This window comes from Bos grunniens, chromosome 19, assembly GCF_055505025.1.
Source record: "Bos grunniens cultivar Pamir isolate PY7600 chromosome 19, Bosgru_T2T1.0, whole genome shotgun sequence".
Taxonomy (NCBI): Eukaryota; Metazoa; Chordata; class Mammalia; order Artiodactyla; family Bovidae; genus Bos; species Bos grunniens.
The window spans coordinates 25,482,977-25,618,957 of record NC_141183.1 but is presented as its reverse complement, the minus strand read 5'-3'; the positions used below and the strand labels follow the sequence as shown (position 1 = coordinate 25,618,957).

The 135,981-nt window shown below is 51.1% G+C and overlaps 9 protein-coding genes, 5 long non-coding RNA genes and 1 pseudogene across 27 annotated transcripts; 10 read left to right on the top strand and 5 right to left on the bottom strand.

Moving 5' to 3' along the window:
- Positions 1 to 13,524: 13,524 nt before the first annotated feature.
- On the bottom strand, positions 13,525 to 13,679 carry LOC147351806 (large ribosomal subunit protein eL39 pseudogene; annotated as a pseudogene).
- A 6,997-nt stretch (positions 13,680 to 20,676) lies between these two features.
- On the top strand, positions 20,677 to 33,599 carry LOC147351804 (uncharacterized). The gene is made up of 2 exons (XR_015146894.1): positions 20,677 to 21,179; positions 31,259 to 33,599. It is a non-coding gene; the product is annotated as an uncharacterized LOC147351804 (long non-coding RNA).
- On the bottom strand, positions 21,978 to 25,175 carry LOC147351805 (uncharacterized). The gene is made up of 3 exons (XR_015146895.1): positions 24,645 to 25,175; positions 24,087 to 24,143; positions 21,978 to 22,203 (listed from the first exon to the last, which is right to left on the bottom strand). It is a non-coding gene; the product is annotated as an uncharacterized LOC147351805 (long non-coding RNA).
- Positions 33,600 to 40,733: 7,134 nt separating the features above from the next.
- HOXB9 (homeobox B9) lies at positions 40,734 to 56,019 on the top strand. 6 transcript variants are annotated; one of them, XR_015146892.1, is made up of 3 exons: positions 40,740 to 41,623; positions 43,387 to 43,552; positions 44,259 to 44,459. XR_015146892.1 is itself a non-coding variant. In XM_086355457.1 (2 exons), the coding sequence occupies exons 1-2, from the start codon at positions 41,107 to 41,109 to the stop codon at positions 47,144 to 47,146; spliced, it is 690 nt and encodes a 229-aa protein (XP_086211583.1). In that variant the 5' UTR covers positions 40,734 to 41,106; the 3' UTR covers positions 47,147 to 47,730. The 6 variants fall into 6 exon arrangements, 4 of the variants coding, with proteins under 4 accessions (XP_086211583.1, XP_086211584.1, XP_086211585.1 ...); XR_015146891.1 differs by having other exon boundaries at positions 43,387 to 43,588; XM_086355457.1 differs by lacking the exons at positions 43,387 to 43,552; positions 44,259 to 44,459 and adding an exon at positions 46,974 to 47,730 and having other exon boundaries at positions 40,734 to 41,623.
- LOC147351803 (uncharacterized) lies at positions 45,279 to 48,144 on the bottom strand. The gene is made up of 2 exons (XR_015146893.1): positions 46,957 to 48,144; positions 45,279 to 46,408 (listed from the first exon to the last, which is right to left on the bottom strand). It is a non-coding gene; the product is annotated as an uncharacterized LOC147351803 (long non-coding RNA).
- HOXB8 (homeobox B8) lies at positions 52,194 to 55,039 on the top strand. Of its 3 annotated transcripts, none has more exons than XM_086355461.1 (3): positions 52,194 to 52,333; positions 52,613 to 53,084; positions 53,874 to 55,039. In XM_086355461.1, the coding sequence occupies exons 2-3, from the start codon at positions 52,661 to 52,663 to the stop codon at positions 54,176 to 54,178; spliced, it is 729 nt and encodes a 242-aa protein (XP_086211587.1). In that variant the 5' UTR covers positions 52,194 to 52,333; positions 52,613 to 52,660; the 3' UTR covers positions 54,179 to 55,039. The 3 variants fall into 3 exon arrangements, with proteins under 3 accessions (XP_086211587.1, XP_086211586.1, XP_086211588.1); XM_086355460.1 differs by having other exon boundaries at positions 53,871 to 55,039; XM_086355462.1 differs by lacking the exons at positions 52,194 to 52,333; positions 53,874 to 55,039 and adding an exon at positions 53,443 to 53,462 and having other exon boundaries at positions 52,369 to 53,084.
- Positions 56,020 to 56,332: 313 nt separating the features above from the next.
- HOXB7 (homeobox B7) lies at positions 56,333 to 59,483 on the top strand. 2 transcript variants are annotated; one of them, XM_086355465.1, is made up of 2 exons: positions 56,333 to 56,988; positions 58,631 to 59,483. In XM_086355465.1, exons 1-2 carry the CDS (start codon positions 56,482 to 56,484, stop codon positions 58,715 to 58,717), a joined length of 594 nt encoding a protein of 197 aa, XP_086211591.1. In that variant the 5' UTR covers positions 56,333 to 56,481; the 3' UTR covers positions 58,718 to 59,483. The 2 variants fall into 2 exon arrangements, with proteins under 2 accessions (XP_086211591.1, XP_086211590.1); XM_086355464.1 differs by having other exon boundaries at positions 56,345 to 56,881.
- A 2,254-nt stretch (positions 59,484 to 61,737) lies between these two features.
- LOC147351797 (uncharacterized) lies at positions 61,738 to 76,371 on the bottom strand. The gene is made up of 2 exons (XR_015146890.1): positions 75,957 to 76,371; positions 61,738 to 62,798 (listed from the first exon to the last, which is right to left on the bottom strand). It is a non-coding gene; the product is annotated as an uncharacterized LOC147351797 (long non-coding RNA).
- On the top strand, positions 62,102 to 70,788 carry HOXB6 (homeobox B6). The gene is made up of 3 exons (XM_086355454.1): positions 62,102 to 62,242; positions 63,918 to 68,868; positions 69,898 to 70,788. Exons 2-3 carry the CDS (start codon positions 68,454 to 68,456, stop codon positions 70,155 to 70,157), a joined length of 675 nt encoding a protein of 224 aa, XP_086211580.1. The 5' UTR covers positions 62,102 to 62,242; positions 63,918 to 68,453; the 3' UTR covers positions 70,158 to 70,788.
- On the top strand, positions 71,613 to 75,276 carry HOXB5 (homeobox B5). Its single transcript, XM_086355452.1, has 2 exons — positions 71,613 to 73,390; positions 74,052 to 75,276. Exons 1-2 carry the CDS (start codon positions 72,829 to 72,831, stop codon positions 74,297 to 74,299), a joined length of 810 nt encoding a protein of 269 aa, XP_086211578.1. The 5' UTR covers positions 71,613 to 72,828; the 3' UTR covers positions 74,300 to 75,276.
- Positions 76,372 to 86,491: 10,120 nt separating the features above from the next.
- Positions 86,492 to 109,877, top strand: HOXB4 (homeobox B4). The gene is made up of 4 exons (XM_086355453.1): positions 86,492 to 88,459; positions 89,278 to 90,176; positions 92,258 to 92,435; positions 106,728 to 109,877. Exons 1-2 carry the CDS (start codon positions 88,003 to 88,005, stop codon positions 89,574 to 89,576), a joined length of 756 nt encoding a protein of 251 aa, XP_086211579.1. The 5' UTR covers positions 86,492 to 88,002; the 3' UTR covers positions 89,577 to 90,176; positions 92,258 to 92,435; positions 106,728 to 109,877.
- A 1,764-nt stretch (positions 109,878 to 111,641) lies between these two features.
- LOC147351794 (uncharacterized) lies at positions 111,642 to 118,703 on the bottom strand. Of its 3 annotated transcripts, none has more exons than XR_015146889.1 (6): positions 118,479 to 118,703; positions 116,967 to 117,038; positions 115,466 to 115,518; positions 114,994 to 115,056; positions 113,561 to 114,467; positions 111,642 to 112,328 (listed from the first exon to the last, which is right to left on the bottom strand). It is a non-coding gene; the product is annotated as an uncharacterized LOC147351794 (long non-coding RNA). The 3 variants fall into 3 exon arrangements; XR_015146888.1 differs by having other exon boundaries at positions 115,006 to 115,056; positions 118,479 to 118,700; XR_015146887.1 differs by having other exon boundaries at positions 113,561 to 115,056; positions 118,479 to 118,696.
- On the top strand, positions 112,912 to 116,561 carry HOXB3 (homeobox B3). Its single transcript, XM_086355446.1, has 2 exons — positions 112,912 to 113,376; positions 114,230 to 116,561. The coding sequence occupies exons 1-2, from the start codon at positions 112,929 to 112,931 to the stop codon at positions 115,060 to 115,062; spliced, it is 1,281 nt and encodes a 426-aa protein (XP_086211572.1). The 5' UTR covers positions 112,912 to 112,928; the 3' UTR covers positions 115,063 to 116,561.
- Positions 118,704 to 119,496: 793 nt separating the features above from the next.
- HOXB2 (homeobox B2) lies at positions 119,497 to 122,760 on the top strand. Of its 4 annotated transcripts, none has more exons than XM_086355450.1 (3): positions 120,692 to 120,883; positions 121,316 to 121,521; positions 121,649 to 122,760. In XM_086355450.1, the coding sequence occupies exons 2-3, from the start codon at positions 121,437 to 121,439 to the stop codon at positions 122,329 to 122,331; spliced, it is 768 nt and encodes a 255-aa protein (XP_086211576.1). In that variant the 5' UTR covers positions 120,692 to 120,883; positions 121,316 to 121,436; the 3' UTR covers positions 122,332 to 122,760. The 4 variants fall into 4 exon arrangements, with proteins under 4 accessions (XP_086211573.1, XP_086211576.1, XP_086211577.1 ...); XM_086355451.1 differs by having other exon boundaries at positions 120,752 to 120,887; XM_086355447.1 differs by lacking the exon at positions 121,316 to 121,521 and having other exon boundaries at positions 119,497 to 120,883.
- Positions 122,761 to 128,576: 5,816 nt separating this feature from the next.
- HOXB1 (homeobox B1) lies at positions 128,577 to 134,364 on the top strand. Its single transcript, XM_086355445.1, has 2 exons — positions 128,577 to 132,581; positions 133,033 to 134,364. The coding sequence occupies exons 1-2, from the start codon at positions 132,002 to 132,004 to the stop codon at positions 133,359 to 133,361; spliced, it is 909 nt and encodes a 302-aa protein (XP_086211571.1). The 5' UTR covers positions 128,577 to 132,001; the 3' UTR covers positions 133,362 to 134,364.
- The last annotated feature ends 1,617 nt before the right edge of the window (positions 134,365 to 135,981 follow it).

Below are 135,981 nucleotides of genomic sequence, written 5' to 3'. Positions count from 1 at the left end.
GCCTAGGAAATGACTCTCTCAGTGTCCAATTCTTTGTGATCCTATGGACTGTAGCCCACCAGGGTCCTCTGTCCATGGGATTCTCCAGACAAGAATACTGGAGTGGGTTTCCCTGCCCTCCAGGGGACCTTCCTGATACAGGGATCGAACTCGCATCTCCTATGGCTCCTGCAGGAGCTCTTTACCACTGCTTCACTGGGGAAGCCCAGAGATATGACATATGGCCACGTAATAATGTGAAGTTGGTAAAACAACACAACACCAGCTCAGTAGCAATCTGGAGGATGAGGGGTGTGTGTGTGTGTGTGTGTTTGTGTGTTTGTGTGTATGTGTGTTGCTGGGGAGGGTCTTAAGTGTCCTATGCAAGGCTTGGCATTTTATTCCATAACTTGAATAAAAACATAGAAGACAGGCTTGTTAGCAATACAAATCTACTGACTTAGGAGGCAAAATTTTATAAGATTTCAACAAGCTAGGAAAGGAAGAAGAATGGGAGAGCCTGTAGAAAGGAATGAGATGTTTTCAAAAATTAGGATTGAAGTCAGGTCTTTTATCAGATTCTCTCCGAAGAAAGAATCCCCATTTGGGGACTTCCCTGGTGGTCCAGTGGTTAAGATTCCTCGCTCCCAATGCAGGGCGTTCCGGTTCAATGCCTGGTCAGGGAACTAGATTCCACACGCCACAGCTACGTTCTCACACCACAACTAAGACCCAGGGCAACCAAACAAATAAATAAATAAAAGTTTTTTTTTTTTTTAATCCCCATTTGGAATAGAAGAGATATGACTCAACTAAGATTCCTGTGAAAAAGGAGAGGCCACTGGGGGAGTAGCTGACCGAGCTGATCTGTGCTCAGGGTTAGAGCCTGCAGCCCCGCTCCTTGCCGGTGAAGGTAACTGAGTCTGACTGAGTAGGTAACACATTTATTCAATACACTGGATAAAGGACTGTCCAGCACATTCTTAGGTCATTTGAATTCCACTCTTACTACAAGGTGTGGCTTCCCAGGAAAGCCCAGGAAGATTTCCTGCCAAGCAGGAAATCCAAGAGACTTGGGTTTGATCCCTGTGTTGGGAAGATCCCCTGGAGAGGAAATGGCACTGGCACCCCAATCCAGTACTCTCGCCTGGAAAATCCCATGGACAGAGGAGCCTGGTAGGCTGCAGTCCATGGGGTCACAAAGAGTCGGACACAATTTAGCAACTAAACAACTACTACCACCATATGGTAATAAGGTGGGCTGGGGAGTTACTACCATGCTATTTTCAAGTAAGGACTTGGAATTTGAAGCTCAAAGAGGTGAAGAGAAGAGTTTGATGAAGATGGGAACAGCAGACTTCCCTGGCGGTCCACGGGTTGACTCTGTGCTTCCAGCTTCCACTGCAGGAGGATGGGTTTGATCCCTGGCAAAAGAAAAAGATGGGATCAGAACACAGGTTTTTGATCCTTTCCAACCCAGCGTCTTGGATGGGATGCTTTCTTAGTAAAGTGTGATGTGCAGACGCAGAGGGGCGATGGCTTTTCTATAGGATTAGAGCAATGCAAGTGCTAGTCTTCTGCCCCTTGAGCACTGCATTCTGACAAGGACACCCAGACGCTCGTAACCAATTAGGTCACCACTCAAATGTCACCCAGAGACGTCTAGTGTTGTCCCCTTCCTCAATGATACTCTTTCATGTTTGTGTTACCATCACCTGAAACTTTCTTGTTTATTTATGGGTCTCCCCATGAGAATGCAAGGCCTTGGCTTGTGTCCCTCTGTGGCCCTAGGGCCTAGCACATACCAAGTGTTCCATTAAAATGTTTGAATGAAAGAATGAACAAGAGCAGTGGTTTGCAAAGTCTAGTCCGAAGACTCCTGGGGGACTCTAGACACTTCCAGGGGGCTCACGAAGTCAAACAGTGAGTCATAATTTGTCTTCTCCCCACACTGACATCGACATCACTTACAATGATGGTAAAGCTGCCACGGCACCAAATTATACAGGAAGTCATGCATTCTTCACCACCACAAACTGACAGTAAGAACAAGACAAAAAAAAAAGCCAGTTTCATTTAAGGATGTGCTTGATGAAGCAATAAAAATGAGTAGGTTTATTAAAACTCAATCCCCTGAATACAGAAATAAGTAGTTGTACATAGAAGGACAGCGGTTGTCTTGAGGAAAAGCACGTGTTCTAGTCTGTGAGCTAACCTAGCTGCTTTTAAAAAAAGGAACACCATTTTTCCTTGAAAGAGTGACTGACAGAAAGAGAAATCTATGCTAATTCAGACCTGGGTATTGATAGATATTTAAAATAGTTTTATTTACCTGTATTTTACTTTAGGCCCTGCTGGGTCCTCACTGTTGCACGGACTTTTCCCTAGTTGTGGGAAGTGGGGGCTACACTCTAGTTGCAGTGGGAGGGCTGCTCTGCAGTGGCTTCTCCTGCTGCAGAGCACACGGGCTCTAGGGCACGTGGGCTTCAGGAGTTGTGGCTCCTGGGCTCTAGAGCACAGGCTCAAAAGTTGTGGTGCGCAGGCTTAGTTTCGGCATGTGGGATCTTCCCAGATCAGGGATCAAACCTGTGTCTCCTGCATTGGGAGGCAGATTCTTTACCACTGAGCCACCAGGAAAGCCCCGGTTTTTTTTTTTTTTTAAGAAAGTGAGCTTTCCCTTTTAAAGAAAACAACTGGCAGCTTTCATTGCTAATTATGAGATTCAAATTTTAAAACAAATATTGATATTTTGGAAAACTTAGATCTACCACCCAGAGCTTATAGCTTCCTCAAACCTAGACTTTTCTAATGAGCTTGGTGTTGATATCAATGAATGTGAAATTTTGGTATTGAATCATGAAATGTGTCAGCATTTTAATGTAACAGAATGAAAAGTTTGTTGATATGATTTCAGATTCCACATTGCAACTGACCTCCAAGAAACTAATGCTTGACCAGTTTGGGTATGATATCTAAGAAAAATAGCTACAATTATTTAAAAGGCTATAAAATACTCCTCCTCCTAACTACATATCTGTGAAACTGGAGGGCTTTTCCCATCAAACAACATATTAAAACAGATTGAATGCAGAAACAGATATGAGAATCTGCCTGGTTTATATTAAGCTAGATATTAAAGAGATTTGCCAAAATGCAAAAACAATGCCACTCTTCTTGCTAATTTTTTTGGTTCAGAAAATATATTTTTCAAAAACCATTACTCGTGGTAACATGTATACGGTTTATTAATGCTACTTTAGATGAATTCACAGATATTTAAAATTTTCTCAGTTTTAATGGTGAATGTCAATGGGTATTTAACATAAACACATAAAACTGAAAACAAAACCCATAAACAAAAGCTCTTGGGGGCCCGCAATAGTTGTTAAGAATATAGAGGGGGTTTGTTTTTTTTTTTTTTTTGGGCTGCGAGTCCCTTAGCCTTTGGCCTTCTGCCGGGCCAGTCCTGGCGGCGGCAGGAGGGCGATAATTGCCCAGAGACGCAGCACTTATCCGGGCAGGTTGTGCAAGGACCGCAGGAGCGAGGGCCCGGGGCGTCCGCTCTCACGCCTCAGCCTAGAGGGGGTTTGTGACCAGAATGTTTGAGTACAACTGAGCTAGAGATGAGAATATAAACTTTTCTCTTTTTTTCTTATTCAGATATAATTTACATACCATAAATCCACCACTTTTAAAGTGTAAAATTCAGTGGTTTTCAGTATATTCACAAGGTTGTTCAACCATCACCACTATCTAATTTAAAAACATTTTCATCATCCCCCTGAAGAAATCCTGTGCCCATTAGCAGTCACTCCCCAGTGCTGCCTCTCTTTCACCCCTGGAAATCACAAATCTCAATGGATTTGCCTATCTGGTCATTTAATATAACAAAATCACACAACACATGGCATCTGGCTTCTAGGACAGCATTCTTTTACTTCTTTCAAGGTTCATCCATGTGGTATATGCACCTGCACTTTATTCCTTTTCATGGGAGAAGTATATACCCCTTCGCATGATATTCCATGTTGTGTTTATCTAGTCATCAGTTGATTGACATGTGAGTTGTTCCCACTTTCTGGCTATTATGAATCATGCTGCTATGAACATTTATATACAAATTTTTATATAAATCTTATGTTTTCAGTCTCTGAGGCATACGCCTAGGAGTGGAGTCCCTGGGTCTTATAGCACCCATTTGAGACCATGTTAAACTGTTTTCCACAGTAGTTCTACCATTTTGTGTTCCCACTAGCAATACATGAGGGTTCCAATTTCCTGCATCCTTGCTAACCGTTTACTGTCTTTTTGATTAGAGCCATGCTCCTGGGCTTGAAGCAGTATCACACTGTTGTAGTGATCTGCCTTTCCCTGACGATTAATGATATTGTCTTTTCATATGTTTATTGGCCATTTGTGTATCTTCTATGGAGAAATGCCTCTTCTAATCATTTGCCCAATCTTAAATGGGTTATTTGTCTTTTCATTGTTACATTGTAAGAGCTCTTCATATATTCTGGATACAAGACCCTTATCAGAGCTATGATTAGCAAATATTTTTTCCCATGCTGTGGCTTGTCTTTTAACTTTCTTGATAGTGCCTCAATCCACACGAGTTTTAAATTTTGATTAAGCCCAGTTTATTTTTTTCTTCTTGTGCTTTTGATGTAATATCTAGAAACCACTGCCTAATCAAAAAGATTTATACCTGTATCTCCTAAGCATTTTATACTTTAGCGCTTATGTTTAGGTTTTGGACCTATTTTGAGCTAATTTTTATAGAAAGAATGGGGAATTTAGGGATCCAAATTCATTCCTTTGCACTTTGAACAAATGGATATCCACTTGTTCCAGCACCATTGTTGAAAAAAAGGATCTTTCTTCATTGAATAGTCTGGACACCTTGACCTTAGGTATATGGGTTTATTTCTGGACTCTCAATTCTAGTCCATTGATCTATACATCTATCCTTTTGCCAGGCCCACATTGCCTTGATTACTGTAGCTTTTGAAATTGGGAAGTGTAAGCCATCCAACTTCATTATTTTTCAAGACTGCTTTGGCTAGACACTATTAGCACTAACTATTTTTTCATTCCAAGTGATAAGTGCATGCTGTTTATCGTATTATTCTCTTTACTTTTCTGTATTAAGATTTTTGTACTAACAAAATGGTGACAGCTGAATATATGTGATGAATAAACTACTTAAATGAGTTGGCGAATGTAAACCACTTGGAAGAGTATGTGGCACCCTCTATACTGTTAGGTATTATTGTTATTCTTTTATGTGAAATTTTTAACAAGCATCTTTAAAATTTTAAAATTGTAACATAGTTGATTCACAGTGTAAAGAACATTTTTTTTTTTTTTTTTTTGGCCACACCATGCTGCTTGTGGGATCTTAGTTCCTTGACCAGGGATCAAAGCCAGGCCCACAGCAGTGAAAGTGCCAAGTCTTAACCAGCAGACCACCAGGGAATTCCCTGAGGAAGCATCTTTTGAAGCTAGATTATCAGGGTTCAAACACTGGCCCTGCCACTCCCTAATACTGTGAACCTGGGCTAGTTATAAAATCCTGCCATATCCTAATCTGTAGAGTGTGGATAATAACCTTAGTCTCATAGGATTGTTGTGAAAATTAAATGAGATACAGATATAATTAAATGATGTATAGAATAGCAGGAGGTTATTGAACCCAGTAGAGCCTAAACTATTATTTGCTTCTTACAATTCTGCAGGGAGTGATCAACTGGTTAAGAAACCTGGAAATCACTCCACATGAAGGATGTGAAGGAAATGGAGCACAAAGCTGTTTTTGAATATCAAAAGCCAAATGTGGAAGAGAATTGCTTTGTACTCTAGAGAGGACCAGGACTCCCGAATTTAAGGAAGCTATTCCAGCTAATCTGCCCCAATCACAGCCTTCTGGAGGCTTTCATAATGCTCAGTGGTCATACATACCAGCACTTGCCAATTTGTAATTATAATTACTCTGAGCGACTTCACTTTCACTTTCACTTTCAGGTCTCAGATGGTGCCTTTTCACAGATATTTACAAAGTGTGAAAGTATTAGTCAGTTGTGTATGACTCGTTGCAACCCCATGTACTGTAGCCCACCAGCTCCTCTGTCCAAGGAATTCTCCAAGCAGAATACTGGAGTGGGTAGCCACTCCCTTCTCCAGGGGATTTTCCTGACCCAGGGATCAAACTCAGGGCTCCTGCTTTGCAGGTGGATTCTCTACCATCTGAGCCACGAGAGAAGCCCTGATATTTACAAAGTGATCACAATATTTCAGACGCTATATGTGTTAGACCCTGGGGCTTGTGGTTGAGTAAGATGCTGCCCCAGTCTTCCAGAAAGTCACAGTCCAGCTAAAAGCCAATTGGTTAAATTTTGAGGGAGCTAAATTTCTGCCTGATACAACTGACTGCTGTGCCTCCTATTTCCTCCAAAGTTCTTTGTTTTAGAACCAATGCAGCAGCTCCTTCACAGTTAATCACCAGACTCAAAGGGCAAAGTTAGCTTCACGCAAGCCATCACTGGCAGTGGTCTCTGGGCCTGGAAATATGTGGCTTTCTGAGCGTGGAGCACCCTCTAGTGTCTGTCCAGGGTAAGGCAGGTCCAATGGGAAACTTCCCAAAGATGCCAATTTACTGCCTGCAGTTCCTTTCCTTAGTTTAGTGCTGCTTATAGCTAAGCTGTCTTCAGGTCTCCGCTGTGAGACAACAACACCGAATATTCAAAAATAATAAACAATACAGTTGCCAATATTTGGGGGCATTTACTATGTCCCAAGCCTGTGTTGTCTTACCTGGTTACTCAGGAGGCAGGTACTACCGCTGCTACTCCTACTTTTACTATTATTTACTATTATTTCTGTTATACAGATGAAGAAACTGAGGCAGGTGAGACGGCCAGCTAGAGGCAGAGCCAGAATTCAACCCAAGCCATCAGACTTCATAACCATGCTTCATTTTTTTGGTTTACTGTCAAAGAGAAGCGATAACCCCAGGCAATCCGAAAATAATTCTAGTCAGATTTCTCCTGTTTACTTGAGAGAATTGTACTTTATGTAAATCCATAAGATTTATGTTGAAACATCAAATATGGAGTGAGAATAAGCCTCTCTTGGGCTCATATTAAAATGGATAGAAAGAAATCATCTAGTCTAGGGTTTTCAAATTGTGAGTCATGGCTCATGGATGAGTGGTGCAAAAAATTTAGTGGACTGTGACCAGCACTTTAAAAACTGAAATACAATAGATCAGTTAAACATTAGACTTCACAAAGACCCAGTACATATTCTCTCTTCCTCTCTCTCCGTGTTACACACATAATATGGATCCACACACACACACTATAAATATACTGCATAACCATACTTCATGTTTCGGTTTACTGTCAAAGAGAAGCAATAACTCCAGGCAAGCCAAAGATAATTCTAGTCAAATTTCTCCTGTTTACTTCAGAGAATTGTACTTTATGTACAATTGTACTTTAGGTACTATATATATATATATATAAAATATATACCTACAGGACTGATCAGAAACATTTGGAAACCACTGATCTAGCTATCTTTTCTGCCTGACCAAGACTATACTCAAATCATTTCATCTAGGTGAAGCTGCCTTTTGTTTTGAGATCCTACTAATGTGGCTTCCGCCTCTTTTCTCTCCTCTTGGTCATTACTTTTCTTTGAGTGACCCATGCTGCCGAGAATGTCATCTCAGGTCTAAATTAAATTCTTCATGCTATACCCATCCCTCTCCCTTTTTTGGAGCCAAGAATTGAGATTTCTTTTTGTGACAGAAACTATGATTAAAACAGTAAGTTTATTTTAAAAATCTAATTTGCTTATCCCATATTGTGTTTTCCTCTAAACCTCAGAGGTTGGAGTTACACTGAGAAATGATAGACATTAACTAGCCTTAATTTGTATTTGACTTTTGGAGAAGTTAAATGACTTATCTCAGTTCACACAGCTAATAAGAGGAAGACCTAGGATTTGACTCCAGGACAGCAAGCTTTCAACCACTATGTCATGCAAAAGAAATACCACCCCCAACCTAGCACGCAGGGCTGAGATCACAAACATGATGTCTGGGATGCAGAGGAACTGCGTAGACAAGAATGTGTGCTGAGCTGCATTGTAGGAGCTGCTACATTACAGAAATGTTTGAGTTCCAGAGTGTTGGCGGTCCTATGACAATGCATTTGGAGGCGGGTCTTTGGTGTTTGTACTGCTCTGTTACACTGGGAGTAAATGTGTTGTAGTGTGAGACACTGGATTATGTCTCAAAACAACTCTGAAATGCTTATTATTATCCTCACATAGCAAAGGAAGAAACTGAGGTTCAGGTTGGTCCACAGCGAGTGAACAGCTGAGATGCAAATTGGGTAGTAAAATGACCATTAACACTTAACTGCAGTCTCACTACATGACAGCCCCTATGTTAAACTACTTCCATATATTATCTCATGTACTTGCCTCAAAGACTCATCAGCTGAGTTTCCAAGTTAAGGAAAGATTAAGGTGCCTAAGTTAAGACAGTGAGTATAGGCAGAGCCAAGAGTCAAGCTTTGGTCTGTCTGTCTGTCTACAAAGACCTTGCCCTTCACCACTCTAAGCAGAGAATGCCTGACCTTTTCCTGGATCACAGAAACAAAGTGAATTTAAAAATAGAAAAAAAATCACAGCCATAAAAGAGTCAAAATGGTGTAGTGCTTAGTACTCAATAAACATCGGCCCTTATTTCTTCTAGCTATCTATTGCTGCTAAGTTGCTGCTAAGTCGCTTCAGTCATGTCCGACTCTGTGCAACCCCAGAGACGGAAGCCCACCAGGCTCCCCTGTCCTTGGGATTCTCCAGGCAAGAACACTGGAGTGGGTTTCCATTTCCTACTCCAATGCATGAAAGTGAAAAGTGAAAGTGAAGACGCTCAGTCGTGTCCAGCTCTTCGTGACCCCGTGGACTGTGGCCTATCAGGCTCCTCTGCCCATGGGATTTTCCAGGCAAGAGTACTGGAGTGGGGTCCCATTGCCTTCTAGAGTTACACTATTACAATTGTTGATCATATATTGAACTATACATTTGATCAACTGCTTCAAGTCTAGTCTAGCTGTCTATTGGTACATAATAAATCATCCACAAACTTGGCATGGTTGTTGATGTCTCCTAGATAAAATGAAAATGGTATCTAGAGGACAGAGCCAAACCTGGTCCTGCAGCAAATCCCTCCTGAAGGAGGGTGGCCACCACAGTGCTGGAGGAGGTCATCCCTCCCCCACATCCCCTGGTCACTTGGGCAGCCCCTGAGGATCAGCTGAGTGAACAGTTTGTATGCTTGGAGGATGACAGGGCCACCATCACCCCTGATGAAGTCTGCTTTCTCTCTCTGCCTCCATTCCTCACCAGACACCTCTGATAAAGGATAGGACCTGAGGGTCCACACAATTTGCCAAATGTTGGCAGTTCTCTTAGCAATAAAGGATGTCTCAGCCACCAGTTGGTCCCTTCTGCACATTTTTTCAGACATTAAGGCCATAGTCAGTGGTCTAGCCACTTGGTCCAACCAATGGCAGCAACAACAACTCTTTATTCAAGGTCACCTCTTTTGGGATAAAGAACTCTGGGAATGTTCTGGCTTCACAGATGCCTCAAAACAAATCAAAGTCAGACATGTCATTGTACATACTAGAGCCACAATACAAGGCCTCACCAAGATACTCTTTATCCCCTTCTGAGTTCCTGACAGTGAGAATGACCTAGACATTCATTTCACTTCTAAAAATACACAGTACTGAACTCTTGGACAAGGCATTCAATAGAACTTTCACCTCCATTACTGGCTTCTGATTGTAAGCCTCATAGAGCACCATAATGACGGACTTAAACAAGTTCAAATTTAATTAAATGAAATGACACATTTTAGTTATGAGTCAAACATTGGGGGTGAATTTAAGAGGGCCCAGGTATGATAATGACTTGGTCATCTTTTCATACGATTATTGGCTCATAATCTGACCAAAAAAGTAATTCTTAATATGTTTGCTGCTAAGTCACTTCAGTCGTGTCCGACTCTGCGACCCTGTAGATGGCAGCCCATCAGGCTTCCCCGTCCCTGGGACTCTCCAGGCAAGAACACTGGAGTGGGTTGCCATTTCCTTCTCCAATGCATGAAAGTGAAAAGTGAAAGTGAAGTCGCTCAGTTGTGTCCGACTCTGGCGACCCCATGACTGCAGCCTACCAGGCTCCTCCATCCATGGGATTTTCCAGGATTCAAATTTCCAAAGTATGTCCTCTGACCAAAACAGAATTAAACCAAAAATCAGCAACAACAGAGATGACAAGTCATCAAAATTTCTGGAAATTAAGCATAACTCACAGATCTTATGAGAAATCACAAAGGAAATTAGAAAATATCTTGACCTGAATGAAATTTAATAGTATAATTTACCATAATGCAGTAGATGTAGCTAAGGCAGTGCTTAAAGGAAAGTAATAGCATTAAATTCTTACCTTGGAAAAGAAGAAAAGTCCTGGACTTCCCTGGTGGTCCTGTGGTTAAGAATCTGCATGTCAATGTAGGGGACACAGGTTCAATCCCTGGTCTGGGAATATCCTACATTCTGGGGAGTAACTAAGCCTGTGCGCCACAACTCCTGAGCCTTACATGCTGCAATTACTGAAGCACTCTCATGCACTAGAGTCTATGCTCCACAACAAGAGAAACCATCACAGTGAAAAGCCTGCACACCACAAGAAAGAGTAAGCCCTGCCCGCTGCGACTGGAGAAAAGCCCACACGCAGTAACGAAGACCCAGCACAGCCAAAAATAAATATACATAAAATAAATATAAATAAATTATAAATTATTTTTAAAAGGAAGAAGAAAGGTCTAACAGCAATACTCTAAACTTGTACCTCAGAAATTAGAAAAAAATAGAAGAACAAATTAAACCCGTAGTAAGCAGAAGGAAATAATAAAGAGTGGAAATCAATGAAAGAAAATGTATAAACTATAGAAGGGCTTCCCAGGTGTTGCTAGTGGTAAGGAATCCACTTGTCAGTGCAGGGGATGCAAAAGATTCTGATTCCATCCCTGGGTTGGGAAGATTCCCTAGAGTAGGAAATGGCAACCTGCTCCAGTATTCTTGCCTGAAAAATTCCATGGATAGAGGAGCCTGGCAGGCTACAGTCCATGGGGTCACAGTCAGACATGACTGAGCACACACACACACACATAAACAATAGAGAAAAATCAATGAAACCAAACACTTTTAAAAAAGATTAATGTAACTCATCGACCTCTAGGCAGTAGGCAGACTGGTTAGGAAAAGAAAAAAAAAAAAAAAAACCCTGAGATGACATAAATTACCATGATTGGAAATGAATGAGGAAACATCTACAGATCCTATAGCCATTCAAAGAACATTAGGGAATATTGTTGTTCAGTTGCTAAGTCGTGTCTGACTCGTTGCAACCCCATGAACTGCAGCACACCAGTCTTCCCTGGTCTTCATTGTCTCCTGGAGTTTGCTCAAATTCATGCCACTGAGTGATGCCATCCAACCATCTCACCCTCTGGGAATATTAGAACCAACTTTATGCCAGTACATTCAACAACATAGAATTCCTTTAAAATTCCCTAAAAGACACAAACTTTCAAAGCTTGCTCAAGAAGGAATATATAACCTGAATAGTCTTCTGTTCATAAAGAAATGGAACTTGTGCTTAAAAAAAAAATCCCACAAAGAAAACTACAGGTCTAGATGGCCTCAGTGGTGAATTCTACCAAACATTTTGGACAGAGTATTTACACAATTCTACACAAACTTTTCTAGAAAATACAAGAGGAGGCAATTCTTTCAACTTATTTTATGAGGCCAGCATTACCCTGATACCCAAATGAGAGAAAAAATTTAAAAACTGAATCAGACAAAAACTACAAATCAATAATCTTAGATATAAAAAGGCTTAACATTTAAGCAAATTGAATGCAATAGTAAATAAAAAGGCTGTTATACCAAGATCAAGTGGGGTTCATCCTGAAAATGCAAAGTTAAACATTTGAAAAGTAAATGTAGGGAATTCCTTGGTGGTCCAATGGTTAGGACTCCAAACTCTCACTGCTGAGGGCCCGGGTTCAATCCCTGGTCTGGGAACTTAAGTCCCACAAGCCATACAGTGTGGCGCGTGTGCATGCACACACACACACACCCCCCGATATAATTCAATTCACTATATCAAAAAACTAAAAAAGATATAGACATAAAAACTACTTAATGAAATTTACCATCCATTCATTACAAAAACTCTCAGCAAACTAAGAACAAAAGGGAAATTCCTCAATTTGATAAGGAGCAACTAAAAAAACTTATAGCTGTCAGTGTACCTAATACTGAAAGAATGAATGCTTCTCCATGAGATCAGGGCAAGACAAGGTTATCTGCTCTCACCACTAACCCTGAATTGTTGGTCCTATGCGGTGAAACAGGCAAGAGAAATAAGAAGCATATAGAGTGGAAACAAAGAAAACTATCTTTATTCACAGATCATCTATGTTGAAAATCCTAAGAAATCTACTTTAAAGACTCCCACTATAGCAAATAAGAGATATTAACAAGGTCACAGAATACAAGTGAAATATACACCAACTATATAACCCAGCAATCCCACTCCTAGGGATTTTACTAAGAGAAGTGAAGACATCTATCCACATGAAGATTTGTAGTTAATGTTTATGGCAACTTCGTTTATAACAGTGCCAAACTGGAAACAACCCCAATGTCCAACACTTAGTAAATTGATAAATAAATGTTGTATACCTATAAAAAGGAATAAATACACTCAGTGTCAAAAGGAAACCAATTACCGAAACATATAATATGAAAAAAATCTCAAAGTTAGCATGCTAAATGACAGAAGCTGGACAAAAATACTACTTTCTGAATAATTACACTTAGATGAAAGTCTACAAAAATCAAGTTAATAGTGACAAGATTATAGTTCAACAGTTGCTTGGGGATGGGTGGGAAGCAGACTGACTGCAAAACGATATCAGGAAATTTTTGTGGGGATAGAAATAGTTACAGGACTACAAACATTTATTAAAAATCACTGGATTATAAACTCTAAACTGGTAAAATTTATTATATATAAAGTATACTTCCATAAAGCTGACAGAAAATACTAAAGGAAAAAAAGTCCTACTTTCTATGAACCTGAATCTCTTTAATCCATACAAATAGCCTGTTATAAAAACAGCTTCAGATTTATAGAAAATTAGTCTTTAATTAGCCTTATACACTATCTCAAGATCTTTGCACTACTGTCTCTGCTAGGAACACTTTATTTTCCACCAATCCCTGGATTTATTACTAAACCAACACACTAGCGAAGAAGAAACACCAACAGAAAGAGAAAAATCATCTTCCAGGGAAACATAGCCAACTGTTCAGACAGTAGTGATGTTCTCAGAGTGATATGGTAAAAGGCAAGTAACTTTGACACCGTGTGCCCCTTCATAGGCAAGGTTCCTTATAGATGCAGCCTTGTTCTTCTCCTATGTCTTCTCTTGGAGTTGTACCTGATTTTATTACCCTTTTCATTCGAATCCATTGAAGAATGGATTGATGATTCTTTTGTTTCATGACCAGGAATCACTTGATCCTGAAAGTCTTGTGAAAAGGCATGACGAGGAGCAAATTCAGCCGCACACAGGATGGTGGAGACGAGAAGAGAGTTGCCAGGAACACCCTTGTCTTCTATGCTTCTACTAGATAACTCTTTACCTGTCTTTCAGGTCTTAGTTGCAATATCATGTCATTATAAGACAATTTCTGTGAACCTTACAGACAACTTCCATGAATTTCTTCCAAATTCTCTATCATAGAGCCTGGCTTATTCTTTTTTCAAGCACTTTATGTGACTCTGTAATTAAATGTTCACTTCTAAATTTAACATCTATGTTCCCCCTGAATGTAAGTTTCATGAGGTTAAAAATTGTGCCTATTTTTGTTCACAAAAGGCTATTTTTATCATGATAGACAGATAAAAGGCTGAAGATTAATATTTACCCGAAACAAAGAGCTCTCACTAAATGACATTAGGTTAACGCTTAAGATGAGCTTAGGTTTTAAATAGGCAATTTACAGAAGAGCCAATAATTTCATGAAAAGATGATCAAACCTATTAAAAGCTTGTACTCTCACACCATATGTACAAATAAATCTCAGGTTTATTTAAAAAATAAAGAAAAATAACATTTAGATATTGTGGTAGAAAGAATAATGACCCCTCAAAGATGTCTATACCCTAATTCCTGGAACTTATAAATATGTTATCTCATACAGTAAAAGGACCTCAGAGATATGATTAAGGACCTTGAGGTCCTTGAGGGAAATTATTCCGTATTATCCAGATAGGACCAATCACACAGATCTTGAAAACTGAAGAATCTTTCTTGGTTGAATTAGAGAGATGAAGACCAGAGAAGAAGTGGGGAAAATGTGAACATTAGAAGGACCTGACAGGCCAGTGATGGCTTTGAAGATGAAGAAAGGAGACAGGCAAGGAATGTGGTTGACCTCTAGAAGCTGAGAACATGCCTCCGTAGACAACCAACAAGGAAATGGAGGTCCTGTAGTGCAAGAAGGTAAATTCTGCCAACAACTCAAATGAGCAAGCAAACAGTTTCTCCCTAGAGCCTCCAGAAAGGAATGCAGCATTCACAATGCCTTGATTTCAGCTCGGTGAAACCTCTGTGTGTGTGACTTATGACCTGCTACATATTGTAAGATGACAACTCAGTGAGAAGCTTTTTATGGTAGTAATAGAAAACTAATACAGGTGTCTACATGAACACCTGGTGGAGTGCAGAGAACTCTCTAAATAAAGCCAGATACTTCAACTTCTATTTTTAAAAGATATGCATCTTTGACCTTATTTTTTAAAACATATGAAAAAAATGAATTTGACCATAAATGAAATTGACAATAAATTGGGGAAATAGTTGCAATGCTGATAACTGACAATTTAAAAAAAGTTTTAAAAAAGAAAATACACAAAGAGCACATCCAAATGGTCAATAGATATGAGAAAAGATGGACAGCCTCTCCAATATTCAGTTAAAGCAAATGAAATAAAGGAGATAACTTTTCTCTATCACATTGGCACATATGATAAAGGATAAAAACACTATTGGTGGAAATGAGAGTTAATGTAGCTTTTAAAGAAAGTTGACTGGTAACAGCTATTGAAATACACATACTCTTTGACCATCTCTAAAAGCAAGTTGGCTGAAAAGTTAAATATATGTGTGTGTGTGTGTGTGTGTGTTTGTATCTCATTAAAAGCAGACAAATAAATAAAGAAAAGTTCTGTGTGTGTATTTATGTTTGTAAAAGCAACAGAGAAAAGTATGAAAAAATACAACATTAGTTTGTATTATTATAAACTCCCAATTTATATAATTTGGGGAAAAACAAGTGAAGAATATCTTAAAACACACACATAAACTTTAAAAAAGTACAGTGTTTGACTCATAAATCTGGGTTGAAGAGTAAATATGTTTTTCTGATTGAGGTATAGTTGATTTACAATGCTGTGTTAGTTTCAGGTGTACAGCACAGTGATTCATACACATATATACTTTTTCATATTCTTCTCCATTATAGGTTATTACAAGACATGGAGTATAGCTCCCTGTGCTATATCAGATCAGACCAGTCGCTCAGTCATGTCCGACTCTTTGCGACCACATGAATCGCAGCACGCCAGGCCTCCATGTCCATCACCAACTCCTGGAGTTCACTCAGACTCATGTCCATCGAGTCAGTGATGCCATCCAGCCATCTCATCCTTTGTTGTCCCCTTCTCCTCCTGCCCCCAATCCCTCCCAGCATCAGAGTCTTTTCCAATGAGTCAACTCTTCGCATGAGGTGGCCAAAGTACTGGAGTTTCAGCTTCAGCATCATTCCTTCCAAAGAAATCCCAGGGCTGATCTCCTTCAGAATGGACTGGTTGGATCTCCTTGCAGTCCAAGGGACTCTCAAGAGTCTTCTCCAACAACACAGTTCAAAAGCATCAATTCTTCGGCGCTCAGCCTTCTTCACAGTCCAACTCTCACATCCATACATGACCACAGGAAAAACCATAGCCTTGACTAGACAGACCTTTGTTGGCAAAGTAATGTCTCTGCTTTTGAATATGCTATCTAGGTTGGTCATAACTTTCCTTCCAAGGAGTAAGCATCTTTTAATTTCATGGCTGCAGTCACTATCTGTAGTGATTTTGGAGTCCAGAAAAATAAAGTCTGACACTGTTTCCACTGTTTCCCCATCTATTTCCCATGAAGTGGTGGGACCGGATGCCATGATCTTCGTTTTCTGAATGTTGAGCTTTAAGCCAACTTTTTCACTCTCCACTTTCACTTTCATCAAGAGGCTTTTGAGTTCCTCTTCACTTTCTGCCATAAGGGTGGTGTCATCTGCATATCTGAGGTTATTGATATTTCTCCCGGCAATCTTGATTCCAGCTTGTGTTTCTTCCAGTCCAGCGTTTCTCATGATGTACTCTGCATACAAGTTAAATAAACAGGGTGACAATATACAGCCTTGACGAACTCCTTTTCCTATTTGGAACCAGTCTGTTGTTCCATGTCCAGTTCTAACTGTTGCTTCCTGACCTGCATACAAATTTCTCAAGAGGCAGATCAGGTGGTCTGGTATTCCCATCTCTTTCAGAATTTTCCACAGTTTATTGTGATCCACACAGTCAAAGGCTTTGGCATAGTCAATAAAGCAGAAGTAGATGTTTTTCTGGAACTCTCTTGCTTTTTCTATGATCCAGCGGATGTTGGCAATTTGATCTCTGGTTCCTCTGCCTTTTCTAAAACCAGCTTGAACATCAGGAAGTTCATGGTTCACATATTGCTGAAGCCTGGCTTGGAGAATTTTGAGCATTACTTTACTAGCATGTGAGATGAGTGCAATTGTGCGGTAGTTTGAGCATTCTTTGGCATTGCCTTTCTTTGGGATTGGAATGAAAACTGACCTTTTCCAGTCCTGTGGCCACTGCTGAGTTTTCCAAATTTGCTGGCATATTGAGTGCTATATAGGTCCTTCTTTATCTATTTTATATTGTTTATTTTATATATAGTAGTATGTATCTGTTAAGAGTAGATATATATTTTTATGTTTTATTATGTATTTATTTCTATTTTTGGCCATGTTGGGTCTTTGCTGTTGCACTCAGGCCTTCTCTAGCTGCAATGCACAGGCTCAGCAGTTGTGGCTCATGGGCTCTAGAGTTATGGTGCATGAGCTTAGTTGCCCCACAGCATGTGGAATCTTCCCAGACCAAGGATTGAACCCATGTCCCCTGCAAGTGGATTCTTAACTGCTGGACCACTGGGGAAGTCCAAGAGTAAATATATTTTAAATGAACAGAAGACTGCCCTCTCCTGCCCCTTACTCAGGTAAGGGCTCTCTGCAGGGTCCTGGGGCCTGTTTTCTGACACTTTGTATGATGGCTTCTGGCCTCCTCTCTGTTTTCCCCTCTGGAATGTGTGTCTCCCTGACTACAGGATCTGCCTAAATCATAGTCATCACTCTACTTCTCAGTGCTTAGCAGTTAATGTTTTCTGAATGAATCTTTTTAAAAAATAAACAAACCTTATTTCAATTATCTGCTGCTGAAAAACAAACCATGGTAAATGTAATGACTTAAACTGATTATTTCTCATGGTTCTGTGGGGGTGCTGAGGGAATCCCTGTGCTTCCTAAGGTGTTGGCTGGAGCTCCATGATAGCTGGCATGTCCAGAATGGCTTTCCTTACATGGTGAGGAGTTCAGAGCTGTTGGCCCTTTGACTTGATTCTCTCTGTGTGAATGAATGAATTCGTTAATGAAAAGACACAGAAACAGATATCCAAACTGCAAATAAACATATGAAAAAGTGCTCAACCTCACTATCTTCAAAGAAATGCACATTAAAATCACCTCTTACCCATTAGAATGAAAGCTATTTAAAATAAGACAAACCAGGAAATAGCAAGTGTTGAGGATGTGGAAAAATTAATGTCGCATGCACCGTTGGTGGGAATGTAAAAATGGTGCAGCCCCTATGGAAAACAGTATAGAAGTTCCTCAAAAAATTATAAATAGAACTATCCAGCAATCCCATTTCTGAGTATATACACAAGAGAATTGAAAAGTAGGATCTTAAAGAGGGATTTGCACACATGTTCATGGCAGCATTAATTGCAATAGTGGAAAGATAAAAGAAACCCAGATGTCCATCAACAGATGAATGAGTAAAGAAAATGTGGTATCTACATACAATGGGATATTACTCAGCTTTAAAAACTAAGGAAATCCTGTCACATGTCACAACACAGATGAACCCTGAAGATATTAAATGAGGCAGTCATAAAACAAATACTGTATGTATGACTATGTATGACTCTACGTACGTGAGCTATCTAAAGAACTCAAACTCATAGAAACAGAAAGTAGGATGGTGGAAGGGGAGCTGTTGATCAGTGGATATTTTATGTTATAAATTTTATAAAAGTTATTTATTTTACCACTTTTTAAAAATGCATGCACACACATACATACATCGCAACATCATTATATATCCCCATAATAACTAAAACGAACAATACAGATAATGCCAAGTATTGGAAGGGATATGGATCTCTCATACATTGCTGGTGGGTATATACATTAGTTAACCACTTTGGAAAACTGTCAGTTTCTATCGCAGATAAACATACCCCTTCCCTATGACCCAGCATTTCCACTCCTGAGTCTCTTAACTGTAAGTGTCCATCAAAAAAAACATGGACACAAATGCTCATATTCGTAGTGGCTTTTTTATAGTACTGGAAACAACTGAAATGTCCACAAAGAAAAGAATAAATAAATATATTGGTATATATTCAAACAATGGAATATGGCATTAAGTGGAATAAGGCAATAAAAAAAGAATGAGCTACTGTAACACAGTGACATGGATAAATCTCACACACATAATATTAAGCAGATGAAGCCAAACATGAAAAATTACATATCATGACTTCATATATATGAAGTTCAAGGACAGACAAAACTTATCTAAGGTGATAGAAGATGGAATTATGGTTCCTTCTGAGGGTTATTGACTACAATGTTATAAGGGAAGGTTGAAAATATCTTGATTTAGTTACATGCATACATACCCAAAAATACATGGAGCCACACACTTAACATTAGCAATTTTGCTGCATTATCAATAAAAGTACAGAAAAATAAACTCATTCACTAAGCAAACTTAAATGTTGTCATTTCTATATGCATATTTAAGTGGCTTCAGAATAAAATCATCATTTGCATGCCTTTTCAGTGTAAGCTAACCAGAACCTGTGAACCAGTGGAAAGGCAGAGGCAAAACAATTCCTCTCGCCTGCTCCCCCATTTTACAGGGAAACAAACTTAATAAAAAGTGGGGTGGGTGGCCAGGGCTTAAGTTAGTGGCAGAGGCCAGGCCTAGAACTCAGATCTGAGACACATCATACCCGCCCCCCGCCACCAACCATCTGCAGAACAGGCTGGATTCTGACTGGTTCCCCAGCCTCATGCTTCCCTGGTGGTTCAGAGGGTAAAGAATCTGCTTGTAATGCAGGAGACCAGGGTTCAATCCCTGGATTGGGAAGATCCCCTGGAGAAGGGAATGGCAAGCCATTCCAGTATTTTTGCCTGGAGAATTTCACAGACAGAGAAGGCTGGCAGGCTACAGTCCGTGGGGTCGCAGAGTCAGACATGACTGAGCGACTAACACTAACTAACTAACCAGCCTCATGCTGGCTGTGGAGGAAGGCTTAGTCTGAGGCCTGGCAAACAGGGCAGTTCCTGGAGACCAACCAATTGGGAGTTAGGAAGGTTAGAACTCAAATTGTGTCAGTTTTCACAGATAATAGGTTAAGTTGAAACCTCTATTGGGGTCTGATAGAAAAATAAAAAGCGCCTGTGGTTTCAGGAAGGCGCTTCAGCAACCCGAAAGAACTAAACACAAAGGAGTCCTAAGGGCTGGTATGCAAAGTGAAACTTAGGAGCTCTTTCTTTGACCTTGGCCAAGGTCGTTTCCTCTGGCCTCACCTGTCCTGTTCATTCAATGGGGGAAGGTCCCATTTAAGGCCCAGGGAACTGAAGAAAGAAGGCAGGTAGAAGGGCAGCACTCAGTCTGGTGCAGACCCCCAGGCGGTCTGAGCCCCAGGCCGGCGACGCCGCAGGAGGGGAGCGCGGGAAGTCGCCCCGGGTGCCTCACCAGCGAGAGAAGGGCTGCAACCTGGCGAGGGACTGGGTGAGGTGGGGGTGGGGTCGGAGGAGGGGTCCTCCGCCTGTGTCTGTCGCCTCCTGCCGAGGTCAGGGAGCCCCCTCCTCTTCTCAGACTCCTCCGGCCTCGCCCCTCCCGCTCACATTCCCAACTCCTGAAGACAACTTGTCGCTCACTTCAGAAGCCCGGGGCTCCTTTCTGTCCCCCCGACTCTGCTTTCTCCCACTTCTTTTGTCTATTTCTGCATCTGACCGCTTTTCTGGGAAGCTTTCCTCGAATTCTCTTCCCTATAGTCTGTAATACGCTCCCCACCCCACCCCCACCTCGCCTTTGCCTCCCTCTCTATCTCTCTCCACACACACACACACACACACACACACACACACACACACTCACGCATACACACTCTCACACCCTCTTTTCTCTGCCGGCCATCTCGGCGCCTTTCCTCTGCGGCCCTGCCCTTCCAGAAGCAGGCAAGGCCCATTCTGGGAACCGCCGCGCTGCGATCCGACGGCGCCCCAGGGAGGGGCAGGTGAGACCGGCGGGAACACGGCCAGGGCGGACGCGGAGGAAGGTGGCACCCGCGCGGACCCGCCGCTCCGGCCCCGTCCTCGCCCCCCACCCCCAACGCTCGCTGGCGCCAGGGGAACCAGGGCGCACGGGTCCCTTCGCGCCCCCGCGCCGTCGGCGCCGCCGCCCCAGACCTAGACTCTGCTCCCAGCGGCCTCCCAGGGCGGGGAACGGGGCGGCGACCGGCAGCAGCCTCACCCCAGGCCCCGGCACCGTCACCTCCGTCCCCAGGCTCGGTCGTGCCCACGTCCCGGGTTCCTGCAGTCCTGGAAAACTCGCGGAGGACAGCGCGGTCCGGAGAGGTAGGTAGACACTCCCCGCCTCCCACCGGCCGCCGGGGGCCGGGACCACGCAGCTCCGAGCGGCGGCGCAAAGAGCTCTCTGGGGATGGGCAGCACCCCCAACCCCGGCCGCACTTCGAGCGCCGAGAGGCCGCGGCGGGGGTCGATTACCGGGGCACCAGCTCACCTTGAGTTCTGGGCCGATCCAGCCTCCCGGGTGGGGTCTGGGGCGTACCCACAACGCCTGCTCCCCAACCCCCGCTGGCTTCCACCGGACTCGCTCTCCAGGCGAAGGTGTGTGTAAGAGGGCAGAGAATCGCCTCCCATCCTTCCCGCGCGCCGCTGTCTCCCGCTGCCGGGTGCTGAGGGCAGCCTTGGGCCCTCTCCGCGGGGTCTCCCGGTTCAGAGTCCCGGATACCAAGAGGAGAGAGACAGAGTCAGGGACCCGCAGCCCCCACCGGTCTTGTGGGTGGGGGTCGCTTGGAAAGGGACAGTGGTTATTCTTTCTCCACAGAAATTAGAAATTGGCCTGAAACTCTGCTTTCGGATGGGAGCCTCCAGGCCCCCAAGATGCACACTCAGCTCTCACTCCAGCAGCCCCCTATAAGGGATGAAGGGAGAATGTTTGGGGAGAGTCTTGCTTCAGACTCTCTTTCCACGTAGGGAGGGGACCAAGATTTCGTTGCCCTCCGGACTGTGCGGAGGCTCCCAGGGCCTTCTGCCTGGGAGAGCCTGTATCTGAATCTGAAGGGATGCCAGGCGCCGCCATCTTACTAGAAATTCACACTCACAAAATGATGCGTGTGTATTTTTGTCCAGGGGCTTGTTGTTTATGGGAGGGGGCAGAAGTCAGAGAAGGTATCTCAATCTGTGTGGACTGGGCCAATACAAAATTACTGGCCTCTGAAAAAGGCATGTAGAGAGAAGCAGGCATAAAGGGGCTGCATGGTGGGTATTTCAAGGTCTTCTAGGAATTGGTAACTCTTAGGAGTCAGAGAGCAATCCTGGGTCAGGGCAGCTGTGCCTCTCAGAGTCTTAAGCTGTCCTGTAAAGGTTGAGGATAGAGGATTCATGAAAACATGCAAAAGAGACAGGAAATAATGTTTTCCCAACTGTGCTCAGCAATAAAGGTAGCAGACAGGAAATTAATATTTTCACCTATATACATTCCCCTTAAAAAAAGAATGGTACACAGTATTTCTCATATTCCATGTATGTTAAATGTGGAAACATATGACACAGAATCGTACTTTCTAGTGTTAATAGAAGCACAAAGACCCATAATGGTGAGGAGTTGTTCCCTTAGAGAAAGTCCAGATTCTTGGAGGAAGGGACTTTGGTGGAAACTCCTTTATAACACTATAGTCAGTAGGGAGTTCAGGGCTTTTCCTGATAAGACCTGTCCTCTAAATCCCCCTTTGGAGCTGCAGCTCCTCCATTTCCCTAGACTCTGGAGCACTTGGCTCCAAGTCCAGAGAGCCCTCCTCACTCCCCCAGCCTAGAAAAATGAAGCCTCTTTCTACTATCAATCATATCGCCCTGGGCTCCCAGGGAGGCAGTTGCTCTTAGCCATCTGCCAGGGTTTAGAGCCACTACCTCTATACACACATACCCCACAAACAAGCAGTGTGCCCCAGAGGAAATGCAAGGAAAGCCTTTACTAGACCCCAGGCAAGGCACCACAGGAGACCTTGGAGACCCTTAAGAGCCCCACACTCCTCCACACTGCAGTTGAGGAGACCCAGACCCCTACCGGTACCATCCCCAGAGGATGGTTCTGCCTTCTCACTGCCTCAGAGGCACTGACCCCACGGCTCAGTCAGCTGAGAACTTAAGTCTCTCATCCACCCTGCCTCCAGCTTCTCTTTCTGGCCTGATTAAAACAAGCATCAGACTTCTGATGCTGTGGGATTAGAAAGAGAAGTTGATTGTTTTAATCTGTTGGAATCTCTCCCTCATTTTCTCCTCCCTCATCACTCTCTTACTCTTGGGTTTTGTCTTTTTCTTCTCAAACATAGAAAGACAGAGGAATCCATAGGTTTTCTGAACTCAGAGGGACTATTTGACCCATCCAGGCAGCACCCAGAACTGATCTGAAGCACCGAGTCCTCATAGGAGACCCAGCCCTGCAATGCTTTAGAGGTTAATTTGATTCCTCAATGCCCCTCATCCCAAGATCCAAAAGCACCATCTTCCTTAAGAGGAGCTAAGGATTTGGGGCTTCTGCAGTTTTCAAAAAATAGGAAGAAGAAGAAAAATTGCTGTAGTTATTCAGGTGGCCAGGTGTGGAGGGAGCAGACCTGGGCTCACAGAGAAATGAGCCCTCAGAGCTGACAGGGTTGAGGGGCCAAGCCTGACACAGACAGAGACTTGGTGGGGCAGGTTTGACCCCTGACCCAGCCGGCAGGGGATGCTGGACTGTTTACCAGGTGGAGGTGAGATCAGGGGACAGGTTCTTCTCCTGCTTTACTGCCCTAAGGGCTCCAGAGCTCCCAAATCAAGAATAACTGAAAGGAAAACATCCAGATTTGTAATCTGCTTAGGCAGCCCGACCTGTCCTGAAAGCAGTGAAGAAAATCTGCCGCCATGGCTGACTGGCAAATTTACACGCTCCGTTTTGGCAATATGTGGACGGGTGTCCAGAGCTCATTGTCTAGGACACTAGACGGCAGGTGGGGCCTCTGGCCTCCTTTCCCCGTACCACCCCCAGCTGCTGCTTCTCCTCCCAGGGCTTCTCAGGAGATGATGAAGGCTTTCTTGCAGAGCCATGAAATCCCACAATTTCAGGGGATTTCAGAGTCCTTGACCATCAGGTTAACAACTCCTGTTTGGAGTCATCAGAGAACTTAGTATCTGGAAAATTCTGAGACCAAATATGGTCAGTTAGGTCTTCACTTTTTTCTATTTAGATGATAACTGGGTGCTTACCAGGTCCATCCACCTCCTGTCAAAGTACCCAGGTTAGTGCTCCTCTCTCACCGCTGTCTGTAAGGAGTAGGACGAAGAGCAGTGGGGCTTTCTTAGGAAGATGCCAAAGTGGCTGCCCTCAGCCCACTCTCCATTCTTTCTCCTTCTGTCCCCACCTCAGCCCTAGTTATAGGAAAACAGCCTCTACCTTGCAGGGGTAATTAAGGCCAAAGCGCCCCCACCCCATCCCATCTTGGGGCGGCTCTGAGTCACCCCCTTTTCATTCCGGGCTACTGTGCAAGGCTGTCTCGGCAGGAGTGGAGGTGAGGGCTTAATCCCAAATTAACTGGATAATAATGAGTAACAATAATGAGAAAAATAACCATGAACTCCTGAGCCTCTACCATCCCGGAAAGTTCCTCCTTAATCTATGGCGGAAGCCCCCGCCCCATTGGACTCGAAAGGACTGGTCAGAATGCCCGAAACTCTTCTGGAGCGAGGGGTCAATATCCAGGGACCCTGTCCTTTCAAACAATAAAAAGGAAGAGGGTCCAAATTTCTACTTGTTAAACCTCTTACCTCTTCATCAGTCCGTTAGCTCCTTGGCCCCGGTGAGCCGGGATCCTGAGCTCTGATGTGAACCAGGGGGAATGAGGCTCCACAAGTTGCCGCGGCTCCAGGGAGAGAGTGCTCACTGCAGTGGGACCACGTCTCCTGGGGACTGGGGTGGCTGGAGAAGTCGTGGCGGAAGGATTTGCCTCCGTTACGCACCTAGATCCCGACTCCGGACGTATTTGGGATTGTGCGGAACACACCAAGTCCTATCTAGGCTCCCTGGCGCTGGGCCAGCGCGGCGGCCCCCGACGGCGCGCATCCCGCGGTGCTCGGCTGGGGATCAGCACTTTCGCCTCCCGGCTGCGCGCGGGGTGGAGCTCTCAGTGCCGGGCGCTGGCCTGGTTGTGGGCAGGAGGGCAGGAAGGTCGCCAGGCCGGGAGGCGGCCGAGCCGGAGCCGCAGAGTTGGCGTCCGGAGGAGGGTCAGGGGCACCTCGGGATTCCGCGCGCCTCCAGCCGCATCGCCGACCGCCCATCCGCAGGTTGGCGCCGCTGGGGTGGGATCTGGAATCCTGGGAGGGTCTAGCACCGAGCCTCGGCCCTCTGGAGGCGGGAGCCTGGCTGAAGGATTAGAAATGAGGCTTTCAAACCCGGCAGAAGCGTCCGGAAATAGCATTTTCGGAGCGAAGGGAGGTCGCAATTACAAGGTGACCCCCTCTTCCCCGGGACGCCGCAACGCCAAGGGCCTGTAGGTGCACAACCTCCGCGGTCTAAGGAGAGGAGACGCGGTGGGATGGGGGCTCCGTCCAGCCTCCATCTCAGGGAGCGACTCGCCCTGGAGGCTGGGGCGGGGCGCCCTTTCCGAGGGAGAGGGGTGTTCTCGCTCTCCTGCTCCAAGGGGGCGTGGGTCCTAATCTCTGGGTCCCCGCGCTCAGCCGCCCCTCAGGAACAGTCCATTTGCTCCCTCCCGGCCGCCCGTGCTACTTGCCCCCACTTCCTGGCCCGGGATTTCCCCTCCCCTGCCCTTCCTCACCACAACTAATAAACGAACTGGCGAAACCTGCCGGGTCCCAGCGGAGGGGCACCTCTCTCCTCTCGAGTCGGCTGATTAATTAATCAGAGCCTTAAGGAGATCTAGGAGTTGTAAGAGGCGGTTTAGAACGAGGGGCCGCTCATTAACCTCCCTGTAAAGATGGGAGGAAGACGCGCCCGGCCGCCTCCGAGGCCCCTCTGGGTCCTTCTCAGCACGCGGGTTTCGGCCTCTCCACCTGCGCGTCGTGCTCCAGCTCCCGCTTTCCTGCCCGTCTGCTTCACTTCACTCTTTGTGAGTCTCCATCTTCTCTCTGGCCCTTCCCTGATGGCTCAGACAGTAAGAAATCCGCCTGCAATACAGGAGACGAGGCCCCTTTCTTTGTGTCTGCTTCTGTCTACCTGTCCTGCTGAATCTCGCGCCCTTCTCCGCGTCCAGCCTGCACCAAGAGAACTTTAAGGTCATGGCGAGTGGCCCCGGCTAGCCGCTGGCGGGCTCAGACGGGGCACTATAGGCCTGGCTGAAGCTGAGGGAGCTGGAGATCCGGCAATATTCCCCTCCCGGACCCCATCCCTCCAAGAGGAGGGCGTTTGTGAAGGGAAAACAGATCCTGAAACTTTCTGCTCTCTTTCGGTATGGACAAGGCAGCAAATGGTTGAAGATCCAGGCTCCAGAGGAGTACAGCTCCATTTCATTTTTATTATAGACACACAGACCTTGCACATCCTTCTACGTGGGCAAGGGAGCACACAAGAGGTGGGGACTGGGTGTTGTGGGCTGCCTGTCTCAGTCCTGGGGTTCTCAACCCCTGTGAACAGGTACCTCTTGTGGAAGGCTATCCATGTGACCTTGGTACACACAATTGTTTGTCGGCTCCTTTAATTTATTTTGTCAGATACTCAAGTCTATTTCACTGCCTCCTTCAGCATCCTATGTGTGGTACTTGTATGTGAATAGTGAAGGAAATGGCAAGCCACTCCAGTACTCTTGCCTGAAAAATCCCATGGACAGAGGAGCCCGGTGGGCTAAAGTCCAGTGGATCAAGAAGAGTTGGACATGACTGAGCGATTTAGCACAAGCACAAGTGAATAAAAAGTTCCTAGCATTTTGGGAATTAGTTGCCCATACTTTAAAATCTAATTAAAAAAAAAAAAAAAAGCTGTTGCTTTCCTTGTCCCCACAGGGAAAAAACGAACCAACACGGTACTCACCAAACCCCACAATTTCAGAGGGTTTCAGACCCTTTGGACCCCAGGTTATGAACTCCTATTTAGATCAGTTAAAGAAGCTAGTGTCTGGAAAATACTGAGACCAAATACGGTCAGCTAACTCAGATCTTCACTTCCCGCTGTGGCTGCCAGGCCAGCCTTCACCATTAAGAACACCGATGCCGCAGTGCTTCTCTCCCCACCACTACTGGCGGGGTCTGGGTTCCCAGTATAGCTGGTCTTTCTTCCCTCGCTGGATCTGTATGCTTGAGAAAGTGTGGAGAAACTTTGGTGGGGTGCTGGGGCAAAGCAGATCTTGGACCCCCCCAAGAGTGGGACCAACTGCTTGAGAGATACCAGGCTTGAGCAGCCTCCCAGGAAATAAGAAACATGCTGGAACTCCTGGGAAGGGAAGGCTGTTTGACGACAACCCCCTAGATAATGCTGTCTGTGAGCCCAGCAAATGTTCTTTTGTGTCCCTTACTGATCTACCTATTCAGTTTTGTTGGATATCCCAACTCTTTGTGGGGCTAGAGACAGCCAAGGTTAGAAGACCGAGAAGGCCGGGGCTAGTGGGGAGTGGAGAGGAGGCGGTGGTGGATACTAGACACTGAGCTAAAAGGGGAAGACATTTGCTCCCAAATACTTTTGTAACCCTTAGTAGGAGCCAAGCAGCAGGTGGTCCCTGACAAGCCTCAGAGACCTCCTAGTTTCATCTAAACTCACTCGATGTTTGAGACTTCTTTAGACTTTATTCTTTCTCTCCAGTCTACTAATAGTAAAAGCTTCCTGGCCTTCTCTTCACTCCTTTCATTTGACCAAACCATACCTCCCAGAAGAAAAATCAGGTTTCTTTGGGGTCTGGGAGGTGAAGAAACTTCCTTCTTCTTGGATGATGTTCAGACAAATTAAGGCAACTGGAAATTATTGACTTTATTGCACCCTCCCGCTACACACACATTCCACCCCTCAACTGCCTACACATTTCAAGCAAATGTGACTGGGGGCAGGACAGATTCCCAACCCACTCCTGGTTGCCCCTCTCTGAGGGGCACAACCACCACCTACCAGCCAAAGCAGTTCTGGGCTGGAACAAGAAGCCACTGGTTGGCTAATAGTATTCAGACCCCTGCCTGAAAATAAAAGAAAAAATAAACCATTTTCTGCTTGGGACAACTTAAACTGAATAATTCTGGCTGTGAACACCTGACCTAAATGCTTTTAATCAGAGCAGAAGAAATATATGCCTGTTTGTTCTCTCCTTTACTAATTAAAAAAGCTAATTGGTGTTCTTAAAAACTTCCGACTGAGGGTCAGGAGCCTGTAGTCATCTCTCCTCCCCTCTTCATGCCCCTCTGCCCCACCCCTCCCCCCACAAGGCCATCCCCACCGTGGAGTTGGCCTCTTTCTGACAGACAATGGGAGGGGGATGCCCAGACCATCTGGCTCCTCCCCTGCATGGGGACTTTGGCTCTGAAAAGGCAATGCTGTCATTGGCCAGAAGTTCTTGCCCAGCAGGGTTATCCCCCTTCCCAGGCCTCTGGACTAGTTTCTGGGAGCAGAGACTTCTGGATGGCTGCCAATCAGCAAGGCTAACTGGTGGGGGGCAACTCCCACTGGAGCCCCAGAGCTCAGCCAGCGCTGGGCACACAGTGGGCACTCAGGAAATGTTTGTTGAACATGGACTGAAAGTTCCCACCAGGCAAATGTCTGTGGCTTGTCTGGGGAGCCTCTGAGGCTGGTTCATCAGGGAGCTCCAAGGCCTCATAGCTGCCCAGGAAACAAGCAAGACCTGGTTTTTCTCAAGCATTTCTCAGATGTTCTGTTTTAATTTCAGCTTTCTGGGGCCTCTGTTTCTTTTCTACCCGTTCTCTAGGGCAGGCTCTTGCTCACTGCAGCAATGGGAAAAGGCTCATTGAGAAGTCAGATTAGAATATGCCAAAAAAAAAAAAAAAAGAATATGCCACCACTCCCCAGACCTTTCCCCCACCAGATCCAGATACTTCAGGCTAAAGAGAGTTTGAACCTGAAATGAGCCAGATAATTGCCCCAATTCTCTGTTCCTTATTGAAGAGGTAGTTACAGGCCAAGTGGTTCAAGGGGCCTCACTTTTATGGACATAGCTGTAAGTCAAAAGAATACATTATACATATACAGGCTGAGACGCACACCCTCCAATCTAGACTGGTTCTCTGAGAACAAAGCAGACTTTCTCCTCTTTCTCCGGTTCCTCTCTCCTCCACCTCTTTTCTGCTCCTTCTGTTATTAACAGTTCCTCTTTACTCTTTGTTCATTAGGCATTGTGCTAAATCCTAGACATGTTATCCATTAATTAAACCTTACAACAATCCAAAGAGTTAAGACTTGCAGATTTTGCTGATGCAAAGAAACTGAGTTACTTTTCCAGGCATGAAGCATGTGTGTGTGTGTGTGTGTGTGTGTGTGTGTGTAAAATAATGTTGATGTGATACTGGCAGATCTGAATGCTCAAGTGGCATAATGAGGATGGAAATAAAGAACAATGACAATGAAAAGATCTTAAAAGTTTTTGAAACTTGGAATATTTTCATAGAATGCAGTTCCTCCTGCCCTAAAATGAACAAAGAAGTGCTGCAATTAACTGGCTAATTCCGAGCCCCAAATGCTTCCCCTTGAAATGGGCGGATAATGAGGCCCACAGTATGTTCGCAGTTGAATTCGCCTGATGTTGCTCCATTCCCCCCCAACTTTTGCAAATCGATTGGGCAATCACAGTGAGATTCGCAGACGCTACCCGCACAGACTCACACACACACACACACAGGAATGCTGACACACACAGACCCGACTTTATCCTGCCTCTAGAGTCTTTTATGACTCAGCCTCAGGAATGAAAATAGAATTTGGAGCAGAATAATGTGCCCGAGGCTGAGTGGGGCGCAGCTGCTCCAGATGTGTGCTCAGTAATTAGGCGTCCGCAAGAACCCCTGCCTGTCTGGGAGAACAGTGTCCCCTGAGGCCCAGACCTGGGCAGGCACTGCATCCTGCAGTTTCCTCCACGGTAGCACGTGCCCTTTGCTGCTGTGGCCCCAATGGCCACCTCGCCTCTCTTCTTCCCTCCCTTTCCCACAGGGGAGTCTCTGGGAATTCTGTCCGAAGACTAACTTTGGAGAATCTTCTCTTAGAGGGTTCTGCAGTATCAAATGATATCTCTGCTTTGGGAGAGAGCAACCCCAGTTCCTCCCAACCTCCTCTTCTCGGGTTTCTGGATGTCTCTGAACTCAGGCTCAGAGGGACTGGGTCCTGAACAGGCCTCTTTTCCCCTAAGCGTAAGTGAAAGTCGCTCAGTCGGTCAGACTCTTTGTGACCCCATGGACTATACACTCTATGGAATTCTCCAGGCCAGAGTACTGGAATGGATAGCCTTTCCCTTCTCCAAAGGATCTTCCCAACCCAGGGATCAAACCCAGGTCTCCTGCATTGCAGGCAGATTCTTTACCAGCTGAGCCACAAGAGAAGCCCAAGAATACTGAAGTGGGTAGCCTATCCCTTCTCCAGCAAATCTTCCTGGCCCAGGAATCGAACCAGGGTTTCCTGCATTGCAGGCAGACTCTTTACCAACTGAGCTATGAGGGAAGCCCCTCTTTTCCCTTACCCCCTATAACTGGTCCCATTCAAGCCAAGGAGAGTGGCCCAACTGCCTACTCTAAAAGCCCCTCTCTTTGGGGTTTATGGGACAGTCTTATATCAAGCATCTTCTCTTAATCATGGGGTCTCTTTTACAACGTGAAACAATATCCCTGTCTAGTAGGTCATTTTCATCCAGGCCTTCGAAAGCCTAAAGCACTTGCCCATGATCAGACACAGCTAGGGAGGTGACAGCAGCTTTGAGCTGACCAGTCCTGGAAGAGAAGGGGCAGGACCTGTCTTGGCTCCTGATGCTAGCTGAGTCATTCCTATGTCTGTCTCCAATTCCCTATGTGTCCCCCCAAATCTTAAATCCAGGAAATACCAAACTTCCAATATAGACAACTTCCAAAGTCTGTTATTCTGGAGATGAACTTTGCTTACAAGAAAGACATTTTTGCTGGGGCCATCATAGTTTGGAATAAAAACGTTACATTTGGAGTAGAGGACATGTCCTCCAACCCTCCTTCGCCATTCTAAATAGCTGCTCTGATTTGGGGTTAACCACTTAATTTCTTCGGGACTCAGTGACTTCTTTTGCAAGTTATGGGAGCGGGTTAAAGCTTCTGGCGCTGCCCCTGAACCGGCTTCCGGAGAGATCAAAGGAGATTTGGGCTGTGGAAGGCTCCCTAGAGTCGGGGATGGGGTAGGGGGTTGGGAGCAGATGGAGCCATGATTAGCTGTGGATTCCTTTCCCAGCCCTCACTCGTTTAATCGTGTTTCTTTTGCTTGGCAGAGGGCGCCAAAGGCGACACGCCGGCGGCCAGCTCCAGGCCAAGCCCAGTCCGTCTGCAGGCCCCTTCACCCGGCGAAGGACACAAAGCTGCGGGAGGAGGATCTTCTTCAGCGCGGACTCAGCACCAGGCCGCCGCCTAGAGGTCGGCGGCGGCCACAGCCCCATCCGCCAGCGACCTCAGAGCTGCTTCCGCAGCCGACCCACAAATTGGGGTGGGCAGGGAGCGAATTCAGCTCGGGTTTCAGGAGCACGGCCTCTGGCACCTTTGACTTGTCTGAGACAGCCCCCGCTTAATGAACCCTAGGAAGGGACGCGGACCTGGAAGGCCCAAAAATATTTATTCTTGTAATGCTCACTAAATGGGAGGGGGCGGTGGTGTCGCAATTTCTGTTCCTTTGAGGATCCGGTGTTGGGCATCTCGTCTTCACTGTCTTATCTCGCCATCCAAATTGTCCATTCTGCACCAATTATGCTAGAACTCTGCTTTGTCTTCCAGGAGGGACTGCAGTAGGGAAAAGCCTCCCCCAAATCTAACAGCTTGATCATCTACATTTTCAATTTTCAGAATAACTTGGAACTGGACGTGCTTTTGGAAAAACTGTTGAGGGTGAAAGGAAACATTGCCTAAGTGGCCTTTACTCACTCATACCATCAACTAGTGTATGAGAGACTTTCAGGAGGTTGCTTGTTGGCACCAGCTCCCCTGTTGCTGGGTATCTGTGGTGAGCATTTGAAAGTTGACTCTGGGGCCAGGTGACCTCGGGATGAAAAAGGCTACCCAGCATCTATGGTTTCAGGTGCTGGAGGCCCCATGCAGAGTTTAATTTTTAAACTGAAATCCACGGCCTGGGTTCCTGGGATGGGGTAAAGGGAAACCAGAAAGCCCCCCGAAAAGTGTGTGCAAAATTAGTGTGTGCTCAGGTATGTCATTCTAAGGCTGTAGTCTCTTCCGTTTTTCCAGATTCCAGAGACTGAGGTCAGCAATGGGCAGGAAGCCAGCACACTGACCCGTCTCTGCCCGCCCTCACCCCACAGCCTAGGAGGGCAGGGGTGGGCAACGGCACTCTAGAATGCTGTGGAAACTGCCGCCCCTCTGGTCTGCTCTTCTTCTGTCACTAATAACTCTCAGAGGCAAATCCTGATAGAAGGAATGACTGTTTAGTGAAAAAAAAAAAGTACAGCAAGATGAGGAGTGAAAAGAGGGAAATGGGGCGCATGCTGGAGGGGCGCCCCATGCATATCCTGGAATATGGATGTTGGGATAGAAACAAGTTACTTCCTGTCTTCCAGCTGTTAATGAGCTCCCAGCTTCTTCCTCCTTGGTGAACGGGAAGGGGCCAGAGGGCATTCCCCACCCCTTGCCAGCTAAAGCAGAGTGGGACTGCCTGAAGCAGAGTTGGCCTTTCAGAAAATTTGGAAACTGTAAGCCACAGCCTCATATTTTTCCTGTCCATACCACTTTTAATCCATTTTTTAAAAATCCCCAGTAATGCTTTGGGGCCTTTTCCTGGAGGGGTAGGTGGTGGAGTTCATGAGTCATGCAGGGTCATACCTGTGTGTCTGTGCGAGAAGGTGAGCATCAGTGCACCAGACCCCCACCTCCGTCTGCAGCCGGCCCTCAGTCCTGTACACAAACCTCCCCAGAGCCTGTCAGACCCGAATCCTTGGTTGTTTTCTCTTGTTTTGTTTTGTGAATAACTAGTGAGTCACGCTGGAATTCCTTTGCTCTCCCACCCTGAAGTGCACCTAACCAGACCCCTTCATCAAAGTGAGCAAGAAATCAGTAACTTCACTCCCAGTTATCTGGAGCCCAAGGTGAAAGGGATTTTTCTCAGTTTTGGTTAACACGGCCGAACTGCCCTTCCAAATCTGGATTCCACAAAGTTTGTAAAAACAAAACAAAACAGAAAAATGGCCCAGGGCAGAAAAGAACTGTGGAGAGGATTAGTGGCGGGCTGGGTAGTGGTCATTTTTGTTTGATTTTGAGTATTTTAGGAAAGCAGAGAGAAGACGATTTGGGACACTATTAGCCGCTGGCCGTCACTGCCACTCCGGCGAAGACCGGCCCCTCGGTTTCTCCTCTGGGTGCCCTTGCCCGACTCAGCCCCTCAGACCTTCTGACTCTCTTCTCCTCCTTTCCAGCAAGTTCCAGGCAATAAACAGGGATGGGCAGGGCAAAGATCTGGCGGCTAGAGAGAAAAAAGGGAAAAAACCCGCTTTCGGCGGAAAGATGCAAAGAACCGAGGTCAGGCCGTGGCTGGCAGTCAGAGCCGTAACCAGGAGGCCCGGCGCCTAGCTCTGCTCGCGAGGAGCGGGGAGGCGAGCAGAGGCCTCGGTGTGTTTTCCGGGGGGAGGTGGCCTCCAGACCCCGTGAACGCCGAGCGGGGCGGCGGGGACCGCGGGCCAAGTCCGAGGCCAGACCGCTTCTCTCCACGCGGACATCGGCCGCCCGGCGAAAGAAAGGGGCCGAGCGGGTGCTTCCGCGGCTCGTAAATTTGTTTCCCCTTCCTTTAACCCGCCCCCGGCCGTCTTTCTTTTCAGGATAGGAGGGGATGTAAACCATTTGAAGTTCATCAACACGGTGAAGTTTTATTGTATTTCCGGTCCCCAAGATTTATACCCGGGAGGGGGAGCGGGCGGCCCCGCAGACTCCTGCGCCCCCTCGGACTTCCCCGTCTGACACGTGGCCGCTGGGACCCTGGCCTCCCGGACGAGGCCGGGAGGGAGCCCGGCCGGGCGGGACAGGACCGCTGGCTCCGCGCCTGCCGCCCCTTCCGACGGCCGCTCCCGCCGCCGCCGCCGCCGCCCAGGTAAGTCCGCCGCTCGGCCCGCTCGGCCGCCGCCGGCTGCGGCGTGTGCGCCCGGGCACCTGTGAGGGCGCGGGGTCCGGAGGGACGGAAGTGGCAGCAGGGAACATCGGTGGGGACCGGGGAGAGAAGGTCCAGAAGGAAGGAGCGAGTATCCCGGTTTCATCTGTGAATTCAGAATGGGTTGTTTTACCTGGGACAGCTCTGCCTCTGCGGAGACGGGCAGGGTAACTTCCTGGAGGCTGCTCAGGTCAACCCCCTTGCCTTTCCAGTTCTGGGCTACTGTTTGCGCCCTAGTCTTCCTGAGACTTTCTCATGCTCTGCTCTTCCGCTCCCGCTCCGATTGTCAGTTTTTCTCCACTCTCTTGTCTGTGCCCGTTTCAAAGTTGGGGTCTGATGTAGGGCTTGAGGATTCGGCTTCTTAGAGCTACTACCCTGGGTGACCCTGGAGGATAGGCGCTAGACAGATGGTGACCACACACATACCATGATAACAGTTTGAAGTTGAGAGAAATTTTTTTGGCTGCTGAAACCTCCAGCTTCAGAGACAGAGTCTGAGAGGCAGTGACCAAGCAGGTATATCCACACGGCCCTGCCCAGGCGGGGCCCAGGTTCCCCTCTGACTAGAGCTCCTGAGAGAGAACAAAAGTTCCTGGAATCTGAGCTGCCAGAACCAGCTCCAGAGGCTTTGCCTGGAGTCCTGCCTCCAGTTCTCTGGACTTGTTGTTTACTAGCAGCTGTGTTCTGTTTGGGAAGAGGTGGAGAAAAAGGAAGTTAGCTGGCCAGCCCTTTGGGCCCACAAAAATGGCTGCAGGGGCCTGTCCCCAGTGAGCCCTTGACCTGGAGCGTGAACTGGAACTGCTGAGTGAATTAGGTAGTTTCATGTTGTTGGGCCTGGATTTCTGAACACAACGACATTAAACCACCCGACTCACGGCAGTTACTGCTCCTCGCTTAGCTGGAGGAGTGGAGGGTGGGTGGGGAAGCAGACTCAGAACTAGTCTCACCCTTGCAACACGTGAAGAGGTATGATGTTCCTAATCCAGGAGCAGCAAGAATGTTCCCCAGAGAGGAGATCTGGGCTGCCCTAGGGTGTCTTCCCACTTATGCATTCGTTTACATGTGTGTTGGGAGGGGAAGGGGCACTGAAGAGTGTTCCACTCTCCAAAGGCACCTTTCTGGGCTGTTCTACAGAGCCAGAAGGATTTGAGTCAGGGCTTCAAGCTAACTGCTTGGGCTACATTCAGACTTCCCAAAGAAAGTCTCCCCAACTTGGCAAGCACTTGATTTCAACAGATTCACAGGATGACCTTGAGGTCTCTGTAACCTTTTGCCGGGTGGACAGGGCTCCACTTCCACAAGAGGCTTCAGGTGTCCTTGAGTGGGGCTCAGCCTATCCTATTCTGAAAAGGAAACATCAGGATCTCTTGCAGTCTCAGCCTCTAGGCTCCCAGGGTCCTTTCTACCCTCCCCCTAGTGAGACAGAGGTGGGTCCAAAACAGTCCTCCTTTCCCTGGCCCTCAGCTGGCCTCTTTGCACTGAGTGGCCAGGGTTCCCCTGTAGACCCTTGGGCTGGGCTGTGGGTATCCCAAGTCTGGAGGGCCACCCCCACCCAGAGGGGCCTGTCTTGCAGGCTAGTGGGGACCCCAGACTATTGGACAGTTCAGCCCAGACTGATGGAGTGACAAGAGATGGGGAGGGGGCAGGGGCAAAGCTGTGATACCCTCTTTGACCCCAGCCTTCTCCAGGCTGCTGGCTCTCTGCCCAGGAAAGGAGTGACTACAAGTGCTGGTGGAAGGAGGGGGACGGTCCAAAGCATAAGCTAACTTTTGTTCCCAAACTTTTTTCCTCCTGCTTGAGGCAGAGGAATGGCGGAAGGGGGTCTGGGGAAGAGGCCTGACCGGATGGGGCTCTGGCGCCGGGTCTGACTTGGAGGGCGGGTGAAGGGTGTCTCTGAATAAGGGGCCCCTGCTAGGGTGGAAGAGGTCCTTGGGAGACCCACCCTCAGCTTGGGAGGAAATGCAGCCCACTGTCCTGACATTTCCTCCTCGTCCTCGGGTTTGGGTGAAGAAGGTCTGGAGCGTCTTGTTGCCTTACCTTCCTTTTCCTCAGCCTCTCAGGAACCTGCCCAGCCACTCAGAGCCTGACTGTCCTCCATCCCTTAGTGTCCCTTGGCCACCCCCTCCCAGGAACAGTGCTGTAAAAAGAAAAAAGGGGGATGTTAGAGAGAAAGGAGGAAATAAAGTCTTTGGAAAGCAGAGAGTTTTACAACAGCCACAGGTTTTATGGAAGCAATTCCGTAATAACCTTCTACCTGCTCAACTCCTTTCCGCCCCGCCTGCCGCCCACCCCGTTTGGCCTCCTGGATACGCGCTCCCAAAGAGTCAGCCACCCCATGGCCTCCCATATTCCTGGTGGCTGGTAGCTGGTTAGAAATTCCCGGGATGTAATTGGGCAACTGACCTCTTTGTCTGTTCTTCTTTTCACCTCTGACAACCTGGAGGGAGGTTTGGGAGAAGATTTCGTTACTTTACAATTAAAATCCCCACTTGGAGGGTGTGGAAGCACTAAGGGTTGAACCCATGTTTGCAGATCGGATGCAGCTCCTTTTGGAGGCTGCTGTGTGTAAAGGGTGAAGGTTCTGGGGAATCTTGACTTCACCCCCTGGAACAAGTGTTCCCACACCTCATTCTTTCCAACAGTGGGGCTGGACTCTGATCGTGGGTCAGAAGAAATAAACTCCAGGTGCCATGGGGACTTTCCTGATTTCATTGTACACAGCAGTGCTTTTGTGTGACCTCTACAGTTACTTGAGAGCTTTCACATTTCAACTCATCTCTGACCACTGGTCAGATTCACACTTGTGTGAGACACACTTGTGCACAAGGAACTGTGCCTTCATCCCCGTGTCCATCACAACCATGAAATAAGCATCACAGGATGTACACTCTCCCTGTGGTTTTTGGGTAAGAGACGCAGTAAAGGATGTCATGGTCAGACAGAAAAGTCACAAAATTTCACAACCCGCTCTGGGCCAAGTTGAGGCATTTCCTTCACCTCTCAGAGAAATATTTCAGAATGGAGTTGTAAAAGAAACCAGACTTAGGTCACACGCGTTTGTGGATATTTTGCTTGAATATAGTGAAGCTTCTGAATCAGCTAATGTCTTATCGCCACAATTCGGGTACACAAATACTCAAGCTTTTGCCCTGTCTATAAGTGTGTGATGGTTATAAAAATGTACACACAAGCTTTGGGGTTATAAATCTTTTTATGTGAGCAGAATTGCAAACCCATATCATACACACATCTACATATGCACCATTAGATCTTATATACAAATGCCCAAGCACATATAGTATTATAGTTGGGCAGATTTATTTATTGTATATTCTGTACACAGCATAGAGCACAGCGCATTTGCACGCTGGGTTCCCCATATGGAAATATTGATTTGAAATATAGGTACAGGAAACAGATCTATTCAAATACGCATGCATAGATTTCAGCTTAGCTTATTGATTAAAAAACTTTCCCCCTTTTCCACTTACTGTTTTTCTTTTTTGTTTTTCTCCTTGCTTTTATTTCCTTCCCTCTGTCTAGATTTTCTCTCTATCTCAGAGTGAAGGGCGCCTCTAAAACAGCCCTTAAACCACAGGCACTCACCGGCTGGTCCTGGCCAGGGCTGGCCTCTCATCTTCTCACCTCGGCCTCCTTCGTGGTTCTTGGCTGCTCTGGGCCCCACTGTGGGCAGAAGCTGCAGCTCTTCCCTGCCTGCCCTTCCCGGAACTATCAGCTACTGGCCCCAGCTGTGTTCAGGCACAGCTCCGGTGCAGGGAATGGCAAGAGGCTTCAAGAGGGTTTTCCTTCTTTCTCTTTAGGGTTGGGGGGAGGTGGGGAGCAGTTTGGTCTCTCAGGGTGAAGTGACCCCCACTCAAGCAACCCTCTATTCAGCAGCACTAGACGCTGGGCTCCAGGGGCCACAATCCTATTTGCTTCTCTTCTTCATGGTGGGTATCATTGTCTGGGAGAGAAAACAAGGTTTGGGGGGCGGTTCACAAGCCCTCAGATCACCCAGACAAGGAGCTTTCTCTCAGCTGACTGAGAGGAAGCCTAAGCTGAAATTGAGCTCCAATTTGGAGCAGCAGTGCTTTCTAGAAAGCCTGGCTGAAGTGGGACTTACTGCTTGGTGTATCTGGATCCCCACTTGGAGGAGACGAGCTGGGGTGCAGACTCCAGGGCTTGAGTGCTGGTTCATTCTCTTTCCTCCAGAGTCACCTCTCCTGAGAAGATGACAAGACCTCCAAAACCTGTCACTTTGGAATTATTCCCACCCTCCAGCTTGTTTGTGAGCAAAAGCTAAGTTTTGGTCTCAGAAAAGAGGTCTGAGTCCCCTCTTCACCCAGCACCCTGGAGCCACCAGGGGTTAGGGGCAACTCACCAGACAGACTGCAGTCCACAAACCTGTCTGTGGGGACACCCCACCCTTGTAGGGCACAGGTCATGAGCCTAAATGTTCTTCTTCCTCAAACTTCTTCCCTAAACTAAGTGACTCTCTCAACTTCTCTCTTGTCACAAAGAGAGGCAGCGGCAAAGCCAGAGACAGAATGGCAACCAGAAGGGCGGGAGCCCAGCGTCTGCACAGCCTGGGTCTTAAGAAGAGCCCAGTGCACTGTGGCTTTGCCATAAATAAAAAAGTCCCTGGCCACAGACCTCATGTCCTTTGGGGCCCTAATTTATATATTATGGAAAGTCATATACTCAGCCCGCCATGCTTCATAACACCATTATTTATAGTAGGAGAGGAGTTTTTTCTTTCTTTTCTTTTCTTTTCTTTTTTTCTTAAGAATATCTGTATTACAGGTAAAGCCAACAGCAGACGGCATAGGCATAGGTCTGGCAAATGGAGAACAGGTGCTTTTCCATAACTGTGATTCATTCGCCCGGTGCCCAGCTTTTTCGCTAGCGAGTCTGGGGAGCTCCCTCGACTTTCCCCAGTGTCCAAACGCTACTTAGAAGAATTTGCATCGAATTTCTGTTTTCCCACTTGGGTCCCATGGAAAGAGCAGATCTTCACGCTGTTTGGTTCCGGATCTGCTGGGCTGTCGCCCTCAGAGAGCTGGGGTGGAAAAGGAGGGGGCCGAGTGGGCGCCGGCATTGATCTTTAAAAAATCATTTTGAAATCGCCATAATGTGAAGAAATATGGCGCTTTGCCCTCGTATTTCACACGTAATGACACGAGATGGCTTCATTTGGAAAGAAAAGCGGGCGGGAGTGTGTCTGTGCGTGTGTGGAGGTGATCCTCAGCCTTCTGCATGGCAGAAGGGTGCATGGCCAAACAGATACAACCGCAAATTAGAATGGTCCCGCTTTTATTAAAACGACAGGACTGGGACAGCCTGTCTTACCAGGGCCCAGGGTCGGAGAATGCTAAGAAAATCGGCCCCAGCCTGCCTGAAGCCTGACCGGAGAGAAGCGGGTCTGTCCAGGGGCCGCCCCTCCCTGAGCGTCCACACCACCAGAAGCAACAGCAGCGAGGGCAGAAGCCGGAGGAGCGACGGTTGGAGATGGGCCAGGAAGCCAGCCGGTGGCCCCGGGGGAGTCCCGGCGCAGGGCCGCTGAGTAGATACCAATCAAGTGGGCTATTTGGTAGCTCCTTGCAGGAGTCTGCAGGAGGAAAAGCGGCGGGTGAGCGGGAGACTGACCCCGCAGGTTCCCAGTCTATGCTGGTGCCCAATACAGCGTGTTTGGAAATCCTTCGGAGCGGGCAATGCTGGGGAAGAGCGGTCAAGAGAGGCGAAAACTCCCGGACTCACCTCCTTCCCCACTGGGTGGAAGGGGAGATAACTCTGGACCCCTTCTCACAGCTCTGCTCTGCTGACGCCTTAGGGAACTTCCCTTAACCCTTTCTCCCGTTCGGCTCCCCCATGGGCAGTGTTAAGGGTCTGGTGTTCAGTGGAGGAAAGGAGAGATGGCTGTGCACCTCCCTTTCCTCTGATCAAGGCCAGAGAGGCCCAAGAAATTTAAAGGAGCTTTGACTAGTTGTACTAGACTCTTTCAGAGGATCAACTTTCCAGGGCCTGCCTGATGAATCCCTTTATCCTCATATGGGCTCTAATTTCAAGACAGCTAGATTTTAGGACAGTATCTTTGGACACTCAGGCACTTTTATTCCCTTCTCTCCTCCCTCAGCTACTGAGGGGTCAGGAGAAAGTCCCAGGCCTATAAACATCCCAAACTAGTTACAGAGTCCCCTCCTATAAAACCCCAACTCTCCCCCATCCCCTTTCCTTCATCTCCAGTGGCTTGCTGCCGCGCTATTGTTTAATAAACATATTGCGTCAAGGGATTGGGAAGAGGAAGCGAGGGCCGGCGGGGTGGAGTGGAGGTGTGTTTGGCCGGGACCACCTCCTCTTTCTTTAATTATGCCCCGGGCCTCTCGGGCCGCTCCCCTGGCTGCAGCTCTCTCCCTCCCTGTGTCCTGCGCTCCCTCTCGGACCCGCCTGGGGAGAGGGCTCCACAGCCAGCGTCCCTCCCGAGGCAGCCCGCTGCTTTCCCTCCGCCTCTCCTCAGCCCCCGCCGCCCCACGTCGAGAACTGCCCCCCTTCTTGCAAAAGCGGGGGTGGGGGGGGTGGGGGCGGGCGGCCGGCAGCTTGGGCTGAGGTTACGTGGCCGCCGGAGCCCTGACGTGATAGCACATTGCATCAGCATAAAACAATCCATCCTCGATATGGAATGCGGTGCGGACGTATGACAGCGAGAGCGCAGCCCCCTCGCCCGATTGATTTATGTCGGAGCTGACGCTTTATCAGGCAGTCGGAAAAACTTTGACCAATCATTTTGCAAGGAGCGCTGAGCCGGGCTGCTCCACTGTACTTTGTTGGCTGAGAAGTTGAGCAGGGGGTGGGGGTGGGAGGGTGGGGGGCTGGGGGGGTCGCGTCCGAAAGCCCTCACACCGGTCCGGGTGCCACCTCTCCCTGCTTGAGCGCCGCGCGCGAGCGTTTCCCTTCCCCCTGCGAGCGCCCGGATAATGTCTGAGAATGTCCATTTCTGGGACGCTTAGCAGCTATTATGTCGACTCGATCATAAGTCACGAGAGTGAGGACGCGCCTCCAGCCAAGTTTCCTTCCGGCCAGTACGCGAGCCCCCGGCAGCCGGGCCACGCGGAGCACCTGGAGTTCCCCTCGTGCAGCTTCCAGCCCAAAGCGCCGGTGTTCGGCGCATCCTGGGCGCCGCTGAGCCCGCACGCGTCCGGAAGCCTGCCGTCCGTCTACCACCCCTACATCCAGCCCCAGGGCGTCCCGCCGGCCGAGAGCAGGTACCTCCGCACCTGGCTGGAGCCGGCGCCGCGCGGCGAAGCTGCTCCGGGGCAGGGCCAGGCGGCTGTGAAGGCGGAGCCGCTGCTGGGCGCGCCTGGGGAGCTGCTCAAGCAGGGCACGCCCGAGTACAGTTTGGAAACTTCGGCGGGCAGGGAGGCCGTCCTGTCTAATCAAAGACCCGGCTACGGGGACAATAAAATTTGCGAAGGAAGCGAGGACAAAGAGAGGCCGGATCAAAGTAAGTTATAAAAAGTGAGGAAATACCCAGGCCGAAGGCCAGGCGAGGGGGAGGGGAGGGGAGAGGCAATAAACTGCGGACAATGTGAAGGGAAACCGCGGCGTTGGCCAGAGAGCAGGCGAGGGCGGAGGGAAGACGGAGGAAGGAAGGGAGGCAGCTGGGTGCCCCAGAAAGGGAGACTGAGGCCGCCGGAGGCGCGCCGCCCCACTCCGTCAAGTCCAGCGGGAACCCGGGGCTCAGGGATCAGCTCGCCTCTCTCTCGGCCTCTCTTCCCCCACGCCCCCGGAGGCCCGCCGAAAGCCCGGGAAGAGGCCGACAACCGCCGGCTGGGAGAGGAGCTGGCGGGGCCGGGGAGGCAGCCAGAGAAGCCGAGAGCCCGCGCGGGCCAGGGCGGGAGCGCGCCGGGAAGCCGGGCCCTGCACGGCTGGCAGGGCTCCCCGCGCCACGCGCACACCGTAAAAGCCGGCCAAGGGGAAGTGGGAGGGGGCTCATTAGGATTTTATTTGCGATGCAACAGCTTGGCGGAGGATTGTTCCTAGCAGATCTCGCTCAGTAGCCGCTCAGGGTCCGCAGCCGGCGCCGGGAGGGGCGGGGGAAGCCCAGGACCCAGAGACTGAGCCCCCTCCCGGGATGCGCCGGCCCCTCCCCAGGAGCCTTCCCTCCGGTCGCCCCCTCCCCTCCTTTGGCATTCTCGCCCGGGTTGCGGCTTCCTTTCCTGCGGTTCCCGCTGCTCTCCGCAGGGCTCCCTAGCCCCAGCCGGAGCTGTCCGCCTCGCGGGGAGTCGAGGAATCGCTTCCGAACTTCAGGGCCGACCCGCGGCGTGGAGAGAGATCCCGAAAGGACCCTGGGGAGAGGAAGGGTGGGGGGAAGAGAGGCTTGCGGAGAGGCGGAGAACTTTATCCTCGGAAGGTAGTTTCTCACCGTCTCCCACCCCTCCAAATGCACCCCCTCCAGGAACCCCAGTCTGACTAATTTCCAGGAGGTGCTGCTCCCTAAGGGGATCAGAAAGAGTCTCGGATTTTTCGTTTTTTAAGGCTGAGAAGGGCAAGTTGGTCGGAGCTCTTAGGCCCCAAACAATAACCTGCAGGCTGGTGGGGACAAGTCCTCACCCCTTACTCTTTTTCAAGAGTGAGGGTCAGATTTTTTAAGTCTCTGCTTGCCCTGCCGAATTTCCCACCAACAGAGTGACCCACGGGTCCTTTGGGGTTTATTGCCTGCTGGAGGGAAGAGAGCTGCCCTACTCCCTCAGGTCACCCCTTCCAACCTGCCAGGTGGGATCACAAGAGCTGACATTTGGGTAACACGGCTCTTCCCAAAGCCTCCCTGCTCACACCCAAGCAGGCCCCCCACCCCAGGCCCCCAAACTCTGCCTGGAAAGTCCATTATTGCAAGGCAGCAGTTTGGCTAGGATCAATTATTAACAGTTTTTTTTTTTTCCTCTTTCATATTTAATGTGACTGCGGGTCTCATCCCAGGCAATCACATTAAGGAAATAGCACTGCAAATTGGTAAGACAGGGTACTTAGTGTAGGGTGAACCAGATTATTATTACTTTTTTAAAAAAAAATTCAGTGTTTTTCATTTGAGATGAAGAAATCTAGCAGAGGGTGGCTGCTATTTTTAATTAACTCTGCTTTATTTGGCAACTTTTCTGAGTTCAGGGGTAAGGAGAAGAGAAACTTGCATATATTTTTGTTTCCTTTTTATCCCCCACTTCCCCTCAGTCACCCTTTTCTCTGTTCCCTCTCACCGGGTGGAGCCAGTTGGATTTAGGTGTGCTGTGATGGACTTCTGTTACCCCCACATGATCCATGGCTCCCCACCTTGGGACTGGAGCAATCTTGCGTCCCAATTTCCCTGAACTTGCTTTAACCAAACTGCGAGATGAGCAGGAGCGGAAACGGAGACTATTGCGACCATAAGTTATCTGTGAGCCCCCAGCGCTCTCTTGTCCACAGGCTGGAGGTGATAAATGGTTGTAATTGGGTTGCATGTGAATTGGAGTGTGCTGAATGTTTGCGTCTCTAAATGCAAACCATATTTGTGGTGTGTGGTGTTGGGGGGGGTGGGCAGCGAGATATCACATAGACACATATGCCTGCTGCCATGTGGCCAAGAGACCCACGCTTGTGATTAAGACAGGAGGGTGCACTGGACTGGAGGGCCAGGAGGCCCCTCAGTTTGGCTGGGCAGAAGCCACTCTCCTCTCCCCCAGCTCAGTCTTTCTCTTACCTCTCAGACTTAGAGCTAGTACTCTTCAGTCAGCCTAGTTAGTCTTGTAGAGCTGGTGGGGGAGGGGGCTTCAGCCAGGCTGGGCTCTGACCTGAATCCTAACCAGTTCTGACCCAAGCCGAGAAAGAGACTGAGAGAGGGCCTGGGACAGGGAAAGCCTGGGAAGTTGTGGGATGCCTGGCACAGGTTTGGCTCTATCCTGTCCCAAAATCTCTCACCTGGAAATGTCTATAGCAACTCCTGGCCCATCTCTGAGACCCTTTCTGGGAGCTGAAGGCCCAGGTGGCCCTTTCTCTAATGCAAAATGGGGAGTAGAGACCAAAGGGGCACCCTCTTGGAAGGAGAACACAGGGGCCCTTCACCCCCTTTCCTTTCTTTGATTCTATCGCTGCTTCTCTTTCAGCCAACCCCTCCGCCAACTGGCTGCACGCTCGCTCTTCCCGGAAAAAGCGCTGTCCCTACACCAAATACCAGACGCTGGAGCTAGAGAAGGAGTTTCTGTTCAATATGTACCTCACCAGGGACCGTAGGCACGAAGTGGCCAGACTCCTCAATCTGAGTGAGAGACAAGTCAAAATCTGGTTTCAGAACCGGCGGATGAAAATGAAGAAAATGAATAAGGAACAGGGCAAAGAGTAAAGATTCCTCTAGCCCACCCCACCCCTTCTCCATCTCACACTTATTTATAAGTGATGGCTGCAGAGCCAGTGCTGTCTGGGATGTATTCAAGTGAATGGGGAAGGGGATCTTTCTCTTCAAAGTCCTTTTCTGTATCTAGAGGCTCTCTCCTTTCCTTTGCCCTCACCTGTCCTTCTCTTCTCCCTGGGTCTCAGGAGGAGTTTTTATTGATTTAGAAGGTAGATGTAGTTGATTCCTAAGAAGGTGATGGGCCACAAGGAAAGACAACCCCTAGTAGAGTCCCTAGTAACCCTCCTAATTTTTCTGGGCAACCCCAGTTCCTCACTTCCAACCTGCCTGTTCCTTCCCACACACCTATCCCAAAGTCACCCGGGGACACTCCAACTGCACACAGCCCAACAGATGCCCGCCTGGATAAAGCCTGGAGCCCACAGTAACAATGGGAAAAGCCCACAGTCAACACTCAAGTGACACCCCAAGTGCCATTACACCCCACGTCTGGCAGAATAGCCCCTAGACCATCAGAAAAGTCCAGGGTCTACCCCCAATGCAATACACACGAAGAAGATGTCTCAAGACACATTCCTGAATGAGGCGCTGCAGTTCAAGGGGCCCAGCATCACACCACCACCCCCATGGACTCCTTAACTGTCCCCAGGCATGGACTCAAGGCCAAATGGGATAAACTCAGTTCCCCAGCTGGTGGGCTAGAAAGGGCAAGGAAAGGCAGTGGTGGTCTTATGAGAGTCTCTTAGGTTTTATGAAAGTAGTCCACATACACACGTTTTGCTGCAGGAAATGTTTAATTCTGCATGTTGTTTTCCTATCCTTCCAACAAAAGGAGGTCAGATCGTGGGTCATAAGCCTTGACAGTGTCATCCTCCCGTTCATCTGTGCCCTGCTTGACAGAGACTGTGGCTTCTCTTGCTTGACACCGGCCCTGCTGCATTCTTCTGCATCCTCCCCAGCTCTGAAATCAACTCTGTTCGGCCAGTCCACCTTGCACCAGCGAGTCAAGTCACCCCTGTAGAACCCCCCTCTCCACCCTCCATCCTCTGCTAGCTCTACTCCTTAGGCCGGAAAGCAGGTCAGGAGAACCCGATGGAGAATTTATTGTACATCGATTCCTGGGCTCCTCTCCAGAGCAAGTCGTGGAGGACAGGGAGGAGCAAAAACTCTGGGCTTGCGGAGCTTGACTTATTCCTCCAGTCCTGCCCAGTCCGACCCCTGCGGAGGAGCCTCCGGCTTGGCAGCTGCCGCTTCAGCGCAGAAGCGCTGAGACCCGCCTGGATGGCGACCTGCGCGCGCAGGCTTCTGGGGAGCAGTCCCGCTTGCTAAGGAAAGAGGCCGAAATCGCACCTAAGCGTTAGACTAGGGCTTACTCTCTGCTTCCTTTCCTTCCCCTGCTTCCCCCCCTTTCCAACCCCCCTCAATTCATAGACTCTGGCTCCTGCTAATCCCGACCCTGCAAGGGGACATTCCAGTAGAACTTTTTTTGCTTCGTCGGTGGCAGTCGTGAAATTGTGCTGTGTTTTGTGATTTCTTTGGGGGTGATCGTCTCGCCTGTTTTCAGTTGTCGCTTACAAGGGAGGGTTGTGGGTGGGAGAGGGGAGGGTGAAGGGCTTAGAGCTCTGATTGTTTTGGAAGAAAAAGAAACAAGAAAAAGAACAAAAAATATATATCACTCTAGACAATAAGCCTCTCGTGTGTCATTCTGTGTTGGCTCTCCTCACCTGACCAGAGTAGAGGTGCTAGTTCCAAGAGGGTGGCTTGGAAAAAAAGAGAAAAGTCCTGTGCCCAAGAGATTTCTCCTTAGACTTTGTAGGGTGGGCTTCCTGCAGGAGCTGAGAGCTGGTCTGGACCCAGGACCTCTGCTTAAACTGAGAAGAACCTTCCAACAGGAGGGCTGGGAGACTGGAGGGGAAGAAAAGGAAAGAAAGATTAGAGATGGGGTCTGGGTCTGCAGGCAGCAATGAGACCTTCCTCTTGTTATGCTGGAGACTTCCCCACCACCTCCAGAGCCAGAGGAAAGGCAAGGTTGCCCTGCCATGCTTGGAAGCAGGTCCTCTCTCAGCTGGCTGAGAAAGGCACCTTGGTTTGGCCACTTTAAAATGTCACACAAGTGAAGAGAGCAGTAACTTCTTTCTGCTATTCCCTGCAGCAGAGGGACAGGATGCAAATAGAGGTCTCTACAAGGCCAGGCTGTCCTTTCTTCCACCCCTCAAAAAGAGTGAACCCTAGGTTTTCAATCCCCACCTGGAGTCTGAGGCTCCAGTCTGAGCCTCGGGGTCGCAGCCTTGGTGTAACGCGGGTGGAGTTTGGTGGGAGTGGGGCCTGGGGAGGCAGCTCTTTCAGGCTGGGAGAGAAGGTTGTGTGTCGAACAGAAATAGTTGAGGCGGGGCGGGGGGTGGGAATCCCTTCCCCAATAGGACCCCAAAACTAAATTCGGTTTCAAAAGGCACCTTTTTGTCCCTCTCAGACTGCGGGTCCACCACCAAAGCCTCAGATGAGGAGCGCTGTTGTCGGCCGCCAGGCGGTTCTCATCCAGGCGCTGGGATTCCGCTTCTGCCGGGCTGGCTCTTGGGCACCGGTCTCCTGCTGGAGCCTCCCACCGGGCCCACCCAACGGCGCTGCAGTCCGCGGAGAGCCTGAGGTTGGGATAGAGGTGGGGACAAAGCCTGGCCCTTGTGAAATCGGCCTGGAAGCGAAAAGGCCAGGCCTACCCCTCTCCAGCGAACGCAAAATCGGAGAGACAGCCGGAGGCAGGAGAACGCGAAGCTCCTGGTACGCCGGGGCCCCAACCCGCGTCCTCCTCCGAGGGTTCCAGTCGGTATATCAAGTGAATCTGCCTTTAGAGCTTGCGTAGACTAGGCTCCCTCCCCATCCTGGGCTCCCAGGAGCCAGCCTGAGCTGAGAAGGAGCTGAGAAGGCCAGATTCCGCCAAAAGGAAAACGCAAAAAGAGAGGCAGGAACTGAACGGAGTGCTGCCGGGTAGGGGAGCGAGGGCGCCCCGGGAAGCCTCAGGCGGCGGCGTCTGGGTCCCCAGCCCCGGGTGGCTTCTTTAAAGACAAACAAAGACGAAGATGCAGAGGCTCGGAAGCCGGAGATGGGGAAATCTGCTGTAATAAAAGAGAGAGATTCAGAGAGGGGGACCGGGAGAGTGCGAGCCAGAGAGAAGCCGGGAGAGGAATTCAATGCCGTGTGCGCAGCAATAAAAGAATATGACCGCTATAAAAGTTTATAGCGTATAAATTTCTGAAGGTTAAGAAACTAAACAGCAGCAAAGCAAACAGTGAGGGGAAACTTTCCGGAGCTGAGAGAGCCACAGCTGGGCCTGGGCTCCCGGCCTGGCGGGCGAATGGGTGGGCTTGGCTCGGCCGCCCCCACCTACACCCGCCCCGAGCGCGGGGCGCGGGGTTTCCGGGGGGCCCCAGGGGGCAAAGAGGGGCGAGGAGGGAGGGGCGAGGGAAGAACACTTTGTTGTCACAAACGCTTCACAGAACGCAATTGAGACTCTAGTCTTTGTTCCTCGTAAGCGCCCCCCCCCCCCAATCGGGCGTCATAAAGAGAAGCCCCCTGCACACGCGCGCGGGCACACACACACACACACACACACGAAGGTCCGGCGGGGCCAGACGTCTGGGCGCGAGCAGCCTCTTGATCCTTTTAGTTCTGTCCCACCCTCTCGGGCCTCCTCTCCCCCCACAGAAAGCCCAATTGTTTTCCCTCAGAATTTGAAACAATCGTGTTGGGTTTGAAAAGTGTTCGGCTCCCCCTTTTAGGGGCCATACAAGGCGCACTGCTCGGCCGTCACCGCCCGAAATTAAGGGCTTGAGGTGGGGGGTGAGAGAAAAGCTGACTTATTTTTCCCTTCCCACCCTCTCTTTTTGTTCCTCTCTCTCTTTTTTAAATCTCTAACTTAACTGCACAATTTCATGAACCATTTCCTGATTTCCGACGCCTTCCCCTTCGCACGCTCTCATTTTCCTCTCCTTTTAGGCTAATATTGAAAGTTTCTCGGGGTTGTTGGCACGGTGGCAGGTTCTCTGAGAGGCAGGAGGGAGCGGTGGCGGCGGCGCCTTTCCTCAACACGGCCGCTAGATGGCATCCTTGCTCCACGTGAAAAATCCCCGGTGCGGCGGCTTCGGGCGCTGCGGCTGCACCTCGCACCTCGGTCGGCCCTGAAATCTATGAATTGAGCGCTACCAAAAGTCATGAAGTATTTGCCCAGAATAAAAATAGGGTTCATTATGGCCGTTTCCCCCATTTTATAGATTTAAGATATAGTGATGTTGATTGACCTCCTCTCCTCAAATGATCATTTTATTTCCCCCAGAAGGAGGGCTCAGGGCTTCTCACCCAGTTTCTATGTTCCGTGGGACAACAAATGCATGAAAATGGGGAATAATGGTAACTATAGAACCAGTGAATCCAAATAAAAGAGGAGGATTGGTTCAGAAAAATGAGATTTTCCGGGATAGGGGGGAGAAGAATGCCTGCGGATACGGGTGAGCAGGTCAGGTGAGAGGGCGAGCGGGCAGAAGCGGGTCGGATGGAGAGAAAGCCGCCCCAGGCTGCTGCAAGATCGGCGGGAGAGGGAACCTGGTGAGCCAGGCCGGGTGGGGGATAGGGGCACTATAGGGGGAACGGATCCGTGGCTTTGGCGGGGATTCGGAGGTGCCCAGAGCCGGCGTTGCGGCTCGGCAAGGACCGAGGCTCCAGAGCCTTTGTATGTGGCCGGGGCTGGGCGGGGCGGCGCCGGGCAATCCAGGCTGGGGCAGGGGCTCCCCAGGACGGCGAGGTGCGAAAGGCTCGGGTATTTCCTGAGTAGTTCTGGGCCAAGTTGGGCCGCCAGAAAAGAGTGCGTTTTCTGCGTGGCTGTGGGGACAGGCGCAGTGCAGGAAGCACGGGCTCGGTTCTCCCGCGTCCCGTGGTTTCCAGGTGAGAGCTCCGGCTCCGTGCGCCCTGGCCCCGGCCTCAGGCAGACCTGGAGAGCACCAGTCCTTTCTCAAGTTAGCAGCTGGAGGCCTGGATTCCAGGCGTTTTTCGTTCGGTGACCCGCGCGCTGTCAGCCCCTGCCCATAGCCCCTTAGATTCCAAATCTCCCATTTCCTCCCCACCCGGCCCGGCCCGATCCTTGCTCCCCATTTCGGACAAACCTGCGCGAGAAATAGATGCCCCCCTTCTCCTTAAAATTAGCCACTCTGCAGCCTCGCCTCTCCTCCCCCTGGACCCGGTGCGAAGCGGAAAGCGGAGTTTCTCAACTTGAGTTTCTCTAATAAATCTGCGCTCCGTTGGGTGTTTATAAATTATCTCCTCGCTCTTTCTTGTTTTTTCTTATAATAGAAACATTTTCCTTCCATCAGGAATTTCTGGCACGGTGTAGGGATGATTTAGAACAAGCCATTGAATTTCTACCTCACCGGTGAGTCCTCAAATCATGACCATAAAATCCCCTGCACTTGATAAAAATGTTTGCTTCGGCAACAACTTAACTCTGCCTCCCGCTGCCTCACCACCTATCAGCCAGGCGGTAAACATTCAAGACCCTGGTTTGCTCCTCTCCTTTTCTCCTTTCTCCCTTTCCCTATCAGCCCCTCTCCAGTCTTCAGATTCACTTTTGAAGGATCAAGTGGCCCCAGTGGTACCTTCCCCTTAGAAGAGGTAATAGGTTTCATTTTTACAAAGGGGAAGATGAGTGGAACCCCCCAAAACACCCCTCCAAAAGCAAGCCACTCTCTCATGAATAAACAATAGACTGAATGTATTTATAAAGCCTCCACCTTTGTTGCTAGAAAATGTCTTTCTGTCTCCCTTCCTTCCTTCTTTCCTTTCCTTGGTCAAGGAGCCTCTTCAGGAAGCCATTGGTTCAGATTCTCAGTTTGGGGCCTTCTAAAGCTTGGCCACCACTGTCACTAGGCCCAGTAGGCCAGCAAAGGCAACTGGCAAGACAGGGTGGCACCCAGTCAGCTGGGTTCTGCACTCTGTGTTTCAGGCCCTAGGTCCTTAGGTCTGGAGGGAGAGCCAGGTTTAACTAGAGGCGCCCAAGGGGAAAGGAGAGAACATGGGGGACTCTGGCCTTGCTGTATCCAAATCCCTCCACCCCAAGGTCAGGTGAGGCAGTGACAGTGGCTGAAAGGACAGTGAAGGCTAAAAGGTGCCCCTCCCCACACACCCTCTGCAGTCACTGCCCAGGGCAGAGGAAGGAAAGCACAAGACTGCGGGCACCAAGGCCAGACACCGGGAGGGCAGCCTCAGTTGCTCTCCCCTCCCTCTGATGTGCTGCTGGCCCGGTGGTGCCCTCTCACCTAGTGGTGATGTGGAAGGCGTAGTGAACTGGCCTGAGAAGGTTGGGAGCCAGTTGGGCTTGGTTACTGGGTCCCAAGGCCTGGGTGCAGGACTAGGGCAGCCCAGCTGGTGTTATCCTGTGGGTGGCATCAGGCCCCTCTCCCATCATACAGAGTTGGTCTCCTAAAGGCTTGCTTACTGGGCCCCAGTGCCTTCTAGAGACCCCCTCCTCATTCTAGCACCCCCTTCCCAAGCCACCCAAGGCTGTGTTAAACTACAGAATGAGTTGCAGGGTGAGCTTTGTTCAGGATTTCTCCACTGCCCATTAACCAGAAAGTTTCAGCTCTTCCTCCGGATGCCTCCTCAAGCCCTCCTGAATCCCTTCTCCAAAGAAAAACCTTGTTTGTTTAACGAAGGAAAGTTGGTGAGTGGCCCGGGTGGGGCAGAGAGGGCTACTTTGGGGGCTCCAGAGAGGGAGTGGGGGCAGGTGCTCCCACAGCTGAAGGAGGCGGAAAATCTCAGAAAAGTCACCGTTTGCGCCGAAAAAAAAACCTCATAATCATTCTCATTTCGGCTTTGTCACCCCCACCGTGCTGCAGTCGGGCGGCGGGGGCGATCGAAGCTGCAGTTTTATAGCTGTAGAGGAAAGAACTCGTAAAATGCTAACAGCTTTTATGCGCTGCGGCATAAACAACAACAGACTCGGCTTTATTGCGTTTTATAGTTTGTTAAAGAGTTTACAGCCGTTTTTTTGGGGGCCGGTTACCCAGCCAATTCCCTCCACACGATAGTTAAACCTTTATCAATAATAAGGAAATTGATCATTAAAGCTTTAAATATGACTACCTCGTTTGTTTGAAAATATGTTTAGGAGAGGAAGCTGTATGATTTGATAACTTGTATTAAAATACCAATTACATTTATAGGACCTTTTAAAACTCGGCGCAATTAAACCGTGTTCTTTTACATTTTTCCGAAGCGACCCTGACATTTAAAAAGACTCCAACTGCCTCGTTAAAATCGCGAAATTAACAGCGTGCCTACGCCTGGCGCGTTGTGTATGTGTGTGCGTGTTTTTTTCCGTGACTCCCCCACATCAGTCTTTGGGGGTGGTCTGCGAAGGTATTTGATTTGTTGTGAGGCAAGAGATATCTCATTAATGTAGGTAGTTAAACAGATTTAATCCGTATTCATTCTCTCTCTCCCCCCCTCTCCTTCCCCCCTCTCTCCCCCTCTCCCCCTCTCTCTCCCTGGGTGTTTTTTTTTTTCTTCCCCTCCTTTTTTTTTCCGCTGTCTCCTCACTCTCTGGCGCTCTCTGCTCTCGCTCTCTCTCTCGCTCGCTCTCCCTCGCTCTCACCCTCGCTCTGCGTTCTGTCCGGGAGGAGTACGGAGAAGCCAATAGGATGCGGGGTCTCTAATGGATGCAAATGATCATGAAAAGACAGTGCAAAATATGAAACAACTCATTTGCAGGGAAGTAAATCACCGAAAACTGTTTATGAACTGGCATCCCTTCTTCGAAATGTAAAGCGAGGACCTCTTTAAGTGGCGGTATATTTTTGTGTGGGGGGTGGGGGGTGGGGGGAGGGCGAGCGAGCCGCGGCTGCCATGCAAGCTTAGACTTTTGGAGGCTTCGCTGTCCTTTTCTATTCCTGGAAATCACAAAAAGTGTGGTGGCTTCGAGATCTTCTTCGCCTTTTCTTTCTTTTCTTTCCCCCACCTCCTCCCTTCCCGTCTCCTTTCCTGGCGAGGGTGACTAGGAGCCGGCGAATCCGCGTTTTTTTCTCTCTCTCTCCCTCCCTTTCCCCCTCCCCACCCCCTCCCCAACAGCCCCCAACTACAGCCGCCGCCGCCGCCGCCGCCTCAAAATTCAATAAAATGAGCTCTTATTTCGTCAACTCACTGTTCTCCAAATACAAAACCGGGGAGTCCCTGCGCCCCAATTATTATGACTGCGGCTTCGCCCAGGACCTGGGCGGCCGACCCACCGTGGTGTACGGTCCCAGCAGCGGCGGTAGCTTCCAGCACCCGTCGCAAATCCAGGAGTTCTACCACGGGCCGTCTTCGCTGTCCACGGCTCCCTACCAGCAGAACCCGTGCGCTGTGGCGTGCCACGGGGACCCGGGCAACTTCTACGGCTACGACCCGCTGCAGCGGCAGAGCCTGTTCGGTGCGCAGGATCCAGACCTGGTGCAGTACGCCGACTGCAAGCTCGCCGCCGCCAGCGGCCTGGGAGAGGAGGCCGAGGGGTCCGAGCAGAGCCCGTCGCCCACACAGCTCTTCCCCTGGATGCGCCCGCAAGGTGAGCTCGCGTCGGGGGCCGGCGGGGGGCGGGGGAGGAAGGGAGACCCGGGGCCCAGGACGGGCAGGGGGCCGGGCAGGCCGGGCAGCGGTGTCCCCAGCTCCTGGAAGACGTGCTCGCTCCGTTTCAGATAGCCTCCCCCTTCTTTCCTTCCTTCCTCCCTTTCCTTCCTTTTCTTCTTTTTGTTTCCCTCGAAGGAGGTCGCTAAGCGACATTTCCTGAATCCATAAACCCCTCACCCTGCCTGACTTTTCTTCTTCCCCTCCTTTTTCCCCTTTTACTGTTTTATGGGGGGTAGTGGAGAAAGGGTGGCGGGAGTGGGGGCGCTCAACTTTTGCACTTCTCAATTGCTTTATAGTTTAATTACCCTGAAGAAACTTTTCTTCTGGGGCAGAGGCTCTGGGGGCTTTTCAAGGTGGGTCCATTCGTCCCCATCCCGGCTTTTTTTATTCTTATTTTTCCCCCTCCTTCACATCCTTCCTTCTAAAGTTTATGGCACTTTTAATAGATTCAACCACCCCCGCCCAACTCTCTGGAGCTGCTTACCAGGGGAGGGGGGACCCCTTTCTGGCTCCCTTAGATTCAGTGGTGTCTGATCCCCCTCATCACCCCCCCCCTCCACTGACCGCGGCCTCCCAGCGCCCCCGCCCCTGCGCGGGGTAGAAGGTCCCCTGCCCTTAATATACTGGTCTCCTAGGCTGGTTCACGAATCTTCCAACCTTCTCCGTCTCTGCCCCCTCCCCCACCCTCCCCTCCCCTCTGTCTCGCCCTTTCCCCTATTCCCAGCAGCCGCCGGACGCAGGCGAGGCCGACAGACCTACAGCCGCTACCAGACCCTGGAGCTGGAGAAGGAGTTCCTATTTAATCCCTATCTGACTCGCAAGCGGCGGATCGAGGTATCGCATGCACTGGGACTGACAGAGAGACAGGTCAAAATTTGGTTCCAGAACCGGAGGATGAAGTGGAAAAAAGAGAACAACAAAGACAAGTTCCCCAGCAGCAAATGCGAGCAGGAGGAGCTGGAGAAACAGAAGCTGGAGCGGGCCCCGGAGGCGGCGGACGAGGGAGACGCGCAGAAGGGCGACAAGAAGTAGGCTCCAGCTGGGACTGCCAGGGCCGCGGCCGCCCTGCGGCCGCCGGTCCCCCGACCGCGCCACCGTCGCCCGCCCCCGCCCGAGAGAGCTCTGGCCCCGCGAGCGGGGCCCGGAGCCTGGCCTCCCACCGCAGCGTCCCCGCCGCGCCAGTCCCCGCTAGTGGTAGTATCTCGTAATAGCTTCTGTGTGTGAGCTACCGTGGATCTCCTTCCCTTCTCTTGGGGGCCAGGGGGAAAGAAAAGAATTTTAAGCATGGACTCCCTCGCCCTGCGAGGGTAAGCGGCTGCGGCCTGGCTGAGCACCCCCCCCCACGCCCCCGCCCCGTGTAAAAAGCCTCCTTGTGCAATGGTCTTTTTTTCCTTTGAACGTGCTTCTTTGTAATGACCGAGGTACCGATTTCTGCTAAGTTCTCCCAACAACATGAAACTGCCTATTCACGCCGTAATTCTTTCTGTCTCCCTCCCTCTCTTTTCTCTCTCTTTCTCTCTCTCTCTCTCTCGCCTTGTCCTCATTTCCCCTCCCATCCCCCCTCCCCGCTGTCCTTCCTAGCTCGCTGGCTTTCTCTCTGGCTTCTCTCTTTTCCTCCACCCCCCCACCCCCCCGCGCCCGCCGCTTTGGTTTGACAATTTCGTCTTAAGTGTTTCTCAAAAGAGGTTACTTTAGTTAGCATGCGCGCTGTGGGCAATTGTTAAAAGTGTTCTTAGGTTTACTGTGAAGAGAATGTATCCTGTATCCGTGAATTGCTTTATTGGGGGGAGGGAGGGCTAATTATATATTTTGTTGTTCCTCTATACTTTGTTCTGTTGTCTGCGCCTGAAAAGGGCGGAAGAGTTACAATAAAGTTTACAAGCGAGAACCCGAGACTGGCCCGACCCGCTCTCCTCATTTGCTCCCAGCGCCTTGCAGATTTGCTGGGGGAGCCGGTCTACCGGCTCTAGCGCCCGCCAGGCCCGGCCGCGCAGAGGAGGGGGCGGAGGCTGGAGGCAGGTGGTGCAGTCCCTTGGCCCAGGGGCGCAGGGGGTGAGGGAGGCGGCTGCGCGCGATTGGAGGAGAGAGAAACGAGGGAGGGGAGCCGAGAGAAACCCCCTCCCTTCGCGTTCCGAGGCTGCGGGCCCCGGAGACCCTCGCGCCCAGGCCACGCTGGAGAGATGCGCGTGGGCTGTTGACTTTGTCCCACCCCACCCCCCGCACCTCCCCCTTTGTTTTTGCGTGTTCTCTCTTGTGTGTGAGTGTGTGTGTGTGTGTGTGTGTGTGTGTGTGCGCGCGCGCGCGCAGGGGTAGAGGTTCAGTACCGAGCTGCTAAACTGACTTATATTTTTATTTTTCTCGTACTCTGGTGGGGGGAGGAGAAGGGAGATGCTCTTCCCTGCCTCTCCCTTTCTGGGACTTGGCTACCTTCGCCCAGCGCCGAGGTGGTGGTTCACTGCCTGCCTTCCTTTTCTCGCTCTGCTTCTCCAGCAGCCACGCTCGACTGAGGCATCCGCCTCCCAGAATCAGAGCAGCATACCGGGGCACCCTCCTCCCTTCCTTTCTCTTCCCACCCACCCCACCGTCTTCCTTTTTTTATTTTCAAACCTTTTTTTTTTTTTTTTTTAAGCCATCAGAAACTACAGCATCCAACGCCCCAGGGGCTGGATCCCTCACCGCTGGGAGCACCCACGAAACCTCGCTGCATCCCTGCCCGTTCTGTCTGGGCCGCACACAGAGAAAGCGTGAGGCCAGGCTCACCTCGCGCCTCACCTCAGGAGAAACGGACCAAGTCCGGACCAAGTTTCCCCAAAGGGCCAGGCAGGCTGAATCGCTCCAGATTAATAAAGACCTGGCCTGCCCGCCCCCACCCACCGGTTGTGTGCAATCTCTGCGTTTGTTTCTGGCTGGGTAACGGGCTGGGGAGGATGGGGCGGGGGTGGGTGACAACTCGGATCCCTCTCAGGTTATTTGTTTTCCCTTCCACTCAATCCCTTCCTCCTCCAAATCTCGCCTGCAAGCTGCCTCCAGCCCACGGGGGTCGACAGCGGCCCTGGAGTCCCCCAGCCCCAATCCATAGGGCCTGGCTTTCCCATTCATTATTGATCATATTTTATAAATCCAACGCCACACAATTTTTTCCACATTACCGGGAGCCGTGGGGAGGCTGCTCGGCCATTGGCTGAGGGGACGTCACGTGGGCGGGGTCACATGGTCCAGAGAGGAAAAAGGGGGTCCTTTTTGGTGTAAATCTGGACTCTAATTCTGTAATATATCAAGGAATCTCGTAAAACCGACACTAAAACGTCCCTGCCTACAAATCATCCGGCCAAATTATGAGTTCATTGTATTATGCGAATGCTTTATTTTCTAAATATCCTGCCGCAAGTTCGGTTTTCGCTACCGGAGCCTTCCCCGAACAAACTTCTTGTGCGTTTGCTTCCAACCCCCAGCGCCCGGGCTATGGAGCCGGTTCGGGCGCTTCCTTCGCCGCCTCGATGCAGGGCTTGTACCCCGGCGGGGGGGGCATGGCGGGCCAGAGCGCAGCCGGCGTCTACGCGGCCGGCTACGGGCTCGAGCCGAGTTCCTTCAACATGCACTGCGCGCCCTTTGAGCAGAACCTCTCCGGGGTGTGTCCCGGCGACTCTGCCAAGGCGGCGGGCGCCAAGGAGCAGAGGGACTCGGACTTGGCGGCCGAGAGTAACTTCCGGATCTACCCCTGGATGCGAAGCTCAGGTAACGCCGCGCACCGAGCCGTCCCGAGCCGCAGTGGCCCGGGCACATATCCCGGAAGGCGCCCCCTTCCCGGCCAACCGCCCTTCTTCGCGTCCAGAGTGCTCCTGGTAGGAGATCGGCCCTGGGGACGCGGCCCCCCCTGAGCCGCGACACGGCGCGCCGCCCCCCTCCCATTTTTGCTTGGTGCTCTCAGGCTCGCTCTGCTTCCCTGGCGGATCCCTCTTCGCCGACGCCGCGGCGCTCTGAGCCCCCAGCCCACCCCCCACTCTTCCTCCTGGCCTTTTAGCTTTAAATATTTATCAGCCGCGCCGGCACGGGCTGGAGACGAGGCCGTTTGTCTTGCGGAGGAAGGCTGGGGTTTGCAGAGAATAGCCATTAGGGTCTCCCCCCCTCCCTTCACCCTTCCCCCGGCGGGGATCTCATCTCTGGGTGTGTCCCCTCAGCCCCAGCTTGGATGAGGTCTGGGGGAGGGGGCTGTAGCTCTGAGCGGTTCTCCCCTCCCTCTTTCCTCCCAGCCAACCCGCTCCCCCATTATTCCCTTCTGGACAATTAGAGGTGGGCTCTAGAGGCCTGGCGGGAGGAGGGGGTGTGAGAAGAGCTGAGGATTCAGTCAGGGACACAGAGGCAGGTGGAGAGAAGGGGGCGGAGGCCAAAAGAGAGAGGCTTCTGACTCCCCAGTGAACTTGGGAAGGGGGAGGCAGGAGAACTAGAGAATGGAGCAGAGGCCTCATGGGGAGCCCAGCTGACTTCCTCAGGTGCCCTTCCTAGCACCCCTGGAGAACTGGCCAACAAGTTTTCCAGTGTCCTTCCAGAAGGATGGATGTTCTCTTGGGGGAGAAACAAGGACTCCAAGAAGTCAAATCAAGAGTTAGAGAGTGCAGGCCGCTGAGGCAGCTACTGCAGAAACCCCAAGAGACCAGAGGCACTGTGGGGGTCTCCTGACAAGCCTGTCCCAGACAGCCTTCTTTGTGTTGCCCTGGACTCCAAGGCCTCTCTCAAGATCCAGGAAACCCAAGATATGTGGTCAGAGGCTCCCAGTCCAGCCAGGGTTGAGGGCCAAGAGAAGCCCAGCTCTTATTCCATCAGTATTAGTGGTCACAGTTCACATTACCTGCTCCATAATTCAACTGCCTTTCCAGCTGATTTATTAAAGCCCAAATTTTTCTGCTCATAAACATTTCAGCTTGGCTTTTATCTGACTTGAAATTAGGCCCCCAACCCCTCCTCCCACTGTCTCCTTCCTAGGAGGGCTGGCACCAGCACCTCCCCCAGCACAACCTCCCTCCAGCTTCCTCAGGGTTTGGGGCCTAACCTGGGAAGCTCTCCCCTGCCCATCTGCCCCCACCAGCCAGGTACTGAGTGTTCCACCCCAAACCAGGCTGCTGTCTCTCCTCTCCTCCTGTGCCTTCCCAGAGGCCCAAAGATTGCTTTGGAGGGCTGAGTTGTCTGGGCAGGTGGGCAGGCAGGACAGCCTGAACCTCAGCCACTCATTGGGAAGTAGCAGAGGGCAACTGCTCTCAGACCAACTCCACTGCGCCAAGGAAATCTGCAAATTCTCACCTCCTCCTCATTCCATAACAGGATGGGGGAGGGGGTAGACTGGACCTGTAAGGCGGTTTGTCTCCTTTTCTTTTTGCGAAAAGCCCTCAGGGCAGGCCTAGAGTCGCACTCCAGGGTCACTTGCATGGTTTTCCTTGTTATGGCTTATTCTGCACGCACTGACTTTTCTCCCGTAAATACTCTGCGCAGGGACCGACCGCAAGCGAGGACGCCAGACCTACACCCGCTATCAGACCCTGGAGCTGGAGAAGGAGTTTCACTACAATCGCTACCTGACGAGGCGGCGGCGCATCGAGATCGCGCACGCGCTCTGCCTCACAGAAAGACAGATCAAGATCTGGTTCCAGAACCGCCGCATGAAGTGGAAAAAAGAGAACAAGACCTCAGGCCCCGGGGCCGCCAGCCAGGACAAGGCCGAGATGGAGGAGGATGAGGAAGAGTGAGGGACAGAGAAAGGGGAGAGGAAGAGAGAAGAGAAAGGGAGAGGAAGAGAGAGAGAGAAGCTCAGCTTTGGGAACTGAACCAGGAAACTCAAGTCAAATAGAGAGGGAAAAAAAGCAAAAAACAAAACTATTTAAATGGAAAGCAGTTAATTTTTTTTTAAGAAGAGAAGGTGAAATTTTGGTTTCTTAACACTGAAAAAAATACTACCTATAGGAAAGTCCGTCAGGTTTGTTTTGTACTATATGGAAAGGACATCATCTACCTGTTCTGTAGCTTTCTGGAATTTGCCTCCCCCTTTTTTATGTCGCTAATTGTAAGGTCTTTGGTAAAATCTTGTTGTTTTGTAAGCCCCCTCTTTGATGCTGTCTTTGTGGTCTGTGGGTCTGGACTGTGTGTGGTTCCCTGTCTTCCTGAGCACCCTGCCTTCCCAGTAGTGGCACTGAAGGGGCCTTAGGGAGCCCCAAGGACCCACCAACCAGCTCAAGTGTACCCTCTGTGCAACTGGTCTGCCCACTGCTCCTTGCTCCTGCCAGCCCTGTGATCCTCTTTCCATTCTATGTATATCTGAAAGATGGAGAAATAAAAAATTAAAAATAAACATATGTCCTATTTTCTGTGTCTCTAAGGCTGGGAGTAGGTGAGAGATAGGCATGCATACCTGCGCCCAGCTTCTGCTGCGGCTCATTTCTTAATGTGCTGGTATCTGCTCTCTTTTTCCTTGGGTTCCTTGCTCTGGCCAGATACCACACATATGTAGCCCCCCCTTTTTTTTACACATATTGACACACAAATGCACACAATCACACTTAGTTACAGGCGGACATTGCACATAAATATATACCTTGTCATACAGAGTCACAAACACCCATATTCATTATGTTCACAAATAAATATACAAGCATTCACACATCCTAAACCCTTTCCAGAACACATGTATTCACATTCACTCACACAAGTAAACCTACATTCACACTCACTCACGGACACATTTATACATACCAGGATAACACTCACACATTGGCTTATAAACACACAGACTCACATTTGCCCCCTAGTAAACACGTCCTTGAGTCCACAGGCTCAGTCACACACATTCACAAAACCAAGCCAAACCAAACCCCAGAGTTCCACAGACCTTTCCTCATCCAAGCCTTCACACCAGGCTGTGACTCGGCACCGCCACGGGGCACAAACATACAGAGCTGAAATCCAAAGTTCTAGGCCCCAAGCTAAGGAAGAGCAGAAGGAAAGGGAAGGTGACCACCCAAATCCACTCCTTCTCCGGCCGGCGAGTGGGTGGGCAGGCGGCGTTGGGCACAGGCCGGGCGGGCGAGCAGAAACCTCCCGACCGCCCAGACAGGCCTCCAACCTCGAGATGCTCCCGGCTTTCCGCTCAGCCCGCAAATATTTTCTGCAAGAGCTATTCGGTTATTTTATTTCAATTTATTTTACTTTCATTTAATTTACCTCATTTTAAATTGATCCACGGACCCAAATAAAACTTAAAACTGGGGGAGAAAAAAATGAGCGCCGGGAGCGAGAGGCCGAGCAGTGCGAGTTAGCCGGCTGCTGTGGCCGCATCCCGGTCGCTCTGAGCCCGGCCGCCCGGCCGCCGGGCCTCCCGGGCTCCGCCGGCTGCCTCCGCGCTTTTCTGCCCGCTGTCCGCGCTGCCGGCAACCTGGAAATCTCCGGGGTACAGAGAAAGAGAAAAAGAAGAACAATTTGCGAGGGAGGTTATTTCCTTTCCTGAATTTGGGCGCTGGTAGCTCAATTCAAAATACCGGCGTATATCAGAGGACCTGGGAAAACCCGGGGTGAATTTGGGTTGTTTGGCTCCAAAACATCCCCTTGATTGAGAAATACCGGAGGATGCCGTCTAGACCTTCGGAGCTGATTTTTAGTATTTATTCGATTATAAATCCTGGCTTATTTAAATTTAAAAAACAGGCGTCGGGCACTGAAAGGGTAAGAGGATTGGAAGGAAGCAAGGTTTAGGAGAATCTGTTTACTCTAAATTTGTAAGTAAAAGGCTCCTAAGCCTGCGGTACCCACATTAAGGACCGCAGACCACCCCCTCCCCCCGCAGAGAGCATGGGGAGTTGTCCTTGGGAACCTGGGCAAGTGCACATTTGGACGAGAGAGCCAAGTGTCTGGGTCCGGCTTTGCTCTCCTCCAATTCCTGGGATGCAGAGGCAATCATTCGGTGGCTAGAGTGTCTGCCTTGGCCTCCATTAGGGCCACCTTACTTGGGACAAAAGCTAGGCCCTAGGGGAATCTACGGCCCCCAAACCCGCAGTGCTACAAGCCCTCACAGGTGGGGTCCTGCCATCTATAGGGCTGGGAGTGAGGGGGGCATTCAGAGGGGGAAAGGGGGCTTTGATGCTTTCATTTTGCCCCGAGGCTAGTGGCAGCTCTGGGCATTGACTGTTGCTCCCAACTCACCCCCAAATTGCCTTAGAAAAGACCCTGTGTGGAGGTTTTGGGGTGAATTTTTACTAGAAAAGAAGGACAGAGCTCCAGTGAGAATAGGGAGGTTCCAAAAAGAACCCCCTTCCCAGATGGATGCTTGTGCCTCCTCTGTCTGATTCCCCACACCCCAAAACTCACACCTTCTCAGATTGGGGTTTCCCCAAAAATCGAGAAGGAGAAGAAAAGAAGATGGCGACTGAGAAAAGGGTTGCTGGTGGAGCAGCCATGAAGAAATGCAATAAATTCCTTGTTGTTTTATGAAAATTTACAACTTCGTGATAGAAGTTTATGAGTGGTTGAATCCAGCGATTGGCCAGCGCCGGTCATGTGGCCAGGCGATCGTGAACATGAACTTTTTATCATTTCCCTGGTGGTTATAATGCAGCATTCTTTTGGACACCACACCTAGGTCGGAGCACTGTCGTCCTTCAGGGCTCCAGCCTCTTGATATTTTTATACTTCAGTATCAGCTCGATAAAGCAAAAGAGAGAGAGGAAAACCGAGGGGGAGAGAAAAGAAGAGAGAGCGGGGGAGAGAGAGAGAGAGAAGGAGGGGTGGGAATTACACAAAAGAGAGAACCAAAAATAATTTTAATTTCTAAGTTAATTTGCTTGCTGATCTGGGATTTTAGTCATCATGGAGAGTAAATGGACAATCTGCCCAGGACTGCAGCCTGATACCATTTTTCAAAGCCAGAACTTACTCCATTTTCTATGCAAATATCAGAAAAGCGAAACACCCTCTCTCCCAAGTCAGAGAAGGGGAAGCAACGGCTCTCAGGTTGGGACAATATTATCTGGAAGATGAAGAAGAAACCGAACGCTCTTCCCCGCCCCCCTTTTTCCCACCCCTTTCAATCGGAGGAAAGAAACCCCAAGGTCTGCAAAGGTAAGGGAGATTCTACAATTTTCTTCTTATTCTTTTGCATCGGTTTTGTAGGGGGTGGGGCTTGGGTTTGTCTCTCTCCCCCCTCTTCCAAGACAGGGCTGAACCCCACCTCTGGGCGCTGCAGGGAGAGGCTTCCTAGGAAATTCGGTGGCTGAGAGAGGGGTGGTTGCTTCCTGGAGGAGAAGCAAGGCAGGGAAGACGGTCGGAGGAACCGAAAGGGGCCACGGGAGGCGAGCTCTAAGTGGCCTTTTTAAGCTGGGAGAAGACGTTTAAGCTAGAGGGCTGCGAAAGAAAAGATAGGGGGTGTCTGGACTTGGGGTGCCGGCATAAAGCCGGTTGCTACGGCCTCTGTGGGTTTGCGCCCCCTCCCCCTCCCACCATCTCTCCCTTGTTCCGGCCTCCCCCAATTGCCCCGGCGCAGTTCTCTTGCCCGGTGCGGGTACGGGTCTCCGTGGCTTTCCGGCACCGTTGGCACGAGGGGCGGTGGCGCTGAGAGACGTCCTGGTCTCTGGAGGGCCTGGAATCTCCGTTGAGGCCAGCGAGGGTGAGCAGGCGGCTAGAGAGATACAGAAAGAACAATTCACGGAGAAATACTCATTATCTCCCTTCGGAAACATTTCTGAAATTAAAGGGCTGTGGGTGGAGGCACCCAAATTGAGGGAAACCCCCTCCTCCCAAGAAGCCTGCCTGAAAATGCTCAGTTCTTTGGCCACTCCCGTAGGAGGGAGGCTCGCTCTGCAAGGAGACAATTTTGTGTTTTTTAACGCGGTAGGTTACAGCGCGTTGGTTTCTGTGTAATACTGGTTCTGTACCTTGTGTTTTATTGGTATGGGATGTGTGGATTTCTGTGGAGGAGAAAATTGCCATGTGTGTCTGATGTGGAAACGTTTCAAACTTTCCTGGATCCAAATGTGGTGATTGTGAAGAAGCTGTTTAAAACGTTGTTGTTTTAGGTATGGAAACAAAAAAGAAAAATAAAGAGAAGAAAATTAAAAGAAATTCCCATTAGGGGATTTGATAGTGTCTGGACTAGAAAGCTGCCTGGCACTGAGCTCAGACAGCTAGTCTTGTCCCTCCGGCGCCTGATTCCATTCCTGAGCCAGGCCTGGGGTAGGGGGTAGGGGGTAGGGGGTAGGGGGTGGGGGGAGCCGGGAGAAAAACCGTGGGGCGGGAAGCCTAGATTCCTAAAGTAGCTGGTGGGGTTGAAGAAGGCGCCAGTCGCTAGGTGAAGACTTAAAAATAGAGAGGGGTTCTGGGGAAGCTGCCAGCTGAGAGATAAGGGACTTAGGGCTTTAGGGCTCGTAGAGCAGGAGAGACTGTGAGTTAGTTTGGTTTGCAGAAATGGGTGATTGCTTTCCTCTTTTTAAGGACCAGATGCAGAGATTTCAATCTCAGGTCTCTGGTGGCCCAGGGATTGCAGGGTCTGGATGCGCATAGGGGAATATTGGCCTTCTCAATACTGAGCTGAGAAGAGAGAGAGCCACTTGTGGCGCGGGAGGGGGCCCCTGGTGGCACAGGTAGATGCCCTGGAAGCAGGCCCAGTATGGGTGCCTGAAGGGACCCCTCGGCTGCGAAGTCAGAGAAGTTCTCGGCCAGCACCCGCGGCACTCGGAGCCTATTCTCAAAGGAAAAATTCCCCAAACCTACCCAGACTAAAGGTCTTTTTCTCCTGTAGTCTTGCCGGAGTATAAATCATCCCTTAGACACTTCGCTCTGACCCAAATTATGCGGTTTGCTGCCATCTACCGTCGGTTTGGAGACATGCGGCTTCGGCGCCGCAAGCTCGGCGACGCTGCCTGAACCCGGCCCCACGCCCGGAGCCCCCAGCCGCTCAGGTTCGGCGGGATTCCGGGGACTTTCGGGCCAGATTATCACCTTCCGCTGGATCTTGGTTCCAGCTCGCCCACATGTGGATTGGAAAACGAGGATCCCTCTCTCTGTCAGGCCCATCCCAGCTCCAAACCTGGCGGCTGGCTGGGGGAAGCGGCTTTTTTCTAGGGCATATTTTAAAAGGACTAATACTGCATCTGGCGGGAATGGGGCCCTGAATCAAAGGGTTGGGGGATCAGAGTCGAGAGCCCTCTCCCCGACGTCCCCGACAAACTCAAGAGGGGATCACCAGGGCCGCTAGGGAGATCCATCCGAGGCCAAGGCTGTTCAAGGTTTATTTGGTTTTCTTTTCGGCCAAGGGAGGGGTCCTGCAAGGGAGGCGCCGGCCCGGGCAGTTCCACTCGGTTGTCAAAAGACAAACCGAGTCTGTGTTCTCCGGGTTGACTGGTGGGTCTTGCCAGTTCCTTGGCCGGTTGAGTGTATGGTGAAAGAACTGAACCGAGCTTTCTGGAAATTGTTGGTGTCTGCAAGTGAGCGAGTGTGTGTCCCCTTCCCCATTCCCAATCATTTCAAGCGAAATCGACACAAACATGCTTTGGGAAAAAGCGGGGAGAGGGGATCAATCATTAAGGAAGCAAACCATTGTAATTTCCGTTCCTGCCCGACTCCTCACACCCGCTGAAGCCGACTGCTTTCCCAGGAGGGGGTGGCGAGGGCGAGGGTACGCGCCGCTGCCGCCGAGTTTGAATATTGGCCCGTCTCACGGGTTACTGATTAGCTCGGGCTTTCAAGCCGCAGGAGGAAGCTCTGGCCGCTCCTTTCAAGGTGCTGTGGCCCCAGTTCCTGGGCGGGGGGCTCCAGGAAATTGCCTCTGGTGCCAGTCAGGCCTAGGTGTTACGGGGTCTGGAGCTGGAGGAGCTGCCGAAGTCGAGGGGCCCAGCGGTACTAGGGGCAAACGCGGGGTCTCTGCGGCCCGAGGCTCTGGCGCCTTGTGAGTCTGCCTCGCAGGAGCAGCCCTTTCAGCTTTTCAGCAGAGAGTGACTTTCTGGCGGCTGGAAGGCCCGGCCCAGTGCAGGAGCCCCCAAGGGAGTGCTCCCTGAAAGTCTTGGGCCCCTCGGAGGTTTTTCTTTCGGACAATCGGAAGGACAGATGGAGAGGGGAAGGCAGCTGTACAGAGGGTTGAAACCTTTAAGGGCTCTTAGGGTGCCCATGGGCCTGGGGAGAGGGAGCTGAGGGCCACTGCTCCCCTCTCCAACAGAGAAGATGCCATTCATTTGCATAATGGAAATGTCTTTGTACCTTGCTTTGGAGGAGCCAATTTTAAGGCAGTGTTCCCTGTAAACTGCTCTCAAAGATTGGGAGAGGCCACACTGCTCCTCTGGGAACATATATGTTCCCCAAGCCCAGAGAATCGTGGAATCTAGAGGAAGAATTGGGTTGAGATGTTTGAATTCACCCCACCCCAATCAGAGTTGAGATTGGGGTGGGGGAAGTTGCCCACAACTCTTAAGAGCTGGGAGTGGGAGAGAGCTTTGCAGCTAAGAGGAAGTGGGAAGCCTGGACAATGTCTTAATACCCATCCCCTCCAAACACCTACTGGCACATACCCTCCCTGAGATTACCAGTGCAGGAGAATTCTACTCTGGAGCTGAACACAACTTCGACATTTACCGGGGAGCTGGAATGTGTGTATGTCCACAGGACCACAGATTCACAGCTCAGGAAATTACAATTATAAGTCCTGCCAATGGGATTTCTATACAATCCTTCTGTTGTGTACGCAAGACTTAAAACACATTTACATCCACCTCTCCGTACACACACCTCCTCCTTGAGCAGGGAGAGACATCCCAGACCAGCAGATGGCTGTGCCCACTGTGTATTTATATGTTCCCTCTTGGAGACAGACCGACGACGGTGGATGCAACCACAGACAGATTCATAGAGATCTGACTCCAGAAGTCAGGCAGCCTCTGGCCCAGCCCTGCCTGCCTGCTCTTTCTCCCAAACAAACGGATCAGACGAATAAACGCTCATAAATACCTCTGGGCTTAGATAAGAGCGATGAGGCGCTATTTCCTTTCATGCCCGACTCCAGGCGCCCAGGCCCTGCCTTTGCGGCTCCATCTCACGACAGGCAACCTGCAGAGGTGAGGTTAATTTGGGGCTATGACTCTAAGGATAAGGCGATTGTTTTCGTGCTTCTATCATAGGGGAAGTCTTCATCTCTTACTGAATCTTATGTTATCCAGGCTTCATGGGAAAGGCCATACCAAACAGTCCTAGTTTGAGGACACTGTGACCAGAAAGGAGGAAGGGAGGGCTGAGGCCCAAGGCCCAGCCTCAGTAGCAAGGAGGAGGGAGGTACACAAGGTACTCTCTCCACCTTGCTCCTCCAGCCCAAATGTTCTCCATTCCTTTCCAGGAGTGGGCCTAATCACAGCTGGATTTGAGCACTTATGACTGCATCATTAGGAGGCTAGAGTTTATCTTTTAAAATCTGACAACCCCCACCTCCAAAGAGGGGCTAGGAAGTGGTTGATGGGACAACCAGGAATAGCCACTTAACCATGAAGGCACAGCAGAGAAGTTGTCCTAAGTTTAGGGAGCCTTGTGGGCCGCTTTGCAACAACCAAGTTCCATCCCTGGTCACTAACCTCAATCCTTTACCACTTTTCCTAGTGTCTTGTGCCATCTTCAGTGGGCAGATTTGGCCTACAAAAAGGAGTCCAGAGAACAAGTCAGAGAAGGGTCAGCCTGGTCCCTTCATCATCAGGTTTTGTCCCACATTCTGGCCCATTCCTGGCCCCAGGTCCAAAGCTTGTCATCCTTTATGCGCATTAGAATGTTGAAAATACACTGTGGTTCAGTCTTCCAGGCTGGTTCCAATGCTCATTTTCCTAAAATAAGAGTCAGAGATGTACACACTCTCTCACACCAAAGCTTGTAGGCAGCAGGCTGGTGATACATATATGAGAGGTGGGAGGGATTGTAGAGATGCTGAGAGACAGAAGGGTAGTGAGCATCTGGAAAGGGGATACGGAATGATAGTGGTAAGCTGCCTGCTGCGGCCCCAGGAGGACCCAACCCTCCCCTTTATAAAATGAAACAAAAACTGTCTTGAGAAAGAATTAATTAAAAAAGAACTGTCAGCTTCTGGAGAGACCTGGAAAAGGAGCGATGGCTCCTCTCTTCCCAGTGGTTTCTCATTGTCTCCAAAATCAGGAGGGTTTGAAGACCTGGAACTGGTGGAGGAAAAATTTTCTTTCCTGTACTTACTGAGGCACCTTTGATACCTAAGAATTTGTAGCCCAGGATATTCTAATGTCTTTTGGGGTAGGAAGTGGGGTGGAGGGAGGGTTTCAGGCAGGATAGGGATCAGACAATCCTCTCACCCCTCCTCTCCCTATCCCCTTCTTCCCAGTGCCCCTTCCTGTGCCAAGAGCAAGCAGTACATACTAGAACCAGGCAAGATATCTTGGGCAGCGGCAGCGGTAGCCTTCCAAGAAGCTCCTAGCCTAACCGCACAGCAAAAGGGAGAAGCTTTTAGGCTCAGACCCTCCTCCCAATTCCCAGTCTTCTGGGTCCTCTGGCCTGCCTCTCAGACTACAAGAGCTGTAAAGAGGCAGGAATAATAAGCCCAGGCTTGGAGGAGATGGAGTAGGTCTGAGAAACAGGAAAAACGGTTTTCAAAACCTGGGAAGGAGATGGTTTCTTCTTCTTTTGCTTCTCGATTTCTGAAAGCGATGCTAATCAGCGGAGAGCTCTTCTCTCCTCCTACCAACACAAAACCCGAGAAACCAGCCTTCTCCTTTAGTTCTCTTCTAGGGAGACTGAGATTCCAGATTCCGAGATATTTATCCACCTTCCCTTGAGGGAATGGGGCTCAAGCAAGTCAGGGGTTAACTTTTCTGAAAACACAATTAACTTTTTCCTATTCTGCGTGGGGAGGGGAGGGATATATTTATTTAATCACTGGAGGATGGGGTGGTCTCAATCCAAGTGCTCCCTCCTCCCTCAAAGGCACAGACGCCTCTTTCGCAGATCCTACGTAGGTGGAACGGGACGCGTTGTGCTGTTGGGGAGAGAGAGAGAGAAAGCAGAAGGAGAAGGAGGAAAAAAGGTTGATAGGTTTGTGCGCGGGTCCCTCGCGCGGGCTGCGCTCCTCCTGGGTGCTATTTGACAATTCCTGCCTCTGCCATTGGTCAGTGTTGGATCAGATGGTTGTATTTCCTTCTGGCCCTCACTGGCACCTCGCCATCCCCCCTCAGCTAAAACCCAATCTCAGATATACTACTAATAGGCGCGGCGCTCGGACTATAAAACACAACAAATCATAAACCCGGCGGAGCAGCAGCGGCCGCGCGCGCCTCCCCTCCCAATGAGTTCCTATTTCGTGAACTCCACCTTCCCCGTCACTCTGGCCAGCGGGCAGGAGTCCTTCCTGGGCCAGCTCCCTCTCTACTCGTCGGGGTATGCGGACCCTCTGAGGCACTACCCCGCGCCCTACGGGCCTGGGCCCGGCCAAGACAAGGGCTTTGCCGCTTCCTCCTATTACCCGCCGGCCGGCGGCGGCTACGGCCGGGCGGCGCCCTGCGACTACGGGCCGGCGCCGGCCTTCTACCGCGAGAAGGAGTCGGCCTGCGCGCTCTCGGGCGCCGACGAGCCGCCCCCGTTCCACCCGGAGCCGCGGAAGTCCGACTGTGCGCAGGACAAGAGCGTGTTCGGCGAGGCCGAGGAGCAGAAGTGCTCCACCCCGGTCTACCCCTGGATGCAGCGGATGAATTCATGCAACAGTGAGTGAGACTTGCTGCGACCGCCGCGACCCCCGCGGGCTCCCTCCCCCCACCAGAGTCAGAACTAGAGAGCCCCAATTTTTCCACGGAGAAAGCATCTCGGGTTGGAGCTTAGGGAAGATTGGGCGCCTGCCTCGATCTCCCGCGCTGCCCTCACGCCCTCAAGAGTTGCAAAGTTTGCAAAGTCCCAGATGCACTCCGAGCCAGGGAGAGCGAGTGGGTTCTCTGCGAGGGCCAGGCCGCAACCGAGATCCGGGTCAGGGAGGCAGGCAGAGTCCGCGCAGCCACTGGTTGGGCTCTCCCTGGCGCCCCCAGCTCTGGCCCGGTCCCCCACCCCAAGACTGTTCATTAAAAACGGAGTACGTCATGGGAAGGGGGGCGGCGTGACGCTGGCGAGGGAGAGTTGAGTCTGTCCCGGACTGGTTTTCCCTGGGGGTCGGGGGCTGGGGAAAGAGGAGGCACCCGGAAAGGGGTGGTAGTCAGAGGAGGGGGGGAGAATAAGGGGAAGAAAGAGAGGGAGCGGGCGGAGTCGGAGAGAGGGAGAAGCAGGCGCCGGGGTCTCAGGTTGGATTATTTGTCGGTCTTAAATCCCAAATTGATGTCCATTAACGGGACACGAAAGTGAGGAGCCCTTAATGCTGACTACGGATCGATCCACGTCATTACAGATTAAGGGCCGGAATCTATCACGGGGTGGTGGGGGAGCCAGATGGAAAAAAAAGATGCGTCTAGGAAGAGACACACCTGGCCAGTGCTTCTCCAGCCCCTCCCCCTAGGCTCAGGTGGGATTTAAAACTGCTCCTCCCATCCCCCCACCAAGAATCTAGACAGAAGGCAAAAACCTAGGAGACCCGGAGGGAATCTGGAGGGGGCGCTGGAGGAGTGAGGAAAGGTGGGGGTGGGCAAGGAACCAGGGAGAGTGGAGGGCATCCCGGGACAGGCTAGAGTCCCCATTTGAGGGTCGAATGGGGGAGGGGGGGTTCTGGCCTTGGTAATCCCAGGCCTCAACGTCTCCTCTCTGCGTAACAGGTTCATCCTTTGGGCCCAGCGGCCGCCGCGGCCGCCAGACCTACACGCGCTACCAGACGCTGGAGCTGGAGAAGGAGTTTCACTACAATCGCTACTTGACGCGGCGGCGGCGCATTGAGATCGCGCACGCCCTGTGCCTGACGGAACGGCAGATCAAGATCTGGTTCCAGAACCGGCGCATGAAGTGGAAAAAGGAGAGCAAACTGCTCAGCGCGTCTCAGCTCAGTGCCGAGGAGGAAGAAGAAAAACCGGCCGAATGAAGGCGCTGGCAGGGGGCGGGGGGACGCGAAGGGAGAGGCCTGCGGGGAACGGAGGGCAGCGAAGAGCTCCGGGAAAGGCTCTGAGGGCGGGGGAGCCTGGGGACCTGCTCTCCAGAGCGCGACAGGCGGGGCCCCGCGCTCTCCTGGACGCCCCCGCCCGCAGAGCGCTCCCTGGGCGCTGGGAGGCCGTGCTGCCTGAGCCCAGCCGGCACCCCAGCGCCGCCTCCACGCCCGCACAACCGCCTCCGCCCGAACAGGCTCCCGCGTGAGAACTGAGGACCGGACTCACTTGATGTTTCCTGGAAGCAGAGCAAAATGCTCTTGTCCGTGTCGCGTCTCATTTCGTCCATGTCGCCCGTGCACGGTTCAATGGTAGATTCGCAGTCCCCTCAGCGGGGGCCTCGAAGACTCCCTGACCCCAGACCTCTCTCCCAGCCCCTCCCCAAAGCCACTGGAAGGAGCACATACTACCTAGAAGTAAGAAGAGGAGCCTCAGAAGAAAACAAAGTTCTATTTTATTAATTTTCTATGTGTTGTGTTTGTAGTCGTGTCTTAGCTCTGGACGTGAAATACTTCGGTAATAATATTAATATTATTAATAATGATAATAATAATAAAGACGTAAAACCTCGCTGCTCAGTCACCTCTGCTCCTCCCCTGCCACTTCCCCACCCCCACCGCCACCCCTGCGTCCCGGTGCCGGAAACTCTGCAGCGAAGGCCGGAGCTCTGGTTGGCCCCAGAGGGCCAGAGGCGACTCGGAAGTTACAGTTGAGATAAAGGCTGCAGCGGTCCGGCCCAGGCTCCAACGCCGCGCCTCGCCGGTGCTGAGGCTCACAACAGCCTCTTCTCGTGCAGAACTGGGGGACGGAGAAGAGTCGTTCCCCTTTTATTCTCTAGCGTTTCTTCGTTTGTCCGTGGCAGGAGGGAACGCCACCGAGGCCCCCTAGCCGGGAGCTCCTGCAGAGACTGAGCTAGGCGGGTCTCTGTGCCTCAGCGCTGGGTTATGTCCGCAGGATCCCTGAGGCCGATGATCTTTGGCCTGCCCACATGGCCTGATTTCCGCCGGCCTTGGCCCTCGGCTCCTGGCCTAAATTGGGGCCACCGGGTGTCTGTCTCCCTGCCCACAGCTGCAGTCTCCAGGCGTCCCTTCCTGCCTCAAGTAGCGGCTTAGCGACAAGTAGGGGGATGTGAAGCCGCCGGCAGGCGCCTGGGCGAAGGGCAAGACTTTCCCCTGCTCTTTGGAGACCTGAGGGCAGGAAGCCAGGTGATGGGGCAGTTTGGTCACATCCCATCAACTATAACGGACCCATTCTGTCCCCACCCCATCCCACCCCCCACCCCCCACCCCCACCCTCACCCAGGCGACAAGATGAGGAGACTGTTTTCCTTTCTTCCTCCTCCCTCTCTTTCCCTTTTTTTATTTTTAAAGAAAATAGCCGTCCGGCAGAGGGGGCCCAGCTGTGGCGGTCTCTGGCCGCCAAGCGCGCTCAGCAAGGCGCTGCTGGTCCTCCGAACTCCTTTCCCGGGAAGGCGTGAGCCGCCCGGCAAATTCTGAAACTACCCAGATGCCAGCAAGGGGTCTCAAGTAGGGATTCCCAAGGCAATAGCAGGCAGTTGGTGAGAAAGCGGAAGGATTCTTCCTTGATCCCAGAATCTCAGGACCACATTTATAGGCAAACCCGAGTCCCTGATGCGGTGGCCTCTACCGTTTTTCTCCCATCTAAGCCACTTGGCCCCAGCTGGGCTCTTCTTTTGGGGTCCCTATCCTGTTCTGCCATCCTTCCGTCCTGGGCTAAGGATGAGGAAGAGTATTTCAAAGTTCTCAGGGGACCCGGAGAAGCGAAAGTTTCTCCTTCGAACCCTTGGCTTTGCCCCACGGGCTTGGCCTGGATGCTGTGGATGGACCACTGCAGCCGGGTCAGGAAGCAGACCAGGCCGGGCTCACAAGGGAAACCCTTTGCAATAATTGTTTTTCACACACATCTTCCAACCTCTCCCCCATTTCTGCCCCCAACTCGGAGACTTGCAAGGCCCGAGTAAAGGAAGAGCAAATCAAGCTTTGGTCACCTTCAGTTAAAATAATAATAATAACGACGACGACAGGGAGAAGTACCGAACGATAGACAAACTCCACTTACGAGAAAGTGGGTAAAGGCTTAATCGGGTTTCTCTTCTAAAAGACTCAACCCTTTGGGTGAGCCTAGGCCGGGTTTCTTTCTAGCCCGGCGGTTGCACGGAGCCAGCAGGGAGGCAGTCGTCGCCGCCATGCCAGTCAGCGGCCCGCGCTCCCGCCGTTCGCCGGGAGGTGGCGCGCTCTGCTCAGAGGCCGCCACCAACCTTCTCCCTGTTTCTCCCCCTTCTCCTTTTTCCCCCTCTCTCGGAGGCTCGCATTGAATCGGCCCTAACGATTCTCGGATCGTCATTATTTGTAACCATAGAGCATGAATTACCTCTTGAGGTCATCAGCGAGAATTTACGACTGGTCAACAAAAGCACGTGATTCCCTAACGCCCCCCCATCCCCCTTCCAACCCCCCCCCCCATATTTGGCCGCATACATAGCAAAACGAAGTACAGTGCATCGCTATAATTCATTAATACATCATAAATCGTGAAGCACAGGGTTATAACGACCACGATCCACAAATCAAGCCCTCCAAAATCACCCAAATGAGCTCGTACTTTGTAAACTCCTTCTCGGGGCGTTATCCAAATGGCCCGGACTATCAGTTGCTAAATTATGGCAGTGGCAGCTCTCTGAGCGGCTCTTACAGGGATCCCGCTGCCATGCACACCGGCTCTTACGGCTACAATTACAATGGGATGGACCTCAGCGTCAACCGCTCCTCGGCCTCCTCCAGCCACTTTGGGGCGGTGGGCGAGAGCTCGCGCGCCTTCCCTGCGCCCGCCCAGGAGCCCCGCTTCAGGCAAGCGGCGTCGAGCTGCTCCCTGTCCTCGCCCGAGTCCTTGCCCTGCACCAACGGCGACAGCCACGGCGCCAAGCCCTCTGCTTCGTCCCCCTCCGACCAGGCGACCCCGGCCAGCTCCAGCGCCAATTTCACCGAAATAGACGAGGCCAGCGCGTCCTCGGAGCCTGAGGAAGCGGCGAGCCAGCTAAGCAGCCCAAGCCTAGCTCGGGCGCAGCCAGAGCCCATGGCCACCTCCACAGCCGCGCCCGAGGGGCAGACTCCGCAGATATTCCCCTGGATGAGGAAGCTTCACATCAGCCATGGTAATTCTCGCTCTCGCTCCCCTTTTTGTCTTCTCGGCTGTTCCTTCTCCACGTTTGGGGGTGGGGGGAGTCGGCGAGGAGAGCTTGGCTTTTCCTCAAATATAGATTTCTCTTTTTCGGAGGGGGAGAAAAAGCTCGGAGGGACAGAGCCAAAAGAGGGCTTAGCTGGGGGGTTGAAGAGGAGTATTTTTAATAATTTGTTCACAGATTCGCCTTAGGTTTTATTTGCCCAGCTGTACTAGCTTTAGGATGAAGGATGGGGTTTATGTAACATGGGGAAGGGTCCTGCTTGCCCCCGAAATTTTGAGACTGCTTTTAGCAGAGGAGGGGCGAGCAGTAAAACGAGGTTTCCAGGGCAAAAGTGCAACCGTTCTCCTCCCTCCCGGGGTGAGCGGCCGCCTGAGCCCAGCGAAGGGTGAGGCACAGGGAGGGAGCAAGAGACAAAGCCGGGCGCATTCGCTGCGGGCAGAAGTGGGGGCTGTAGGAGAAGGGGGCATCAGGAAACAGGCTCGGATGCGGGTATCTGGAGTGGGGAGGATCGGAGCTGCGGTGAGCTGGGTGCCGGGGACGCCTGGGTCCTGCTCCACGCCCCCCTCCCACCCAGTGCCCTCTCCCTTAACCAGAATAACGCGGCCTCGCCGCTCTGCTCTGTCTGCTCCAGACATGACCGGGCCGGACGGGAAAAGGGCCCGAACCGCGTACACCCGCTACCAGACCCTGGAGCTGGAAAAGGAGTTCCACTTCAACCGCTACCTGACGCGGCGGCGGCGCATCGAGATCGCCCACGCGCTCTGCCTGTCCGAGCGCCAGATCAAGATCTGGTTCCAGAACCGGCGCATGAAGTGGAAGAAAGACAACAAACTGAAAAGTATGAGCCTGGCTACAGCCGGCAGCGCCTTCCAGCCCTGAGCCCGCCGGGAGGAGCCCGGGCGGCCCAAGAGTTCATGCCGCCCCCAGCCCTGGCCCCTCCAAGCCTCCTTGCGCTGCCGCCGCCCGCTGGGAACCGGTTCCCACGAGCCTGCCTCAGCCCGGGCCTTGTGTTACGATTTTTCGTTTGGTCTTAGGTCTTCCTGTGGCTCCCTCTCTCCTGGACTGGTTAATCTTGTTATTATTGTAATAATAATGATAATTATTATTTTCCCTCCATGCTCCCCACTCCCCTGCGTTCACCCCCAATCCGCCAGTGTTTCTGAATGTTCGTGTCTGTGGTTGCACTCCTTCCCCCAGGAAAAAAAGAAACTCGCATGTTTAATGTGAACTTTCCCCTCCCCATCTGTGTTATAACTTATTTATAAAAGGATGATCGCTGTATTTTGAGTTTCAGCTGGAAACTTCTCTAAAAGGGGCAGCAGTTGAGGTGGGATAGTGCCGCAGCGCGGGGCCCAGCTGAGCTGGCCTCGGAGACCGGGAGTCCATGACTGTGTCTCTTTCCTCCTTCCTCTTCCTCCTCTCTCCCCACTCCCAGGCCCAAGTTTCCTAAGGCTTGGTCCTGAGGTGGGAGGGAGCTAAGGGGGACCAAAGGGGTGATGTTGAAAAGAGGGAAGGTACATAGTGAGATTTAAGTTCCTGCCGCCTGGGTAGGCCCCACAAGGCCTGGTCTGGGAGCCTCAGAAAACAAAAATAATCCTCAGTGTAAAATGTCTTGTGTATTTCTCTGTGAATCCATGGGTCTGGTATAGAGGGCCCAAAGCTTGTAAATATGGGGATAGTCTGGGTCAGACCTATCCCCTCTTCCCTACCCATTTCGATTCCAAGACCATTTGTAGTGAGCGAGTGGATGCTGTGCTACGTGTGAAATCTGTCTTTGCCGGGCCTGTCTCAGTGATTCGCTTTTGGTATTTGTTTGTAGCTTTCCTTGAAGTCAAATAAATGTCTCCCCTCCTCCACTGCCCTTCCACTTGTCTTTTCTCTGGGGACCTGCTTCTCCCATCACCAGGCACACCCTAGACCATTCTTGATAGATCTGGGGTGTGGGGAAGGGAGAGTAGGATGCTCCCCAGCAGCCCCTCTCAGCCTCCTAAGTCTCTGCTTAGTCCAGCGGTACTTGGGCCAGGGGACAGGCTTTCATGCCTGGGGGACTGAGAGGCCCAGAAATCCCACCTGAAGCTGAAGCAAGGGACAAGGGAAAGGCTGAGCTGGACTCCACCCTGGTCTTCCACCAGCTGGCCAGAAAAGTCTCTGGAAACCTCTTCAGGAAAAGTAATTTGGGCCTAAGCCCTAAGCAGGAGGCTCCTGGTCTTGGAAGAGATACAGGCCTGCCCAGCCCCCTGGCCCCCTAGTCTAAATCCCAATTCAACCCTGTTACCCAGTAGGCAACCCCCACCCCCTCCAAAAAAAATCAGCTCAATTTCAAAGGTTTCCTCTTACCCTCAGTCTTCTCTACATTTATCAAGGGCTTCCTCTCTCCAGGGGCCCAACTGACCTGCCCTCTTGATTAGGAGCTGGGTTCCCTCCTAGAAGGCCCTTGGTTTCCCCTTCAGCCGAACTGGCCCAGGGCCCGGTCCCAGTCCTCTTCCATCCAAGTCAGCCTCCACCCTGAGTACAAGAGTCAAGTCTGGACACTTACCCAGTTCGTCCCTTCCAGCTTGGCCCAACTTCTTACAGGGCTGGGGGAGGGGAGGGGGAGCTGGTGAGGAGGCAGCCGAGGGTCTTGGAGGCTCTATTGGGCCCTCTTTCCCCCTTCCCCCTTGACTTTGTCCCCCTTTGTCCATAGCAAACTATCCCAAAAGTCGCTATGACATTTAGATGTCAAATGGATAGGGGTTTTATCTTGAAGTTAGATCGTAAAAATCGCGGAGAAGTCAGACAGATACCCCTCACTGGCTCGAGAAAGTCACGTGAGGTCCATAAAGTTAGTTTTATGGTTTTGGGGAGTTGACACCGCGCGGTATATTTCACATTCTCCAGAATGTTAAGTGACACTTTAACTGCTCGCTGTGGTGGGGAAGGGGGCAGAGGTAGGTGAGCGCTCTCCGGGCCCAGAAGGCGGTGGTGTGGCGGCAGCCCAGGCCCAGCTCTCCCGCAGTAAGTTGCTTCCAGCTTTCGCTTTTCCCCTTGAAATTGTGGGGCTTGAAACTAGGGGAAGGAAACCGTGCCTCCAGCAGGGCTATAGGGTAATAAGTGGGAGAAATTTAGCCTGGTTTTGCACCAAGTTCTGACCAGCTGGGTGTCTGAAGTGGGGCATCTAGTTCAATGTGATAAGGCCTCCGCAGTCGTTGGGTGCCTGGTTTTATTTGCAGGAGTGCCTGACTTTTTGTGGGCAAAAGGCTTGTGTGGGTTCCTTCAGTCCTCTTGGAAATTTAGGGGGCAAAAATGAGGGGTGTGTACTGCTGATAGGAGGGCCCCATGTTGCGGGGGGCACTCCACTACTGGCCATCTTCAAACAGACGCCTCCCCACCCCTAGGAAAGAAACTTTATGACATTCATTTGTCAGGGGTGTGTGGGGGCGCGCCGTTAGGCACTTTTATCTGGATACATCTGAGCTGAGAAAAAGCTTGGGGAAGGCTAAGCAGCTGCTGTGGGCTGCCTTGCACTGGCGCACTCTCTGGCTTTTAGATCTTTGAACCCATGAAAGGGGGTACCTGAGTTCTCCATGCCTTCATCAAGGCTATCTGGAATGGGGTGCGCCGCGCCTGCCTGCCTTTGCACCCAACTTCAGACTTTTGGTTCCAAGCCAACCTGCTGACTTGACTCTATGTAGGGTCCTGAGGTCCCAATGGGGAGCAGAGGAGGGCATTTCCCTCAAATCCAAAACCTAATTCCTGGCCAGGAGTGGGGAGAAGGGGAGAGCTTCTTTTTATGTCTAGAGGATCTGTGTGTTTAAGCAGATCCCTAGCGATCCCTCCAAAAATAAAAGTTGCTGAAGAACGCAGATTCCCAACTGTCGGGAGAGTAAAAGGGTCTCAGGAGCTGCGAGAGAACATTGGAAAGGTGTTCTCTTTCCTCTCCTTTCTTCTTCTCTCCCTACCAGAGCCTAGAGGCCCTTTGTTTTGTGGCACCACAAACCAGAAGGATTGCCTTATTTGACCCCCAGGGGGCCCGTTATTTTCTAAGGATAAGTCACCCTCTTTCTGAAAGCTAGAGGCCTCTTCCTCACCAAATCGACCTCTCCATTTTTTAAGACACATGCGGATCAACCATCCCCTCATGCCTGCTTTTGCCATCTCTAGATATAGCTCGCCAACTCCTGTTGTCCCTGGAATTGGATCTGTGACAACTTAAGGGGTTTCTGATCTTTGGGACCAGGAGAGGTTCACAAGATCCTCCCCTTTTCACATTAAAGAACATCTACACTCTCTCCAGCAGCTGCTCCCTATTCCCTGAGCTCTCAGATCAGGCCTAATTTACTGGTCACCCTTCATGGGCTTTGAGTGCAAAGAGGACAGAGGACAGAGGCTTTGAGTGCAAAGGTGTCCTCCCCTTGGTGTGAAGACACATCTCTCCCAGAATGTTGGGGCATCTGTGTCCCATGGAAAGGAGATTCTGCTCAGTTCCCAGAGGACATCAAGCACCATTTAAAATACTAGTAAAATCCGGAGGCATGACTTCCACAGGTTTCCACTCTGGACAAGGCAAATGAGTTAAATAAAGATGCAAAGGAAGAGTGTAGTGGGCACAGAATCTGATGAGGGGACCCCATTCCTATGGTACCCTTGGTCTCACTCTGATGCCACCAGCCACCCTCTCAGAAACCCCAGACCACCAGGCCTGCTGCTAAAGATTTTTTGGCCCCCTTCCACATCAGTTCTGCAAATTCTGATAAAGAATGTATGGGGCCAGCAGCCCAGGGACATCTGTTCCGCATATCGAGAGAGATTTTCCGGAATGGCAAAGGGCAGCTCTGGAGAGGGTGCCCACTTCTGCCACAATAGCCAAAACTCTTGGAGGATCTCCTCTTGCTCAGAGCAGATCCTATCTGGGGAAGATCCCATCCTAGCTGGGCTTTCCTCTTCCCCACTTCAGGTTCTCTGGGTAACTGTCTTCCCTGAACCCCAGCAAGGATCTGTTGGGGGAGAAGATGAGAGCTTCCCAGGGATTTCTCATGCAAAGGAGCTCTCTCTGCCCCAGGCCCTGTCTTGCTCTCCAGCCTTCCCCAAGACACTCTCCAAGAAAGCTGTTCCTCTCTCTCCTCTCCCCGGCTGCATTCAGGCCCCAACCTTTTGAGCTGCAGGCTGGAACTTACTAGCCAAATCCTCATGCCCATCTGTGGTACTTTCCACCTGGGGCAGGATAGAGGAGACTGGCAGTCGGAGGGTAAGGCTATAGATTCCCTTTTCCCTCTGAGGCCAGCTTGACCACCACTCAATAGACAATTTAGTTTTTTGTTTTACTTGGTTATTTTTTATTATTATTTTTGTTTTGTTTCTCTGAGGCTGTGGTGTGGGAGGAAGTATAAAGAAGTGTAAACAGGAAAGCCAGCCGGGCCTGGAGTTCCAAGCGCCCATATTTCATTGGCAGCTTCCTCTCTGTAACTGCTGCAGGGACACTTAACTCTTCCCTGGCTGTGACAAGTATTCACTGGGGTCTGGTGGGGGGGACGGGGAGGGGGGGGGCAGGATCCAAGAGTAAGCTCCTCTCTTAGGATGGCTCCTTTATCCTGGGGTTTGAATGCTGAGGTGGATGCCAAGGATTCCAAATGAGGGAGAAGCAGACCGCTCAGCACAGTCCCCCAAACTCAGTCCCTTTTGGGACAGAGCAGAGAAGGCAATTGCCTGTATGGGTTTCACAGCTTGGGATCAGCCCATCCAAGCAGGGAGAACAGGGCTAGCAAGAACACTTCCCCTCTTTTAGAGCAGAGCCCACTGGTCACTGTCTCCATTTTTTGGAGTTTCTCGGAATAATCAGATTTCGAGGCTGGGATCTGCCCACAGCGGGATTTATCGATTGCTGCAGCGCTGTTACACATCCATATTAATTAACCCAGACACCGCCTGGAAACCAAGCTGTTTGGGATGGGGGAGGGGAGAAATTGGGGGCCTTTAAGGAAAATGGACATTTATCAGTAATTCATGCCCTGGGGCTCAGATTGGAGAATCACTTCTCCACAAGAAACACGTGTCTTCCCCAAGCTGCGTGTCCCTTGACTTCTCAGCAAGAAGGGTAAGCCTGACTTACTCTTCACAGTCGGACTACACACTTCTTCAGGGTGGAATTAAACACTTCCCAGGCCCAAACACTTCAGAGTTACCTTGCCCCAGCACTCCGATGGTGGTTGTTTCCATCAGGACATTTTTAGAGGGGTTAACATCCCCTCTCCACCTTCCTTTCAACTTCCCCAAGGTAGAAGCTTTTTATGGCTTTCCGGGTTGTGTTTAGTGTTTGTTGGTGGTGGTAGTGATGGCCTTCTCCTTCCTCCTATCCCTCCGTCCAAAAAGTGATTAGAATCTGTTAAAGGATTTAATTAAGAGAATTAAATGAAAAGGAAGGAGGCGCAAATGAGTTGGGGGAAAAAACCCACACCAAAGCTATTCTCAACGATTAAATCGCCATTTTAACAATATAATGGAGTTTGCATCCTGAAAGGGGAAATCAACGCTCATATCTCATCAATAATTCATAGAGTCCGGGATCACGCAGAGGTCAGCAGACGGGCCGAGCGCCGGCCTACTTGGGGCTCCGAGCCGCTGCCGCATACATTAGCGCCGCCGGCCGCACCGCCGTCACCTTCAGCGCTCCTACAGGTTTAGGCCGATTTTTTCCTCCTTTTGGCGAATTTACTGAGACCTAGATTTCGGGCTTCAAGAGGAAGTGGGGGATTCAGGAGACTGGAGAGGATTGGACTTCGGGCCATTCTGGACCTGTCGGACCCCGAATAGATCAGCACGTTCCCAAGTTTTAATCTCTTTCTCTCCCGCTTCTTTCTCCTTCGATGCTTCAGGCGTCCTCTGTCCTATCAGTTCTCTCCCTAAATCTCCTCTTGGCCTCCTCTAGCTTCCCCCCACCCCCACCCCCTGGCCCCCGCTGCACAGCCACGCTCTGGTCTGAGCCTCCCTAGCTGCGGCCCCGCTGCGGCCTCTGAACGCAGCGGCTGACCATGCCTGACCCCCGGAGCCGGAGCCGAGTAGGATAGAGACGAATGTGTCTAGAGAGGAAGGTACTTCGAAGGCCCCAACACCGCTTGCCTAGTCAAGAGATGACCCAGGAAGGCCCGGTGGAGGGGAGTGTGGATTCAGCCTGAAAAAGGAGCGTTTAGGGGAGCAGAAGGGGGAAAGTCCTTGCATGTGGAAACATCTCCTTTTGGGGCCTTGGGGACACGATGGAGCATAAACCCGATATATTGGAGCTTCTGGTTGTCCTAGTCTCTTTTTCTCCGTATATGTGTCTTAACTCTCTCTTTTCTGTTTACAGATCCCCAAGGGTCCCTAGGGAAGGAGGAACAAAATCCTTCTCTGTGGGAGTTGGGGGCTTGGGAGGTGATATTTGGGAGCAAAGGAAAGCGAAAGAGGGCAGGTCGCTACGCGGCCGCTGCATTAGCTGAGGCAGAGGCTGTAACGTCCCCGAGCTGCCAGCAGAGTCCGCCTTAGACCAAGTTCACAGCCAGGCTGGAGTCTTCCAGGCGCCAGCGAGCGGTCCGGCAAGGTGGCCCGGGGCCCGCTGGGTCTTGCAGAGCCTGGACCCTGAGCTCTCTCTCCAGCCTTCTGGGGCCTGGGCCCCCTCCGGTCCCAAGGAACCCTTCCTCCAAGCTCTATCCACTCCTCGGCCCAGAAACACCCTTCTCGGTCAGCCCACTCTATGGCTGCCGTATGTCCTTTCGCCTGGCAAAAGCCATGGCGCCCCCACTCTGGGGGACACAAGAATGGAGAGGGGTGGGTCGTCAGAAGCTCTTCCAGGCATCTAACATGAGAGATGGTGAAAATGCGGAAAGTGGTGAAAAAAAGTCGGAAGTGCAGTTGGCATCTTTTCCCGAGGAGTTATTTAATAATGGAAAAAGATTGACTCCTTTTCCCCAGGTCTAAGGCCCTTAGTGGGGGTAGTAGGCGGGGGGGGGGGGGGGGGGGGAGGGGGATGCGGAAGGGGAGTCCGGGGGTAGGGGGCGACGGGGGAAGGGCAGGGAAAATGGTTTGCGCTTGGGTTTCTGCACCCGGAGCGGCAGAATGAGACCCTGGGCGGAGAGGCCAGTGTTATTGCCGGAGGGGTCGCAAAGTTGGAGGGTCAAAAGTTTACAGCGTGCGTGAGCCGGCCGCGGCGGGGGCGGGGTGGGAGAGGGGAGGAGGCTGTGTGTGTGTGAAGAGAGAAGAGAGCAAGCTGGGGATGCTCGAGGTAAGGAAGACTCGTGGGCTCGGGGAGTGGGGTAGCGGCGCTGAGAGCGGAGAGGCAGATATCTGGGGAAGGAGAACGGAAGGAAGAAGTCCTCCTCCCCAGACTGGCTCTGGTGGGCTAGGGAGATGCACAAAATAAAGCGCTCTGGGCATGGCCAATCCTCTACGCAATATTCTTTCCTAAAGATAACCTTTGAGTCGCCATATAAAATTTAATTAAAACCTACCCAGCCGCACACATTTTAAAAATCCAATTACCCACACGTCCTTGTAGGACGTTTGGTGGGGCCAAGGAAGCCTTCCAAGGCTTCCTGATTCCCACCCACACCAGCCCCATCAGGCTTCCTCTAAAGGGGCAAAATAGCTGGATCCCCCAGCTCCTTCTCCCTCCAGGCAGGCTAGTTTTTCAGGGATTCCTAACCCTCAGGTGGGGTCCAGGCAGTTGGAGTCCAGTAACCATGGGCCAGGACTAGAGGGAGTTTAAAAACTCCTATCCCTCCTTGCAAAGTGCTTGAGTTTAAGCAGTTGGATATTGAAAGAAGGTTACCTTAATTCTCTCACTCTCTCCCAAACCTACACTTGTGTGTTCTTTCAGAATGCCTCTCTTCCTGTTTCAAGGAGGGAGGGAAAATGAGAAGGAAAAATACTGAATGGCCTCACAGAGATCTTTCTAACTGGCGACCTGAAATGAACTTTGAATCTATGCATTAGGCTTAGCTCATAAGTATAACGCTTAGAGACACTGTAATTTTAACACCAGGACATATGCTTATTTTGGATCTTTAAATGACTGTTTGTTGCATTATGAGATGTCATCGTTCTCTTCTAAGCATTTCATATTGGAGGTGCTCTCTGGGTGTTTGTCCTGCCAGAAAAAAAGGTAATTTGAGAGTTTTCATATCAACGCCTTTTGAAACATGGCCAGAAAAGATAACAAATCAATTTGACCCCAGTTTTTTTTTTTTTTTTTTTAATTAAACCAATTGGGTATGGGTCCTCCTTTCTGCTTGGCCTTCAGGCAGATTTTTCTGGGGAGTCAGGCCAGGAGGGAATTCCTGGGTTCCAGAGGAAGGAGAGGTCAAAGCCTGAACTCAGGAATCTATTTCTATCTGTTCTTAGTCTCTTCCCCTCCACTGCAGGACAGAGTGTTAGCAAGTTGATAGTTTTGTGGAGTAGAATGGGTCCTGGGCTTGGTGGGGCCTCACAATTGGGAATGGGAGACTTCTGCCATCCCAAGCCAAGCTGGGTGCCTTGGGATGCTTAGTCCCAACCTCCCCAAACTAGGGGGATACCCCTTTGGAGACACTGGCCTGAGACTCGAGCTGGGTGGAGGGGTAATCACCTGATCTACTTCTGCTGGTTGAAATGTGTTGCTGGCATGCCACCAATTTCTAGTCCTGTCCTGGAGGGATAAACCAAAGAAAATCTGAGTATTTTAAGCACCTCTTTGATTCGTTCCTGAACCTCCTGGTGGTGGTTCAGGCAAAGAGTTATAGCATAGATGAGAAGTAATTTTAAATAAAAATGGAGGTGGGGAGGATACTGTTTGATTTTTAAAGGAGAATTAAAGCATCTGAAAGCCAAGTCCCCAGGTTGGACCAGTGCAGTCCAGCCCTTCTCTCAGGATTCTATCTTCCCCAAACATGCTGGCCTGTGGACTAGATCTCAGCACCAGGAGAGCTTCCAGTTCAGGCAGAAATGGGGATCTCCCTGGCACTGAGGGGCGGAACAAAGCAGGGTGTGCAGTTGAGTGGGAATACAGGCCCTGTCAATGCGGCCATTTATAGGGGTTCTGGCTCAAGTCTGCTCTCTGGGACCCAGATCCCCACATTTCCACTTCTCCAGGTGCTGGTCTCCATCACGGGCTGCAAAGTGAACCCCTGTAGAGTTCTACCCACTCTCTCTTTGCCCCCAGAAGGAAAGCTGACAAAAAATATTGAAATGATGGAATATCAAAGTGGGGGTGGACCGGCTGAGTCCCTATTCTAGTGGGACTTTGGCGGGTAGGAGTTGGGGGGAGGGACGGGAAGGTTCTGGCAAAAAGTAGAGCTAGAGAGGATGAGCTGAATCAAATTCCTTGCTCTGTCATTTTTCTCCCAAGTAATGACCTGCGCAAAATTCAATATGACCCAGCGAACTGCGCGAGCGTATTATAGTAACTGCCTGCTCTTGGGGGAGGCCCGAGAGGGGGTGAACCGCAGGTCACGGCGTCTAAAAATTATTAAAATGTTCGAGAGCCTGGTGACGCGCCTAGCTGTTTAACAAAGACTGCCAAAGTATGAGATTAATACGAAAACTTGCACTTCAAAAACAACACACCAAAAAAAAAAAAGTCTTGTTCCGGCCACCAAGGGGGCCCCGGAGCTCCTCTGCCCGCCGCGGCGGTTCGGTTTTCCGAACACACAATAGTGGACGAGAGCGAGCTTGTCGGGGGCCGCGCGGGCCCGCGAGCGGGCCGGCGGCCGGGAGGGCGCGGGGAGCGGCTCGGTGAGTACTCCCGCCCGCGCCCCTCCGGGCCTGGCGCTCCTCCGGGCCGCTGCCACGCGGGCCGCCCGGGGGCTCGCCTCCCCGGCCTGCGAACTCCCTCCTTCGCTCTGTCCCTCCCTCCCCGCCGACAAAAGGTAGCGGTGGTGGCGCGCGCTGGACACGCCCGGGACGGCGGAGGGCCTGAGCAGCGAGAGGTCACTGCGGCAACCTGTGGCTGCCGGGAGAAGGCGGCCGGCGGGCCAGCGAGCCACCGGGAGCGCGGGGGAGGTGGCTCTGAAAGCGCGCGGAGCCTTGGCTTTTTCTTTCTTATTTTTAGTATGCGTATTGATGTTAGTGGTCTTCGCGAGTGGAGGGGAGAGGCAGCCTCCTGCTCTGGCCAACCTCGTCTCGAAAGTCGCTGATAAACCCAGTCCTCCACCCCTCGCGGCGGGACTGGTTGGGGTGGGCAGTGCGACCCCTCGGTGGGATGGGCAGGTGGCGGCTCCCAGCGCACAGAGGAGAAAAATCTCTGCGCTGTGTCCCCAGGATCAACCCCACAGGCTCTGCTTCCCACCCTCCCTCTTGGGGTGCTTGGGGGCACCTGGACTCCATCTCTTAAGAAAGTGTAGAGCAGCACAGAGGCCCTCTCCCAATTCTGAAAAGTGTATGAGTTGGACGGGTTTTAGGGTGGCGAGTTGAGAAGGACAGGAGGTATGGGGTAGGGGAAGTGGTCTGGCCAGTTGGAATGGTGCCCCTGACTAAAGTGGCCTTTGACAAGACTAGGAAAGGTCCTTGCTTGACGCTGGGGGGCTAGTGGTGCATCTATCCGCACATTTTGTCTGTGGGTCCAGGGCCAGGTGCCAGTCTTCCTGAGTGCCCAAATGGAGGTATGAAATTACTTACTGGACCCTCTCGGCAAAAATAACTGCAATATTATTGTGTGTGTGTGATTTTTCAAATATAGGTGTCAGTGTTAGAAATCAAGCTTAGAAGCCAAACCTGGCAAGCTAGATTTGGGATAAAAAATCAGAGTCTCTGGACTCAGTGGCTAGTAGGTGAAAACTCCTCCTACCCACATGCAAGGGTCCCAGGGCTGGGTATGGGCACAGACCTTTAGAGTGTGGTGGTTAGAGGGTTGTTTTTTGTTTTGTTGATGTATTTATTAAAGAAAATTTTATTATATCACTAGGGATGCAAATATTCCTCAGACCTGGAGCGATGAGTGAGGAGTCTGGGTGGAGAAAAGGTTCTGTGCACCCTTCCCATCACCCTCTGAAGGCCCTTAGCTTTCACAGTCTAGGATGCCATTCCCTCCATCCCCAGTCTCCCAGCTTAGTAAATTCGGAGGTTACTGGCAGCCTCAGGAAGTCCCTTCGAAACTCCAGATCCCCCAGGTTTCCCAGATCCCCATTTAGGTCCCATTGCCAGCAACCCTAGCAGGTGGCTGAATAAGCAAGTTTAGATGGAGAGAGCCTGCCAGGAGCTAGGGAGGTGGAGGAAATGGGACTCCTCCTCACACTTCAGCTATCATCCCCCTTTCCTGGCCCCAGGAGGTATGGGAGGTTGGGAGGGGCCGAATATCATCTGGCTGCATCTTTTACGGTTCCTCCTCACCCTCTATTCGGAAATGAAACGCCTTTGATCTTTTTCTCAGGTTGTAAACGGAATTGCCCGTCATTAAATATCTGGGGCCCCATCTGCTTGGTCTCCCAGCATTTTTCTTTACAGCTGTTTCTCTTTTTACCATTGAATTTTTCCAAAGGACTTTTATGACACCCCCTTCACACCCAGCCGCCTATCCCTCTTCCCTTTGCTGAGAGGCCCCTTGGAAAATATCTAGATTTTCGTTTGATCACAAACTAAAGGCTGCAGAAGAACACGGAGTTGCCGATTGGGGTTTTGTTTTTCTTAAAAAAAAAAAAAAAAGTCCTGGGGGAGGGGAGGGGCTGGAGGGCACCCAGAAGGGCCTGATTCTGACTATGCCGCAGCCTCAGGATGACCCTTCCTCCTTTTGTGCTTAGCTAATGTTTACATCTCATAATTCATGCACTGCTGCGGAGATGCACAGCAACCCCAAGGTTCGCGTCCCTTTGTGGGACCTGCTGTTTCTGTTTCTCTCTAATAGAAGAGGAAGAGGGTTGAAAATCTTGTAATCCCAATAATGGACACACAGTGCCTTTTCCTGCTCCCAGAGCTCAAAACTAGGGGGAAAAAGAAAAGCAAAGCACTGAAACCATACCCCAAACGAAGGATGCGTGGAAAATAGGAGGACTGGAAAATTTCTGGGCCAAGAAGATCTGTCTGTCTTCTGTATATACCCTGTAGATCCGAATTTGTGTAAGGAATTTTGTGATCACAAATTCGTATCTAGGGGAATATGTAGTTGACATAAACACTCCGCTCATTTTTTTTCTGAAGACAAAATTTTTTTTCCTAAATGAGGACCATCCGGTGATACGAAGACTCCTTTTTCTTTCTTCCTTTTTCTTTTTCTCCCTCAACTGGTTAGAGATGGAGGAATCATCTACCTGAAATCTACCCATGCCTGCCCTTGGGAGCCTTAGTCCTTTTTCACTTATCTTAAAAGGTTAATGTTGTTGCTGATGTTTTTATTTTGTCCTTTCCCTTTGGTCCAGCTATTCCCTATTTTGGGTGCAGGGAGGCTTCACTGAAAATCTTGTAAAAATGACTATTGTCTTCAGTGCGAAGGGAAAGGAAATTCACTTTTCAAACGGATGCAGAGGTCGCCTTTCCGTTTGGGTGCAGAACAAGATGCCCTGGAAACACGCGATTACCAAAGGGTGTTATTGTGTGGGGATCACCCAGACTCCTATCCTTAGCATCACAAGGATGTGAGATTTCTCCTCGCTGCTGAGGCGCGGCATTAACGGCAATTAGAACATCTCGCCGCTGCGGTTAGGCTTGCTCCGGTGTTTCTGGAATTAGCAAATTGCTATTCAACGTGCTCTCAGAAGTTGGAGGTTTTTTACTCCAGTGTTCATGTTCCGTGTGGGAAACCAACTCGTTTCTCCCGGCTTGGGCCGCGTGGGATAATGGGAGGAGTGGAGAGGAGAGGGGAACAGACGGACTGACTGACACAGCCAAACTAATAGCGCAGCTAAATGCGATTTGGAAGGCGAGGTCTCCCCGAATTAGTGCATGAATTTCCTATCGATCCGCCCGTGGTTCCATTCATCTCTGACAAGTCCCTCCGTACACCCGCCTGGTTGCTCCGACGCCTCTTCTTTCACTCACTACCCCTCCCCGTGCGGCTGCAGAGAAAAGGCCCACGCTTGATGCCTCGTTCCCCTGTGTGTGGGTTCTCCTCTCCAGGCGGAGCCCCTAGTCCGCCCCTCACTTAACTTCCCTGCTTAGACGCTGGGTGCAGATGCTCCATACCCCCATCGATAAGAGGGGCCAAGACCCTAAGGGAGGCCTGGGGGAGGGAGGCAGGACGGGAGGGGCCACATTCAGAGCCCCAACTTCTGAGGGGATCCAGGGATTGTGCTCCGCCCAGCGCCCCAACAGGCCCTTGGGTGGCAACCTGCTCACTCTCTCTCTCTCCCTCCCTTTCCGCGATCCCGGAGAGGCGAGGCGAGGCGAGGACGCGGTGGCCCCGCAGGAGCCCTATGTAAATCCTGGTGTTGGGTGGGTAGGGAGGGGGGGTGGAGAAGAAGGGGAAATAAACCTCTTTGGCTGGAGTAGGGTCCGGGTGAGCAGATTTCCTTATCCGGGAATCGCAGGCGGGGCGGCCATTGGCTCCGAGGATCACGTGGGCCCCTAACTTTGTTCACTTGACAGTAAGTAGGAGGGCTTTCGGAAACAGGAAAACGAGTCAGGGGTCGGAATAAATTTTAGTATATTTTGTGGACAATTCCCAGAAATTAATGGCTATGAGTTCTTTTTTGATCAACTCAAACTATGTCGACCCCAAGTTCCCTCCGTGCGAGGAATATTCACAGAGCGATTACCTACCCAGCGACCACTCGCCGGGGTACTACGCCGGCGGCCAGAGGCGAGAGAGCAGCTTCCAGCCGGAGGCGGGCTTCGGGCGGCGCTCGGCGTGCACCGTGCAGCGTTACGCGGCCTGCCGAGACCCTGGGCCCCCGCCGCCTCAGCCGCCGCCCCCGCCGCCCCCGCCACCGCCCGGGCTGTCCCCTCGGGCTCCCGCACAGCCGCCGTCCGGGGCCCTCCTCCCGGAGCCGGGCCAGCGCTGTGAGGCGGTCAGCAGCAGCCCCCCGCCGCCTCCCTGCGCCCAGAACCCCCTGCACCCCAGCCCGTCCCACTCCGCGTGCAAAGAGCCCGTCGTCTACCCCTGGATGCGCAAAGTTCACGTGAGCACGGGTGAGTGCGTGGGCACCCCTTCCCCCTCCCACCCCCGGCGCTTTACACCAAAGGGACCTCAAGGCATGGGGGTGGGGGGAGCTAGGGGAAGCCAATTGTCCCCGCTATAAACTCGCCATTGCCGGAGATTTACGGTCGCCTGTTTTCAGAGCCACATAATTACATCCCCCATAAATTTTTATGGCCTGGTGGGCCCCGCGCCTTTGAAGTAGGTTCCCCATCCTCTGCCATTCTCACCAGCGACTTTTTCGCCAGGGAGATGCAGTCTCAGTGAAGTTGGAAATTGGGGAGGGGTGTGAGAGGTGGGGGAGGAGAAGGGGGAGGAGGTAATCTGTATTTAAGCGGAGAGTTGAGTCAACTCCCAGTATTTATTTTTTCTTTTCTTTCCTCTAGTCTGGCTTCTTGGCTAGTGGGCAAAAGTTTTTACTGGGGGCAGCACTACTTGGAATCGGAACATTGAGGGTTGGAACTAACAGAAAGGTTTAGGGAAGCCCCCTCCCTCTTTCACCCTTCATTCTCCCATCTCGGGCCCCAGGCCAAGTAAGGGGAGAGACGAGCGATTAAAACCTTGTGAAGATTCCTCATTCCTCCCCGCCCCCTCCCCAAACAACAACGTCGTGACCGCACAGTCGTCCAAAACTTAGAGGTCTCTTTCTCCTCCTGGGGTCCCGCTTTCTCCTTCGTCCCCACCCCCTCTGGAGGAAGAAGAGGTGGCGGGAGAGGGAGGGAGACATTGCGTTAGCTGGAGGAAAGGGCTCCCCTCCTCCCTTTCGGGGCAATAAAACTTTCTCTTTCTCCCTCTCTCTGTGTGTGTCCAGTCAACCCCAATTACGCCGGCGGGGAGCCCAAGCGCTCTCGGACCGCCTACACTCGCCAGCAGGTCTTGGAGCTGGAGAAGGAATTTCACTACAACCGCTACCTGACACGGCGCCGGAGGGTGGAGATCGCCCACGCGCTCTGCCTCTCCGAGCGCCAGATCAAGATTTGGTTCCAGAACCGGCGCATGAAGTGGAAAAAAGACCACAAGTTGCCCAACACCAAGATCCGCTCGGGCGGCACCGCAGGCTCAGCCGGAGGGCCCCCTGGCCGGCCCAACGGAGGTCCCCCTGCGCTCTAGTGCCCCCCTTGCGGGAGCCGCGAACCTCGGGGCGGGGGTGGGTTGCGAGCTCGCGGGTGGTTGGGGGAGACGAGGGAGGGGACCCTGGGGCATGGGCCCGAAAAAGCCTACCTGCCCTCCCCCCACTTTGTCTATTTACACGAATAAATGCGGAGGAGGGGGGAGGGGAAGCTTTATTTATAGAAATGACAATAGGGAGCCGGGTGAGGCCCCCCAGAAGCAAGGTTCAAGTCTCTTGCTTTCTTCCTTAAAAAAAAAAAAAAAAAAAAGAAGAAGAAGGAAGAAAGAAAAAGACAGAAAGAGAAATAGGAGGAGGCTGCACTCCTCATTTTCAGCTTTGGCGAAGATGGATCCACGTTTCATCTTTAATCACGCCAGGCCCAGGCCCATCTGTCTTGTTTACTCTGCCGAGGAGAGGACGGGCCTCGGTGGCGACCATTACCTCGACACCCGGCTAACAAATGAGGCCCGGCTCGGCCGCCGCCGCCTCTGCTGCTGCCGCTCTTGGAAGACAGTCTGGATTTTCTTTCTTTGTCCCTCATTCCTGAAACCCAGCGAAAGCATCCTCTGACTGCCAGATAGCACAGTGTTTTGGCCACGGTAACAAACACGCGCACACAACCTCCTTCCCCCTCCATGCCCGTTCACCCCCCTTCCACCTGGGGCCGGGGTAGGGACGACAGGCTGGGGACAGGTGGACGTAGGGTGCCTTGGCTGCGCAGGAGCAGGGCAGGGTAATTGAGTCCGAGAGAAAAAGATGACCCAGAGACCGGGAGGGCCCTCCTTTGGAAGGTCAAGCCATGCCTGGCGGGGTGAGAGGCCAGTTGCCTTCTGGGAGCTGGACACAACCCTCTCCCCAATCTAGAGTTGTGCAGTGGAGGCCTTTTCTCCTAGATTGAAAGTGAATGTGAAACTAGGCAATAAAATGCCCTTCCCATCTGGGAGATAAGGTTACAGAGACCTCTCCCATAGTTTATCATTGTTGCATTGATGATGATGATGATTATTATTAATTATTATTATTATTATTTTATGTCATGTGCGTCTGTCCTCTCTCCTATTCTCTTTCTGACATTCCAAACCAGGCCCCTTCCTAGTCCTGGGGCTGCTTGAGTCTAGAACCCTTCGTTGGTGTGAAAATGTGTGTCATGTACAGAGTGACAATAGAAATAAATGTTTGGTTTCTTGTGATCAGCACGGCGTGTTTTTGTTAAAATCTTGATGTAAAGATGCAGACCAATGCCACCCAGTGTATATTTTAAGTACCCCAGTCCATTCGGCCTCACATTTACGTGGTTGAGGAATTTTTTCAAAGGATCCAATGGGAATTTCTCTCAGAGGATTGCAAATTGTGGTAGCTGGTGTGTTTTCCTTTTGGGGTGGGTGTGTTTTGTTTGGGGTTTTAAATTTTTTCCCTGTAGTCCAAAAATGGATTGAAAGGACTGGGAGGGCTGACTCCAATCCCTAATGGGGAGAAAATGTTTCATTGTAGGACACAAGAGGCTTAAGTATGGCAAAAGCTTTCATATCGTGATTTATTTGTCATAAGCAAATAAAATGCGGTTAAAGCTGTCTCTTTCTAGACAGACGGCTCTTTGCTTATTAAAGTTGCTAGGGAGGATTCTGCGCGGCTGGCCTCTTTCCTCCCTGTAAGAAGGTATCCTTTTCCTCTGAGGTGTTTAAGGTTTTAATGAGTCTAATTTTTTGCACAGATGTTTCTGGGTGTTTGCAGGTTTTCAGAGTATTTTTATATTACAAAGGAGCTAGCCAGTGCCATAGCTCAAACTCTGACAAGCAAATAGATAATCAAGAAGACAAATGGCCTCTTTTGTGAAGCCCTGCTCCTGTATTAATTTTCATTTTCTTTCTCATAGAAAGTATCGAAAGTATGACTGGGGACCAAATAGCTTTCTGTCTCTGAGGTCCCAGTCACCCCTAGAATGGAATGGGGGAAGGGGAAGAGGGCGCAAGTGACCCTCAGAAGCTCTGGGGAGGCTTGGGCCACTTTGGGATCAAGCCCAAGAGAAGTTCTAAGGCTCTGGTCTTGGACTCTGGTCCTGTGGTGGCCCCAGGTACAGCCATCTTGCCCCCCAAAATTTCAGGGCTCTGGAGAGCAAATGCAATTCAAAGTCGTTTTACAGTCCCATCTGCCTTCAGAAAATAAAAATAGCCAATTCCACCAGCGCGTTTTACTGTTATTTCTTTTGCATTTCTCCGGTGTGCAGCTCCCGGGTGTTTGAGGCTGGGTAGGGCCCCGGGACAGACTGGCCTGGGGTCCACCGCACGGGAAGGGGTGTTTGAACCACCTATTTCAATGCTGTGGGGAGACTCATAGCAAATCGCCTGGACCTGGAGGTTGAGAGCGGAGCTTTGTTTTCAGTAGAATCGCTGGTGTGATGTTTAGCTGCCCAGGGATGCAGCCGGCCTTCCCTTCTAGAGGGGGAAAATAGTTCCTAAAAAGCATATTCCACCTCCCCCCCCAGGAATGTCTCTATAGAACCAAATCAAAGCTGCCCTTAGGAAGGTATGAATAGAATAAAAAAAAGATTTCTATGGAGCTTAAAGTTCACAGCCATTCTGTGTAGACAAGAGCTAAGAAAAATGTGAGAATTATACAGAAAACCATTAATCACTTCTTTTCTTTAAATACGTATCCTCTCTCCTTTGTTATTATTCAACAGCAAATCTCCGCAGACCGGCTGTTGGGGGAAAAAAGTGTTAGCCGCCACTCCCGGATCTGCAAGGGGGAAAAAATTTGGAACCATAAAGTTGAAAACTTTTTTCTCTCAGTTTGGAAGAAGCTGTTCGTCATGAATGGGATCCGTGGAGTTCAGGCGAGAGGAGGCGAGAGGCGCAAAGGTAACAAAGCCCCCGCCTGGGTTGGCTTTTTTTTTTTAATCGTTTTATGAGCTCTTTTTACAAGGGAAAGAAGAAATACTCTCTCGCCTCCTTCTTTTTCTTTTTCAACTATCTTCACAGGGTTTTTATGGTGGATGCTTGGTCCGGTTTTGATGCCTTTTATGATGACAGATGCTTGGGTCAGGGACTGACACCTGGAGAGTGTTTGATCTGACTGGGACTGAGGTGTTAGGGCCCCAGAAAGCCCCCAGAAAAGATAGGGAGGCAGTTCAGAAGTGCTTTCTGGTTTTAGAAAATGTAGCAGGGCCTGGGGAGCCCCAGAACGTGTGTGTGTGTGTGTGTGTGTACTGAGCTGAGGTGCACATGTGGCCTGTGGGTTCCATAACTCTGCTTGTCTACTCTGGGGCTGGTATCCCACAGGTCTGTTTACCGGTGAGTTGCTGTCACTGCTACCTCCTGGAAAAATGGAAGGCAGCTTTTGGATGAAATGCCCCAACCTCGGAGTGGGTATAGGTGGATGTTTTCAGTTTTTCTTTTTGTGTCTAGCTTGGGGTTCTAGACAAATATTTGCCACTCTCTGGAGCAGGAAACTGTTCTGCTTGCAGGCAAGGTTCGTTGACGCCAGAATCTTCCTCTTCGACTCTGCCCCCTCCCTTTTTCCTGAAGGCTCAGAGTTTAGTTTGCTTTCCTTTTGCTCTCTTGGTTTGGGGGCTCTGTTCCTCGCTCAGGGGCCCTGCTTCTAAGGGTGAAGGAGCCAGTAGGCTCTGCCTCAGACCAGAATGTGCTGGCCTTTTTTCCTTGGGACTCACTGAGGGTTTGGAAGTAGGAGGCCGGCAGGAGAGAGAGTTCATGGAGAGGCCACGTTTTCTAGGCGATTAGCTCAGTATTAGAACCACAAAATGACCTCGGAAGCCCCTTGACCTCTCTGAGACTGGACATTGTGTTGGCTCTTGCCTCCTGCCCAGAAGGGAAAGTCACACCTCTGCAGCGAGGGGTCCTTGGGCCGTTGCATGTCCCATCTTCACCCCCCATTAGACTCCAACATTTTTTTTTTTTTTTCTATCTTGAAGTTTCTGGATTATTTTTCTATTACAGTCCATTGAAGAGAAAATGCACACACACACAAAAAAAAAGCTCAGATGGGGGAGGGAAGTAGGGTGCTGGTTTCTCTTTCTGTGCAGAGCTCCTTTCCTCAGGCAGATTCACACCCCCCCCCCATCCATGTCCAGTTCACCCCTCCTCCTTTCCTGTCCCTTTGGAGGGGCTGAGGGAAGAAAGACAAAGGGAGACAGATATGAGAGGTCCAGGGGCTTCAGAGGGCTAGGGGAACAAGCCCCTGGGTCCTAAGGAGAGAGAGGGCCCCCGTTGTGGTTACTGTCTCTTGAGGTCTGTTCTCCAAATCCACAGATTCTTGACCCATTTTCTGAAGTCCCTTTGTTTAGGAAGCTATTTCTATAATCACTGTCACTCCCTTCCCCATTCTCCAATCCCACCCCAGCTACTCACAGTGCCCACAGAGTACCTCCCCACCAAAGGAGCAAGAGAGATGGGAGAAGGGTCAGTGTAGGCTGTCTGATCATTTTCAGGGACAGCTGTGCCATGTTAACCAAAGTTTCCAACAACTTTTAAGAGATGCATGGAGCATTTGCTAAGATGTGAACTCAACAGAGAGCCTTTCCAAATCTGAATTCTACTTGCTGTATCTTAAAAAAATCTATACCAGCAGCCATCCTCTTAGGAGGGGATAGAAACAGAGAGACAGACAGATTCCAGCTGGGAAGAGGAAATGTTCCCTTGAGTTAAGACTAGGAGAAACAGAACCTTGCTGGGATATATGTGGGATGTTGGTTTGCATTTTGTAAATGGTCTCCTGTGTCTTGGGGACTGTCTCAGACAAGCAATAACTGGCCTGGCGTTGGTTGGCAGCCTCTCCTTTGTCCCTGGGTGGCTTAACAAGTGCAGGGGCTGGTGGCCTTGGTAAGAAAAGGGAGCCAGCAGAAAGGCAAGCTGGACTCCTGAAATGAAAATATTTGGGACTCAGGGGAGATGTGCACCTATAACTCCTCAGAGCAGATAACCAGTTGTGAGCCCTCTATAGGCTCAGGTGACAAAGATCTAGTCACCTGGGTCTTTACAACCTACTTTCTGCCATGTGAGGATTACAGGCCCATCAAAGGAAAAGAGAAGGCTGGGGTTCCTTCAAACAGGACCTGAGGGACTTTCCCACCACCCTCGCTGCCAGACCCCCAACCTCTGTAGAGCTGAGCGCTGCCGGCAGGCTCCCCAGCCCCTTGGGCTCACCTTCTACAATTCTAGCGGCCACCTCTATCCTCCGAACCTTTGGACCTCTCTTCATCCAGTTCGTCGGCCCTCCCCACGCTCCCTCCTCTTTGCACCCGCCTGGGCAAAGTGGGGTTGCCCGACTAGCCTGTGCCGGCCGCCGCTGGGGCCGCCCCAGCGCCCGTGGTGGGTCTCCCATGGAAGCGGCGGCCCCGGGAGGGGGGTCTGGTTGGAAAGCGGAGTTGGGAAGTTTCCCAGCGTGAGTTGAGCGCTGACGGATTTGTGATCGGCCATAAAACCGGCGCGTTCAGATTCGTAAATCAATCTCGCCTTTCTCACAGTATAAACGTTCGCTTTATCGGCAGCAAGAAAGCTCTCTGCTTGCGCCCCGGCGCTTGTTTATTTGAACATGGACATTCCCAGGATCCGAAAAGAGTGTGGGCATTTGAACAGAACCTGCCCGGCGTGCCTCCGTGTTACCGGCTTTTCTTTAGCTCGTTCTTAAAATGAATTTACCAGTTTTGAGATTGGTGTCTTCCCATGCTCCCGCATATTCTCTCCTCTCTTCTCTGCTACCCCGCCCCCGCCCTCTATTTTCCTTTTAGACTTTAGTGGCCTGCTTTTCTTGGGGGGAGGGCAGTTTTAATGGATTTCTCTGGCCAGGACCTTGCAGGGAGTTGCCCTCGCTGGAGCCGGGCGCGCGGCTGAATTCAATACCAGTCTGGGTTTTGTATCTGCACAATCAAAGCCGATCACCCCCCTACAGAGCCCGGGCCCGCCGGCGCCCCACCCGAGCGTTAAGAGCGGTATTCTTAGGGGACCAGGCCGGCCCAGTGCTCTGCCGGGGGCCCGCGCCGCCGCTCCCGCTGGACCCAGACACCACCTGGGTTGGTGGTTTCTTCAGGGGTGGTGAGGGCACCTGGGTCTTCAACCTTCTCCCCCTCGAGTCGCTTTTGGTTGAGACCCCTCCAGATAAACCGCTGGCGGCTCCTCGGCCCCCTGCCCCCGCCCCAAACCACATCTGTTCGTCCCTGTCCGCCGGCCCCTGCGGCTGCCCCAGAGCTGCTGAAGATAAGGCTGGAAGTGTGGGCTGGACGAGGGGCTCCTTCAGGAATGTCTTCTCTGCTTCCCTTTGCAACCCCATCCCACCCCGTGGCCAAAGACTCCGATTCGATTCTGGGACTCTGGTCATATCTGGTCTGCTCCTTCTGGCGCCAAGCTGTATGTGAAGGTTTGGAGGGATGTTCTGTTTTGTTTATATCTGAGATGAAGAAGTCTGTGTGTGTCTCTCTCTAGGCAGAGGGGATGGATTTCTTCTATCAGCGCTGGTGTTTAACCCCTCAGTATGAAACCCCTCATCTTTTTCCTATTGATCTGTCTCCATTGTGTGCTGATTGGAAGCTGGGGGGCCGGGTACTAACACCTGGAAAATAGGAACTGGGCTGTCAGGCCAACTTCAAAGCCTCTTTCTTCCCTCTGCTCCCCTCCAGTTCAAACCTCTAGCTGTCTTCACTGGTGTGTTGTGGGTGGGGAGTGACTGAGGCAGGGTGTGACATAAGTATCCAGAGATTAAGCGCCCACTTCTTTTGTGTAGGAATCTTCTTACTCCAGGTCTTTGTCTCTAGAGCGTATTCTCAATAGAATTTGGTTCCCTCTAACAGTAACAACACAAGGAAAAAAAGTCCCCCTTGTGGTTACTCTCAACTCTGGAAGCTCCTAAGTCATCTCTTCACCCTGTCCCCTTTCTGCCCTTTCAAAAGGTACCACAAAAGATTTTTTTAAAAAGAGAATCAAAGCCAGAAACCCCCTTCTTTATACACATATAATCTGGATCTATGAAATGTTTCTTTTGAAGCTGGTCCCTTTAGAAATTTTGTTGGTCATTTAAGGAAGAGGGGGAGTATGCCCCACTAAAATATCCTAGGAGTAAGGGTAAAATAGAGTTGGGGAGAATGTTAATGTTAAAGGATGTAGAGAGAGGAACTGGATGCTGAGAAATCCAGGGGCTTGGAGAAGGACTCTGTGCCCATCCCACCCCACCCCCCGAGACGCCCCTGCAGACTATTTCTGCACCTTCACAAACTAAGCAGAAGCAGGAGAAGAAGGGAGAGAGGAGAGGTGGGCTGTGGGTAAGTGTGTGTCTGGGGGGGATGCTGGTTAGGAAGTGTTAGAAACATGCTGTTAGAAACAGCAGATACAGATATGAATGTGGGAAAGAGAACTGGCTACTATTCCATTGGTGGGTTGGGGGGAACCTATTTCGCAGGAAAATTTCTCCTCCTGAAGGGGAAGGTCATAGTGGTCCTTTGAGCCTGAAATCGAAAGACCCCCTTCCCCCTCCTGGTCACGTGATTCATTAAATAATTAATGCCGAGGTTGCAGAATAGATATGTATTCGTCAGGAAAATCACAGGCTCGGTCTCCCTGTTTCTGACGTGCAATTCAACTGTCCTTTGAAAAACAAGCCTGTACCCCGAGAAAAAAAAAGAGAGGGGGAGAGAGAGGGAGAGAGAGAGAAAAAGAGAGGGAGGCAGCAATAAAACAGCCCCGCAGCCGGAGCCACACCGCGGGCTGGGGTATTGTAAGTAGAAGGGATTTCTCACTACCTACCGCGTCTTATATGTCCATGTAAATTTATTGTTTGTTATTAATGTTATTGTCGTAAAATGTGACAAATAGCCATCTTCATTTCCTGCCATTTCTCTTCACATGGTGCTCTGTGTGTTTGTACCCATTGAGGCATTGCATAGAGATTTTAGGAATATTCCTCTTCTCTATCTCTCTCTCTCTCTCCCTCTCCCTCTCCTCCAACCTTTTTCTTGATTTATAGCAATATGGGTGTCAGCTTCTCGGCCGGCATGCCAGCCATTGTGTGTGTGTGTGTGTGTGTGTGCGTGCGTGCGCGTCTGCGTGTGTTTGTGAGCGAGTTGTGTTGTTTATGGCCATGTCTTTGATAAATCATTTCTCACAGAAAATGATGTGGAAGCTGGGCTATTTCTGCGGCCGGGAAAGAGTCACTCTTGGAGGCACTTCCTCTCTCTCTGCTCTGCTCCCAGGAGTTGGTTATTTCAGACGATTTACAGTAATATATCAGCAGTTAATATGAAAGCTCTATAGCTGGAGGTCTTAAATTACAGCATCTGTGATTATCAATTAAGGCGAGATTTGTATAAATTTGGTAAACTAGAAATGCCTCATTGGCATATAAACCCAGTCAAAGACCACGACCTAATATAAAAATTATATTTGTGAGCCTGATAACAGCCAACATTCCTGCAGCAGCAGACAGAGCTTCATTTTTCAGCGGTTCCCCTCCAGGAGTTTGGCTGCTCCGATGCTGCCAGGGGTAAAGAACCCAACTCTGAAGGCAGAAGGAGCCTGGGGGAAAGAGAGGTGGAGGCAGGAGAAGAAATTACTGAAGTTGAAGGCAAAGATGTTTGCAATCCATGGGGACCAAAAAGAAGTCCTCTGCAACTGGAGGGGGCTGGAGGGATTTGGTTATAGTGTTCAAGCTTAACCTATAGGACTGACCTGTGTGACAGAGAGTTGAGGGTGGGATAGGAGCTACCCAAGCTGGGGAAGACAATGGAGGCAGAGGCTGAAGGGCAGGGAGGGAAGCTGAAAGCTTTGGCTCCCCACCCTTCTGTCTAACAAAACAAGGAAGTGAATTCACACCCTAGTAGCCTTCCTTCGACCTCCTGAAACAAAGAAAGTTTCCTCAGCGGTGAGGGACTGTGTGTTGAGGGCTAAAGGAGGGAAAAGTTCTCTTAAGTTTTTCTAGAAGAGAAATGTTTCCAGGTGGTCTCAGAAAGTTGGAGAGCATTTCAGGACACAGGGTATGTTCCTCTCCATAGTCCCCATCCAAAGAGGGAGCAAATGGGGTACAGATTGGGAGGGGGAGAGGTCACAGTACCTCCCCACTGGGGAGGAGGCTGCCGGTTGAGAGCAAAGCCAGAGGTGGCTTTTAGGGATGTTATGCACTGCCCCCCTCAAAGTTGTTATGGAGGAGAGGCAGAGGGACAGAACCTTGGCCAAGTTCCGTTGGGGCTGCTAGCATCTCCTTCCCTGGCTGGAGCCCGGCCAACTGACTTTATAGCCACTATTATCTGTGATACTTAACTCTGCCTGCTAGTGTAAACCTTTGAGCAGGAAAATTAGAGTGATGCCGCGCCCAGGTGTTAATTATTCATGGCATCAGCTGTGCTTTGGAGCGGCTGCTTAGGCCCCAGTCCACCTAGGAACTCACTCCCACGCTCTGCTCCAAGTGGGCACTGAGCCCTGTCCTTGTGAACAGACAGCATTTGGGGTGGGTGGTAGGTGAGGCCTCCCAATTTGGGAGTCTGGGTTGAAAAGGGTTCAGTGAGAAAGAGAAGGAGAAGGCCAAGACCTTGGCTGGGATGGGTCGCTTAAAAGGAGCTGGGGAGAGACTGGATTCAAGGGCAGCTTTGACAGGGCTGGAGAGCATGGGGAGGTGTGAAGGACTGGAGGAGCAGCAGAGAGGCCTGAGGGATAGGGGGCTTCAGGACCCCTTCCTTGGTGTTGGAGAAGCCCCCCACCCCTCAGTGTGGGAAGCAACTATTTCCTTCTCCCTCACCTGGGAAGTGATGGGGGCGAGTTCACCCTCAATCCAGTGCTTCAGGATTGAGGCTGAAGTCTTAAAATCCCTGAGCCAGGGGGAAGGGAACAGTTGGGTGTTGGTAGCTTCTGAGCTCAGCCTGTTTTGGAGGGTGGGGAATAGCAGAAGAAGGCTGAAGGGTTTGCTCCCTGGGACAGGCCAGAGGAGAGCTGGGAGCCAACCTCACAGGCCCTTGCCTCTGTTCTTCCAACTCCCCTTTCTGTGTCGCCCCCTGTCACAGTGGAGGCCTGATATCCGCCACCACCGCCCCCCCTGATTTTCCTCTCCATTCTTTCTGCCCCCTTCATGTCTTTGTCTCTTCTGGTCCTGGGGATACCCCCCTCCTCTTCTCTTCCCCTGGAGACAAAAGCAGGGAGAACATCCCTCTCTACCATTATCTTTTAGTCAGTCTCTGGCCCCTTGCTAAATCTCCTTGTGTGAAGCCTGATGCCCTCCATCCAGGCATATAGGCCTACCCTCCAGATCAGCAGGTTTGTTGTTTTTTAAACATTTGGTTCATGTAGCCATGAAGTGCCCTGCTTCTTACAGTTCTGCACTCAGACACACACACACCATTGGCTTTTGTGCTGTTCAGGAGATGGGGCAGAATGTATTTGATAGAAGGGGCTTTAAGAAAGCTGCTGACTCTTATCTTCTCCCCAGACTCTGCTGGAGTCCACTTTTGTGTATATAATTATAGTGTTTATTCCTGTGCCTTTAAGAAGCTGGGCTGCCATTGCTTTAATGAGCAGAGGAGTTAGAAAGATAAGGAAAAAAAGTTAGAAGGAAAAAAGAGAGGGTCCCAGAGAGAGAAGCAGCAGCAGTTTCCCTTTCTGAGGAGGGAGGTCAAGGCAGAGCCCAAGGAGAGGATGACAGGGAGAATAGAGACAAAGGCCACTCAGAGGGGCAGGGAGGCTGTCCTGGCAGAAGGCACCCCCCAATTTGGATAGGTACATACACAAGAGTTAAGTGAGAAGGGAAGTGGAAAGGAAACCACTCACTTTGGCCCCCTTCTCTGTAGGAGATGTCTCCATGGCAGAAGGATGAGTACCCCCCTACCCCCAAGAGGACAGGGCCCTTAGACCAAGGGCTTCACATTACCCAGAGGAGCAGCCTAATCGAGTCCAGAAGTGATTTCTGGAGATACTCCGAAGTTGAAGTCCTTAGCAAAGCCCCATTCAAATTCACTAAAGACAAAGAGAGAAGCAGAGTGTGAGAAGACAAAAAGACTGTGAGAAAGGGACAGAGACCACAGAGATGGTTAGAAAAGGCAGAGAGAGGGAGAAAGGGAGGGAGGGAGGGGGGAGAGAGGAGAAAAACAAATAGAGATAGACATGTAGAGAAAGAGCCCATCCCCTTGGGGTGGGCAGCATTGAGGAAAGGACTGTAGGGTCTGGAAGCTCCTCCAGGCTCTGTGCCTTCTCACAGGCAGCTGCCCAAAGCCGAGGCCATCCCAGAAGCAGCGTCTCTAGAGTAGGCCCCGGGGGTGCTAAATCAGGTGTGAAGCAGCTGGGGTAGGAACTGGTGTTGAGAATGGCCAAGATGTCTTGGGCACTTCAAACTCCTCTTCCACCACCATCTTCAGTAACTTAAAGATTGGAATCTTCCCAAAGAGAATCCCACCCTGGGGTGGGCTGCTGGTTGTTGTCAGTCTCTCACACCAGGACCCTGGGACTCCTTCCTTGGCCTCTTTCCCCCTCCTGCGTTTGGTCTCTTCTTTCCCTCTTCAGGGGCAGGGAGAAGTTGATCTTCCAGCAGCCTGAGAACTTTCCCTTTCACCTCCAATCCACATCTTCTCCCTTTAAGCCCTGGCCAGAATACATGGATGCTACCCTCGCTAATCTTCTTTCTCCATCGTTCTGGAAAGAAAAGGAAAAGTGGAAAGTTGCCACCAGCCTAAGCAGCTTTAGACAACTCCAGGGAAAATGGAAAACCTTGCTCGCCTCTCCAGTCCCTCCCCTGGCCGCCGCTGGGCTCCCCCGTCGCGCCCCCCATGCTCCCGTCCCGTCCTGCTCAGAATGCTCTCCCTTCCCCTCCCTCCTCCGCCGGGCCGGACATATGGAACCCATTTCGCCGGTGACATTGAAGAGCCGCTGCGCGCCCGCCTTCCGCCATGGCGCCCCCGATTCCCCGCGCCCCGGCAGTCGCCGCTCCTCTCGCTTGGCCGCTCGGCCCGCTCACGCCTCGAAGCCTCGACCCCGCTCCACGCCGGGCCCGCCAGCCTCCCGCAGCCCCACGCGGCCGGCCGCGCGCCGCCTCGAGGGCCGAACAAAGCGGCGGCCGCGGCAGGCGGGCTGGGGGAGTGCTTCCGGGCCTCTCCCCGCGTCGGCCGGTGGGGCCGGGATGCTGCCGGCCGCTCAGCCCCCGCTGGCGCCCGGGGTCCCAGGCCCGGCCAGCCGCCTGCCTCTGCCCGCGCCCTAGCAGAACCGCACAGGTAGGTGCGGGCTCCGGGCCGGGCTCGGGGTGAGAGCGGGGTGCCCGAGATCCCCGCGCCCCGGTCTAGGAGGACAGTCGGATCGGTGCGAGACAGACATGGGGGCGAGTTGAAGAGGCAGTGAGGGTGGGCGTAGGGTGCGGGTCGGTGTGCAGGAATGCGGGGTGTGGACGGGACCCGGCTAGGGCCTGGGGAGCGCTGGGGCTCAGGAAGGGCGGTGGAAGCTGCGGGGAGTTTTCCAGGGGAATTGGGAGCTCCGGGTTGTGCGGCAAATGTGAGGGGCAGCTGCTGAGGTGTGGGGGGCGGCTGGGTCCTGCTCCCAAAGTCCAGCTGCCACCATGGTCAGAGCCTACTAGCACCTCGCGGGTTATTTGAAGCTGAAACTACAAGGGGCTGCGCTAAGGACGGGTGTTAAACTGAGAAGGTAGGAGACGGGGTGATTTATGGCTTCAGAGAAGCTGTGTTTACTCCCTGCCTCCTCTGGAAACCAAAAACCAAACAGAACAGAGGCGGGAGAAGCCTCTCTCTTTGGAGTGGAAGGCGATGCCAGGTTGATTCACTGGGATTTATTTTTCCAGATGTGGGGAAATGGTGGGAGCTGTCTCTTTGCAGGGGCAGGATGTGAGGTGTAAGGAGTGTGCAAGCACACACACGTAGGTGTGTTTTGTGTGAGTGCACATGTGTATTCATTCGGGTCGGGGTTTGTCGGGTACAGCATCGCTTTACAAGTGAGCACATCGGCAGCTGCATGGGGACCTGGTGTTCTCAGGTCTGGGTACGCAGGACCTGGTTGCTCTGGACATTCTCTGTTGCCTCGTACCCTCGCCATGGGGGAATGCTGCTGCAGTCTGTGCTTTCTGTCCTCCCACAGCCACAAGCAGCAGTGCCCACTTGGCCTGGTCCCTGGCCCCTCTGTGTCATCTGCCCACGCTGCCTAATCTTCACTTTGAACCTTTAACTTTGCCATGCAAGACTAAGGAATTAGTGAGCACAGCTGGATTGGGAAGGGGGTGGGAGAAAAAGGCCTGAAGTGGTAGGGGCTGTTGGTGGTTTGAGGCTGGTGGGGGTTCCACTAGTACTGCTCAAATTCCCCCAAAATCTCTGTTTGGGAGGGGGCCGGTGAGCACAAAGGGGACCAGGGGAAAGGAGCCATGCAGGATGATGGGGGTGGGAGAAAAATATTTTGACCCCAGATAGTTATTTCCGCAGGCTAGCCAACCGGTGACTCTTGCATTTCTGTCCAGACACCGGGCTTTGCCTGGAAATTGTTTTGCATTAAATTTTCTCAGCCGCAGAATTATCTTTCCTCGCCTCCAGCTAAACTTGCATTTTTCCACCAGACACTTGGGCCCCGCACCAATGAAATCTGAGAGGAAGCGGCTGGGCCCTAAGTGGCTGTAATTTAATTGATTTTATCATAAATCATCAACTTGATGAAGAACCCGAGGTTTCAGTGAAGTAAATTGATATTAATGGGAGTTTCTTGAAATGCAAACTCGCTGCATTGTTGGGGCATTTTGAGCTGGGAGGTGGATTACATGTGTCCCAAGAGCAGAGAGCCTGTACCTGGAGCCCAGCACAGCTTTAGGGGGTCGGGAAAGCTAGCTTCGAGGGGCAGCTGCAGGCAGACCAGTTTCTGTAGGGGAGAAGGCAGAGAATGGAACATTGTTGGGGAGGGAACAGTCTGACTCCATGAACCCTGGCTGGCAGTCCTGGGAATGCTGGTCTCCCAGTAGGGGGAGGCAGTTGGGGAAGCTGGTAGGTGTGTGGGTAGAGTTGGGGGTCGGGTGAGAAGGCCAGGCTGGTACAATGGGTGCATTGACTCCTGGTTAAAAATTGCCAGGTTGAAGCCTTCCTCCTCTAATTACACAAATTAATTATTTACTGCTCAGGTTGCTATGTCCGAAAATAGTACTTTTGATTTGGTGATGAAGGTGGAGAATAACCCACCCTCGACACAGAAAGGCAGTAAAAACCAGTGCACTAGCCTCTGAGGGTTCAGGAGTTGGGTTGGCACTCAGTTGTGGGGGTGTAAGCATTTAAATTCCAAGAGGAAATAGTCTGATTTTGGATGAGATGGTACCCATTATTATCTGAAATCAGTTTATGATTGCTTGTTGTCACTCACTTTTACATCAGTACACAGAGAACCACAAACTGTCAGCTCAAAAGGGAAGATCGTTTAGCCCAAGCCCTCCCCTCCACACATGTGATCTGGCTTTAGGGATGGGGAAAACTGAGGCCCAGTGAAGTCTCTGCTTCAGATTACACAGCCAATCTGGACCTAGAATCCAAGCCTCCTGACTCCCAAACCTATCCTTTATGTACGACTTTAGGCAAGCCACTTCCTGGCTCTGGACCTCAGTTTCTCTATCTTTGGCAGTGGCAGCATTGGACAGGACACTCCCTGAGTTCTTCCCAATTCTGACCTTGAGTAACTCTTTAGTGCTTGGGAGCAACTCCTTTTTGTTGCTTCTGGGGTTCTGTGGGCATCTGAGTATAGAAGTCGCTATGTGCATGCATATTTGCAGTATACATGAAGTTTGTATATGTCCAGAGAAGTGCATGGTTATTCAGACTGACTCGAGGAAATCCACTGGAATCTGGACTATTCCTCCTCCTGAAGGTGTCCTTATTCTCAGCAGAGGAGAAGCCCAAGCCTAGAGCACTGGAGATAGAACGCAGTGGGTGGGGCTAGCTAGCTGGGTTGGGCCATGATTGGCATTTGGAGGGGAGCTAGGGAAGGAGGGGCTCAGCCTCAAAGAGCAGAGCACTTTCTCTGCCAGGATTCGGAGCTGAGGCTGGAGTTGTTGGGAACAGCTTTTGAAGTCCCTCCAACACCAGCCCAGGGACCAAATTATGGTTTCAGAATTTAGATCTGAGACAGGAGACCACCATCACCACTGCCAGCCTCACTTTGCCCCCCTGAGCCTTTGGACGCAGGGGGCCATGGCATTACACCAGGTCTCCTCCCAGGGAAGCCAGGACAGAAGTCCTGCAAGGTGGATGATCCCTGTCTTCTTGCTCTTATTTTCCATTTCTTCTCCTAACTGAGAAAAAAAAAAGATAAAATTCAAAAGAGGTGGGGGCTTCTCAGAAGTGGCCTGGATGTGAGAAGGGAGATTTCTTGTAGGATCAGGGCTACGGGGAGGCTAGCAGAGGAGGGGCGGCTTCCAGACTGCCTTAGGAAGTGTTGTCAGGGATATGAATTCTGGTGGAAGAAGTGGGAAGAGAGGAGAAACAAATTCATTTTGGGGGGATTCTGGAAATCAGAGCTCCTGGAAATCAGATAATCCTGAGAGGAAACAGTCTGTTTTTGCCTGAGACTTCTTAAAGTCTCACCCCAAACCCTATTTGAGAGAAAGAAAAAAACGAAAGGGCCAGCAGGCCCATATTCTGGGCCTATCCCATTCTGACTTTGGAGTTTTATATTTGGAGGCAGCTCAGGAGGCCTTCCACTGATTGGTCATTAATCCCATGAGTTATTGTCTGCTAAACAGAGGTCAGTGGGAGAGAGGCATCTGATCTGTCAGGAGAGACCTGCGCAGTCAGTCCCTTGCAGCAACTCCCTGGGCCCTGTACCTCCCTCGTCAGCTTCTGTCTTCCTTCCCCAGCAATCCCCCTCCAAACCCCCCAACCCACCCCTGACCCCAGGCCCCCAGCTGTCCAAGATTTGCCCTTTTCCTTCTTGCCTTGCCCACCTTTTGTCTCGACATCCACAGGGGTGGGGTTTGTCAGGCCGGGACAGAGCTTCTGGGTGAGGCGGGACCCCTGATACAGTGAAGCTCAAACCCAACTGGGCGCTGCTCACCGCCTTGGTCCACGGCATAGGGGCACTGGCGTGGCCTCCTTGCTCACTGAGCAGACTTTGCAAACCCTTGTGGGAGCCTTGTTTTGTCTTCCTCTTTTTCTTGCCCCCACGCCTGGGGTTAGGGGAGAGTTCAACTCGGAATTTACTTCAATTTACTTCAGTCTCAGCGGCCTTTTTCTTCTTTGGATCTCGGCTTCTACTGAGCCGGGTCTACACCAGCCTCCACCCAGGCGGGAAATCTTCCTTCCTCTGCCCCTTTGTTCCCACTGGCTCAGGCATCTTAGAAAAGTGGGAGTTCGGGATCCAAATACCAAGAGCGATTTGCAGAAGCATTTCCCATTTTATAGCCCCCATCTTTGAAATTTCATTAATATTTAAAAGAGATGGAGATTCAGGGGTGTGTGTGCGTGTGCGTGTGTACTTTTCACGACTCTCCGAGGCCACATAGTTGGACAGTGAATCTGGAAGAGTGTGGGACCCGGAACCCAGACAGGGCCAGAAAGAGATTGCTAAACGCCTCACCACCCCCAGCCCCACTCCCAGGTCCTGGCTTCTCAGGGAGCCTGGCGGGCAAGTCAGATTTGGGGCTGGCTGAGCTGGGCGCTAGGCTGGGGCAGGGGGTGGGGAAAATCCCTTGGTCATCCCACGGCTGATACCAGAAATCGATTTTAAAGGAACCAGCCAGTTTGCCCTTATTGAGAGGAGAATTTTCGTTTGTTCTTTGATGTTTTTTTGGGCACAGAGGGAAACAGACATCTCCAATGGCCTCCAAGGATGCCCCCCTCCCCGTGATTGCTCAAGGGGATTTTAGGGGCCCGGTGTCCTGATACTGGGTATGGATTAGGAGTGGAGGAGTGAGTGGTCTAGCTCTGGGGAAACAGGAAAGAATGTCTATGAAGGGGGGGGGCATTTTCTCTGATTTTTGCCTTTATTATTAATTTCTAAGGTTTCTGTGTCTTAATCTTTCTCTTAAATTAAAAAAAAATTTCTCTCTTTCTCTCTCACACACACATACACAGACACAAACACGGTAAGTTGCCCAAGTTTCCCGGCTCGAATCCAGGGAGAGATTGTTCCCTCCTCTCTCTAGTCTCCCCCTAAATTATGACTTCACTATCAGGGATGATAAATCCCTCTCTCCTCCTTTTCCAGACCTCAAAGTCTTCCCTCCAGCCCCGCTGGTGTTTCCTACCCCAAGTTTCCTGCCCAGGCTCCTCACTGCCCCACTCTGTCGCTTGAAATTTGGAAGGTCTCTAGCCTGCAGACGTACCTCGGAAAAGGGTGCCCTGGAGCTGCCGTTCTACCATTCATCCCCCATCCTCCCAGCCCCCAAAAGGGGCTATCTGCCAACCAGAAATCTCCAGAAAGGAATAATAAAGTCCAGAAGGAAACCAAACTGGGATCTAATTGTGTCTCAAGTATTTGGAAGGGGCTTTGCTCTCAGAATTACTTAAGAAGTCCTTACTCTATTTCCTCCTGCATTTGGGGGTGCATGTCCTCTCAAAATTTGCTCCAAGTTAACTTTCTTTCTCCCAGCCCTCTTTTTCCGCTCCCACTCCACTGTACTCCACCTCCTTGTGTAGCCAGAAGGGACCACAAGAATCCAGGCTCAGAGCGGGGAGGGGTCCACTGCTGTGTTTGGAAAACTCCTCTGCCCTTGGCTTAGCTCCAGGCTGATCCTCTTGCAGGCCCGCAACTGACTGGATGTCCCTGGGTTCTGTCTTACTCATTGGGGTGAAGCCGTGCAGGTCCCGCAAGTGACCAGATCCTCCTCTTAACTTCACAATGACTCTCTCTCTCTCTCTCTAGTGGCAGTAACAGCTAGAAGAGTTGGAGGGTCTGAGGTACATTCTTGACTTTTTAATGTGGGAGAGGAAAAGATCCAAAAGTGCTGGTCTCTTAAACCTCTAGAATCCTGGGTGAGTGAGTCGCTGACCCACCAGGCCTAGAGCTACATAAAGTCCAGTCCAACAGGTCTCTAACCGGGGTCTGGAGATCTCAGGACAGACTCTTTGTAGCCTTAACTGCTTTCTCTGACGGTCCTGGCTTGAGCCCCAGCAGTGGGTCCAGCTTGGGTATTTTCTTTTCTTGATACTGATAAACATAGAAAAATGGCTTCCACCTTCCATCTTCACCTCCCCACAACCCTCAGCCACCAACTCTCTAGGCAGGCATTAGGATCCTAGGGACCTCACAGTAGGAGACTCTTCAACGGGTTCCTTGCTGGAGGTTAAGAAGGCCAGAGTCCCCCTCTCCACTCCAGTTCATCAGGGCCCCAGGAAAACTGGCTATTCCAGCCCACGAAGTAAGCCTGACTTAGTGGGCCTGAAAGAAGTGGGGACTGGAGGAGGCCAGGGGCCACACCTGATGAGAGTAGACAGTAGGACCCTTTCTCAGCCCAAAGCAAAGCCAGTGAGTGGGGAGCTATGGGGTGTGAGGGAAGCTTTGCCAGATACCGCCACCCTCTCCTGGAAGGGAGACAATAGCTGGAAACCATTCTCACCTTTGTTCTCCCAGTCCCTTCTCTCCTGGTCCATCCAGATGGGAAAAAGCAAAAGCCAAGGATTCTAACCAGGACATCACAGGGTAGTAGCTGGCTCTGTCTACGCAGAGTTAAGAGAACAAGTTTTCCAAGCTGCCTTCGTAGAAAAGAGAAACTGCCGGACTTCTATTTTATCCTCTAAGCCCGGAGTCAGCAGTTCTGCCAAGTTGCAAACACTCCTGCTTTTGGAAAAGTCCTGGTGCTTTTTTGTCTTTTTCTTCCACCAGGAATGGCTCTTCCCCACCCCCGCCCCAAATCTGCAGACACCTACATTCTTGCCTCCTATCTTCCTCCTACAGGCCTCCTAGCCTTTCCCTGCCCTTCTAAAACGCACTCTAAGACAACTTGAGCTTTTGTAGTTTTCCTCACTTGTTTCAAGAGTCCTAAATCTTGCAGAGCTAAGAGAAGTAAACAGATTTGTTCTGAACAATAATAATAAAAATAACTATCCTCCATCTCTTTTGCCAGTGCATTTAAAATTAAGGCATTTTGCTGGTTCTTTGAATCTTCTTAGAAGTACAAATGTCCTTATCACCTCTTAGCCCCTTCTGCCTATCCGGAGGTGAGAATCTTGACAGAAACTTCTTCGTGAAGTTCTTACAGCCTCTTTATTGCCAGCAGTGTCTGGAACTCAAGCTAAACACAAGGTCTTCCTTTTGTCACCCTCCCCTACAAGATGGTCTGGATTTTTGAAATACTCACTCACCGCTTGTTGTCTGTTCTCAAAAATGGGAGGGGGTTTTTGAAAAGAAAGGTCTAGTTCCCCCCACCCCAGGTTGGAAACTGGGCCAGGAGATTTGCTGGGAGAGAAGAGGAATAGAGGGTGTGGGGGAGAGAACAAACAGACTGCTGAGACTCAGCCACCAGTCCCACAAGAGTGAAACTACTTAAAAAAAAAAAAAAGTCCTAGTGTTCCCACTGCAAATGAATGCAGAGGGGCACCCAGGAACCATCCCCCCCAACCCCCGCAAGGCCAAGCTACTTCTCCGCTTAGACAGAAGGGTTTACTAGTGGTGGTGGTGGGGAGCTGTGAACTCCACCAGCTTTGCCTTGTCTTTGCGCTCCTCTTCCTCCCTCACCAAAATCTGAATTTAAAAATTTACCTGTCCTTAAAAAACAAAAACAAAACTTAAAAGCTCTACCTTCTTTCCTTTCTCAGTCTTTTTTTTTTAACGGGGGGGGGGGGGGCGTTCAAAATGCCCCCCTCCCCCATTACCACCATCACCTTCCTTCCTTATCAGGCATCTAAGCTTGCTAAAGGGGGAGAGGTGGGGGTGTGTGTGAGCTTGTGTATGTATGTGTGAGTGTGTGTGTGTGTGTGTGAGTGTGTGTGTGTGTGTGTGGTTTTTTTCCCTGTGCAAAAGCAGAGGCCATTGTTACGGAGAGTAGGGCGTACCAGTCTTATAGGGCAACCGCACTGTGGCGGCTTGGCCGTGCCGGAGCCTGGAGCTGGATTCTCGGCGAGCTGAGCCGCCCGAGCACCTTTCGATCTTCTATTTTTTTCCCGCTCCCCTACCCCCTCCCTCCTGCGCACCCCCGCTCCTAAGCCGAGTGAATTGAAGCGGACGCCGAGCGGCTCCTCCGGCCGGTCTGCCCCTCGGGCTCCCCAGCCGGGGTGGCTATTGGGGAGGGGGGCGACGCCGCTTTAAACAGTGGTCTTTTTTTCCTTTGCCTTCAAGGAGGGGAGATTTCTCGCCTGCCGCTCGCGCTGGGGCTCGATGTGAATATATATTATGTCTGCCTGTTCTCCCCTCGTCGGTGGCTAAGGTAAGCTGGACTGAAATAGGCTATCAGTTTGTGAATGGCGGAGAGTATGTCTCAATGATTTATGGCCCATATGACTCCAATCTCGGTTCAAGAAGAGTTCACAAGCTTTAAGCTTCCTTCCACGCAGCGACTCTCTCTCTCTCCCTCTCTCTCTCTCTCCCTCCCTCCCTCTCTCCCTCTCCCTCTCTCTTCCTGCTTCTTTCCTTTTCTCTTCTCTTTTCTTTCAGCAGCCAGATCTGGACTGAATTTTCGCCCGGCTGCTAAGAAGAGCCTAACCTTTTTTCTCTCTTCCTTTTTTGTTCTATTTCTCTTCTTTCTATGTGTTTTTTTTTTTTTTTTTTAAGTCCTGGAAGGTGGCCTAGCCCCTCTCCCTGGTCTTCCCAGCTATTGTTACTCTCCCAAGCTTTTGGGGGCGGGGGTTGCTTGGAAAAGTGGGTTTCTTGGGGTGGCTCACCGCCCCTCTCCAGTGAGACCCTGGGGGGAAGCCGGGAGCCACCGTCTCCTTCCCTCCCTCTCTCTCCCGAGGAGCCAGATGGAGCCTGGATTTTTTCAACATGGAGGCAAGGGAAATAGATGTGTTTGGCTTGGTAGAACTGCACCCCACCCCCCTTTTCCTGGATCCCCAGGTTTCGGATCCCCTCGGCACCTCTCCTTCTTCTCACTGTCCCATCAGCCGGGCCTCTGTGTGCGCCCTCCGGCCGGCCGGGCCTGACAAAGTCCCCGTGTGGAGTTGCTAAGGCGCCTTTTAATTTAGTTACCTTCAGCGCCCAAACTTGCTGCCGCCCTAGGGCTGGTCCTCGGCCGGGTGTGCTTGGAACCTGCCGCTGCTAAATCGTTTCTGCGTCCTGAACGCTTCTCTTCTCCTTGGCCAACATAGCTTGTCGCCAGGCACCATGGCAGCAGCAGCCGAGACAGCCCGGCGGCGACAGCAGCAGCCAGGGACTAACTCCATCCACAAACCTTCCCGGCCCTTTCTGGCTGCCGGTGGAGCCTCCATTCTTTCCTATCACGTCTCTAGCTTCTTGCTTCCCACACTCGCCTGGCCTCGTTTCTGCAATGGTTTGCGAGTTCATTGCAGGGGGAGCGACAGGAATTTCGGCCCCAGGCGTCTAGTCAAATTATTGTTTTATTATAACTATCATCATCATCATCATCATTACTGCTGTAACAATCATTTAGACTAAATAAAGCCAGGGCCCAGCCAGCCAACCCCCTCCAACGTTTTTATTTCATTCTCTTATCTATTAATAACAAACTCAACTGATGCCTGTTAATTAATTCCCCCTTCAACCAGGGCTGCTCCGAAGCTAATTTTGGTTAAATCATCAGAGGCTAATGGTAATAATAATAAAGGGATTGGGTCAGCCTGGTCAATTGAACTCCAGTTCTCCTCCCTGGAAGGACCTCCTGCTTTGCAGACCCCTGTGTGTTTCCCAGAAACAAATTCTTCCCAGAAACCAATCGGAACTCAGAGTTACCCAGCTCCCTTTTGAGTATAAATCTGTGCCATTAAGAAGGGGATTTATGTGTGGGAGGGATTTCCTTCACCTGGACTCCCTTTTTATTTTCCTATTTTTAGTTTTCTTTGGAGTTGACTAGCTGGGCTGAATGAGATTTAACTAGTCCAAACTCATATGTCAGAAGAGAGGGTCAATCTAAAGATTCTATGAAAAGTGATGGTGAGGAGTTGAGAAGACAGATTTGGTGAGCTTGGGGGGATGTAGTCAGAAGTTTCGGAAGAAATACACAAAATCCTGTGACAGCTTGAACCTTTATTTTTCCAGCACACTTTTAAAAGCCTGCATTAAAGTTTTTTTTTTTTTTGCCTCAAAGAACTTCAGTAAACAGGGGCACCCAGTTTCCAGCCCAGATAATATTGCTTAGATTGCTTTGTTTACTTTCTTTTTTCTTAGGGGAAAAAAATTCTGTTTTAGAAAGACTTTCCCATCTCTTTGTAGAAAAGTCCAGCAGTTACCCAGTTTCTTTCTTCTTTTCTTCTTTTGGAAAAATCAAAGGAAGCAGACTGTCAAGGAAAGGGTGGGTAAAAAAAATTATGCCTGATGAAAAAAAACAGAGTGGGGGAAGACCTAGCCAAATGGTCACAGCACCAACCAGTCCCACCAAAGAAACAATCCTGTTCCATTTGGGGGCCCCATGGGGGCCGCTGGCTGTGGGATCCCAGACTTGGTTAGCAAACACTCAGACTGGAGGTGGTGGTACCTGCAGCAAAGGCCATGGAGGCGGCTCAGTTCCACTGGCTCTGGAGGTTAAAAATCTTCAGGAAGTTTTGGGTCAGGGTGCTGCTTCTTGAGATGGGAGGGTAAGGAGAGGCTCCCTCACACCAGAAGGTTCCCTGCTCAACTTGCTTCTTCCTGCTGCCTCTACCAGCGATCCTCAGCCTCAGTTTTTTTCTCCAGGTTAGACTCTGCTTGGATGAAAGGGACCTAGATGGGGGCAAAAGCAGGAGGCCTCTCAGCTCAGAGGAGGGTGTTGATGATGCTTTTATTTTGGAGTCCCCCCCCCGCCTTGAGCCACCCTATCCCAGAGTTGGGGGGCGGGTGTAGGGAGAGAGAAGAAAGGTCAGGGGCTAGTAGGCAGGCAGGAGAGAAGCCATGGCCCTTGCCATAGTAAGATTCTATATCCAGAGAGTTCCCAAAGGAGTGGAGTCCTTATTTTTTTTAAGTGAAGATGAAAACTGGTGGGCTTTTTCTTTTAAAATTAAAGCACTGATATAAGAAAAATCCATTTCAGGCCAAACAAGCGGCCTCAGCATCTGCTGTGAAGATGTTGGGTGGGGGAGAAGAAAAACCCTATTGATGTCAGTTCCCTTTTCAGTTCCTAAGATGGATTCGAGCCCCAGTCCTCTTCTCCCCGTGTCTCTTCTCTCACCCCGCAGGTCAACCGCTACGAACAGATCCCGGGAGGAGGGGGGCAGAAAGGGGGGGGGTCCGGCGTGCCACGTGACCCCAAGGGGTGCCAATGTCCGGTCGTGAGGGTATCTGGCCCTTGCAAGTTGCCACCCACCACCAGGGCCTCACCCAGCGATGCAGAAAGCCACCTACTACGACAACACCGCCGCAGCACTCTTCGGAGGCTACCCCTCATACCCTGGCAGCAGTGGCTTCGGCTACGACGGTCCCCCTCAGCCCCCCTTCCAGGCCGCCACGCACCTGGAAAGTGACTACCAGCGCTCAGCGTGCTCGCTGCAGTCCCTGGGCAACGTCGCCCCAAACGCCAAGGGCAAGGAACTCAACGGCAGCTGCATGAGGCCGGGCCTGGCCTCGGAGCCCCTGCCGGCCCCGCCCGGCTCGCCCCCGCCCAGCGCCGCACCTACCAGTACCACTAGCAACAGCAGTAACGGGGGCGGTCCCAGCAAAAGCGGCCCCCCCAAGTGCGGTGCCGGCTCCAACTCCACCCTCACCAAACAGATATTCCCCTGGATGAAAGAGTCGAGGCAAACGTCCAAGCTGAAAAACAGCTCCCCTGGCACAGGTACCGGCTCTCTGGCTTCGTCGTCGTCAGCTTTTGTCCCGGCCAGGAATGTCACTGTTATTCTAGCACCCAGCCCCTAGGCGCCCAGGCGGCGGCGGCAGCTACGGCGCATTTCCCATACCCTCCCCCCTCACCTGGCGACCCCTGACCCCGCCAGCACCCTCTCCCTCCTGCCCTCCTCCACCTGAACTTCTGAGAGGTCCAGAAGGCCAGGTGCTCGGCCTCAGCCCTTTGCAAGGCCGCAGAGTCACGAGACGCTGCCAGTAGATGCAGAGTCGTCAACGATTGATTGTTATTAAGTATTACTACTGTGGGTATTAATCACAATCGCTCGGGCGGCCCGCGGTCTTGGCCTCCAGGCATGGCAACCTCTTTGCCACCCCCCCGCCCCCGCTCCATTTCCGTGCCCTGCCCAGAATGTCCAGACTCGCCCAGGAGCTCTCCTCAAGCACCTGTCTGGGCCACAGGACGGGGCGCAGTGGAGGGCGGAGGAGTGTCTTCTACACCTGGAACTAGGGATAAAAAGGGGGAGAAAGCGTGTGCGAGAAAATCCAGCCCTAAATAAATGGCCATGCGGCTCTGTCTGCGTGACATGATCAAATTTTCATAAGCTGGGGCAGTGAGAGGAGAACAGGTCTCTTAATAAATGCCACTATTATAGAGTGTCCGCTAATGCGGCGGGTGGGGGCGGGGGGCGGTGGAGAGGAGGAGGCGGGGACGCGAAGGGGAGGGCGGCGGGGCCTCCGAGTCCAGGCCTGGATTTATTAAGAAACGATGCATTCAATTTCGGCGTGTTCAGTAATTATCTTTTATTTCATTTTCTCCCCTTCCCACCCCTCCCCCTCGGGTCCAGCGGAGGGCTGCGGCAGCGGCGGCGGAGGAGGCGGCGGCAGTGGCAGCAGTGGGGGCGGCGGCGGGGGAGGGGACAAGAGCCCCCCGGGGTCTGCGGCCTCCAAGCGGGCGCGGACGGCGTACACGAGCGCGCAGCTGGTGGAGCTGGAGAAGGAGTTCCACTTCAACCGCTACCTATGCCGGCCGCGCCGCGTGGAGATGGCCAACCTGCTGAACCTCAGCGAGCGGCAGATCAAGATCTGGTTCCAGAACCGGCGCATGAAATACAAGAAGGACCAGAAGGCCAAGGGCCTGGCCTCGTCTTCGGGGGGCCCCTCTCCCGCCGGCAGCCCCTCGCAGCCCATGCAGTCCACGGCTGGCTTCATGAACGCCTTGCATTCCATGACCCCCAGCTATGAGAGCCCGTCCCCGCCCGCCTTCGGCAAAGCCCACCAGAATGCCTATGCGCTGCCCTCCAACTACCAGCCCCCCCTCAAAGGCTGCGGCGCCCCGCAGAAGTATCCCCAGACCCCGGCGCCCGATTACGAGCCTCACGTCCTTCAAACCAACGGGGGCGCCTACGGGACGCCCACCATGCAGGGCAGCCCCGTGTACGTGGGCGGGGGCGGCTACGCGGATCCGTTGCCGCCCCCTGCCGGCCCCTCCCTCTACGGCCTCAACCACCTTTCCCACCACCCCTCGGGGAACCTGGACTACAACGGGGCGCCCCCTATGGCCCCCAGCCAGCACCACGGACCCTGCGACCCCCACCCCACCTACACAGACCTCTCCTCTCACCATGCGCCTCCTCCTCAGGGTAGAATCCAAGAAGCGCCCAAGTTAACACACCTGTGATGGGAGAGGGAGGGCTGAGGAGCAGGTCTTGGGGTGGAGAAGACCCAGGAGGGACGGGGGCTGTGGAGTTGGGTGCAGTCGGGAGGTCTGAAAGAGGAGGCAGGGAGATGGCAGCCAGGCTTCCTGGGAAGAAAGGGCCTGGAGGTCCTTCCCCTCCCCCTGGCCTGAGAGGTTGCTTTTTAAGTCCTGCAGCTCTTGTTTAGTCTGCCTGCCAACCCATTGGAAAGGAATCTACAGCAGATTGGAGATGACCCCATCAACCCTAGGCCTCCAGCAATATCCAGTTGGAATTCCACCTTAGGGAGTCGGGTAGAGGAAGAGGAGATAGGGAAACAGGCAAAGAAGCACATTTTAAAAAACAGACAAGATGGCTAGGCCATCACCAGCCAACCAGCCAACTTACCTTTCATGTGGTTAATTCCCCCAAATCTTGATTTTTCTTTCCTGGCAATTCTCCTTTAAAAAAAAAAATTCAAATACATTTCAAAACCAAGGGCACAAAGCATGTCCCCCTCCCACTTTCCTGAATCCTCAGATTTCTTCCCATGATAGGAGAAGGTTGATTGGGCACTCCATTTCTAGTCCCATATTTTTCTGCTCTAGGACATTAATATCTATACCCCACCCCTATCAATTACACTCTTCAGAGGGCTCAGGGATGGTGAGAGATCCTGAAAGAGCTGTCTATATTATAAATATATATATATTTTTTTTCTTTTATGGCAAAGCTGGGAGGTGAGGGCAGGCAAGTTGTCAGGACTAAAGGTCTGCCCATTCCGCTGTCTCCCATCTCAGCTCCAGGTCCATCCCCCTCTCTTCACAGAAAGCAGTTGGTGACAGCGAGGTTCTACACTTTTCTTTTCTTCTGTTGCTCTCTTGACTTAACGTGAAAACAGGGTATATTTTGACAAACTGTCCCAGGCGGGGGCTGCAGCTGGGCCTGTGTGCCTTGCTCAACCCTGGACAGGACACTTTTGTTGCACTTAGAGTTTACATTTTAATGGATATAAAAACAACTGTGAGAGATGCCTGGGCCTGCAGGAGTCCAGCATTGCTCAAAAAACGTGTGTTCTAGTGAACATTTTCATATATATTTATTGGTTATAGCTTGTTAAAATATTTTCTTTTTTTTTGTATTATTTATCCCCCTACTTTATGTATTTATATGAGGGAAAAAGGAAAAAATTGTACTTTTTTTTTTAGTATTTACTTGTTATAAAGGACGTTGTGTTCCCTGTCATGTAAAACCAGCTATTTTAGTTATTGTACTCTAGAAAAAAGCTATAGATTTATGTTAAACTTGTACTTATGAACAATTGTAATTAGTTCTAAAAGGCATGAACTCAGCTCCTAATTGTCACTGTATAGTCCTGAATTTGTAGAATTAGAGTTAATTCCCTCTTGGAACTTTCTTTGTTCTTCTGTAGTTACTTTTTTTCCTTACTTAAAAGGGTTGTCTGTCATATAATTCTTGAATAAACTTTCTGTTATCAATTTTATCTTGTCTTGGTGGTCCAATGTAGATAGCAGAGCAGCAGGCTGCTGACTGCCAGATTTCCCCAAGGGAAGAAGAATGGTGAAGACCCTGTCCTGGCCTTTTTATGCTCCCCTGCTCAGGGCCCTACCTCCCCCATCTGTGTCTCAGGTTTATTTGGTTTTTCTCACACAAGCTTGGAACATTCTGCCAACTTCTTAAGATTTAAGTAACAAGTTTGGGGCAAAGGGAGACTAGGGGACTCTGTCTAGGTCTTTTCTGTTTGTCTTTTTCCCCTCTCAGTTTTTCCTCATTGACTGACCTTTTGTCTTTTTGCTTCTTTGGCCACAGCCTCCTCGCTGCCCCGCCCCCCCCCCCCCCCCAACCCATCAACAACAACAGAAATCTGGCCCATTACTGCTTCTCCAACCTAAACTTCACAGTTCTCTTCCGGAGCTACAAAGAAGTCGTCACGTGACCCGAAGCCCAACCACCATTGGGTCTAAAATGAAAACAAAGGAAAATGATTAATCTTAAAAAAAAAAATTCTGAGGCCTAGACTTCTCAGGTCAAACCTTAAAACTAAAGTGAAATTAAATCACTAAATAAAACTCAGGGCAGAGGGAGAGGAGGCCTGTTTGATTTCCCCTGCCAGGGTAAGGGGAGAGGAGGAGGGTGGGAGAAGCTATGGATCCAAGCATACATAAAACGGTCCCCAGGCTAATGTGCCGCTCTGTTTCCACGATCCTTGGGAAAACTTCATTTCTTAGTCGTGGTTCCATAAAAGTTTTATCACATTGGAGCGAGGATAGAGAGGGTCTGTCAAAGATGAAATGTCACCACCGCGTCGCTGAAGCCGATAAGAGCTAGGAGACAGGGAAGCTGAAATATGGAGCTAATTCGTTGAAAGAGAAGCGATGGCTGCTTGCTGAAGAGTTGCATAATTCTAATTGTAAGCGATGCTCTCGCATTGCTTAATTAGGAGCATATATTTGGAGGTAGAGATGGTGGGGGGGTGGGGGGCGTGTCGGTGAGAATCATTCCAGGCCCTCAGCCTTAAAGCCAGGGCTGATTTTCATTTTTATGTTGTATCCTGGCAGTCCAAGGTTAGTAATTATAGTCTTTATGCAACAATAAATAACAATAAAAAAGCAACCTGAATTCTTCACCCCACCCCCCACACCACCACCAAGTAGGATTTTAACTGGACTAGGCTCATCCAAGCAGCAAGCAATTTAGCATTGGGTCAGGCTATAATTTAAAGGCATAAGAGCATGCAAAGTTTGATTGGGATCAAATAACGCTCAAGGGTTTTTCTTTCTTTCTTTCTCTCTTCCTCTTCCCTGAATAACATTTTCTGAATGATGTAACTAGATGAAGCGCCATGTTTGGCTCTAGATGTAGAGTGGACTGATTATTTATCTAGCAGGAGAGAGGCAGGCCAAGTCAGAAAGTTTAACTTGAGTTTGAAAAACAGAGCTTTGGCTTGAAACTGGAATTGCAAACAAGAAAAATCAGGGCCACCTTGGCTTGGTGTCCCCCTCCCTTCTCTCTTAGAGATTTCAGCCCCTAGCTAAGCAGCCAAAGTCGAGTGGAAAATATCTGTACAGTAGGATTCACAGCACAACAAGGGGGCGGGGAAGCGGCGACTCTGGGAAGGAAGGTTCTCTTGGCCCCTTTTAACACCCAAGTTTTCTGCTGTTCTCTAATCTGGCCGTAAAATCTGTCAGCAGGGTTAGAGAGAGCCGTATTTCCTGCAGGGACAGCCGGAGTTGTTGCGGAGAGAATCGCTCAACCCTGCAGCCAGCTGGAGAGGCTGTGAAAAAACTTCCAGGGCTTCTTAAGGGGGTGGCCGGAGGGAGACCCCTCTTAGGCCTCCCTGCACAACCTGCAGACGACTACTCTTCTGTGCCTCCTCCCCCACTTCCACCCCCGTCCTCACCTCCAAGTGGCAAAAATTACTTTCTTTGGAGCCGAGCTGGACACAACCGTCTCTGGCTAGTTTGCCCCGTTTTTCAGAGCAGCTCCCTTGGATCTGAGCCCTCCAGAGCCTGCCGCCCCTTGTCCCTGCAGCCCCCACGTCCAGCTCCCCCTTTTTCCTCCTGGCTCTCCTCCACCCCCACCCTTCTCCTCAGATTTCTCCGTCCTTTTTAAACACTCACCTCCCCCCCGCCCCCACACGGATGAATACTTACCACCACCCACGCGGCTGTTAGACACTGACAGAAAGTTTCTAGTTCCAGCTCCCGGCCGAGTAGTTGCCATTTCTCTGCTAACCAGCCTTCTCCTCCTTGCTCCGCGGCAGCGAGCGAGGAGGGGGAGGGGAGGCCGGAGCCGTGGGAGTTCTCCAGAAAAACTTTCCACCCAACCCGGCGCCTTTCCTCTGTCCCCATTTCCCATCTGTTTCCCTGCTCTCCCAGAATCACCTTTCTCTTTCGCTAACACCCCCTACCTCCAGGCCTTTTAAAGGGATGGGGAATTTCGGCTGTTCCCTCTGCTTTCCCAAAGAAACAAATTCTTTGATGCCATCGGAGGGAGCTGTCAGGGGGCTAAGATTGATCGCCTCATCTCCTCTCGGTCCCTCTGACCCACTTATTTAAAAATCTTACCCCAGATCGACTTTTCATTTTCTGCTTTGAGATCTAGTTTTCCAACGATTGCTTGGGGCCCTGAGTCTTGTACCCAGTCAGTCCCTCCAGTAAATTACAGCACTCCCTAAAGTTCATACTATCTTGAACTTCTGAAAAGAAATAAAAACAACAATTTCCCCAGGGACTAGAAATGAGATATCATCTCTGATCATTATTTTTGCACCCCCTCCATGTTCAGAGAATTCTATCTTGTTGGGGATATTTATACATACATACAATGACGAAAATGGCAAGGGCATTCCTGTGGGGGGGAGTACCCCCTTCCAATACATTGACCTGAGGTTTGAGAGTTCTTTAAGTCAAACTGGGGGCTACCTTGGTCCTGTTCCTGGATATAGATGCAGATACAGGCTTGAGGCTTGAGAGGGTGCATGTGCATCTTAGACCCTGTCTGCTGGGGTGTCATTGAGGAGCAGATGCCTCCAGGTGAGGAGGCAGGTAGACATAGGGGCAGGGGCAGTGCTGCAAATGCTGGGCAGAGAAGACTTCACAGCTCCACAGGCCAGGGGCCCAAAAGGGCTCCTCACTGTCTATCTCACTCCTCTGTGTCAGCCTAGGAGTGCTTGTCGATTTTCTAAGATTTATCTGTTGCTTTTAGGGGGTGGGTTGGGGATAGTGATGCTGATGATTGTAAATCTCTTCTCTTCCTTATTGCACTGTAACACAGGCCTTTCCCAAAGGGGAAGACTTCTTTCTACTACCTCTTCCTCCCATACTGAGATCCTCGCTCAGCTTTCTTTTTTTTCCGGGGTGGGGGCAGGGAATGCTGCTGGCCTTGTAAAGAAAGCTTTACTGTATTAAAAATATTTGAAAAAGAGAAAGACTTCTCCCTTAGGTTCTCTTGTTTCCTGGGTTCCAGAACCTCCCCTCCTCTGAAGGGGATGAAGAAAAGGTTCCTTTAGCTGTTCTGGAGAAAGCGGGGCATGGGGAGCAGGTATGTAGGACTGGGGGGCTCATGGTGTCCAGGTCATGGTCCTCTAGAGTTTTTGAATCAATTAAAGCAAATAATGCTCTGTTTTCTACCAGGCCCAGACGAGTGATTGGCCAAGGCGGGTCCCGTGACCATGAATTCCCTGCAATTTCGCCGGAGTCCTGGGTTTAATAGAGAGAGTCCCCATACGCTTGTATTTATCAGCAATATACAATTATAAAGGCCCAAAATTTAAAAAAACAAAAAAGAGAGAGAGAGAACAAAATCTTCCCCTCCCAAAATCGCTGCATCACACAAACCTGGGGGGGGCAGGAGGGGGGGTCCCTTCCGATCCTCCCTCCTGACGCCCCCCCAGCAGGCCCCCTCCCCCACCATTGAAAGCCATGAATTTTGAATTTGAGAGGGAGATTGGGTTTATAAACAGCCAGCCATCGCTCGCCGAGTGTCTGACTTCCTTCCCCGCTGTCTTGGAGACATTTCAAACTTCATCAATCAAGGAGTCGACATTAATTCCTCCTCCTCCTCCTCTCGAGCAAACCTTCCCCAGCCTCCAGCCCGGCGCCTCCACCCTTCAGAGACCCGGGAGCCAAAAGCGAGCCGAAGATGGGCCCGCTCTGCCGCCGCTGCCGCCGCTCCCCGCCGCCCCCCTGGCCCCCGAGTTCCCCTGGATGAAAGAGAAGAAATCCGCCAAGAAACCCAGCCAATCCGCCGCGTCTCCCCCGGCCGCCTCCTCCGTCCTGGCCTCCGGGGTCGGATCGCCGGCAGGTCGGTAAGCGTGATAGGGGTTGGGTGAGGGGCAGCTAGAAAAAAAGGGGGAGAAAGAGCGATGGGGGAGGTAGAAAAAGGTGTCGAGCCTGTTGGGGTTTCTTGCCCCCGTCGATTCCAGGGACGAGAAAGCAGAAAAGATCGTTTTGGTTCAGGCCTGGCCGCTGCCAGCATTTTGGTTTTTTCCCTTTCCCTACAGCAGATTTTGGAAGCCGATTGGGGAAGAGCATCTTTTTCTGCTAGGAGAAAAGGATTCGATTGAGGTTTCACATTTAGCTGTGTGGAGGAGTATTGTTGGATGGGGTCGAATCTGGAGGCAGGAAAAGATTCTATCCCATCTAATCTAGCTCTAGGAGAAGAGGGGGAATTTGAGAGCTGGGGGCTAGGGAGAAGAGGTGAGGAACAATCTTTCTTTATGAATCCTCTCCCCAGGCTGAGTTGGAAAGTGCTGAAATGAGGGATCCACTCGGAGGACCTGGGAGGGGCTCTGAGGTTCTGGGGGCGAAGGGGAGCCGCTCCGTAACCCCTGCATGGTCCGTGGGCGGCTCTCTGAATGCTGCGCGCTGACTCTGGCCGGGTCTGGCGGAGAGAGAGAGGGACGAGAAAGAAGGCAAGAGCCGTGGGAGCGAGCCGCTTTGGTAGGCGGGCAGGTTGGGGGTGCCGCTGACATTGTTTTGGGAGGATGGGATAGTCTTTTATTTCAGCCGAGTTGAGGTTGGGCTGAGGACACGGCCCGCGTTGACGCCCAGCCCGCTTTCCCCGCAGATGGGCCGGGACTGCCGGAGGCCGCCGGCGGCGGGGCGCGCAGGCTGCGCACCGCTTACACCAATACGCAGCTGCTGGAGCTGGAGAAGGAATTCCACTTTAACAAGTACCTGTGCCGGCCGCGCCGCGTGGAGATCGCGGCCTTGTTGGACCTCACCGAGAGGCAGGTTAAAGTGTGGTTCCAGAACCGGCGCATGAAGCACAAGCGGCAGACGCAGCACCGAGAGCCGCCCGACGGGGAGCCAGCCTGCCCGGGCGCGCTGCGGAACACCGGCGAGCCAGCCGAAGAGCCTGTGGCTAGCCCGGGCCGCCCCTCCGTATTGCAGGCCTCGCGAGCAGCCTGTTGTCTCACGCCCGAGGTCGCGCAAGGGCCTCCGGGCGTCTCAGGCCCCCGGGCTTTGGCCGCTCGCGTGGAGGGCGCAGACGCGCGGAGCCCGGGCGGCGCGCTGCGCGGGGCCGGCGGACGGGAGCCGGAGCCGTTGCCAGAAGACGCCTTCTCAGAGCGGCAGGATTCGCCTTTCTTGCCGGACCTCAGCTTCTTCGCGGCCGATTCCTGTCTCCAGCTGTCCGGAGGCCTCTCCCCTAGTCTCCAGGGCTCTCTGGACAGCCCGGTTCCCTTTTCCGAGGAAGAGCTGGACTTCTTCACCAGCACGCTGTGTGCCATCGACCTGCAGTTCCCTTAATAACCCGCTTCCTTCTCTCGACCCCCGGCCCCCCTCAGCAGCCTGCGGGGAAACCCAAGGACCCCCCTCCCCAAGTTGTATGGACTTCTTTATGTGTTTTGCTAAAATTCAGGTATTATTGAATTAGCGTTTAATCCACCTCCTTTCTTCTCTAAAATATTGGACACACGGGCGTCTTTTACAAATTACACATAAAAAAATCCGTTTGGTAGAGTCCTTCCAACGAAATCTCAGGAATAATTAAACTCTGGGGAGCGGGGGTGTGCTTTCTTAAGAACTAGAGGAACCTATTTTCCTCTCTCTCTCTTTTTTTTTTTTAAGTTTTAGGCCGTAGATTATTTATTAAAATTCTTTACTAATAGGAAAAGGGGAAAGTATTTATTGTACATTATTTTCATAGATTAAATAAATGTCTTTATAATACGGAAACGAGATAATGTTTGTGTTGGGACCCAGTCCCTTTCCTCCCCGCACCCACTAGGCCAGGCCGCCCTCTCTCTCTCTGTTTCTGGCTCTGCCCTGGGCCGGGTAAGTCCGGGTGGTACAAAAGGGGCCCCTTGGAGGAAGAGGGTGTGCTGCCAACTGAAGTGAGAGCAAAAAGAGATCTCAGGCACCGGCTTCAGAGTTGTGATGGGAGGCGTAGAGGTTCAGCTAGATTGGGAGGGTCCCTAGGGCTTCCTAGGCTTCTCGCCTCAGTGCCCCAAGTGGAATGGAGGGGTTTTTTCCAGGACGCAGGACGCCTGGGGAACTCGAGGTCTGGGGTCATGCGCAGGGCCAAGGAGTGGAGTAGGGTCGGGAGTTTTCTTGAGAAGCAGGGTCCCGTACCCAGGGATGGTCACTGGCCTCCCAAGTGGACAAGAAAGGAGGCCGTGTGGAAAATGTAGCGGGAGCGGGCACTAATGCTCTTCGGGTCCCTCGGTCACCCTAAGGCTCCTGGGGTTGGGAGGAGCGTCCGAGGAGCTGCGGGGCGACAAGCTCCGGGAGGCCCGGGCAGCGTTGGGAGGCGCTTGGCTTGTATAAAGCGAAGGAGGAGCGAGAAGAGCGGGAGAGAGACAGGGAAGCCAGGAAGATGCTCAAAATGGCGCTGGGGTCGGGAGGCAGGGAGGGGAGGGAAGAGACTGTGGCCGCCATGACAGCCGCCTCAGGATGCGCGCGGCCAGCCCCGGGACCGTCCCCGCACCCACCTTCACCTTTTTGGACCATCCCGATGCCTGTGAAGACAGGGAGCCCTGTCTCACGGGTTCCTTTTTTGTTTTTGTATTGTATTGTTTGAAAAATCAGCCCAACGGATGCTGAGGATGCGAGCCGGACAGATAGTCCGCGAGGGGGTGGGAATGGGAGAGGGTGAATGGCGGATCTTTCTGGCTGGGTCTGCCTCGCCAAATCTGACTTTTGATCCTTCGCTCTGGGATTTGATGCCCGGCCAGAGCGTTCTCCAAATGCAGACCTACCTGTCTTTGCCAACAACTTCATTTGCCGTCTCAGCACTATTTCGTATCCCTCACCTCACCTTAGCAGGTTTCTTGCAAACCCAGTAAGCGGGAGGCAAGGATCGATCTTTCCACCTGCCTCCTGGTTTGTTCCGGGGAACGTGGAGATTTAAAGGGCCCTGGAAAGCCATCCATCCTCCTTAGGTTTATTTAATATTTCTCGGGCTCAGAAACAGACACCGCAGGGCTACCTCCCCAGCAGATGCTGCTGTTCTTGAAAAGCAGTTTATTCCCGGACCTCCCAGACTTTCCCCTGAACCAGCAGGATGGGGACTTGGAGTACCAGGCACTCAAAGGCAACAACTGTCAGGAAAAGCCAGGAGCGAACATAGGTCGTGACATACAGGACTAAACAGACCCCTGCATATTTTTTTTTAAATCTGGTCTTTCAGTGTGGGCGGTACACACATCTTATTCAGCTGGAATTTAATCCCTTAAACTGTCTTAATATAGAATTCATCTCCTGCATTAAATAATCTTATGCCATGTTAAATTGCACTTATTTCTTTCATAAATAAATTAATATAGAACAATTAGATGTGTTATTATAATAATACCATGTATCTTATTAGTTTATTTTCCCTCATAAAATATATACATATGAAATAATTTCAATATATTAAAGTAATAATACAGCTTGTTGGCTTATGTGTTTATTTTCCCCATAAATAAGTGAATATATAATATAGTAAAACCACACTATACATCTCATTGGGCTGTGTGTTTATTTCTCCATAAAATATGCCTATAGGCAGTGTTTAACCTCTTTAAAATCACAGCACGTAACCATCTCTACACCAACAAAATAAAACAGACATTTCAGCTGGGGTTTTGATTTCTATGGACAGCCAAACTAGATAATTTGATCTAATTAAAAATGCTCTTTCAGCTATAGCAGATTGTTTACAAAGATGGAGAATACCAGAAGGATCTTGCTAATTGCCCACCTTTCAGCTTTCTTTGGTCAAAAGGAGAGCACACTTCATCAATGCCAAAAATACAGGCTCTGCTCCGTTGGAGAGAATTCACCTCCTGGAATCATGGCTTGGTTTGTAATACTCAGGGGCCTCTGAGACTCCAGTTTTCTAAGAGACTTGCTGCTCCATGGACCAGCAGCATCAGCACTACCTGTGGGCTAGTTAGAAATGCAGACTCTTAGGCCCCACTCCAAATCTACTGAATCAAAATCTCAATTTAGCAGATCCCCAAGTAACTTACAGGCAAACTAAAGTCTGAGAAGTACTGCTGGATCACAGTGCCACCTTGCTTCCTGCCTTCCTCCATGTTTAACAATTTTTCACCCACTTTATCTGGTCACCTCCTTCCAATCCTCCCCAACCCAAACCAGAGGCCCAAAGGGCCCTGAATTTTAGCTTCTGCCTGAGTCTTCCCTGAATTCCTGAATCTTCCCTGCCCAACAGAGTGGGAGTTGGGAGGGCCCAACCAAAGGCTCAATCTACCTGCTTAGATCTAGGTACTTTTTGCATCCTGGGGGTGAGAAACAACCAATCCAGGAAATCAGAAGGTCCAGTATTTCCCTTGCTTATTAGAGAGGAGTTAGAGCTGTTTTTACAGGCAACACACAGCCTCTGTTTCTTTCTCCTGTCTCCTGTTCATGAAACTCACCATCTTTGATGCCACCAGAGAAGAACAAAGAGGCAAGGCATTTCTAAAAAGAAATGACTTCTCTTTTCTGTTCCATCTGACTTCAAATTCAAAGGAATGCATGGCAATTTAGAATTCGTAAGGAACTGGACTCAGGGTGCCTAAGTTGTTTTCTAAGTTAGCTCCTTCTGTTTGTTTCATCTCTAGGGTCATCCTTTTTAACCTGAGTCTTCCAGGCTGGCTATGGAGAAGGAAGGCAAAGAGAAGGGAGTTCTTAGACAGGGCAGCAGACTGCCCCCCGTCAATGGCAAGTTAGAGGGCAGTGCCAGGTGGCTGCACTCAGTTATCCCATCCTGATGTGGTATGGCTCCTCTTAAGTGGTCTGTAGGACAGACTGGTTATAAACTGGCTGTGGTTGGAGTGGGAAGGCTTCAGTGCTGTCCTGAAAGCTGCTGGTCAGTCCGTCCTACTCTTGGTGAGTCATTTTTTAAGAAGAATGGCCCATTAATATTATGGTGAAAGCAAAAGACCATTAGATTGAGAAATTATTTGCAATCACTCTAATCCTGAGTCATTACACTTTTAAAAAACTTATGCCTGGGTAAGTCTCTTCCCCTTTCTGGACCTCAGTTTCTCCAACTGTAAAATAAATGGAAGAACTAAATGACTCTAATGTTCTCTGCATCAGTATATGCCAAAAGTATATTCATTAGTCTTCACAAACAACGTATCAAATATTTATTATAGCACCTGGTGTCAGGTGCTTTTAAATGGAGGTGGTGACTTTTGATGTCTGATGATAACCCACTTCCCAAGTATCTGGTAGAGCCATTTTAATGAATTTTAATTTGCCTATTTACACCAACAATCATGCCCCAAGCATTATTTAAGTGAGCAGGGAGAGAAACCTTTTCAACAAGAATGTAATTAGCTGTAGTGCTGTGTGCCAGGCGCCAGGTATTCAATGAATATGAGTATTAAGAAGTGGGACATTTTATAAAAAAAGAGGCACCAAACTTCTTTGCCATGATGTACTAGACTTCATTTTTTTTTTTTAATGTTTATTTATTTATTTAAGGGCTTCCTAGGTGGTGCAGTGGTAAAGAATCTGCCTGCCAGTGCAGGAGACGCAGAAGACACGGATTCAATCCCTGGGTCGGGAAGATCCCCTGGAGTAGGAAATGGCAACCCACTCCAGTATTCTTGCCTGGAAAATTTCACGGACAGAGTAGCCTGGCAGGCTACAGTCCATGGGGTCGCAGAGAGTTGGCTATGACTGGGCACACATACATTTTGGTCACACTGAGCATGTGGGATCTTAGTTCCTGGACCAGGGATGGAACCTGTGGCCCCTGCAGTAGAAGCACTGAGTCCTAACCACTGGGCTGCCAGGAGTTCCCAGTGTACTAGACTTTAAAAATCCCCTTTGGTCAGTGTTTATCTGGTTGCTAGGGCATTAGAACATAGGTACAAGTTATGGGTCTCCCTAAATAGCTCTGCTGAACCTTCTCTCCACCTTTCCTTCAAGTCTCTGACAAACACTCAATGGTCCCACTGTACATCCTTCTGAAATATGCTCTATTGAATACATGTCCTCAGTTTGCAGAAAGTAGACTCTTAGGCCCTACATCAGTCTCTCCACCTGTTGCAGCTAATGTGGCCCAAATCCTCCACTGACCTTTCCAGCCCAGCTCTGCCCTCCTGCTCCCCACCCCCATCCTTCTTCCTACTCAGAAGCAGATATTTGGTGCCTGAAGGAGATATAACAAACTGCTTCCTCCTCTGAGGAGAGAGTTAGCAGTAAAAGTGCCTTCCTAAAACCTTCTCTGGACTTCCCTGGTGGCTCAGATGGTAAATAATCCACCTACGATGCAGGAGACCTGGGTTTGATTACTGGTTTGGGAAGATCCCCTGGAGAAGGAAATGGCAACCCACTCCAGTATTCTTGCCTGGGAAATCCCATGAACAGAGGAGCCGAGTGGGCTGCAGTCCATGGGGTTACAAAGAGCTGGACATGACTGTGTGGCTAACACACAAAACCGTCTCTAATTCCCAACCACCACAGAAAAATCACAGTCTGGACAGTCATTTGGATACAAATTCAGCTCAGTTAGTGTTCAATAAAGTTTCCAATGTGGATATTTTGGCCACAACCACTATACCTGGATAAGCCCAATTAAGTAGCAACTTAATAATAAGTTAATAATAAGTGCAACTCTTCATGTCACTCTAATCTTTCCTTTTAGCAAGATCCCAACTCTCTGACTTACTTTTCCATCCAGATAGAGGTTTACATCCTGTTCTGACATCACAGAAGTCAGGTTCAACCCTCAACCCTGACAAGGACAGTTTTCTCCCAAATTGGGAAAGTCAGGGAGTTCTTGTTAATGCCCAATCTCAAATCTTTCTGCTGCAGTTTTAATATATTATATAATATTAGAGTTATATTAGGTGAGGTTAGGGTTTGTTATAGATTATATAATACTAGGCTTTACTTAAAAAAAACCACCTCTTCAGTTTAGAAGAAAACTCTTTGCCTAAACACAGGCAGCCTTCTGAATTTTCAATGAAATGTGCATATGATAAAGTACATATTACATAATATATGTGATATGGTATATAAAAATATAGCACATCTGCTATTTTCCCATCACATATTTCCATATTTTAATATGTCAGTTATATTAAAAACAGAAGACTGCTCATAGTATTTCAGAATGTGCATGTATATGTTAATATCATACACTTACAGAGTTCTCTATGGTTTATGTTTTCTTGTTTGCTTTAATCCTACTAACAATGTAGGGAGGTAAGTAGTATTAAACCCATGCTTCTTCTCTGAGGCTGAGATTCAGAGAAACCAGGGAACTTGTCCAGGATTATAATGCTAAGAAATGGTTAAGCAACGATTTGAACCCAAGTTTTCTAGGCCCAAAACTAATAGTTTTCCCATTACAATATGCACCATCCACAGTCTATGGTTCTCAACCAGACATGTGACATTTTAATGAGCTTGCAATAAAACACACCCCTAAATTCAGATTGCATCCTCCCCAAAAACAGCAACAAGAAATCATTTCTTATAGAGAAAAAAATTATAACCCCAAATATCCTTTTAATTCTTAAGTTCCAATCTTTGATCTTGGGCTTTGGCCTTTAAGATCTGGGCTGGGAGAGCAGGCGGAGAGGCACTTAAGGACTTAACGAAAGATCTGTTCCGATTGCTTCTGCCAACCTTCACCTAAAGCAGCTTCCTCCATTGAAAGGTCCAGAATCAGGTATAAACTACTAACACATCCCTATTCTGATTTGAATGGTCTTGTCTTTGTGGCATAGGGACCAGCATCTCTCAAAGATCGTATCAGTTCTAAATATTCCTGTGTTCTCCTTGCTCACCTATATGTCTAAATAGGTTATAAAAAGAGGAAATCAACCATTTTTAACTTTGGTGTTGAGTCTACACAGACCATCCCTGGTGAATTTAATCTGGCCAACCAGATACTCCTATAGGCCACAGGCTACTTCAGATGGGGATTACTTTGTTTTGGTTGCCCTCAGCTGTGGGTTTAACAAGGAATCCAGGCTCCATAGATTTTCTCCTCAAGCCAGAGGCCAGTGAGGTTTCTTTTAAGGAGGAAGAGACTGGGAACCTAAGAACCCACGTTGCCTTTTCTCTCAGTCCTTTCTGCTGGGGTTGGGAGTTATTTAGTTGCTCAGTCATGTCTGACTTTGCAACCCCGTAGATTGTAGCCCACCAGCCTCAGTCCATAGGATTTCCCAGACAAGAATGCTGCCATTTCCTCCTCCACGGGATCTTCCAGACTCAGGGATTGAACCCATGTCTTCCGCACTGCAAGAGGATTCTATACTGCTGAGCCACCAGGGAAGCCAGCAGGAAATCTGGAAAGTTTTCATCTTTCTGCTACATAGGAGAAGGTAGCAAGGTTCAGGGATGAATTGGGAAGCTGAGGCCTAAACAATTACTGCACTTGATAGTACAATTTGAGACACTTTTGCTCCATCCCTTTCCTTCTGTATTTATAATAGACTATTGGTGACTTCAGCTATTAACTAGGGAGACTGCATTTCCCCAACTCCCAGAATGATTTCTACTCTTTTATCAATCTGATTTGGAATTTACTTCCTCTTTTAGACCTCAAATTGTTTCCTTGATTAGAAGAGCAAGGGATGAGGTGAGGAGGTTCTCCCTGGGAGGGAAATGTAGAAAGTGGAGTCTCAAGTCTCCCAGAAGAAGGGCAGCCAGGTCAGATAAAGGCCTAGCTCAGATGTGAGGTTTGAAGGGAAACCCTGGTTCCCTTCTTCCCTCTTTTCCAAAGGCCTCTGTGGAGGACATCTTAAAGTGAGAGGAAACAGTTGGGAGCATCTACCAATCCAAAAAGGGCAACAGAAATATGCTTGCTCTCACCTCAATACTCCTTTTCTCGTCAATCCTTCTGCAGCCACTGCCTGCCCCCTCCAACTTCCACCTCCCACCTCAACCCTCCTTTCCTTTGTCCATCCTCATCCCTTGGCACTGAACAGTCTCTCACCCTCCCCCACTGCATCTCTCTTAAAAGAGTTGCCAGCTGGTCCCTCCCCACAACTTGTCCTGCTCCTCTGAAGCAGAGGGAGGGAAGCAGGGGTCCTGTGAAATGCTTTAAGCTTTTTCATAGTTGGGGGCTAAGTAAGGCTCACAGTTATTAAGAAAAGAGAAAGGCAGTGCAAGTCTGGTGATAGAGACGGAAAGTAGAAGAGAGCAGGCAAAGCAAGGGAACTGGGAAACAGAAAGAGGGAGCAGTGACACAGAGACTGAGAGAGACAACTTTGGGCCTCCTGCAGAGAGATGAGGACTCGCCCTGCCCTTTCTGGGGTGGGGAAACCCGAGAAGTTTTGAGGGTCCTCTCTGGGCCTGTCCCACCTGCTTTCCCTTCCTCCCCTTAGCTCAGTTGTTTACAGAGATCCTCCTCTGAACTCTTGCCCTCCTGGACTTGCCCTAGCCCCGGCCCCAGGGCTCAGCCAGGCAGACACCCTGACAGATTACAAATGAGCGTGGGTGTTAGATTGCGCCAAGCTCTTGTCCCCAGAGTCTGGAGGAGGGGAATCAATGGGCTCTACCTAAGAGCTTCCCTCTAGTTCCATCTCAGTCTGAACGGACTGAAGGAGGCACTTCCTGTTCCCCTCCCCTCCCCCAACCATAACCCAACAGACACACCCAGCAGAAAGGGGTGAGACTCCCCTCCTGAGCCTCAAGACCCGCCACTCGCCACTCAGAAGCTCCCATTCTCTAAGCAAAGTCCTTTGATCTATTCTACAAAATTCCTTGGAAACTTGAGTAATCTTTAAGATATAACTGCTGTTGAATTTACGGATTTGAGGCTTGGGATTTTGGGGGAGAGGGGTGTGGGGCAGGAAGGAACCAGAAGAATGCACTACACTAGTTTAAAGCATTTCAGGAAAAGAATAAAAATTCCCTCGTCTTCACCTGTAAGTAAACATCACCTAGCTCTGTGCTCATTGTGGCTCTCTGGAGAGACACAGGGAGTTATTTGAGTCTGAGTGAGTGAGCCAACTACAGCTATGGATGGCTAGAGAGAGGATAAATACATCCGGAGAGATGAGTTGATGGATAGGTAGGGAAGGAATATAAATATGGAGAGAGATGGAGGAACAGAGAGATGGATTGAGACAGAGAGAATATAAAAAGAAGCTGAGGGAGAGAAATGGATGTGTGAATGAGGAGAGAGTGGTTATGTAGAGAGGTGGAGAGGGGAATGGGGCATTTCTCATCCTCTTCTCCGCAGTTCTGTCATCTTGTCTTGCTCCTTGAAATGCCAGTTTTCCACCCCTCACTTAATGAATTCTTTCTCTAGATTCTAGGCCCTGCCTCACACCCTTAGGTGTTTTTGCACCCTCTTCCTTCACAGTCATCCATTTGGCCCAAGACAACATACCTCACTTGGCTGTTCTAGCCCATCACCCCAAATTAGGAGAAAGAAACTCAGAGTGGGAGTTCTGGGCAAAGGAGGCTGGATTCCCCATCTCCTGGTCTACAGACTTGGGGAGGGGGTTGCTCCTTTGTGAGGTGAGGGGGGCGGTGGTGGGAAGAATGAAGGGCAGCTGGGTTGAATTTGTCCAAATCTAATAACCTAGGAGCCTATTGAAGGCCTTGGGGACTGAGAGGGGAGGAAAGTCTTGAATATTCCTCTAACTTTTGCCCCTCTCCCTCTGGTCCCTTCTTTCCGAAAGTCTTTGAAGAAAGATGTTTTTGACGCTTCCATGTCGCCCTCAGATGGATGGGCTGCGGGTGATTGAAGTGTCTTTGTCATGCTAATGCTTGGGGGGTGATGGATGGGCGCTGGGGCTGCCAAACTGTGGCCCGCTGCGCCCATTGGCCTGGGAGAGATCACATGCACCCTTCCACCCCCACTCCCTACCCCCTTCCTGGGGGAGCGCTGGCCCAGGCGAGCTGGGTTAGGCCATGGATGCAAGCTTCGGCGCTGTGACATACTGCCGAAAGGTTGTAGGGCAAGAGGGTGTCTCCCCCAAACGGGCCGACCCTCCTGCGGCCTCCACGCATGGACTATAATAGGATGAACTCCTTCTTAGAGTACCCACTCTGTAACCGGGGACCCAGCGCCTACAGCGCCCACAGCGCCCCTACCTCCTTCCCCTCGAGCTCGGCTTCTGCTGTTGACAGCTATGCAGGCGAGACCCGCTATGGTGGGGGGCTGCCCAGCTCTGCACTGCAGCAGAACTCAGGCTATCTGGCCCAACAGCCACCCTCGGCATTAGGGGTGCCCTTCCCCAGCTCTGCGACCTCGGGGTACTCCCCGGCTGCCTGCAGTGCCAGCTACGGGTCTTCTCAGTACTACCCTCTGGGCCAGCTGGAAGGAGATGGAGGCTATTTTCATCCTTCAAGTTACGGGGCCCAGCTAGGGGCCTTGTCCTCCGATGGCTATGGAACCGCTGGAGTGGGCCCAGGGCCCTACCCTCCACCACAGCCCCATTATGGGAACGAGCAGACAGGGAGCTTTGCACCGGCCTGTGCTGATCTCCTCTCCGAGGACAAGGAATCGGCCTGCACGTCAGAAACGAGCACCCCTACAGCCCAGACCTTCGACTGGATGAAGGTTAAGAGGAACCCACCCAAGACAGGTAGGGCTCAGATGTGGCCACCCCCTCTCTAGGGGCTCAGAGCGGCTCTGCTGCTTTTGCATTGAGGTGTCCTGGGCTGGGTTCCTGTCTGCACCACCGGGTAGAGGCAGGTAAGAGCACTGTGCTCAGTCTCAGGTCAGGTGGGGTCTCCCCACCCAGTGAGTGCCCAGTTATCCTTAAGAGTAAGTCTCCAGACACACCCCTACTTCGATCTGTGTGCTCAGCGCAGGCCTAGGACCTGGTGTTCCGAGGAGGGGGAGCTGGGGGGTGGAAGTGTGGGGGCTGCTCCAGGTTGCCTGGAGGGGTGCCTGGTGATCCATGGAAACTTTGAGAGCTGAAGCTGGATAGAATGGTGACTGGGGGTGCAGAGCTGGCGGGGCAGGGGGGCGGTGGGGAGGGGAAGGAGAAAGAGGAGAGAACTGACGTGGCCCTTCTCTTGCCCCGCCCCTAGCGAAGGTGTCCGAGCTGGGCCTGGGCACGCCAGGTGGCCTCCGCACCAACTTCACCACTCGGCAGCTGACCGAACTGGAGAAGGAGTTTCATTTCAACAAGTACCTGAGCCGGGCCCGGAGGGTGGAGATCGCTGCCACCCTGGAGCTCAATGAGACGCAGGTCAAGATATGGTTCCAGAACCGGCGCATGAAGCAGAAGAAGCGGGAGCGGGAGGGAGGCCGGGTGCCCCCAGCCCCTCCAGGCTGTCCCAAGGAGGCGACTGGAGACACCTCCGACCAGTCCACGTGCACCTCCCCGGAGGCTTCGCCCAGCTCTGTCACCTCCTGAACTAAACCTCCCACCCGGGACTCCTCGGCACCAGAGCACCAAGGAGTCCTGTCCAGCCCTCTCCTCTGTTCTCCCTAATCTCAGCCTCAGCTCAACTATTTAGCCTGGGGCGCCAGTTCAGAGCTGCCTTTGGGAGGAATGGGGGACTGCTTTCCTCCAGTCTGGGCAGGGTGCTGATGGCTGGGGACCTTACCGGACCAGAGGCACGGGAGACCCAACCTGTCTAATGCGAGGGAAGGGCTTCCCTCTGCCTCTAATCTGGGTATCAGCCCTCGGGTAGGGTGGGAGCAAGTCCCAACCTCCCGGGTTCTCTTTTCCCTTCCAACTTCCATTTGTTCAGTCCAGTGCCTTTGAGCTTCGAGGACTCTCCTCTCCTGCTCTCTTATCCTAACTCCCCCTTCTAGGCCCGGGACAGAGAGAAGGTTTCCTGTGTGGGAGGTATTTGGGTGCTGGCGTGTAACCAACGCTTAATCTCTCTAGTTGCCACAGACCTTACAGTAGCACCAGCTGCCTTGTGACAGACCAAAAAGCTCCCCCCACCACCCCCATCGAACCCTATTAACCCCCTCCTGGCACATTTGTATTGCACTAGCGGCCTCCAGAGGTTGTTTTCTGAGACCTGTCCCCCCCCCCACCCCCCACCCGCTACTTCATCTCGAAGCTACCAAAATGTTTTGGAACTTGGTACTTCAGAGACTTCTGGAATGTTGTTTGAGGCTGGACCCCAGCAAGCCTCTACCAGGAAGGCGCAGGCTCGCCCCAACTAGTTCCTCCCCTATTTATTGCCTCCTGGAAAAGCCAGGACCTTCTTCCTCATCTCCACCCCCACCCCTGGTGCAGCCCAGGGAAGCCCAGGTGCAGGGAGAGCTCCGACCAGCATCAAGCATTTCTCTGAACCTTGGGACAGTGGAGACACCACTCTTTCTGGAAACCTGAGCCCCAAGCAACCGGGTTCTCTCTGTACCTCCAGCTACCTCATTTCAATAAATTCTGTTTTCCCCTCCTCCCGCCTCTTCTGCTCCTCTGTCTAGGGGTAAAGGAGGCTCTCTCCAAGAGCGCTGGGGTGGAGAGATGAGGAAAGAGTAGATGCAAGTTGGCTGAGTTGGAAGCATCTGAGCTTTATGATCTCAGTTGGGTAAAAAGAAGGACTTACTGGGTGGGGCCTAAGCAGAACCGGGTCCCAGGTTTCCTAATCTGACAGCCGTCAGCCCTCCGGTCATTGGAGGAACGTGGGAAGACCTGGAGGGGAAAGGCGGTGGGGAGGCAACAGTTTGGAGACCTTGCAGGGAGGAGAAAGGCAGGAAAGAATAGTGGATCTGTTTGGAGAGAACAGAAAAGGGTGTGAAAAGAGGAGGAAGTTGGGGAAAGGCGAAGGGAAGGGCCCCTCTACCCCTTCCCCCTCTTCCCTCCCCTATATCCAGAGCGAGGCTTGGCATAAAGTGAGCCTCAGTAAATATTTGCTGGGAAGACTGTGTACTGTCCCGTTCCCGCCGATTCTTGCTTAGAGAAAGTCAGAGGGTGCGTCGCCCGACAAACTTCAGACTGGCACACAGGTTAACCCCTCCACTCCCGCCCCCAGGCCGGCGCCTTTCCACCCAACCGGGACATCGGCGCCCGGGAGCCGGCGCGGCTGGGAGACTCCGGCCGTACCCGCTGCCTCCGAAGTGCGGTCCATCCGGCTCACAGAGACCGCCCGGGGCTCCAGCGCTGGACGGCGCGGGAGGCGCGGAGAAAGGGCCGAGGGGTCGGTGCGGTGCGGGGGAGACAGCGGCAAGTTGGAGCCTCGAGGGCCTGGGGTGGGCGGAGGAGGTAAACCCCAGTCCCGCGATGACCTTTTTACCTCGAAGCGCCCCCAGGCTTTCCAAACAAGCCGACACGGCGCCCACGCGGGTAGCAATTGTCTCCCGGCGGGTCCCACTGACCACAGGTCCCCTTTGGTCGGCGGAGACGGGGGCAAGGAAGGGGGCCAGGGTCGGGCAGCGCCGAGACGGTAGCAAACCGTCAGCTTTCCCGCCCTGAAGTGCAGTCCGGAGAACGCGGGTCTGCGGCTTCCCGCCCGGTTTATTGATTCCGGGGATCCCGGGAGCCCCAGTGCCTTGGACCAGGACAGCTGGGAGCGAGCAGCAGGACCAAGGGGGCGTTTTATCCACTCTATCTAGTGATTTCTCGACCTTTCGAAGGAAGACAAGGAGCGAAAAAGACTAGCAGTGTGCGCAAGAAACGCCGAGCGTTTGCTTCCTAATGAAATTGGTGCTGTTATAGGAGAGGCCAAGTTATCAATAATTGCGCAGTCCAGCTGGAGAAGAAGACAAGTGGTTTGGAAGAGGAAGCTCAGATTTCCCAGAAGCTGATGCTTTGCCCTCTGTGTTTAAAAAAAAAAAAAAAATCTATTTGCTTTTCTGCATGTAATTGAAATTGCCACCAAGGTCGGTTTCCCCAAAGGGGTCACCTTGACAGAGGGCACAGAGCAGTGTCTATGGAAACAAAACTCCCTTTGCTTGCAGCCATTTGATGTCAGCTGATAGAGCCTTCTGATTGGGGTATTTCTGGATCCTGTAAACTTTGGCCCACTGGGCAGAAAATCAAGGAGGAGGAAGGACCTTTTGTTAGAGCAGGACCC

Bases quoted from the DNA above. Each gene is read 5' to 3' on its own strand.
- HOXB8 (XM_086355460.1), top strand. From the start codon at position 52,661: ATGAGCTCTTATTTCGTCAACTCACTGTTCTCCAAATACAAAACCGGG. The intron at 53,085-53,870 runs GTGAGCTCGCGT...CCCTATTCCCAG, and splicing joins CCCCTGGATGCGCCCGCAAG to CAGCCGCCGGACGCAGGCGA.
- HOXB3 (XM_086355446.1), top strand. From the start codon at position 112,929: ATGCAGAAAGCCACCTACTACGACAACACCGCCGCAGCACTCTTCGGA. The intron at 113,377-114,229 runs GTACCGGCTCTC...CCTCGGGTCCAG, and splicing joins AAACAGCTCCCCTGGCACAG to CGGAGGGCTGCGGCAGCGGC.
- HOXB7 (XM_086355464.1), top strand. From the start codon at position 56,482: ATGAGTTCATTGTATTATGCGAATGCTTTATTTTCTAAATATCCTGCC. The intron at 56,882-58,630 runs GTAACGCCGCGC...TACTCTGCGCAG, and splicing joins CCCCTGGATGCGAAGCTCAG to GGACCGACCGCAAGCGAGGA.
- HOXB5 (XM_086355452.1), top strand. From the start codon at position 72,829: ATGAGCTCGTACTTTGTAAACTCCTTCTCGGGGCGTTATCCAAATGGC. The intron at 73,391-74,051 runs GTAATTCTCGCT...TGTCTGCTCCAG, and splicing joins GAAGCTTCACATCAGCCATG to ACATGACCGGGCCGGACGGG.
- HOXB4 (XM_086355453.1), top strand. From the start codon at position 88,003: ATGGCTATGAGTTCTTTTTTGATCAACTCAAACTATGTCGACCCCAAG. The intron at 88,460-89,277 runs GTGAGTGCGTGG...GTGTGTGTCCAG, and splicing joins CAAAGTTCACGTGAGCACGG to TCAACCCCAATTACGCCGGC.
- HOXB2 (XM_086355447.1), top strand. From the start codon at position 120,502: ATGAATTTTGAATTTGAGAGGGAGATTGGGTTTATAAACAGCCAGCCA. The intron at 120,884-121,648 runs GTCGGTAAGCGT...CTTTCCCCGCAG, and splicing joins CGGGGTCGGATCGCCGGCAG to ATGGGCCGGGACTGCCGGAG.
- HOXB9 (XM_086355456.1), top strand. From the start codon at position 41,107: ATGTCCATTTCTGGGACGCTTAGCAGCTATTATGTCGACTCGATCATA. The intron at 41,624-44,258 runs GTAAGTTATAAA...CTTCTCTTTCAG, and splicing joins CAAAGAGAGGCCGGATCAAA to CCAACCCCTCCGCCAACTGG.
- HOXB6 (XM_086355454.1), top strand. From the start codon at position 68,454: ATGAGTTCCTATTTCGTGAACTCCACCTTCCCCGTCACTCTGGCCAGC. The intron at 68,869-69,897 runs GTGAGTGAGACT...TCTGCGTAACAG, and splicing joins GCGGATGAATTCATGCAACA to GTTCATCCTTTGGGCCCAGC.
- HOXB1 (XM_086355445.1), top strand. From the start codon at position 132,002: ATGGACTATAATAGGATGAACTCCTTCTTAGAGTACCCACTCTGTAAC. The intron at 132,582-133,032 runs GTAGGGCTCAGA...CCCCGCCCCTAG, and splicing joins GAGGAACCCACCCAAGACAG to CGAAGGTGTCCGAGCTGGGC.